The 144,179-nt window shown below is 43.8% G+C and overlaps 1 protein-coding gene and 1 pseudogene across 2 annotated transcripts; one reads left to right on the forward strand and one right to left on the reverse strand.

Moving 5' to 3' along the window:
* The first annotated feature begins 6,093 nt into the window (after positions 1-6,093).
* Positions 6,094-7,137, forward strand: LOC114092341 (GMP reductase 2-like; annotated as a pseudogene).
* A 17,396-nt stretch (positions 7,138-24,533) lies between these two features.
* Prrx1 (paired related homeobox 1) lies at positions 24,534-92,021 on the reverse strand. Of its 2 annotated transcripts, XM_027935050.2 has the most exons (5): positions 91,640-92,021; positions 41,946-42,121; positions 37,095-37,276; positions 33,417-33,488; positions 27,335-27,420 (listed from the first exon to the last, which is right to left on the reverse strand). In XM_027935050.2, exons 1-4 carry the CDS (start codon positions 91,878-91,880, stop codon positions 33,434-33,436), a joined length of 654 nt encoding a protein of 217 aa, XP_027790851.1. In that variant the 5' UTR covers positions 91,881-92,021; the 3' UTR covers positions 27,335-27,420; positions 33,417-33,433. The 2 variants fall into 2 exon arrangements, with proteins under 2 accessions (XP_027790850.1, XP_027790851.1); XM_027935049.2 differs by lacking the exon at positions 33,417-33,488 and having other exon boundaries at positions 24,534-27,420.
* Between the last annotated feature and the right edge of the window lie 52,158 nt (positions 92,022-144,179).

The following is a 144,179-nucleotide window of genomic DNA, read 5'->3' on the forward strand; positions in this document are numbered from 1 at the left end:
GTTTTGGCAGAGGCGTTATTGAGTCAGTGCATATGGAGTCACTGTTGGGCTGATTCTCCTGTGAGCACCACAGGCAGGGGGTGGACACGAACGAGGGAGAGGATGAGAGGTCACGCTCCGCAGTGGGATCCTGGAGGAGGGCAGGCTGCAGAGATAGAGGTGGAAGGACACAAAACGACGTCAGATCTCAGTGGCCAGGGAACATCAGGTATTGTCATGTGAACAGTGAGAACTCTAAGGCAAAGGAACTGAAAGGGGTCATCCTGTGGGTTTGGGGATGGCATAAAAGTTGCCTGGAAAAGCCAGACAAGGGAGAACTAGTAAGTAATCACAGATTCATCTCTACCCAGTGCAAACGAGATAATCCCATTAACTGTGTCTGATCTGCCACTTTCTCTTTTAGGATTCAAAAATAGCTCTTAGTCTTCAGGCCTTCAGCACCCAGATTCAATCCCAAACCACACTCCTAACATTCTTGGCTGATTTCCCACATCTCTGTCGGGGGACACTCCCTCCCTCCATGTGCCGCAGCCAGGACTTCTGGGTCATTCTGGACTCCCCTCCTTCTCACCTCCTACTTCCCGTCTCTCAGGAATCCATCCATCTCACCTTCATGGTTTCTCCGGAACCCAGTCAACGGCTCCTCAGGTCTTTTGCTACCACCCTAGTCTGAGCCACTGTGGTTCCTGGGCTGGACAATTGCCATCAATTCCTAAAATCTCCCCCTGTTCCTATTCTTGCCCCTCGATCGTCTATCCAAGTGGTTCTCAACTCAAAAATTTTAGGCCCCCAACCAGGCATATTTGATAATATCTGGAGGTAGTTTGGGTTGACACAACTAGAGGAGGTGATGGAGTACCCTCTAGAAGGCAGAGGGGCAGGGGTGGCCCAACAACCGGCAATGCACAGCGTCCCCAAAGCAGAATGGCGGCAAGCCATGAGCGCCCGTCATCACAGCTGCTGCAAGGAGTCTGTCTGAAAAACAAAGTTAATTTGGGCATTTCTCCGTTAAAACCCTTTAAAGGTCATCTATTTCCCTCAGAATAAAACCAAAGCTCAGACTGGGGCTGTGGCTCAGTGGCAGAGCACTCGCCTAGCACACATGAGGCACTGGGCTTGATCCTCAGCACCACATACAAATAAAATAAAGATGTTGTATCCACCTAAAACTAAAACCAAGTATTTTTAAAAAATGATAATCTTTAAACAAACAACAAAAAAAAAAACCCAAAGCTCCCACAACAACCCAAGGCCCTGTGAGCCTGACACCTGTCAACTCTGATATCATCTACCACCTCTGCCAGGCTCCTTCTGCCCCAGAGACGGCCCCTCCTGCTGCCAGCCTGGGCCTCTCCTCTCCTCCGTCCCTCTGGCTGGGAGGCTGTCCCCTCAGGAATCCCTGGCCCCCTCTGGACCTGGCCGGTCAGCACTCCACCTGCTCCCTCCCTGATTCTCCTCTCTGGTGTTTGTTTTCTCACCTTCTACTTCACTCTAGAATCCCCACCATTATGTACAGTTTGCTGTTTGTCTCTCAACATGAGCTCGACGGGCATCTCTGTTCGCCAAGGCATCTGAGCACGTAGGGGTGTGCTTGCATACAGGAAGCACTCAGTGAACATTTTTGACTGAATATGGTAGTTTCTCAAAGGCCAGAAGCTCAAAGGAGAAAACTGGATATGTTGGCAAAAGTCAGTAGATCGGGTCACTTTCACAGCAAATGTGAGAGGAAGACATTCTTCATTCTCCAGGTGAACCAGAGGTTTCAACGACCTGCCCAAAGGCCTCAGCTAGCAAATAGCAGGGCCAGGACTCCAACCCAGGTCCACCTGAGCTAAACCACTCCTTCCACACTGTGAAACCACACACTGATAATCAGCATGAGGTTAACATCAGGCTGGACGTGGGGTCCTTATACAACTTTTTCCACTAGATAAAAATAAAGGCATAGAAAAAAAGGAAGATAAATAAACAAAGCTGGCAAGATTCAGATCTCAAAGAATAGAGGTAATAAGGAAAAGAAAGGGGAACAAAGGGAAGAACAAGGAAAAGCTGGCATCTCAGAGAACCAGAGCTGGCAGGAACCCAGAGGTCCCGGGTCCTCACTTGGTAGATGAGGACTTGGAAGTCCAGGGCATAGCTGTTGGGTCTCCTTCACTACTGGCTTTTAGGGCTGGGTGGAGCTCAGTGGTAGAGCACTTGCCTACCCAGATGAAAGATAGAAATAAAGAAAAAGACAGAGGGAGGGAGGGAGGAGAAGGAGAGAGAGTGGGAGGGAGGGAGGGAGGGAGGGAAGGAAAGAGTGAACTTTGATCCAACCCAGTTGGAATGGAAGCCAATCTAACGCCCCTTTTACTGTATCTCCCTCATCTTTCTGTAGAAAATAGAAACAGTTTTCAAATGCAATTGATCACTGTGAGAAAGCAGAATCAAAACTTGAATAATTCCATTTAACTCAAAGAAGTGACCAATAAAAATAGTGAACTATTTTTAACAGATTGTTTTCAAATTGACATCAGAAATTAAGCTTAAAAAGTATGATTAAATACTGCTGCTTCAGCCCATGTGTTAGCACACACCTGTAATCCCAGGGTTTGGGAGGCTGAGACAGGAGGATAGAGAGTTCTTAACCAGACTCAGCAAAAAGTGAGGCACTAAGCAACTCAGTGAGATCCTGTCTAAATAAAATACAAAATAGGGCTGGGGATGCGCTCAGTGGTCGAGTGTCCCTGAGTTCAATCCCTGGTACCCTCCACCCAAAAAGAATATCTCTGCTTCAGGGTGGTCTGTTTAGATGACTACTGTGAATATACTTTGTTAGTGGATATACTTACAAATAACATATTAGGATGGAAATATTCTTTCTAAAGTAACTAAAAACTGTTTTCTGTCCTTAATTCCTCAACGTACCTGCCACAGCTGTGATGACCCACAGCTTCAGTCTAACCGAGGGGCCCGTATTTATGTCCCCACAAGTGTGATGAATGTGAGAGTGGGATCTGTCCCTTGTCTCTGAGCATGGCTGGGATCTGTGTTCATTTCTCAGGTTATGAAGACACTCCACCCGCGCAGGCTCATGGCCACGGCAGGGCTGGGGGGTTCTGAGCCTCAGTGTGAAGCAGCCCCTCTGAGCACCAGTGTCTCCTATCTCCGTGGCCGGCACATCTCTGGCCTCAGATTCCACAAAGTCGGGGAAGTGCGAACAGGATTCCAGAAGAGCTTCTTCTGGGCTTGTCTTTTGGATTAAGTTATAATGAGACCATTAAGAAATATGAGTGTTTTTCCAATTAATTTTCAAAGTAACCAATGAGAAGGTGCTCTACTTTTAAAATTAAATATGCTAATGCGCCACAAGAAGTCACATGATCCTTGTGTCCCAAAGCAAACCTGTAGGTTATCTGCTTTCCCAGCACAGGGCGAGGGTCACTCACATCGCAACACGAATGTCCTCAGGCCTCACTTGCAATTGTAAGATTCAGTCACAGGCAGCTTTCCTGTCTCTTGTGCCTGCGTATGTAGGGGACCTCTGGCTTCCACAGACTCTCCCTCAAAGTCCCCCAGAAGTGATGAATGTGCTCACAAATTGGCCTCCCTCTGCAGCCTGCATCCTATTCCTGATGGTTTTCTCCTCAACTCTTTCCATTCCCCACTCTCCTCTGCCCTCCTCTCACAGAGCCAGGCTGCAGGTCCTCCTCGCTGCTGTCCTGCTGTCCCCAGTGCTGCCCCCATGCTCCTCACTCTGTCCACTCCCAGAGCTCCAGAGCTGCATTGTAGGATGGGCAGAATGTCCTTCCTCTCCATCCAATCCTTGGCCTACTATACAAAGCTTACTAGCCTAACAGCTGGCTTAGGATTTTTTTTTTTTTTTTTTTTTAGGGAAATGTCCTGATAAACCACCTGAGGTTGAAGGTAAGGCCTAACAGGCCAGAGTGCTGGGTGCTGCCTGGACAGACAGGTGCCTAAATAAGGTCCCTCTGTGTAAGATCATTTTACTTGGAGAGGGAAGGAAAGAGAAAGGGGACAGGAACAAGGAGCCTCCTAGGGGTTAGACTGGGGTTTATGTGAACCAAAGGACCTGTGGAAATTCCGTGGGCTCCGAGACATCTTAAGATTGGAAAATAAAAGAAACATTGTACTTTAGTGCTTTTTAGCTGCATTTTTTAAAATATACTGCATTCACCAACTTCAAAATGAAAAATTCAAGCATATATGCTATAGTTGCGCCTTGTATTCATGCAGCAATAAATATAAATACTAAGTACCCAATAAAACCTGGCACTGTTCACCCATGAGCCAATCTTCCTTGGAATGACTCTTTAAGGTAGTCATTTTGATCCCCACTGTTCAGATTTGGAAAATGAGTCTTCCAAGTAAATAATTTTCCTTAGATCACAGAGATAATCCTGGAAGAGTGAGTGTGGAAACTCAGATCTGCGTCTCGAGAAGCACTTGCCTGTTCGCCAAACTAGCCCACCTTTCAGGGATGAGAAACAGCAGTGTCCTCCAGGAATGGACACTTTCTTGGTGGGAAGTACAAGGGGACTGGGCAATGAGCAGACACAGAGCACTGCAGGTCTCCTGCCCTCCCGGGCGCCATCAGAGACAATTTCATAAAATGCAAACACTTCAAATACTTCTTTGTACATACATACATTTGTGATAATCAGCAAAACTTCTACAATGCCTGTTTTGTGAAATTCACACAGTGCCCTGAAGCAAGGAGCTGCAAGGGGAAATCTGCTCTGAGAGGTTTTATTCGCTCTGTGCAGTTCTTCCTGGAGCCACCGAGTGGTATTGTTGTGCAATTAAAACTGCTTCTGTCACCAATCTGGCCTTTCTCTTCACCTGTTCTAACCTAAGGAGTGTCTTTTTGGAATCTTGCTCTGCCAGATCTACAAGGTGCTTATATCCGCCCCCCCCCCCACACCCATGTGGGGCTCTTTAAGTAGCTGTGTTCTCAAATTTCTCCAGAAGCAGAAAGACATGGTTGGTCAATATGTTTGTTCAGAAAAATCCACTAGTCACATTGACCAGTGCCATGGATTGGAGAAGGAACAAAATTCTGTATTTGTTGGCTGGCCATGTTTTATCACAGCATCACATGGGACAGTGGTGCTTGGCCCACAAGCCCCCCCCCCCCGCCCCGGGAAAGAAACATGGCCTATGCATGGGTCGGCGTCACTTGGACACACCAGCCTGCGAGGTCCTTTGATGCTCTCCAGCTCTTCATCATGAGAGTCACATAAAAGCATATGAACAATTAGGTCTCATTCTATAACTCCCCAGGGGAGAGCTCTCACAGGGGAAGGAGGCTCAGGAGAGGTAGTGTGGAGCTTTGGAATTTGCATCTGAAATCCTGAAATCTCCTTGAAAAAGTCCGCAACCTTCAGGTCTGGAATTTCCCATCCGTACTTTAAAAGGCTCTCTGTCTTCTCTCCATCTCGACTGTCATCATTAGTGTTTATTAAGTTTGTGTTGAGTTTTTACTTTTCACTCTTTATCCAGACACCCTAAAGGATCATCCCTTGTACTCCATTTAAGATTGTGCCGGAAGAGAGGCAGCTCCTCTATCAAGTGCCACAATGCTCAGAAGGCAGACAGAGGTACCCTTAAATGTTCTTGTGTTTCTTGGGAGTTTTCAGAGGTCTTTTCACACACTATCTGATTCTTCCTCACAACACTGTAAGGAAAGTACTGATAATTGCAGATCAAGAAACCAAGCTTCTCAGAGGGCAAATGGTCTTCCTCAGATCACCAAGTGACAGCCCCAGGTGGAGCTGTGCTCCTGCTGAACCTCAGCTACCCATGCCAAGAGGACAATGTTACAACCAATGCACACCCGGGACATGGAGGTGGGGATAAGAGACGGGACAGAGGCATGACATCGAGTGGGAAATTGAGGGGAAAGGGAAATTCTAAGCAGTGAGTGGAATTTTAATAATCAAAACGTGGTACTTGCTTTAAACTCTCCTGAGGCAGGATTCTTACAACACAGCTTAGCAAGCAGCCAGAAAGTTGGTTCCATGGCTTAAAAAAATAAAAAAGCGGGTCAGCTGACACCAAGGCAACAGGAACACTCAGATTCCAGACCCTGCCATGCCTCATATCGACAATGACGTGAAACGAGACTTCAAGGATGTTCTTTTGAGGCCAAAACGCAGCACTCTATAGTCTCAAAGTGAGGTGGATCTCACAAGATCCTTTTCATTTCGGAATTCAAAGTGGATGTACACTGGTGTCCCGATCGTTGCTGCTAATATGGATACAGTAGGCACCTTTGAAATGGCCAGGTTCTTTGTGAGTTCTCCCTCTTGACTGCTATCCATAAACATTACAGTCTTCATCAGTGGCAAGAGTTTGCTGGCCAGAATCCTGATTGTCTTGAGTATCTGGCTGCCAGTTCAGGGTCAGGCTCTTTTGACTTTGAGCAACTGGAACAGATCCTGGAAGCTATTCCCCAGGTGAAATATATATGCCTAGATGTGGCAAAGGGCTACTCTGAACACTTTGTTGCATCTGTAAAGGATGTACGGAAGCGCTTCCCTCACACACCAGCATGGCAGGGAATGTGGTGACAGGAGAGATGGTGGAAGAGCTGATCCTCTCTGGGGCTGACATCATCAAAGTGGGGATTGGGCCAGGCTCTGTGTGTACAACCCAGAAGAAAACTGGAGTGGGGTGTCCACAGCTCAGTGCAGTGATGGAGAGTGCAGATGCTGCTCATGGCCTCAAAGGCCACGTCATTTCAGATGGAGGTGGCAGCTGCCCTGGGGATGTGGCCAAAGCTTTTGGGGCAGAGGCTGACTTTGTGATGCTGGGTGGCATGCTGGATGGGCACAGTGAGTCAGGTGGTGAGCTCATGGAGAGGGATGGCAAGAAGTATGAACTCTTCTATGGAATGAGCTCTGAAATGGCCATGAAGAAGGACACTGGTGGCGTGGCAGAGTACAGGGCCTCAGAGGGAAAGACGGTGGAAGTCCCCTTTAAAGGGGATGTGGAGCATATCATTCGTGACATCCTAGGAGGATCCGATCTACATGCACCTAGGTGGGAGCAGCTAAGCTAAAGGAGTTGAGCCAGAGAACTACCTTCATCTCCCAGCAGGTGAATCCGATCTTCAGGGATGCACGCTCGACCTGAGTATTTCTGCCCTCTCAAGGCACCAACGCTTCCCAACAGAGTCTCCCAAATGGGTTCCTCACCCATTCTAACTACTGTGGCAGTGCATTTACCAGTTGCCATTGTCCGCCTCCTGAGAGCTCCTGTAATAATGCTACACTTCTCTGTTTGTACACGCAAGATGCCCAGAGCACTCACTGGGGAAGAAGTGAGGAAGAATACAGTCTGAAAATGAAGTAAGATAATCGAATGGGTTTCTGGGGACCCGGCATCCTGAAGATGAAAAGATACTGATGGGTTCAGAAATGTTCTATATGGCCTTGATCTGGATGGGGCGGGCTTTTGGAATCATGTCTTATTAATCTTATTAATGAATTATGTCTTCAATAAATGAGATCTTTAAGTATAAAAAAAATAGAAATAATAAAAATTAAAAAGCACCTCTCATCAGCTGGCATTGGTCATGGTGTCCCTCACTTAGGAAGGTGCTTTGCCCGTGTGAATGCCTAATACACGCTAGTTGATAATGGCAATAGGAACCCGTGAACTGAAGTCCCTTTGGCACTGAACTTGTCAGCTCACGTGAGGGGCATGTGATGAAGAATGCTGTGTTCTGAGACCAGCTGGTTGAGCATTTGTGTCTCTGACAGTCACCTTCTGGACCCACCGTGCTGGGGGTCCTAGGGCCCATAACACCCGGGCACAGACACCCACCACCCATCCTTCCAGTGAAAACTGAATCTGGGGATTCATCCACATGACACCAACATCTGGAGAGCTGGATACTCCGTTGCCACCAGGATGGGGCCGTGTGGATGCTTCTGTCGACTTTCAGAAACCAGTAACGCTGCGACATAAGTAAGCTTTACAGAGCATGGGACCCAGGAGTGTCTTCCCCTGACTCCTTCTCTCAGAGAGTTTGTAAGGATGGTGTCACAGATCACTCCTTCAGTACAAAAGACCAATCGTGTGCACAGTGCTCACAGCCTGTTGGTGCCGGGTGCACAAGGCTGCTTCCTCGGGAGCCACAAGTCGCCAGTGAACACCAAGGAGAAAGGAGCTCTGTGTCCACGGCGTCTGCAGAGCTTCAGAGACGAGGTGGCACTGAAACCCAGTAGGTGTGGGTGTTCTAAGTGAAGCGGGAAATGAGGGGTGACCTGTGCAGACAGAGTGATACCTGAGAACACCCTTCATGGAAAAGGAGAAACAGGAGGGCACAGGACACTGGCAGTCTGTTGGCAGTATCTGTCCTTGGCCCTGGCTCAGCCCCTGGTCGGCAGCATGCCTTCTAAGAGACAAGAAGACCGGGGGCTAGGGGACTGACTGACCAGAGCCAGCTGCCCACACTTTGTAGACAATGTCCTGGTTCCCTGGGATGCAGAGCTCCCTGCCCACATGCCCCTGGTCAGGGGACTTCTCCCAAAGTCTGGGCAGTTCCCGCAGCTGACGGAGCACTCTTCCATGGGGGTGGGTGTGAGTGAGCTGGCAGTGTCAGCTGGAGCCCACGTGCTGGGCACAAGGGCCTCACACTGCAGGCTGGAGGGACCCAGGAAGAGAGGCCCAGCAGGCTTCAAGGTGGCTCCGAAGGCACCAAGCGTGGGAGCAGAACTACCAGGAGCCCAGAACTCCACATTGGGACTTCCCCTTCCAGAATGTTACAAAGGAAGGACAACCAGCCTAGGAGAGCTCAGTGTGTCCACTTCCCACATTCTTCCCCGGCCATTTAATTCTAAATATCTAAACGCATGGTAGGTGAGCCCTCGTTGATACCTTGACTGGGTTTTGTAAATATTAGGGACAGCTCTTTATTTGGGAGACTTATCAGAAATGAAGCTGGAGAAAAAGGTTGGGACTCAACTCTAAAGGGTTTCACTTGACAGTTTCAGCAGAGATTTTTTTTAAAAACAGACATGTAAGCTGATTAACGGCTTAAAATTTTCTCTTTCACATCCTCTCCGACTGCTCCTACCCTCAGAGATGTCTTTGTTTTCCACACAACCATTGTAATCACGACCCACAATATTCAGTGTGACTCCTCCCGGTGGGATCTAATTGTTTAATGAAAATCAATCAATCTTTTCTCCCCAACCTGACTACAAACTCTAGTATTAGACAATAAATGTCTATTATTCCCTTTAAATCTTGTGTGGATATCTTTCATACTTTTAGGATGGTGGTTGTCCCAAAAACTACTTAATGAACCATTATAAGAAGCTGTGGATGAAAATAACTTTCAGTGTCACAGCTGAACCATGTTCTGCTGCCAACCCTTTTATATTTTTGTATCCCCTCAGGACTGACTCTATATCTGATGAAAAATAAAATTGCAAAAACTCTTGTTCAAAAAGTTTAAGAAGGTGACAGTAGAGTGTTAGACCAAGCCACGGGGCCCTCTGAGTGTGGGACAGATAGGACAGCACAGGTTTGCTTTCCCAGAACATTTAAGGCAAATGCCCTTCCACCCCGTCAGTAAGCTCAGTGAAAAGATCTTTTTGCGTCTTTCAAAAGCATGGCCCAGTGGTAAGTGGGTGACTTTAGATGACACACAGATGGGCGTTTGTTTAGTGTCTTAGATATGTACCAGTGTGTTATGATATATGTAATAGCTATGTAAATGCGCTTTGGGGGGATACAATTTACACATCAATCAATAACTTCATGTTTATTATTGTTTGGGACAAGGCTAAGTTTAAAAATGGGCCAAATTAAAGAAAAATATTGAGTAAATAAGAGTACAGGTGGCACACAGATGTTGTCAAAAGTATAAAATGGTACTTAGAGGACTGAAGTTTGGAAATGGTGGAAAACATGGATGGTTACGGTGTCCTAATGACCTGACACGGTCAGTACCATTCTTGGACCACACCCAACCTTTGGTTTTCTTCTCTAGCTGACCCCTCTCTTGTTTTTTCCCACTAGGCTGGTAAAAGATTTTTTGGTTTTGAACAAAGAAAGGACCCTGAATCTGGAGCCTCATTGGAGGCTGTCACAGATACCCTCCTGGAGCTCAAAGCCCACCCACCATTCACCACCTCCTTCCCGATCCTGTTCTGTACACCAGGAAGCCCATTCACAGCGGGCAGAACACTGGGAACTAACCCCAGAGCTGCTTCCACCAATGCCCAGTCAGCCTCAAAGTGCTTCCAACATTCTTAACACTCCTGCTCATTATTGTAGCGAACTAAAAAGAAGTTTGTTCAATAAATATTTACTGCTTACCCCAGTTGTAGTCCTTCTCAAAATTACACATGGACACACAAAATTCATACAGCTCTCTTGAGATAATTGCCTGTGATTTTGACCCTTATTCATCTAGAGGTCATTAAATGATATGCAGTATAATTCCTAACCTTATTTGAGTTCGTCCACTCCTCTCCATTGTGGACACACACGGGAAGCATTGGTGTGTCCACACTGGAGAGGAGTCTCAGGAGGCCAAGCGGCTAACCCAAGCCCCCTGGAGGTCAGTCCCTGAAGGAAGGATTATTTCTAGCTCTTTCCATTTCCTAGTTCAAAACATCCTCACATGGGGCTGGGGTTGTGGCTCAGTGGTAGAGCGTTCCCCTCGCACGTGCAAGACCCTTAGCACCACATTAAAAAAAATAAACAAGTGAAAAAAAAATCCTCACCATCCATTTCTTTGTGGTGGTACTTAACATCAGGGCCCTAGCATTCCCTTCTAGAATGATATTTCTTCCTAAATTCACCCAAGACTAGTGCTCCAAATTCTGAAAGGTGTTAATCTTAAATGAGTCTTGAAGTACTTCCAACATTCTTTGTATTCTTTACACATTATTAGGGACATCTAAAAGTATTTGCTTAATAAATTATATTTGTTAATAATATTCACTATTAGCAAATAATGCATATTGTTTGGGGTTACTAAAAGGAACCATGCCATACAGTTAATATTCAAACGCTGGAGAGCACCAGGAAACAGCATGGGGTCGTATTTGAAGATAACACTGTAGTGTAGAATTTTAGTACTGTGCATTCATATCATCTGGAGGATGAGCAGCAATACTGAGGACTGCATGTTGACATCACCAATTTAAGGATCTGTTTGGCTTCAACCCCCATTATTTCTTGAAACTCCACTCCGAGAACATGTATAAAGTATCCTGCGTGATCAACTTACTGATTTTCACTTTATTAACAAGAACAACCCACCATTAGCTGCACACAGGGTTGTAAGCACACGTCAATACCAAGGTACCACCTGCTGTGGGCAAGACTGGCTGATCCGGCTGCGATCCTCTCATCCTGTCCTGAGACTTCTTGACTCGGTGACTTCTCTTTATCAATTTTAATTTACTCTGAAAATAATACTTTTTCACATTTCCCCAACTTCTTAGCTGATTTGGCTTGGGATTCCGGATCAGGAAAGCACATGGGTGAAAAGAAACACCAGGAAGACAGACCCACAGGAAGCACTACCTGGGTTAGCAGTGACCTGGGGCAGGAGTGCTGGGGTGGAGCCCTTAGGTCAGATGGTCTGCATTCCCAGAAGGAGAACAGCAACTAAATAAGGTTTTAACAGCCCTTCCTCCCTTTTGAAATAAAGAACCTTTTAAAGCTCACATTAGGTAATTTTACAGGGAATTAAAATCCACCATCATCCCCGGAGGAACTATCATTTAGTAGCTAATTGCCAGCTGCTCGTCTGGACTTTCTGTGGCCACGAGACGGCCCTGAGCGGGGGGCCTCCTGAGCAAGAAGCGCCCTAGCATGCCCTCCCCAGACCAACTGGACATGTGTTTTCCATTTAAACATTTCATTGCCCCAACCGAAAACAAATCAGCTGTGTCTTCGGGATCCTACGAGGAGAAGGGTGGGACTTATTTCTGGACAAGCCTGAGGAAAACATTACCCTAATGGATGAAATATGTTTGTGCTCAAGACTTCGTGAAAGCGTTGACTCGGTCTTTCCCAAGTTGATCTCCTCTTCCTTGAAAGGAAAAGTCCATCGCTATTAGCCCAGCTTTGTCTGTAAGTGAGGAGTATTGGATACACCTTTCCTTGGTTTAGATAAGGATCCAAAGTAGACACGGTCTTTAGGGATTATCCACACACCTTCAACAATGTGATCTACACGCCCCACTCTCCCTTGGCTGTGGACAGCAACAGAAACCCACTTCCTGTTTTCTCAAGCCAAATGCCTCCATCCATTCAATTTTTCCCAAGAAAGCTCTCACTGATTTCTCAATGCTCAGTGTGGTCAGCAAGAAAATTGGTTCTGGAAAAAATATTTGCCTTTCTGCCTCAAAAATAATGGTCTCCTGAAGATTGCAAGCCCACTGTGGAGGAATTTTGGCTTATTTTGTGTTTTGCATCCTGATGGAGCACAGGAAATAGGAAAATAGAATATTTTCCTTGGCAAAATTAGGATGTGCTTGGTTTAGCCACTTGACAATTTCTAAGAGTTCAAGTTGAGAAGCACACACGAAGCCACTCTCAAAACTATAGGTCTGGTTCTCAGGTATAATTAGGGAAATCTGTCATCACTAAAGGTCTTGCTCTGATTTTTTTCTTTTTCTTTCTTTCTTTTTCTTTTTTTTTTGTAATGGGTCTGCCCACCCAGCAGAATCTTTTGTGTTTTTTTTTTTTCTTCCTTACTTTTTTGAGTTTGATTTTTCCACAGAGGGTTTAAAAACTCAAAGAAATTCAAGAGTTGCAAGGCCCACAGTGTACCTAAAGAAGAGCACTGTGTCAATTAACAGGAAGCTCCAACTGGCGGTGCCGGTGCCAGACCACTCAGGCTTTGAAAACACATACGAATAGCATAAAAGGGGTGTGGAAGATTATCCCCATGCAGATATGTGATTTAAATTCAGAAATGAAATGTAGTCACTTTTCCATCCCTCAGATTGGTGTGCCTCCTTCTGCAGAGACTGATATAGAATTCTCCTTTTTAGGCTTGCCCCTGAAACCAACTAGATGTGTGCCTCTTAGCAGAACCAAGGGAGATAAGTCTGTTATTTTATCTGAATTATCTTCTAGATTTCCTATTCCATAGTACAATATTTATCTTTTTGTAAATTTTAACTTTTTATAGACAGTTTTCCTCATCATTATCATTCTGTGATGCACAGTGAGACCCTACTTAGCAAATGTAAGCATATTCTCTCATGTTAGAAAATTCATATTCAGTTTATGTTTGGTATCAACATTACAGTCTTCCCATAAGAGACTGTACTTAAATTTCAAAATGAACATATAAATGTACAATTCACCAAGATACATACATGTGTATATAACCAGATGTAATAAATAGCTTCATAATAATAGTTTTTATTGCTTATTTTCAGGCCCTGCTAATATCCTTTAGGCCTTGAGGGCAATTCTGAACATATCATATTTTCTGGATTCATAGTTAAATTTTATGTTTTGGTGGGATGTCCAATTAACTGAATGAGTTGGCCTCATAGAGAGGTTCATTCGGTGCTTTGAGTCCACACTGTGGTCCAACGACTCCTTTCTCCCTGCACTCAGTCCCCTCATCTCAAGGCAGTCCTGGGGCCTCTGTTTCTATTTTGTGTATATTATTGGTCTATCTTCTCCTTTTCTTAGGGTCCTACAATCATACTGATTTAATCAACTTTAATTGAGGCATGATTTATATTCAGTAGCTCTTCACATCTACAGGTTTAGCTCACATTCGGAGGAGGATAGTTTTAAAAAATTGCAAAAAAAATTTTCTTGTCATCATTCTCTAAACAATACTGTGTGACATCTATTTACAGAATATTTATATCGTATTCTGTATTATAAGTAATCTAGAAACAATGTAAAGTGTGCCGAAGAACATGCACAGCTTATATACAAATGCTGTGGCACTTAATAAGAGACTTGGGCATCCACCGAGTCTCCCAGGGGGTCCTAGAACCAACACCCATGGATACCAAGGGGTGACTCTATAATGACATGGGCACATGTTATGTGTACAGCTTTGACAAGTGTGTAGGGTCACCAGTGAGGGATGAGAACAATTCCAACACCTTTGAAAGATCCCTGTGATCTTTGTAGTGCCCCCCCCCAGCCCCAGCCTCTGGCAACCCTCTGAGCTCTTTCTATCCTGTAGATTAGATTTGCCTTTCCTGGTGACTCACAGAGTGGGATCACACCTGGGCACTCTTTGTCTCTACCTTCTTATGCTCAACCCAGCATTTGGAGACTCCAGCATGTTGAGGTTACCAAGTGGTACCGATTTCAGGCATGCAACACAGATGCTTTAGCTGCTGTGGGCATTGAGGTTGTCTCCGTTCAGGGCTATTAGAAACAAAATTGCTACAACCAGTCACCTACAACATTCATATGTTTTTTTCAATTTCTCTTGAATGAAAACTTAAGGGTGGGATTTCTTAGTCCTATGGAAACCATATTTTCAGCTGGATAAGAAGCTGACCAACGGCTTTCCAAGGGGCTGTATAACTTTTCATTTCCATCAGTGGTATAGAAGATTTCTAGCTGCTCCATGTTCTCACCAGGAGTTGGAATTTTTAATGTTTAATTTTAGCCATTCTAGTGCGTGTGCTGTGCACTTTCATCCTTCAGAGTATTAAAGGATATTTCTTCAGGTAGGTTTCGTTTCTGTGGGATTAGGATACCACTGACCCATTGTCTATATGTATTTTAAATGAGGACCATCCCAAATTGGATCCTATGATTTGAGTGCACCAGCCATTTTTTAAGGCTTGGTCACTTAGAATTTTTATAAGCATGAATTATTTGATACAAGTAATTCAGCAAAATATTGAGGAAAAGTGAACGTCCAGCCAAGTCCTGAAGCACGTTAATGAAGAAGCATCATCTTGGATAAGTATTGACCTCCTGGAATTCCCAGCCAGGAGTACCTCCTCGTCGTCTCACTCACTCGCCTCCATTTCTTTCTATAGGGAAATGAGAGACTTATTCAAAATCCTTTGAACATTTTCAAGTTTCCATCTACAGTCTGAGAATAGAGCCATCAAGTAGAAGGATCCAGAAATCCTGCCATAGTAAATTTTCTGATTTCTAAAAGGCCTCCCGAGCATGCTCAGGAATGTGCCCACCTCTACTTGTGATGAGACTTCCAATATGCCTGAGTTTCCTCACTGGAGGCCCCTCGGGGGACCCTGATTTGAGAGTGTTCCTGAGTGTGGTCCTTCCTTGCCCGAGTAATGAACCTTTCTTCACTCTCCATCTCCTGGTCAGGCTTATTGGCCTTGTTCCTCAGGGGGCGAGCCTCTTGTGTTTGGTTACGGGGTTCTTTTGCCCAGTATTCAGCTGACATACATGTTTCCCCATATTTTGAATCTTCAAAAGTCTACCTTTTCATTTGATGCATCTCCTGACAACAGCACATTTGCAGAATTTTAAAAAATGCCATCGACCCATCGGCATTGTTTTGTGCTGGGAGAGACAGGGAAGGAGCTGCCTTCTTTCTCTGCAAAGGCAGCAGCTGCGCCAGGTGCCCGTGGAGCAGGGGCTTCCGGGAGCCAGCCCAGATATGGACTTCCTAGGTTCAGAGATTCCCAGGTTCTCTGATTTGTCAGAGAACTCACTCCGAGACCTACATGTCGACTGGGTTTTTTCCTCACTGAGAGGAAGAAGGAGACCCTTTCAAGTAGATCCTTTGAAAACTTACCCGCAGCCAAGGGGTTGGGTAGGTGAGGAGAAGTAGGGTCTGCTCCCCCAACAAGAAACACAGCGGACCAGCTTCCGACTCCCCAGGAATGCGCCTGTTTCAGATATCTTTGCCTCACTGTGGCCAAATACCTGACTCGTAGAGCTTGGAGGAGGAAAGATTGTTTTGGCTCATGAGCTCAGAGGTCAGTCCGTGGTCAGCTGACTCCATAGCTCTGGGCCCAAAGTGAGGCGGAAGGGTGGGTACAAGGAAGCAGCTCAGGATGTGGCAATCAGGAAGCACAGAGAATGCTCCCCTCACCAGGGACAAATATAAACTCCAAAGGCACACTCCAAGGTCCCACCTCCTCCAGCCGCACCCTACCTGCCCTGTTAATCCATATCAGTGGATCAGTCAGCGGATTAGGTCGACTGTAACCTCATCATCTCACCTCTGAAGTCTTGCATCGTCACACCTGAGCTTTTGAGGGACACCTCCTATGTCAACCATAACAGTGCCCCCCTCTGCCTCTGACATTGCACAGACCAGGAACAACAGGGCTGGACCTTGACTTCCCTGCACTAACTCTGCCCTCCGCTGCCTTGGGCTAGGCTGTGTCCTTCCTAAAGAAAAAAAGGAAATTCTTAAGAGATCTCCTCAGTCGCTGTTGGGTAGAATTTCCATTTGACTGGGGAAATGGGGCTTTTAAACAGCTAAGCCACAGGGAGAACATCTCGAGGTGCTTCTGAGAAGAGCCAGGCAGCCCCACACCGTCCAGACACCGCCACACTGCCCTGTCTTTGAATGTCTTCCGCTGTGATGCCTCATGGAGCTGGGTCTCCTGACCTCCAGCCCAGACTGGCCACCTCATCTGAGCTGCGCCTTGGCAGTAGGGAAGGAGAGGGGAGCCCAGAGCATAATATGGGCCTGTCTGTGCTCCTGTTTGGTGTGTGTTGCCTCATTTAACCCTCCCACCCATCTATGGCAGAGTCATCATTTTACAAAAGAAGAAAAAAGACTCAAAGGATAAACAACTTGCCCAAGGTTACACTAAAAGGAAGTAGCTGTTCGGGGACTAGAACCAAGGTCCGCGTTTTCCATTACGTCATGCCATCCTCTGCAATTCCCCCCTTGGTTCCCGTTCACGCCTGCCATTCTCAGTAGGTCTCCCAGACCCGCGGCCATCCTTCTCTTCTGCACCCATCCCATGCATCAAATCTATGCCCTACTCTTAAGGCCTTGCAGCCATGGAAACCGCTAAGAGTCACCTCCACCCAGGGGCTGAACCTGACCTCTGCACAGCAGAGTAGCTGGGAGACCTCTGGAACCGCGTAGTGAAGGCAGGGATATGTCTCTGATGATGGAAATCTACCTACCAGAAGTAAACCGAAGGAGATATTTTCAGTAGAAATCTTTTAGAGACACCAACTCTCTGTACTGAAAACCTTGATTGGGTGAGTCAAGTTAGATGCAGGATTTTTTTTTTTTTCTTCTTAAAAACATATGATGACATCTCTCCTCTCTACTTGACTAGAGAAAGCTGGTCATTACACGATCACATCCACCCGACTGCAGCCCTACACCTCCCCCACAGAACCTATAACATCTACATGCCTGATGCTTTTTCACACTTAAATTAGAAATGTATCATCAAGCACAAAAAAGTACAGAAATTAATATAATGAACATGCTGTACTCACCATTCAGCTTTTATTGGGTTTTAATATTTTTTTCATATTTGCTTTTCATATTTTTTAAGAAATAAAATATTTCAGACATATTTGAAGCACACAGATTTCCTGTCTCAGTCCCATCTACTGCCTTCTGGCTCCGAAGTTCATTTACCAAAATTGTTTCTGGAACAACAATTCAGAATTTTCTGACATTATTTCTCATTTCTGTGCATTTATTATATTTTTACCACACATTTATGTGTTCACAAACAATACAAGACTTAACTTTGTATCCAATGTCACATCTCCCTGCAGTGTGCCCTCCACTAAAGTAATGTGTGAGAGGTAACAAAGTGAATATGTGTGGTTGTGGTCATTCGTTATTTTTTTTTTAAGAATAATATTCCATTGTGTGAACATATCACATTCTGTTTATCGTCCCATTGATGGACATTCTGTTTATTTCCAATTTTGTGTTATTGCAAACCATGCTGCAGTGAGCATTTCTGTTCCTGTCTTCCTGTGCACATGTGCGAGTTTTTCTAGCAGCCCAGAATTGCTGGCCTTATTTTACCTCTGCTAAACTGAGTGACACTAAGCAAATAAATATGTGACTCTAAGAAATAGTTTTCAGATGCCCTCAATTTGTGGATGACCTGGCCATTTTCCTCTTTAGAATGCTGCTTTTTTATACCTAGAATAACATTTTGAGATTTTTTTTTCCAGGAACTCCAGAGAGTCAGGCATTAATTTCTTGAAAGTGACATCTAGTGTATTTATTTACTATAACATTCAACTTCATTTTAGGTTCTAATCCAAAGGGCACATGATGCCTCATAATTATATATTTTATATTTAAATGCACAATGTGAGAGAATAAATCTGAGTTACAGCAGGGACCTTAAAATACTGGTAGGAAAGGGGAAAGGGGCATATTAGTATGGGCAGAGCCACAGTGACAAATAAACCTTGCAATGTTCAACAGAATCGAACCGTATTTTTCTTTCATATAACACCCCAGGATGGTTCCCAGCCAGCAAGGGCTACAGCCTCTCTTATTCAGTCACTTTTTGGGGTCCCAAGCTCCCTGCAGCTTTACCATCTTTAATAGGTGTCTCCCAAAGCTGATCAGAGACAGTCATCTCCATCCGCCGGCTGGAGCAGACAGCAAGAAGGAGCACAAATGGGAGTCTGGGCCAGGCCTGGAGCCAGGCATTGGCCTCGAGGCCATGGCTCACTGCAAAGGAGGCTGGGAAGTGAAAACTACCTGTGGGCCCAGAAAGAAGAGCAAGTGGACTTTCTTGAAAAGTTAGTTCTGTCTTGCATAAGAAAGAGAAAAGAAATTGGTCTCCATTCAGTCAAAGTGTTCACAGCAAATGTTTGTTAACATGAGAAAGAAGAGAGTGAACACCAGCTGAGTTGGAATACAGTTTACCATCAAAGCGCTCTCTTTCCTTCCTTCCTCTGGTTACTTCCACTGTTACTTTTGTGGCCTACCCTTGGTTCCCTCCTCCTTCTTCTGAGAACAGTGGGCCCTCACCACTCAACCCATGTAGATTTGGGACGGTGCTCCAAGCAAAAGCCAACAGGATCTTATTTTAGCAGAGTTGGTGGTCGCGGTTAACAAGCAGAAAGCTTATCAGGAGAAGCTTATCAGGAGAATGATCATCAAACAGGGAAAACGCTGCACGACCACCATTGCTAAGGGGACTGAAGGTCCAAAAGTTTACGTCCGCAGAGGAAAGTGGGGACCATTGATTTGAGGTTCTATCTTTTGGGCTGGTGAAAATACCACAGGAGCACTGCAGTAGAGACTGGTCTGCAGATGGACACGGGTGGCGCTGCACTTGTGCTCAGCCATGTCTGATAGAGACAGGACCCCATCTGGTAACTCAGTCCACCCCACCTGCCCGGCACAGTGATTGGACCCCGGGGGTGCATAAACCAAGCGAGGACCATAGAACCAGTTTTTAGCTTGTTGTAATAGTTTCTTGTTTCTCAACTTCTTCCAAAGCTGAGTGAATGTCATTCTGCAAGTTCCGGGAGCCGCTTTCCATGCTGCATGGAGGAAACCTGACCGCAGAGCCAGAGCCAGAATTCTGTGATGTCACATGTCAGACCTGCACCTGAGATTCTCAGTTACCCTGATTCTTACAGCTCTTCCTTTCATTCTGTGGACTGTCCGTCCCACAAATCCTCATGAAACCATCTTAGGCTGATTTGATTTGGGTTTCTGCCACTTACAGCTGAAATACACCTGAACTGAAACGTACAGTGTTACCAATTATACACCTTCCAGCTGAGAACCAGATGGCCTGTGGTCATCTGGGGAACGTGGAGGATGGCAGCTCATAGCCAGCTCTCCAATACTGGGGTCAGAATCTGCCAAATTCTAAGTGCATTTCCCCCCCTCAAGCCAAGGCATGAGGTTTGAAATATGGCGTTGACACTTAGGGAGCAACAAGAGAAAAAAAAATGGAAGGTTCTTTTCTGAGCTGTTTGCCAAACCTCTGTTGCTATCCCAGCTCTCCACTGGGCTGTTATGACAAACCACTCCCAGCACCACTGCCCACTGAAAGTCACAGTTTTCTGGGTGCTCCCAGGACAGAGGCGGGACAGCTGGGCCCCAAACTTCCTTCTGTCCAAAAGCAGAAGGCTAGGGTGAAGTCTTTAAACAGAGGTCCTGGGTGGATGAGCAGATCTCAGAGTACTGTTAAAAAAGAAAAAACAGTGGCGTGTGATGGATTCAGATTCAAGAATTATGGCCTGGCGAGATTTCTGGCCTTGGTTACCAGTTATGGAGTCACTGAATCAACAGAGTTGAGTCAGGTCTTGGAAAGGTGGCATGTGTCACTAAGCCATGAGAGACCAGGGCAGCACAGCTCTCGGCAGAGCTTCCCCGGGGCCTGGCTGTGGTGGGAAAGGTGGAAGGGGGCAGAAGTTGGGGGCAGGTAGACCGGCTGGCAGAGGAACTCCATTGTCAAGGGGCTGGATCCTCCATGTTCCCGGTGTCATATGCCATGAGAAGTGAACACTAAATGTAAGCCCCGCTTTGCTTTGCCCTGAATGGAAACTCACCGTGGCCACTCTTTCTTCTCAGCACTCCTGGGGATAGTTCAAACAGTAATTTGTCTATAGACTGCAGAGTTGTGAGAGACCATTGCAAATACGACTGGAAAATGTGTGCGCCCCTAAGTGCTGGGATAAGTGCTTCAGGGAGTTGTTGGCACCACGCTTGGCTAAGGCACAGTCAGTGGGACCAAGGTGGGCGTCCTGGGAGCTGAGACCCACGGTGCTGGGTGTGCAGTGCGACCACCAGTCATCCCCGCCCCTGGCAATGCACTTCCCCTTCTCCCAGGAGGCTGCTCCTGACGCTCAACCACTGTCACTTGGTGCCAGGGGATCTGCCAGCCAGAAGAGCCCACCTGAAGTGTTCTGGCCAATCAGGGGACCCCACTGCCCTGACCACAGTGCAGTTTCAAAAAAGCCATGAAACCCAAGCATGGCCAACGAGAATCTTTGTGTTGGACTGTTCTGCTCAGAGAACCAGCACAGAAGACCCTTTGTTTCTCAACAGAACGTGAGTCCCAAGTGGCCTTTAGCCTTGTTTCCTGTCTGCTCAAAGACCAATCAGTTGGAAACAATGAAAATAAGAGACAAGAAAATAGGTGACAAAGGAAAGAATCACAGAGTGTTGACACCTTGTTCTAGTCCAGTGCTCAGGGCCAAAGGACAAACTGAAGGCCTGTGTTCTGACTTCCATGCTTATGTTAGAAATCAAGCTAACAAACTGTTAAACAGATCGTGTTCTACTTTAACAAACACACCTTCATTAAAACCTAAAAAGCCAGGTTCCCTGTTCCCAGACTGCTGGGCGTTCCATTCCAGAACATGGCCGTGTGGGGATGGTCAGTAGGTCTGTCCACTCCTCACTGCTGCCCTACCCCCACTAGAAGTGGACATGTGTGTTGAGAGCCACAGCCGAAGGGGCCCCAGCAAACTTCCAGCTGCCGGCTGATGATTGGCTCACAGCGGCCCCAGCAACATCTAGCTGATTGGCTCCTCTGCGGTGATGCTCATTGGGCTGTTTCCCTGCCCTTTCAGACCACGGAGCTGCTCATTGGGGGACTTTTTTGGCTCCACCCACGTGACCCAGCCAATCGGCCTCAAGAGCAGGAGGATTGTGGGAGGTGGAGAGAAGCTTGTGTGGGAGAGAGAGGCTTGTGGAAAGCCGGTGGTGGCAGTTGAGGCTCTGAGGGTTTTTCCTGAGAGGCTGTTTTGTTTGGCGTGTGTGGTTCTAAAAATAAAGTTAGTTTCTTTTGACAAGTGGCTCCTGATTGTGCCCAGCCAGACTGCGGCACATGTGCTTACATGCCTCAGGTTTATCTGCACCCCCTGTCCCCACGAACCTCTTGGCCACTCTTCAATCATATGAACCAGGAGTCCCTGTGTGGGACTTTGGGTCATTTTTAGAAAGTGAAATTTGGTCGGGGAATTCCAAATCTCAAGTGCCTGAGTGTGGTCTATAAATGGGGGCTTCCTGAGGGCACCTGCATGATCCACCCAGGGGAGAGCACAGTCAGAGGGCACAGGAGGAACGCAGGGTAGGGTACAGGCCTTATCTGGCCTAAGGGTGTGACTGCATGTTTGCGACCTCACAAAAGTCGCATGTTGAAACCCTACTCCCAGTGGGGTGGTCAGAGGTGGGGCTTTGGAAAGTCACTGGGTTCAGATGAAGCCCTGACAGTGGAGCCCCCTTGACTGGATTAGTGTCCTTATCAGAAGAAGACAAGACTAGGGCTCACTTTCTCCACCACAGGAGGCTGCAGAAGTGGACAGCCGGCCCAGGAAGAAGAGCTTCACCGTCGGGCCCTCCAGCCTGCAGAGCCGTGAGATGCGAATGTCTGTTGTGTCTATGCTGCATCTTGGTAGAGCAGCTAACCAGACCAGGACAAAGCGTGGGCTTTGTGGCAGTGTCCAGGATCCCTGGTCCTCTCTGACTCCAGCAGACCTTCTGGGCTGTGAGCTGCCCTTCTCATAAACCCTCTCTGTGATCTTTATCTAGTTGGGTGAGTTTCTGCCACCTGCAGCTGAAAGAATCCTTATCCCTTCAGTGTCCTGCAAGTGGTCAGTAGCTGTGGCTCTCATTGTTTCAAAGCACTTATTCTTACCGTAATTTGCTAAATCAACGTTCTCCCTCCAACATTGTATTGAACTGGTCTCATGAGAGTCACTAATCCAATGGCCTTGCTCTCATTCCCAGTTGGCTGGTCTGCTCCGTAGCATTTGGATGCATTAAACATTCCCCCTTTTCGAAACCTTTCTTTTCTTAACTCTGGAATATTAAAGGAAAAGTTTGATCCTCCTCTATTTCTCAAACAGCTCCTTTGACTTCTGTAACCCTCTGCCCAATTATAGACATTCTTCAGAGTTCAACCTGGCTCTTGGGGCTGAAGCTACTTCTAACATCCACTAATTGGGATTGATAATTTGAGTCACATGGCGCTCTCTCATCTTGAAGAACCCATTCACTTTTGTTCCTCCAAATGTCACATCCTTAAAAAATGAGTCTCAAACTTCTACCTCCATCCTTGACCTTGGTATCAAGACCTATTTCCTGCATTGACAGTGTTGACAGAGTACTTATATTTGGAGTGTTCCCTGACACTGGGTCTCCCCTCGTTTTGCTGGGCTCTGCCGGAGTTACCAGTGACTCCTTCTCCTAGTCACCAGCTCTCAGACCAGCGCTGTCTGTGCTCTTACTGCCCCACAAGCCCTCTTCATTCTTTTCTTGCAAGGTGTTTCCTCTTCGTTTGTTTTCGGGCCCCTGCGGCAATCTCTGCCTACCCTGTTCCCAGGTCCTATTCTGCTCCACTTTCATTCTTTTATAAGAATCACCCAACCCTGATAAATTGCTGAATTTTTGCATGGCTTTTTTTTTTCCTACTTAAAAACCTTCCATGGATGTCTGTGGCCTGAGGAAATCCCTTGTCTGGTGGAAGGCTCTGCATCAGTCTTCAGTGTTTTCTCCTGTTCTGCTTTAAAACAGGCTCTCCGTCCTGTCCAGGCCCATCTCGCCCTAAATCCAAACTCTTCCTTCCTGTGTCCCTGCCCTGATTCCCTCTTCTCCACTCCCCAGACCCCCTCTCCTCCCCCCAAGTTCTTAACAATGGGTCTCAAGCCCCAGATCCCCAAGGAAACCTTTCTTCCTCTTCAGTTCACCATGTTTTCTTTCCTCATCTTCTGGAAACTTCTGTTGGCTCTATTTGTTTGACACTTGTCTTATGCAGTTGTATAACCTTGTCTTTGCCAGAGCTGCCTTTAAATTAGATTTCAATTGTTTTGAAAAGCAGAACTTGTGCCACATATGCAACCCTCTGTTCTCCCCTGGACCGCCCAGCCTGGGCTAGGTACAACTTTAAAGCTTTTTCTTGTGCTAATTCTTTGTTCTAAATTAAAAGGCTGTGCTCTATACAAAGTATTTTTGTCACATAGAATCAAGTAGTGTGGGTGCTAAACGTGTTGGTAAAGCTTGCTGGACTCTCACAAAAGGTTTGCTCCATACCTACCCAGTTCCTCCCACCATTGTCTTTGTCTTTGAAGAATAACACATGATTTCCCCCTTTTATAGGAAATAATATCATACTCTGATAAAAGTTCTCTTGTTTATCAGCACTTCTTAGCTTCTTACCTCTTCTGAATGTGATTTTAGATCTTAGCAGATAGGTATTTTTGAAGTTCAGAAAGAAAAGAATCAGCAGCCTCTAATGTACATAACAAAAGACACTGAAATATCCTTCTTTCATTTTATTGAAAAGGAAACATTTCTATTCTAGCGCAAACAATGTATATTTTACATCATAAAGCAAGATATAATTTACATATTACATTTCTTAAGAGATCTTTATACCATTATGTCATTCCTTTTTTTATTAGGTTTCTTCTTCTGATTTAATTTAACCTGCCGACTACCCTACACATCAGCATCCTGTTTGGAAGGGGGGTGGGGCAACAGCTCATGGTGCTCATCTCTGTCTGGGCATGACCAGGCCTTGAGGTCTGGCCCTGAGACCTTCTTCTGAAAACTGGTTTAACAGCCAGAAGCTACTTCTCCAAATCACATAGCAAACTTGTTTTAAAAAAAAAAAATCAATAGTAAATCGAGTGCTGGTACTAGATGGTTTACTTCTTGATCAAGTGCTCAAATAATGGATGCTTGTAGTGTTGGTTTACTACCAATGGGCAGTCCCATGCCTGACCGGCACCAATCACTTCCAATTCCCAGAAATGGCTTGTCTAAGGTGTCAGACAGAACCTCCCAGTTTCCCCCACCGTTTGGGTTTATGGGGCCAGGATTTACTGTAGACCACTGGAAATGTATGTCAGGATGAAGGTTTCAAAAGATTTTGTTTTACGTAACTGTCTTTTCTAAGCGTCTCCCCTTTCCATGCATGACTTCTGTTCTTTACCTATAACCCAAATCCTCCTTTAGCTATTCTCTCCAAACTCCAGACCCCTCAAATTCATCAATTTTTTGGATTGCACTCACTTCACAAATCAAATAATGTTTCCATCTGTAAGGTCATACTATTCCTTTGAAACGCAGTAATCCACAGAAATGCATGGGACAGAAGAATGAGTCAAGAGATTCCTCAGAAGCAAGTAATGTGAATTGTCCAGCCAACCTACGTGAACCATTCTCTAAGAAATGTTTTCATAGTGGGTTAAAGGGAGAGGGGACCAGTTTGTGAAAGCAAAATGCCTAAGATGGGCTTTCTTCTTATTATTGGAAGAAGTACAGAATAGACATTTGAAATACATTTTGAGATGAGTGGCTGTTAGTCTGGGAAAAAATATCACCATTAGCTCAATCTGATATGCCAAGGGAAATACAAATGTTTGCTAAAAGTGCATCTTACACCCAAAGTTCTTGCCTGTCACTTATCATGCACAGTTGGCATATTTGGCCAAAATCAATCTAAAGATTTCTAATCACAGGTAACTAAATGTATTAGAATCAAGCTGGCCAGGATAAGAATATAAGTTAATATATGTCTATTTTGCATGTCTTAAATTATTCTTTGGTCAAATGGTGTGATTTCTCAGACATCTAAAAATATAAACCTGTTTCTTGCTTCCAAATACAAAGCTTTACGTATGTACAGCAAGGGAGCCATCTCCTTGCTAGAGAATAAGGCTTCCTGGTATGGCACCACTCCATGAACACTGTACACTTTTATAGTCCTCTTCCTCCCAAGGCTAGAGTGCTGGACATGCAGAGAACACAGAAATCTTTAAAGGAGCACAGGAATAGAGCCTCACAACACCCCTGTGAGGTAGGGAGGTATTGCTAAACCCATTTTATAAACAGGCAAACTGAGGCACGGCATGGCAATAAGGTTGGGTCAAGTCCACCTGGCAAGTTAAAAAAGCAAGGCTGGAAACAGAGAGAAAGAAATAGGGATCAGTCTTGGCTCCTAACCCTAGATGCTAAACTTTACTTCAAAACACTAAGGGGAAAAAAAAGTCCACAATTGCCTTTAAAGTTTTTGGAATTTAGACAAACCTTTAAATATTCCACTTAAAACATGTGTCCTGTCTTTCATATTTCTGTTGAGTGGAGAAAGCAGATGACTATCTTTTCCTCCTCTAAGTATAATTCCCATGATAGAATATATCAGCATTCAACCAGAGCCCCAGCTCCAAATTCAAGGACATCTTTGTTCTCTCAAATAATTTGTAATTCATTTAAAGCCCTAATGCAAAAACGACACTGTTCTCAAACAACTGCCCTGCCAATTGCTGCGTGGCCTTAATGAGAATTCTGTGTAGAATATAAGAAAAGAAGCAAGATCCCTTACTAATGTCTCATCACTGCAGAGATCAGGACTGTGGTGATGGTGTGAAATTTGCTTCCTGTAGAATTTGAAAAACTACAGACTCAAGCTTGCAATATTTTATATATATATATATATATATATATGTACAGTATATATATATAAGTGCACATCTGACTACCCTTAAGGCACCAAAGAGAAGTAGGCCATGTCTTTCACAATTCCGTCTTTGTTTTCCTAGAGAAATTTCTCTCCCTCTCAGTGAACATATTTCCTCTACCAAACAGCCTGTGACAACAAATAACTTTAACTCAAGATGACTGATTGTCTAAATGGGGCAGGGTGGTGTTGCTGGTGATATTATGGTGCATAGCTTAGAGCTCAGACCTAGAGCGGAGAGCTTAGAGTGAGCCAGCCACAGCCAGCCACAGCCAGCCACAGCCAGCCACGCTGATCAGACAGACCAGAGACCAAACTTGTACACAATTTTTGTTTCCAGCAGCTGGCGGAAGAAAACCTTACCATAACCGACAGACAGAGAGAGAGTGAAAAGGGAATCATGGGAGGCACAGATCTTCAGAAAGACTTTGGCTTTGCGAAAGCTCCTGGAGAGAAGTGGGAGGAGCTCAGAGTAAGGCACTGAGGTTCTCACAGGTTGGTGACAAGGCCTGGGGCATCTCTCTGAGCCTGTGTGTACGTGGCTTTGTGGCTGCCGCAGACCTTTTCAAAACCTCTCAGGATTATGGGAGTGGGTGGGCTGACCCTAACCGAAAAAGCTTGGAGTATATTAATCAAAGCATGAATAGAAAGAAAAATAAAATAAACACACAGAAACAAATGGTGGTGGAATTCCAGAGGGAGGAGGAACATTTGTTAACTAATTTTCATTTTGTTCCTCTCCTGCTTTTCTCTGCCATGGTCCCAATATGTTAGTTCTGTTTGTTTGATTGTTTTTACTTTTTTTTTCCCAGCGGATGAAGAAATGACAGAGCAGGATAGGTGTCTTATGGTTTTTGATTTCTTCTTAGGCCTGTTTAAATTTTTTTTTCCTCAGTTGACTGTTGGCACTTGGTTCCTCTGTAAACTATATTCCTTGGCCTTCAGTCTCAGGTTGGCAATGCTGTTGGCCATGTTGATGCCCTGAGCAGGGCTATTGTTGGCACATGTGGCAGAATAAGTAGCCATGGCGCTGTGGGGACAAAGGAGAAAGCAGGGAGAATAACAGGCATTAGTTTCATGAAGCTGCAAGTCCAGGCCCCGGGTGGGTGCACTCTCAGGACGGGGCCAGGCAGGGCAGGGCCAGGCAGGGCAGGGCAGGGGTTGGACTAGGTGACCGCTAGGTCTCTCCCAGCTGGGGCTTTCCATTAGTCTAAGGCACTTGGGGAGGTGGCTGTGTTTTTCAGGGCAGGAGAAAGCAGAGGAGATTGAGACCCAGGGAGGGAGGGGCACTTGCTGTGTTGGGTACAGTGAGTAATGATTTATTTCTGGGGTGACAGACGAGAGCTGCCCAAATTGAGCAGCAGGTGCTTTATCAGCTGACTAATTAAAACAGCATTTAATCTCCCTGCCTCCATTCCCTAGCCCATGGGACGGGTGACGCAGAAATGCAAGTTTGGGACAAAAAAACTAAAGGAAAATTTGCTGCTTCACTCTAAATAGCTGTAATTCTAACACATTTTAGGTAATTGATAAATACCATGAGAAGTAATGTGCTCAGAGAATCAGTTAGCACCCCAGTGGAACTTCCCAGTCCTTCTTGATTCCCTGGTTGATAATACCGGCATTGTGAATCAAGAGGTGCCTATTGACTGGCCTCAATGTCCTGACCTCTCCCCAAAACTTCCTGCGGAGCACACGCTGCTTTGGGCTCAATTATTTTGGAAATGTCTAAATTTCCAAAATAAAGTATCAAAGGCTCCAGTTTCAGCACCCTTGACCTTAGAGATAACTGTTTCTCACGGTCAATATTGCCGACAAAAACTTGACGTTGTCATTGTCAAAGACTGATCTTAGGACCAAGAACTGGGCATAAAATTGTCATTCGGGGATTTCTTTCTTTTAAAAATTTTACTTTATTTCTTTATATGTGCTGCTGAGAATCTAACCCAGTGCCTCACACACGCCAGGCAAGCACGCTACCGCTGAGCCCAGCCCCAGCCCCTGTCCTGGTGGGTTTCTGATCACTGCATCCATGAATCTCTTTTAAGGAAAAAAGAAATGGTGTTGTAGAATTGTACTCGGATTGTTTCCTTTATACTGAATGGATAAAAGAAGACTAATTTTAACTAAATGAAAATGTTTCTAAGATTGCAAAATCCTTTTCAACTGCGGGGTGGATAGACAGACTTATAAATGGAATGACAGGTGCTTTTCTGGGGCCTGCATTCCAGTGGAATTTGTCAGCCACACAGGAGCCTGTGGCTCTGGGATCAAGTGACAAGATCAGAAAGAGAGAAAACTGAAGCTGCTCTACAAGAAGGACAGATCCCTGACACCTCTCCCGAACAGCCCAGACTTATCGTAGCCTAGTTCAACTTGGTGACTAGCAATTAGCCCAGGAAAATGGAGATAAAGAAATATAGAAGGTTACGGATCACTCCCTCTCTCCAGAAATACAAATCTTCAGCTTGCCGCACGGGTATAAAGCGTGTGAGCAAGTGTGTGTGTGTGTGTGTGTGACAGAGACTGTGTGTGTGTGCACGACAGACAGAAGACTCAGAAGGGTTACAGAGTCTTGCCTCCCTCACTTCCTCCCCCTCCTCTTTTCTTTTCTTTTTGGTACTGGGGATTGAATCCAGGGGCACTAAATCATTGAGCCACATGCCAGCCATTTTATTTTTCATTTTGAGACAGGTTCTTGCTAAGTTGCTGAGGCTGGCTTTGAACATGCGAACCTCCTGCCTCGGCCTCGGGAGCTGCTGGGATCACAGGTGTGTGCCACCAGGCCTGCTGCCTTTTCTCATTTTGCCCGCTCATTCTTACCCAGTGCCCCTGCGTGATGCTCTCCCTGCTACTTCAAGGCAGGTCCTCCTATAGCACCCTACACTCTGCTTTTATCACTTCATTTAATTTTTTAAAAAAATATTATTTTAGTTGTAGATGGACACAATATCTTTATTTATTTATTTTTATGTGGTCCTGAAGATCGAACCCAATGCCTCATGTGGGCAAGGCAAGTGCTCTACCACTGTGGCACTGCCCCAGCCCCACTTAATTTAATTCTCCATCATCTATCACTGTTCTCAGCTGTAAGTTCCACGAACCAGACACCACCTCTGCCGGTTCACAACTGGATCCTTTGGTAGAGCTGACCAGCCCCTCATACACACTAGGCACTCAGTAAACTATTTAGTGAAGAGACGAGTGAGATGTATGCAGATGGGCTACAATTTAACCGATTCCTGATCACTATCACCGGTTTCTGTCATCCTGCTATGAGTGATGATTTCTTAAAAACTAATCTGACCAATGTGCTTTCACTCTTTAGAAGTCATCCTTGCTGTAAATTTCGCTCTCCTAATGGAAAAAACGAAGTCAGAAGGACATGGCAAAAGGGGATGGTCACTGCATATTCTGGGATACACAAAAACATCTTCTCACAGTAAAACTAAACCAATATTCATACAGTTGAGACAGACTATCACTTCCCCACTCTCCACCAAAGGGCACGGGCAGAAGAGTCTCCAGTTAAAGTGGGATTAATTAGGAGTGAAACAAATGACCAGAATAACCCATTAAGATAGGGAAAGGTTTTTTTTTTTTTTTTTAACAATGCACCAAGAAATGCCATTTATTTTCAAAACTCATACACATATCATCATTTAGCTTCTAGACTGATTACATGTTTCCACTCAAGATTCTGCCAGAAATATATGCAAATCCATAAAACCCATTGTCAAGGAATTTCTCGGACACACCAAAGACCGAAGAGATGAGTGGATTTGGGAAATATATCTAAATCATGGATTATTATAAAATCAGCCAAATTAGCCTTTCCCAACCAGGAGTATGAGAGAATAAAGCACTGAAGATTATACATAGAAGGTGCCATTTTAAATACACAGGGAGAAGCTGGACTTACAGGGTATCTGCATCATTTGGAAAGTACTGAGGGTGGAATTGAATGGCCTCTGACCACACATGGTAAAACTTTATGACAGAACATGGAGATGAGCTCTGGTGGCAAAGTGCAGACAGCCATGGAGGACTTGGCCGAATTCTGGAGATGTGTTTTCCGTTCTTTGAGAGTCTAGACAAGCAAAGTCCTACTTAACAGCAATTCACCCTTTCTATTTCTTGGCAGACAAAGCAAACTGCGACCTTGGGAGATTACGGTAGTTTACTGGAGTTGTTTCCACTGTTTTCCAGAAATGTCTGCAGTAGCAGTGACTGAAGTTTTGTCTACTCTGTGCCAGTTTTGCTCATTACTCCACAATCTACTACCTGTGACATTGGGGATTCTAGTCTGGGACTTAAAAGGTAGCACATTTCTTAGAAATACTGAGTTTTTCTCTCTAATGCAGGCCAGACTATAAAATCCAAACTCAGAGGAATGTTGACCCACTTTTTTACTCAAAGATGAATTAGTAGGGAATTAGGATCATGTATTGCACAGGATGCTCCCAAGACTTTGTCTCTTGAATGATGCAGCCTGCGCTTCTGCAGTAGAGAACAGTGGCCTGCCCAGTGGTATGGTGGTGCCATCATAGGAACACCACAGTAGGGGTGAGTCTCTATAGGAATCCTCCCATTAGTGGGGTGTGAGGAGAACAAAGCTGTTTATATTAATGAATGGGTTTTGTGATTCCCTCGAAGCTTCAGAAGGGATAACATTTCACTTGTAATTTTTAGAAAAATTGTAAATGTCGAAGAAACCAATCTGGATAGGATTGGTAGGATAAAAGAAAAGAGGTCACCTTCATCCCAGCCTCTTAACTGATGTTTAGAATGTATCATCCTTCAAATAGAGACCACAGTGTTATTTTGCACACGTATTGAGGAATTGCCTCTCTTCCCTATAGTAGTTCCACTGGGTCTAGGCTTACAATTCCATATGTGCTTTACAGGCAGACAGTGGGTGGTTCTTCAACATACCAGTGATGGACACAACTTGTCACAGGTCAGAAAAGACGAATTGCTGAGTGGGTGTTCAAGGAGCAGCCTAGATGCACGTTAAGCATGGCAGTGGCCAAGGGAGAGGACTTGCTTCCTAAAGGGAGAGCAGATGCAAGAGAGCCTTGCATGGCTGCCAATCTGAGACACTGTTGGTGACCACCTGTCGTATGTCATGGAAACTCCTAAGGCTCTGCTTCAGGAGAAGAAAGAACACTGAAACATCATCTTGCAAGAGAGAGAGAGCTGTCAGGGCAATTAGCTGCTTTCAACCAATTTATGAGGCCATTCAGATTATGTGAAATGACCATTCCTTCCTATCAAAACTCCTGGGGTCAACAGGTAAGACTGAAACTGATGTCCATCGTAGGTTAAGCATAAGACAACAGAGAGCCAGCTTCCTACCAGCGGGGCTTACCTTCTGAGTAAGGCAGAGTGCAATTCGAGCTGATTCCTGGCCCTGATTTTATAGGGTTTAGCTAAAGCCCATTTCTACTTAAGTTCTAGTAAAGGTCTCTGTATTTGTGACCAAGAAAGGACTTCACTGGAATAACGTGCATGGAAACACTGGAGATGGAAAAGAAGGGCTGATTCCCGTCTGTTGACTCAATAGGGGGTGCTGGGACTTCCACAGAGCTGACACGTTGAAGTGGGCTTGGAATGTTTCCATCTCCTTATTTGGAGATTTCTAGCAGATGTGGCCTAGCTACAGGCAGCACAATGCCAACCCCGCCCTCAGGGTTGAAGGATGGTTTTCACTGGGGATGGATCATTCATGATCCATCGAACTGCTCCGAAAGGCTGTAGTGAGGGAAAATGTGTTGAACTAACTGCCAGACACCCAGGAGGCCCCCAGCAGCCCACTCATGGCACGATCTCAAAGCCAGGAGACTCAGGGACATCTTTCCCTCTGCTTTCTCGCCACCCGTAGTGTAAACCCTACAAATCACAAAACAGTTGAGGATGGCTTGGGAAACAATAGCACTTGACTATGTTTTCAACTTTAACGTGGCCTTCTAGCTGAACAAAGAACAAACGATGACAAGCTGTTTAAATTTTTACTCCAAAGACAAATCTGTCAGCCTAAGAAGTCTGTGGGTGTTCCTGGGAATCTAGGTTTCCTCTGCGGGGACTTAGCTTTTCAAAGGCTGCAGAGCCTTCAGTTTCGCAGGCTCTGTGGTCTAGAGGGCAGAGGCTGCCTCTTTGGTGCGTTCTTTGCAGTACAAGAACAGTGGAGGCTCCATCTAAGAAAATTCAATACTGGTTTTCCTCGGGAAACTTACTATTGAAGTGACAGCCCTTACATCCTGTTGGAAACGTTCTTATGAGAACTTAACAATCACTTGCAACTTCTGTTTTTGAAATTCAGAGGTTGCTTTTTGGTGTATACTTAGCTCTTACAAGTTGGACACGCCTGGACCACATTTCATCAGCCAGTCTTCAGGGTGTACTACATGTTTAGTCATATTTCTGCAAGCTTTCCCTTTTCTTTCTAGAAATGTCTGATACACAAATATGCAAATATTGGCATGCGGATGCTTTGCATCTTTCTATTGTAGAGATTTTTTTTTTGATATTTCTTTTTCGTATGCAATAGGGAAACTAGTGGATCAGTTTTGATACAAGCTTACATGAGAAGTCAATGATCTGCCAGGAGCCAGGATGAGAACATAGTTCTTCTGACTGCTGGGGCATACCCTACAGTCAGTCACCTGATGCCTCACTCTGTAAGGCCTGTCCTGTGTGTGGACAGCACTTCCATCATCCTGGAGTGGAACAACTTGCAGATGCAGAATCTCAGGCCCACCCTAGGCTTAGTGGACCCCAGTCTCCAGGTACGGGGTCCCAGGCGAGTCCCAGGCATAGCCACATGTGAGGAGTGGTGCTCTCAACTCACGCCACCCTTAGGTTTGAGGACAGGTTCTCCGGTAGCTCTGATGCTCACCACAGTCCCCGCTGTAGGACCTCACCGCTCACATCTCCAGGAGTTGAACCCCCACTTTCTTAAACACACTTAGCTTCCCCTTCAGCCCTACCCCCAGCAGCCACCCTCTTCCCCCTCTGACAAGTTACCTTTTCAGTGTCTTCCGTTAGAATCCGTTATGAAGCCCCTCGTGTAAACAACATCTTGGGAGGGACGAGGATCTATGTTTGAAAGTGTGAAAGCGAGAAATGAGCCAAGGTGTTCAGCAGATGTCAGGCCGCACCAGGACCACCACCAAGTGACGGGGATGAGGAAGGGGAGGGAGCTCTGCCCTGGTGCTTTTGTCTAGCCCTCCCTCCGCAAGCAGCACTCTGGGCCAGGGCTGCAGAGCTGGGCCAGCTCTCTGCTCTCACAGGAACTGAGGTCTCTGGGGAAGGGTGTCTTAGCTATTTCATCTCAAAAAACATTCGGCAGTCCAAGAGCTGGCTGGTCACTGCTACCCAAGAGGCAAAGCGCTCTACCAGCGAGTCCTCGCAGCCGCAGGGCCTGTGCGTGGGGTCGTTCTCATAACTGTCCTGAGCTAAGCGGTGGGTATGTGTTCCAGAAAGCTTCCTTCAGCTGACCCCAGGGAAATAAAGAAGACACCTGCCAGAAAGAAGCATCCATGTTCGGGAATGCTTTGCTTCCTCTGGTGACTCAAGTCCTGCCTGTCATCTCCTGTAAAACGCTCAAGGAACGAACAAGTCCATGACATGCCTTGGAGTAAACCATGTGTCTCAGTTTGGCACGGACAAGCCCAGTTTATGCCCGCCATCCTACGGAAATTATCAATACCAGTTCCCTTTCACTTTCAAAAGTGTCCCAGTTTGGATGACAAGGTATACAGCCACCAGTCTGACTGCAAATGACAGCCAGGAAAAAGACTCATTGGCTCTTCCCCAGTCCAGAGTTCTGAGCGTTAGAGAGTAACTGTTCTGTGCCTTGGCTTCCTCCTCTCCTCTCAGGGAAGAGCCCTGGAAGTCAGCCAGCTGCTCTCTGGCAAAACTGTCTGCTCATAGTCCCCAGGTTGCAGGAGCAAGCCACAGGGCTTATCCCGTGGAGTGCCCATACACCCATCTGAGACAGACCTTGCCTCAAAACAACGGTTTCAACAGTCCAATTTGCTGCGTCCAATACACTGCAGGTTCAATTTGAATGAGAATAGTCAGGTGTCCTAAGGTGTGGGACAGAAACAGGGACCACAAGCACGGGTTCTCACTGTTTCCTGGAGACTTAAACTTGGGCAAGTGTTCAGCCTCCTCTTCTTTGGAACTGGAGCAAGGACAGAGTTATCACACAGGAGTGTCCCAAAGATTAACCAAGACAAATGCTTTTTAATGAATGTCACTAACTTGACATAAGGACCAAAAGAAATAGCGAGTGAATTTTCCATAACACAAAATGTCTATTGATTCCTCGGCTTTTCATCACTTGTTTTTCTTCTGTATTTCTTTAACAACAGTCATGTTTCCTAGCAAGATTTGAACTGTGAAATCATGACATATTTTATTCTAAACAGCAAGAAGACCTCCAGGTAGCAAAATGGGTTTGGCCACTTTTAAAAATTAAACAAACTATAAACACTTCAGACAACATTAGGGCAAAAAAAACATATTAATTTACTGCATTAAACCATCACTTTTCTACTTAAATTTGGAGATTAATTTATTCTTCATACAGAATATGAACTATCAGGTTCTATAATACTGTTTTAATTTTTACAAACTCTTGTATCTAAGGGAGAAGTGATATAAAAGCACACGATGAAATGAGTAAGAAGTAGTAGGTTATATGATCTTAAGTGAAAAGAGCAGAATACAAAATAATATGTACACTAAGCCTACACTATATAAAATATTGAGCTCTAATTGCAGAAATGAACAAACTAGCTATATCAAGATGATACAAGTATGGTCTTTTGAAAACATCTCTAGATTTTCTTCATCATCTTTTTAGCTAAAATAGAATTTTTCCAAAAAAGGCACACATGACTTGCCACGTTAATAGCTTCAGTTTGATGATCATCTACAAAATGCCGGTGGTGTGGGCACTGAGGCTTGGCTTCTGCTGTGGCCAGTGTCTAACCCGACACTAGTTCCGGAGGACTTCGTCCCCACGAGCAGGGGTCTGCGCTCAGCTTCTCCCTGGCAAGGACCCTAAGGAGGACGCAGGCAGAAAGGAGAAGCAATGCTTCCCAGTTACCACCAGATTCACACCCAAGATCTTGAGGCCTCAGGCTTTGAACTAGACCATCCCACAGGCTATTTAGGGAGTCTGTGAACTACCAGTACTCATAAAAGAAATATTAAAGAATATGTGATGTCACAATGGTCCTCAAATGTATTTTTAGTAAATCCTACAGAAGAAGGGTCTACATTTTAAATAGGACACACAGATATAATTGATCTTTCAAAATCAGCAAGGCTGAGAGTAATGGGGTCCAAGAATAGGACTTCCTATACGCGGGGTCTCCATGTACGAAGACCAGAATTAATTCAGGTTAATTTTACAACAAGGAATATAAAAGACATTCCCAAATGCACTTATGGTGTTTCTCTCAAGAACTGATTTGGTATAGAAAGAACATTTAGGTGAGGCTCTGGGCTTGAATTAGAGCTATAAATTTGGAAAGCATGGGCATTTCATGAATGTGGCTTTTCACTTCAGGGGCTAGGTTTCTGCCAGGACATACTCTGTTAGTCTAAAGCTTGTCCTTAAGCCCATAATGAACTTGACAATAAAAAGATTTTAAAAAAAAAAAGCACAATAAGTGAATTTGCGAATACTTCTTCCATTGAAATCAGCAGAAGAGAACATGCAGCCTTGACCTGGTTTCTTAGAACGCTCAGGTCTAGGTTTAAAGACAGGCACCCTGGACTGGCCATAGGGTGCTGAGCACAGTGTCTCAGTTTGCCTTCTGCCATCAGCAGTGTGTTCTGAACAGCACAATGAACTGAGGTTCAAAGTCTCAATGAGGTGGAAACAGCACTCTGCCACTTGCTTCTTCAAAAAATGTCACCTTTTTAATATAAAAGTTTAGTGTAAATTATACAATCTTTTTTATGCAAAACATACACACATGTGCACATGCACAAGTGCGCGTACCCTCTCTCTCTCTCTCACACACACACACACACACACAACTGACCCCCAAAGAAATCTCCAGATAAGTAGGTCAGAATTGGCGACAGAATAGGAAAGTGTCTGGGATCCTAAGAAATTTCCCCTACTAACTGGTGAGGACTGAGTCTCCAAAGTGATGGGAATGAGCTTAGCTCTCCTTTCCTTGTGTGGGTGTCGCTGTCTCCTCCCTCCCTCCTTCCCATCTCCCTTCTTCCCTTCCTCCCTCCTTTCTTTCTTTTCTTTTAATTCAAGATCAGTTTCACTGTGAAGCCTCACATGTTGACTCCCTACTTGAGCATAATGAAATAACCCTATCTGAAGTTTAGAAATGGGGTAGTTCTGTTCCAGAACGGCTGCAAAAAGGGACAGTGAGCACGGCTTAATATCGGTCTTTTCTTTTAGATTCTTCCCCATCTTTGAAACCTTTGCAAGAGTTCCTGAGTCCAAGAGGAGATTGCTGAGGGCCTGCCCCTCTCTCTCTTCTGCCCCAAACCCTGCTCCTGGGGCAACTAGTAATGTCCTGTGAAACTCTGGGGATGTCAGCAAGTTGAGTGTCTCTGAAGAGGGTAACCCGGTAAGAAATGTCAGCACACGCAGCTTTGAGCATGACGGATGGCTGAGGAGCGTGTGGAGGTGGAGCAAGGGAGGGCGGGTGAGTCATTCACCTGTATGGGGATGCTGTCCCCCAGGAGAGATAGTCGGTGGGTCTCGGAGCAGGACGAGGGACGATGGGCTGCTCCACGGCACTCACGTCTCCTGAGTAGGATTTGAGGAGGGAAGCATTTTTGTTGGCCAGCATGGCTCTCTCGTTCCTGCGGAACTTGGCTCTTCTGTTCTGAAACCACACCTGGAAGAGGGTTGGGAGGAGAGAAGGCCGTGAGGAGGGGGAGGAGACACAAGGAAGAGATCATGTGAATGCACGGTGTGAAGCCTTCCCAAAGAAGATGCAGCATGGGTCTGGATTCCTCTCAGGAAAGAACATGCCCTAGTCCTCCCCTGGCAGGGCCTGCCTACGGCTCTCAAGGGTTAGGACTACGGGCTGGTGGGGCTGGGGTGCAGCTCGTGGTAGAGTGTGGGCTTAGCATGCATGTAGCCCTGGGCTCTATCCCCAGCACGCACGCGCACACGCGCGCGCACGCACACACACACACACACACGAAGTTCTTCCAGTAATCTGGACTCCTGAGACAGGCTCTGTGACTGACTCATCACACAGCAGAATGTGGGCATCATTCCTATCATAATTGTAATCAAGAAAAAGAGGAAAAATCTCATTAGACCTCCGCCACGGATACAATGACTTCACTAAAAACTTTTTCAAAATTCTTCAAAATGTGAAAATGTCATCTCCTTTCACATTACTAGGTGTTTAAAGCAAAGTATCTATTTCTCCAAACACTCTGACGAGGATTGAAGAAGCAAATGGTTTGTTTTCAAGGTGTAAGGAACTCCACTGGGGAGTGAGAGGCAGAGGAGCAAGCACTGCAGAGAGCGTCGCCAAGCCCCTGTGGACTCCGGCCACCGTGGCACACATTCTGTCATCCCCCTGCAGGGGCCAGGGAGCCGGGGGCTTGTACCCTGGCTGCTGTCAATCATTAGTTACTAACATCCCAGCACTTCTGACATACCAAACACAGGCAAGGAGGTCTCTTGAGGTTCTGGAAGGAAATGCGGATGCTACACATCAGAAGCTGGCTGGACTACGTTTATCTGTAGGGTTTGAGGATTATTACAGCATAATAAACTTGTGCATTAAGCACTGCCAGGACTGGGAACATGGAGGGGCACATTACATACATGACAATTCCGAATAATGTTATGTTATTTCTATTTTCAAGTTAAGGAAACAGGTTCAATGAGCTTAAGCTATTGAAGTTCACACAAATAATAAATAGCTAAGGTCCTTTTTTTCCTGTTTTGTTGTGTTTGGGTGGGTGAGGGTGTTTGCTTTTGCTTGTTGTTTCTTGTTTGCAGTGAGGGATGGAACCCAGGGCCTTGCATATGTAAGACAGGTGCTCTTCCCCCAGAGCTGCAGCCCCAGCCCGATGGCTGAGTTAGGTCAAGGATGTCCACCTCATGCTGCCCAGCCCTTCCAGGCAATGAACTGCACTTGCTCCTTCACTCACTAGGGAGCCTTCGTAGAGTGCTGCTCTGGAAAGGGGCGAGCAAGGCGTGCTCTCTGCTCTCGAGCAGCTCACAGTCTACAGAGGAAGAGGAGTATGCATGGAAAACCACAAAATAAATAATCTAGGTGCAATTATAGAAACACTGGCGAGGCGTTGGGGAGGGATTCAGCACGCGGAGAGGCAGCTGCACGGCTCTGGGCAACATGCACCCCAAGCATCATGGGACTGTTGCCCCAGAGTCAGGTAACACAGGGGGCCAGAGTGGGAATCCACAAAGGTTTGAACATCCCTTCTCTGACTTCCAGGACCTGGCTCTTCTGTTTCTTCTCTCCCTGTTGCTATTACAGTTATCAATTTAAAATTCAATATAACTGTATCTTTGCCCTGATTGATAACATCCACTGGCCTCCCGTGACAGAATAAAATGACAACCTTGCCATAGATCCAAAGCCCGTTCGGGAATTAGTTCTTTGTCCACCCAAAGCCACACCATCTAACTCCAGCATGGGTCCAGCAGCTCTCTACCCCCCCGTCATCGCAGCAGACACCCCTCTGCCTGCAACATGCTTCTCCTTCCAGCTGCTAAAGCCCATATATTTTTAAGACTCAACTTTAACATCTGAAGAGTTGTAGTGGAAGGAAGATGACTTTTAAGGTCCAACAGAAATGAATAACAATGCTGGCTACACTATGTTCAAGACTTACCGTGGAGAGTTATTCAATCTCTCTGCTCCTTGGCTGTAATGTTCCTGCTTCCAGGATGATGAGAGTGGCCCAGAGGGGGTGCTTAGTCAGTGAACATTCCCTCCCTTTCCCCATGGCCTCTGGTCCATGGCTGACTCCTGTACACTCCTTTAGTGCAGGAGTCACCTTACAGCATCGAGACTATGATCACACCTCGGGTCTTCTCAGCCCCAGACCAGAGCACCTTCAGGGAAAAGGCCAGGGTCTCCTTCACCCAGCAAACCAAAAGCAGGTCCAATGGTATAATTGGTGCCCCATAAGTGTTTCAGGGAAAAAAATGAAAACCAAAACCCACAAATTTTACAAAGATGACTAAAACGTGACCTCCACTCAAGAGGACTCCACCGTCTAGTGGAAGAAGCTGGCCACAGACAGCTCAGTGTAGCACACATGATGTTATGATAAATGCCCTAAATATGAAGATGCCTGGAGTCAGGGCGGGCTCCGACAGGGAAAGGGCTGAACTCCAGGGAGTTAGAATGATCCTGGAGGGACAGTTCTGTCCTCCCCTTAGGGAATGTTCACAGCCCTGAAAGTTACTAGGAAGTAGCAGGTGGGAAAGGAGGAAGAAAAAATAGCTCCACCATTATCTGTCAGTCTATCCACATTTACCTCATCCTCTGTTTATCATATGAGTCAATATCTATAGATAATATGTAATGTGTATATTGCATGCATTGCCCATTGTGACAGGGATAAGATGATCTCCCAACCCAAACATGACTTCCACATTTTTTTTTTAATTCCTCCCATTGCATTATTCAGGTTTCCTTCCGTAAAATTCAGAGCACCATAGCAAACGTGGGACTTGATGGCAGCTGTGGATTCCTGGCCTGAAGCTCTTCATGACTCCACTGCAGGCTGAGGTTGGGGCATAAGAGGGATGGAGAGGCAGGTGTTCGGGAAAGCAGAAGGGACTGGAGAGCACTGTGTGATGAGCAGCTAGGGAAAGAGGGGGCAGGAAAGGGGACATCATAGTTCATCACAGGACGGTGGGGTGGGCAGAGCTGGACTGAACCATGTCCCTGTGGTCACTCTCACTTGATCCCTGAGAACTGCCACCAGTTACTACACACCTCACTCACACCTCCTCACTATCCTCAGGAGCCACATGGATTCTATAAAACTTTCCCTTGGGGAGAAGCACTTGCCCTTCACTCCCTAGGGAGCCTTCATGGAGTGCTGCTCTGGAAAGAGGTGAGCAAGGGGCACTTAACCACTGAGCCACATCCTTAACCACTTTTTTTTTTTTCTTTTGAGACAGGGTCTTGCTAAGTTTTTAAGGCTTTAAATTTGCGGTCCTCCTGCCTTAGCCTCCTGTGCTCTAGGAGAGTGTCACCATGCCAGGGTGAACTTTCCTCTTTTGTTACTGACATTTTTTTTCCTGTCTCTTAGGGAGCAGATCTTTTGAGGTGAGGTCCCTGATCCCCCTTGGAAAAACTCTCACACTTTCTCTGGAACCTGGAGGGACCTCCAGGACCTCCAATCAACTCAGCAAGCATCTGTTACCGTGTCTTGTGCCTTGTGACAGACACAGCACTGCCCCAGTCAAGACCCTGGAGGTGGCTCAAGTCCTCATCTGTCTAGAGGTTTATCCTTTACAGAAAGAAATCCCTGAAAGTCAGACTGAACACCGATATATAAACATCAGTCCCTTCAGGAAGACGAGAGACCTGACCCCCCTCCTGATCCAAACAGCAGCTTGCCCCTGGCAATGTGGAAGACAAGAAGCTCTGTCAGCAGAGACGGCAAAGCACCCCTTGAAAAGGCATTTAAGCAGGGGACTCATTGATTCACGTCTGCTGTATAAAAAAAAAATAACTCTGGATCTCTGTATCTGCATCCAGATCCTCTTTCAGCCACCTCCTAGATATGCGACTTTGTGCAAAAGACTTGAGCCTCACTCTGCCTCTGTTTCCTCACCTGAAAGGTAAAGAAGACTGCCCACATCATTGAACTAAGGTGGAGGTTAGGGATCAAAGAGCACTAAGCAGCAAGGACCCCGCAGTGTTGTACTGTCATCTCTGCTGAAGAACACAGTCACAGCCATATCGTCTTCTGGATGTCTGGCTGCAGTCAGTGTGTCATGACACGAATGCTGCTCAGAACTGCTCCTCCCTCTTACCCTGTCTACATGTCCTTGTTGGGACACGGGGAAGATGTAAAAGTCACCTACTTGAATGTGTTCTTACTTCCTTGCCCTCCATTTCTCACTTCCAAGGCTGTGCACAACCCTGTGTACTCACAGCGAGTTTCTGGAAGGTTTGCACATTCCCAAAGCCTGGGGAGGAGAGCTGAGCTGAGAAGAATTAACCTCTTTGGCCAAACTGATGCTCAAATTGTAAGCTGGGGTGCAGAGTCAAATGTTCAGATGGACAGGGTATGTAACATGAATCTGGAAGGGTCAATAACACCAGGGAGGAGTGGACCTGGAGCAAATACCAAGCTGCCCCACCTAAACGCATTCCATCTGGTTCTTAAAAATACCAAGCAAACAGGTAAAAGCGTGCATCTGTCTTTGTGCTGCCCACTTGCAACCTCAGTCGTACCAGCTCGGTCTGAAAGCTGCAACATGGGTACTAAGCAGTCTGGACAGTTGTGCAGCTGCGGGGGTGCTCGCTGCCACCCACCCACAGCAGGCGTTACCTGCACTCTGGCCTCGGTGAGGTTCACACGGCGCGCAAGGTCTTCCCGCACGAAGGCATCCGGGTAGTGCGTCCGCTCAAACACACGCTCCAAGGCCTGCAGCTGGCTGCTGTTGAAGGTTGTCCTGTTTCTCCGCTGCTTTCTCTTCTTCTTCTCCTCTGAGTTCAGCTGATCATCTGGAACAGAGAAGTTCATGATAAGGATCCAAATTCACCTTATAGGTCCCAGTTAGCACTTTTTCTTTTTTTATAGTTCTCTAGAGATTGCTTCATTTGCTCACATCCTTATAAAAGTCCTATGTTCCTTGTGCAAATGTTGGCATTGGTGCTCCTAAGGTCATTTGCCCAGAACTCCCAGTGGTTCTGATGCTTGATTTTTGCTTCTAAGCATGGACCAGACCTGAACCAACAGCTGGAGAGACTCTGCTTACATGTTCCTTAAAGCCTGTCCTTTCTAAAGCTAAAGGACAATCTCACTCTTGGCCATGTTCTCTGGCTTCACCAGAGATGGAGGAATTTTTTGGACCATGTCTTAGACAATATTATGTTCATTGTTATAGTTTCATAACCAAGTAGAAAAAGTAGCTCCTGGTTCCTTCTCCAAAACATACAAACATGAACGCAAACACAGAGTTGCAGAGAAGAAACTGTGTTCACACCAACTAAAGAGATTTCTGTTTCACTGTACTCTTCTTGAAACAGCAGATAAGTCCTAGGAGCATTCACCTGCAGCTCGGTGCTTTGCCAGGCCTGCTTCCGGGGCTTGAGCCTCGATCGGGGACAGGGCCCCAGCACCCTCAACCCAAGCCAGCATGAGCCTGGGACTCACCCTGTGAGAACCCAAGAATGAGGAACAAGGTCCCAAGATCTCTGAAACAGTTTCACTCAAACTTGAGAGTCTTAGGGCCCTGGGAATTTAGGGACCTTTGGAGAATCCCAGCCCTAAGTGTTGCCCTGCCAGGATCCCGCCGTGCTGTGCTCTCGCTCTCCCAAAGGCCAGGCACACAGCCTGCGCATGGCCGTCAGAGAGCAGTGTGCCCCTTCCTGCCGCCCCACCAAGCCCTAGATACGAGTGATAGATTGTGAAGCGGAGCAGCATCCCACCGTGCTGACACCACCGTCCAGCCAACAGCCGAGCCCCAAGCAGCCACAGGGCCTGCACAGCCCCCAGAGACCCACAGCACCCACTGCCCAGGCCCAAAGTTCTCCTGAGGAACTGACCCTCTATTTCCATACCTCTCCCCTGAAAGGCTCAGCCCAAAGAAAATTGCAAGGAGTTTGAGTGAAGATGGGAAAAAAGAGAACCTGGCCACTTGTTCCAAATTCAGCAGAAAGCAGCTCTCAGCTATTTATTTTTAACGTGTATAGCCTCTTGACCTGTGATTTTAACCGCAGAACACTCTCAACAAAACTACCAGCACCAACCACAATGTCCAAAGAACAGAACAGCCGCCTCGCTCTAATACTCTTGTTACAAAGTGAGCATGTTCTGGATTCGCATTTGGATCCAAAGTGCAGCTCAAGTCCAAGAGAGCCAGGCCTCCAAGGCCTTCTGTGCAGAGCTGTCTCTCCAGGAAGCCCTGGAGCTCCAAGTAGGGGAGCCTGGCGTTTCCTCAGCTAGTTAGAGCACCCCCATGCATAAATGGTTGTTGAATGTGTTTTCAGGGAAGACATGAAACTTCTCTTGTCCTTAGAAAACTGTCTTTGTACCAGAGTTTGTATGATCTCACCCAGATTCCTGTAGCATTCTCTGTGCTTCCTGGGTGTGCCCAGTTGGTCCCCTCTGGTTTTTCACACTTGAGGGACCTCCCCGAGAAGCCTGCCTCGATGGCACCTCTGCCACTCAGTGAGAATATCAGATCAGCCACATCTTGAGAATGAAGCCAATTTAATCCCAATTTCTGGAGTCTATGCAGAACCTAGAATACTCCAACCAACGTCACTGATTATCCCACTATTTAGCTAGTAGTAAAAGTAGTTTATGGAATTCAGACACTGAGGATCAAAAACCTTTTAGCCGTTGTCTTACATGTGTCTCCTCTTGCTCAGCTCCATGTTTGGAAGCATGTGTCTTTACATTTCCTTCTCATAGACTCTGTCCACAGTGCTATATGGCTTGGACTTCAGATCTCCTTGGCTCTTCCAGGGCTCTGCAAGTACTGACACCTGCTCCCAATAAACAAGACTCTGCAAAATATCCTTGACTTCCATGTTTTTCCCACTGAGACTAACTATACCTAAGCTTTTATTTTTAATCACATAAAGGAATCATTTGTTAAGTCAATACCATGATTTCTTTTCTTCCCTCATATAAAATTCTTTCTCAGGTAGAACCTTAAACCCTAAATCCTTTATGCTGCTTCCTAAGTCTTCCTAAGTTTCTTCTTGTGTTGCCAAACTACAATCAAGAGCAAGAATACTTTATGTTTTGTTCTCAGTGCTACAACCTGCTATGTAATCCCCCAGTAGTTTTTTGAAATCTTCCACTGTTCTTTCAAATTCCACTGACCGTCCACCATAAACCACCAACTCCCCTGACGTGGGAGTAAGGGAAATGGGGAATCACAGTTTATGACAGGGAATAAATAGCTATGATGACTTGAAACCAGGCCAGCAGAAGTTTCCCAGTGAACGTTCTTGTTGTTTTTAACAAATGAAAACATCAGACCAGATCATGTTGAAGGTGAGAAAAGACACGCAAATAACAGGGGTCCCTGGAGTCTGGATCTGGCAAATGTCCTTCTAAGTGGAAGTATAATAGGAAGAGACGACGGGCGGGCAACAGGGAGCGCTGCAGCGGCTGCCCTTCGCTCGCTCCTTGTCTCGCAGACCTGGTCGGATCCTGTCCTGAGCACAGAACAGCATCTGCACCAGCCTGCGGGGAAACAGAAACTGCACAAGTTTACAAATACAGGCACCTGAAGGGCCTGGGTAGACACAGCTCTCGGGTTCCTGGCCCTGGCTGAGGATCAGGGAGTGGACAGTGTACTTTCGTCATGGCAGGAGGATCATCTTATGAAAACAGCTACAGTGAGGGGTGACTCCACACTGTCCAGGGAGAGTGACTCTGACGGGACATTAGATGCATCTCATTCTTTGTTGGTTGGGATGCACCAAGCCTCAGAGTAAATGTGTTTTTATCAAAATCATGATGTTTCAAATCCAAAGTACTTGCAGATTTTATAATTTTATTGGTCTAAATTAATTGCAAATATGCAAGTATTGCCAGTCTTCTCCCTCCCTATCCCCTCATATTGGGGACTGAATCCAGGGACTCTACCACTGAATCATATCATATCCCCAGCCCTTTTTTATTTTGAGACAGGTTCTCGCCAAGTTGCTTAGGGCCTCACCAAATTACCTCTATTCTACTCTTAAGAACAAATTACAATACCCGTGTTGTGTAAGAGAGAAATAATGAAGCATCCAGAGTAAGATAGGAGCTGCCACCCAGGCAGAGCTTTCCATACTAATTATATCTAAGAAAGAAGATCAGCGTGTATCACGTCATTCCCACCACAACAGCCATTACACAGGCAAGGGCTAGGACAGCCATTTCAATCCAGTCCAGTGTTCCTGCATTTTCCCCAAGGGCCTCCATGAGCACGTGCAGGGTCAGCGTAGCACAGGAGTGCACATCCATCTCTACTCTCTCCCCATGAACACATTCTCACTTCTTCATTTTCAGATAAGGTCCAAAATCTGTTTCCTGAGGCACATCTCAAATCTTACCTCCTCTGTAAGACTTTCTGGATAGCTCCAGTCCATATTGACCTCCCCCATGTCTGAATTCATATAATATATATGTGTACACACATTTATATACACACACACACATGATATTCATATATATACTCACATACATTAGTATCTCATCAAAAACTTTTTAAAATCATTTTATGTAAATGTCCTGTCACCTTAATGCATCCAGGTATTCCTATCGAAAAAATATGGGGACCCTTGACAAATCAAATGACAAAGTTGGAAATGTTAGAGTGGTATTCTGGTGTAGAATTAGCTCAAAGTATTAGAACCTGAGTAATTCATCCAAAATCTTAAAGGGTGTGTGATTTCTGAATTCTGGTTATTCTTTTTAATAGTGCAAAGACAATAACTAGGCTGGTATTGTCTTTGTGTCTACATGACTTTAACTGTAGAGGGAAAATAAACTTTCTACAGTGTTCTTTCTTCAGATAGTTTGGGTATCAGATTTAGAGATGGGAAGCTTTGAGATCCTCTTCCTGTATAGACGCAGGAATGAGACTTCACTTTTATCCCTTATGTGAAAAACAACTACAGAATAAATGAATCATTTAAGCAAAATGTTGGAGAGGGCGGTGTTTCCTGGGGATCAGCACACACGTGAGGCTCTTCTCAAGGAAAGAAGCCCAAGGTAGAGTCCCCATGTGCCTTCAGATGGGACATGAAGAAACAGGGGCCCTAGCACCGCTCCAGCACAAGGCTTGCTCTGGACTCCTCCTGGGGCTGCTGAGGTGGCCCAGGAGGAGGGTGGAGAAGGCACTAGTGACACCTGGTCACACTGTGGGGACCAGGCAACGTGTGGGAGCCCTATGCACTAAGGCCTCGCTCTCTGTGCAGGCTTCCTTTAACCCCAGCAGTCCCTGCCTGCTTCTGCTGGGTCCTGTGGGAGGAACTCGGAGATCCCAAATCCGTGATCACCCTAGCATAATTTAAAGGTACGGTAAGAATATATTTCAGAAATAAAATCAAATCAGAAAAAAAAATGTGTTTCCAATGCCTGAGTCACATCAGTTTGGGAAGAAATCTGATGCAAGAAGATAAAACTCCAGCTTCAGTAGCAGAAACCAACCACCACATCAAAGCTCCTCATCCGCCTTTTGGTTGAAAACATGGCAGGCGAGCGGATCCACATTGCAGCCCGCTGATCATTTTATGGGCATCGAAGAATGTTTCCAAAGGCACTTATATTGCACAACAGCTACTTACTTTAATGGGATTTGTGTGGTGCAGGCCCTGTAACCTTTGGAAAATTGAAAGGAAGTATAATTGCAAAAGCCACTTAAAACTGTTTAGCTTTTATTGCAAGGCCTATGAAAAGCAGTGAAACGCGCCTGTGGAACTCATTGACGTTTCTTTGGCTGCTTCATCTGAGATTAGGACAGCTTTTTTTTAACATATGCCCTGATAAATGGCTCACAGGTCACTTATCCAGGAAGACTGTTGCAGAACAGTGGTGCTCGGCACAGCTCAACCAGAGTCGGGGTCAGCAGCACACGGCGCTCTCTCCAGGGCAGAGGGGCCAGTGGTCTTGGACCACAGCATCCCAGCATCCCTGCCCAGAGTGCCAGGCTCTGCCAACATGAACGCCCAACTGGGCAGCTGCTGTCCATCCTGGGGGCATCATCACATCAGAGCTGCCAGGCCTGGGCTCTGCCCGTAGAATAGTGTGTTTCCCTTTACAGCACACCTAGCAGAGATGGGCTCAGCCAGCCAGCACTCTAAGGACTAGAAAGTAACACTAAAACACCTCCAATGCAATTTGGAGGATGCATTATGTTCTTTGGAGAATAAAATGCTTTGAAGAGTATGAAAAAACATTAATCTGAATGGTTTTGACCAAAATGATGAGCCAAAGCTCAGTGAAGTCACCATGGCTCTACGGACAGCACTCAGCTAGCTCCTGGTCATACTGGATTTCCTGTGAAACAGAAAACCCTGGGGAACAAGAGGCGCCAAATGTGACTTTTGCTGCTTTGGACTTCATCTCATATATGTCCGTCCACCTCTGTAGGACAAATACACTTCTATAGGCCAAAAAGGTTAACACAATCCACCTGCTTTATCTGTTTCAGTCCTTCAGGATTTGTCCTTAAGAATTCCTGTCAGGTCCCCAGATTCCCACCCAGAGCAGGCCTCCCCGCAGCAGAACGCCAGCGTCTCCTGGGGCTGTGCTGGGAGTACCAGGCTGCCGTTTCCATGTGATTGTGAGTCGAGGTTGGACTACAACTCCAGAGCACAAGGTTTGTGTCTGTACCTGACTGAAGCTCGTGTCCGCCCCAGTAAGTACAAGCTAATAACCAGGTGTGCTGGAGCCAGATATCAGTGTCCTTGTCGTAGTGTCCCAGTTATTGGACAGGACACCTTCTCTGTGATAAAGGCACACAAGTCTAGTTTCAGACATGTAAGCTACTCCCAATTTCTCCATGGACAAATCACTCATTATTTTCTCAATTTAATGCAGGATACCAAAAAAAAAAAAAAAAAAAAGGTAGGAAATAAGAATCTTCATCAGAGCCGACTGACGATAACCAGAAAGGGAACAGGGTGGGGTGGAGTAGAAAGCACACCAGCTCAGAGATGGGGTAACCTGTGTCCCACAGCCCCTGCCCCTGCCCCTGCCATCTGTGTGGACTTGGATGATGCATGTCACTTCTCTGAGCCTTGGTTTTCATACCAATAAAATGAGAGTAAGTCTACCTACTTCTCGGGGTCCTTGGAGGACTTAAGGAACTCAGATGGCCACAGAGTCCAGCACAGAGCAGGCATTTCTAAGTGAGGGTCTCACTGCTACCACAGCTGCTGCAACTTCTGCAGGGAAATGGGCTGTTCAGAGCCAGGGCTGCTCTGCCCTCGGCTCCTGCTCACTGCTGGCACTCTGCTGTCCTTCCGTGAAATGACTGGCAATGAAGCAAGAAAGTCATTCAGATATAGTGACATGGCATGGTTGGCCTTGACAAGAGCATCACGGAGAACCAGGGAGCTGGAAAATGAACAAAAACTTTAAACATCAGCAGGCGCGGGGCATGGTGGGAGACAGAAAATTGCACGGGAAGTCACACATAGATGTTTGTCCCCAAAGCTCTATGTGGCCCCTCTCCTGCTTAGTCAAGTCCTGGCTTTCTACCAAGCCAATTTTTCTTTCTAAATTCAGAGTTTTGAAAAGAAATATTCAGAAAGCAAGCAGATTGAGCAGTCAGGCAAAGAATCGATGCCTTGAACAAGTAATCATACTAGAAATTAGGTTTGTTACAAAACACAGGGAAAAGGAAGGCGGCGGCCAATGGCTAAAGACGGGCCATGAAAATTCAATTATTTCCCAGCCTATTTGCTTTGGGTTAACTAATTTGGTTGCCACATGTCTAAAAACACAAAAATTGGGTCATGTTACTCAATGTTTACTCAATGACTTTTAAAAAATGTCTGAGCACTTTGGGAAATTCCAAAAGATAAAAAGAAACCAAGGAAGGCAAAGTTTGGGGGGAAAGAGTGATTCCAAGACTTAATAATCTTTCTAAACTTGCATCATGGCAGGTGTGTGGTCCCTCGGAAGAGGCCGGCCTTTGGTCAGGATCACGGGCGCTGGGGAGGTGTATGCTGCTCGCCTGCTTCTGGTGGGTTTCCTGCTTTGTAGTTAGGACTGTTGTCACTTTGTAAAAGACACAACACTGATCACAACACGGCAGCAGAAACTGGCATCTTCTCACTAGAAGCAGCTACACAAGTCATTTTTAAATAATTTCTTTTTTGGTCATTGTTTTCATGCTCTTTGGTAAACCTGGGAAACACTGGTGGGAGCCGCAGCAATGAAGAAGATGGACAATGAAGAAGATGGACACAGTTACTGGGTGAGCTCAGCTCTCAGAGGGACGGGAGTCACCAGCAGGGACGGCTCTTCTGCTTGAACAAAAATAATTACGAGGCATTTGAACTCTTGAGAATAGAGGCATGACTTGCCATTCTTCCTCATTTTTATGTTCAGTTAAAAGGACAAGAATCCCATAGACCAGAAACCTCAGGAAGCAGAATAAGCTTTTCATCACGGAGAGAGAGAGAACCAAGGGTGATTCTGTAACAGTGCGTAAGCAAACAGGTCTGCACAGGAGATTAAATTAGTCCCTCTCGGTTGTTACTCTGGTCTTGGATACCAAAATAACATGAAGACAGAAACATGCTGATGTGGTCAATGTGAGAAGCTTGACATTTTAGAATTCCACTTAGGTAAAAAAATAAAGAATTTTTTTAAACAATCCTCTCTTTTTAAAAATTTTTTTTAGTTGTAGATGGACACAATACTATTTATCTTTATGTGGTACTGAGGATCAAACCCAGGGTCTCACTCATGCTGAGTGCCCTACCACTAAGCCATAATCCTACCCGCTAAAATCCTTTTTAAAGAACAAGAAAATACAAAGGGTAAATAGTTGCTTATAGCTTAAAATTTTTAGAGGAAAGTACCCCTCTGTAACATCTCTGGGTTTCCGTTTTCTTATCTGTAAAATGGGTTGCTGTCTTAGCTCAGGCCGCCATAGCCAAATACCACAGACTAGCTGGCTTAAACAGCAGTTCTGAAGGCCATGAAGGCCTAGGATCTGGGTGCTGGCCTCTCTGACATCTGCTGAGAGCCCTCCTTCTGGCTTGCAAACTGTGGTCTTCTTGCAGTATCCTCACGAGGTATGAGGGGAGGCGGCGTAGGGCGTGCATTCTACTCTCGTAAGGCACTGATTCCGTCAAGGCCTCATTAAACCTATTGTTTCTCAAAGCCTCATCTGCCAAGAGCCTCACATTGAAGACTATGGCTTCAACATATGGATCTTGTGGGGATGTAAAGGTTTGTTTCATGACAATGAATTTAAGATACGAAGAACACATATATTTTTAAATTATGCAAATTGTAACAACTAGTGACACGTACTTCTTTGAACTTGGCTTTACATCTTAGCATGTGCTAGTTCTGATGGAACCATTGCAGAAATGGCCACAGGTTGGGGAACTGGAGGCCTGGACTCCACGACAGGAGAGTTATTGGCCAAGTCTGTATCTCGATGTCCTAACTGGAGGCTCTCACAGGCCGGCCTCATGACTGGACGTCTTCAGGTCCAGGATCGTAGGGTTCTGGGACAGTCTGCACAATGCCAGCACCTCCCAGCAGAAAACTTTCAATAACTGTTTGTTTTAGGTGATGACTGGATTATGTTCTTTTGGTGGTGGGTGGTGATTTTGTTTTGTTTTTTTTAAGGAAAACTTTGACTGGATGAGGCCTGGGTTATGATCACCATGCCTGGGAAAGTTAGGGTGACCTACTTATTCATGCCCAAAGCACTCGGCAGGAATAAGTCTCCAGGCTGAAATTAATGTGAACTTTTATTTAATAAATGAATTAGTTCACCTATAACTATAGAGAAAAAAGAAAGCTAGCAAGCTCCTAAGAGTCAGTCAGTTTATCCTTTAAACTAATAAAAGGAAGTAACAACACCTATGTGCCTCTTGTCTGTCCTTCACCATCCTTGACGATGCAGCCCTGGGCACTGACCTTGCTGAAGAACAGCTTGTATCAACCACTTTAGGCTAATCCCCAAATTGGTGCCACTCACCATGGCCAAAACCAGTCTGGACTTTCATATCCTCTCACTGTCATCCTCACTGAACAGACTGAGGACCTACAGGCAAGGAGACACTCTGAGCAGAGAAGTGTCACTTGCAGGCTGCTCTCATGGAACTTAAGCTGACCTGGGAGAGAGGCCAACAGCACTTGCAAAGTACAGTGGCAGAGAGTATCTCCCCATAGTCGCGGGGCCCTCAGGGCCAGCCGTGGGCCAGGAGGAGGACAGAGGGGCCAAAGCAAAGTGCTGGGTCACAGGGCTCTGTCAGCTGCAGCAGCTCTCTGTCTCTTGAAGTTCAGCGTCCCTCTCTCAACTGCGCGAGCGCTGGTCACTGCATTCAGCCCACTCTGGTGGCCCTGCTAATGGTCACAGACACACACTCCCTGGTCTTTCCTCTGTCTGCTTCTTGGAGCTTGTTTCTTTTTGTCTGACCACACGTGCTGGCCTCGCTCACCCACCGACTCTACAACTGCAGCTGCCCGACTCCAGGCCTCACTTACCTTGCCACTCTCTGCAGGAAGCCTCTCTCCTCAACAGGCTTCTCATTATTCTCCATCAGCGACAATCTGATTATCTAGTTGGTTGCCTTTGCACCAGGTGAAGCAGCTTCATGAGGCAGGCACCTGTGGGACTTGGTGTCGGTGGCGTGCCAGTGTCTAGCATTGCTGCCTAACATGCTCCAGGCACTCACTCTTCTTATGCTTACTAAGTGAATGTTAGACTGTGCTTGGTGACAGTGTCTACCCACACACCCTGCTCAATTCATGCTTAGCCGCCCAAACAGACAGCTCTTTCCAGGGATCAGTTTCCATGCGAAGGTCCTGACACACACCTTTTCCAGGGACAAAGGCTTGGTGGTCTCTGAAAGGCATGGAAAGTCCCCAGGGTAAGCTGTCACCCAGGCCTTCCATGTACTTCCTATGGCCATGACTTTGTATCAAGGGCCAGAGCCCTATACTTCTTAGTAGCCCTCAATAAATGTTCGACTCAGAACAATGAGGAACACGGACCGCTGGCCATCTTGCTCCCAGTAAAGATGAAGGAAGTCTCAAAAGGCGTGATCTGACACAGTTGTTTCAATGTTCCCAAAACACGTTTAGTTTTAGGTGATATTTTCTTCTAGTTAGTCATTACCAGTCCTGGGTTTTCTGTTCCCTTTCACTGGCAAAGAAGCTTGAGCCAAAGCCTGGTTAATTCATTCTCCAACATACAGGAACGCTGCAGCCTGTCAACCGCCTAAACCTTAATTCCACAGTGATTTCTTCTCTAGGGAAATGTGACTGCTTTCACTCGTAAGGAAATTGATGTACTAAGGTCATAGGTCATGAGAGAAAAAAAAAAGTTAGATTTGGGCAAAATATCCAAAAATCCATGTGGAACAATCTTATTCCACTGAATCATGTCCCCTGCTGTCAAACAGCCCTGAAGAAGTCCTTGTTAATAGGTGATTCTGTCTGCCTGGCGTGGAAACCCATGAGTAATCTTTGTGTCACTGTGACTCATGTCTTGACCACCACGTCCCAATCCCCATCCTCCAAGAGTTGGCAAAGGAGTTCATACTGCTCAGCTCATGGCAGGAAGAAGCCAGGATGGAGGCGAGACTAATAAAAAGTACTGCTGGTTAAAGAGAGAAGGGTAATCCGTACAGGAGGACAGCCGAGGACAGGGAGGGGGGCTCTCATCACACCTGCCACCCCTCCTTGGCACCTGTATCCACTGCAGAGTCCTTCCTCCCACGTCCTTGGGCCTTTATTTAGGTTTCCTCTGTTTTTAAAGTCTTCCAATTTTTAAATTGTTTTAAGGACTTTTAATATAGTAAAAGGTAGAACCAAGACTAGGACAGGCTCATGTTTGATTCCACTATGAAGCGTTCCCCAACCACCGTGAGACTTTGATTCCTTCCTTCCTTCCTTCCTTCCTTCCCTCCCTCCCTCCCTCCCTTCTCTTTCTTTCTTTCTTTTTTTCTTTCCCTTCCTTCCTTCCTTCCCTCCCTCCCTCCCTCTCCCTCTCTCTCTCTTTCTTTCTTTCGACTGAAACCAGGGTGCTTAACCACTGAACACATCCCCAGTCTCTTCATTTTTTATTTTGAATTAGGGTCTCTCTAAGTTGCTGAGGCGGGGCTTGAACTTGTGATCTTGTGATCCTCCTGCCTTAGTCCCCAGAACTGCTAGGGTTAGATTTGCCAGCTTTCTTATTTCTTCTCTTTCTGCAATTTTGATTAAAATAACACAGGGCTTAATAATTTGTTTAACTTACTCAGAAGTCAGCGATTTTAAAATAAAATACCTTAGGAATAAACTTGAAGATTTTATGAGCTCAAGGGACTCACTGATACTGATTAGGTGAGTCGATGGGAGAAGGAATTTTAGAAAACCAGATTTCATAAATATAGCATTTGCCATAAGTCATTTAAACAATGTGTGTGTGTGTGTGTGTGTGTGTGTGTGAATGTTTGCGTGTGTTTTAACTGATTCAGGCAAAAATGAAGACATGCCAAGCTACATTTTAAATTTTCTCTCTGGTCAGGAGAAATGTGCAGTATTCTCCTGGTTTCCTGCTATTCCACTGTGCTGTCCAGACCCCAGCTGAGTTTGTTGATGTTTCTGTACCGGGGCTTGTAGTTGCCACTGTCCCTTAATAATGTCATTAAGCTTCTCCCTGTACCATATTCCTGTTAGTTTGGGGGAAAATTTCCTTGGCTAGAAAGATTATCATGGTCTTCCCTGTAGATGTCTACTTTGAGCACCAATACTGGGGCTTCCCAAGGCTGAGTGACACTGAACTTTCCTGCCCATTAATCCTAAGCGGCCATCAAGTGATACCGGTAGTTAACTTCTTGAGTGAAGAGACCTAACTTTTTTTCTTTTTTGTGGTGCTGGAAATCAAACCCAGGGCCTTGTGCATGTCAGGAAAGCACTCTACCAACTGAGCTATATCCCCAGCCCCATGAGAGAAACCTAATTTTTTATGTCAAAGTTTAATTAGACATAGCCCCAGACCATATTTACACAATAGTAATTTTATAACCTTTTCTATATTTTCAAAAATCTGATATTGGTAAAAAAATTCATAGAAATTTATGAGAAAGACCACATCATATGATAGGCAAGGGTGAGGACTGTCCAATGGGTTAAAGTGAGACAACCTGAGTTCTCACCCTGTGTCTGGCCTGAAAAACGTGTAATCCTAAGAATGTCACTTCTATTTCTATTGCTATTCAGAAAGGGCACAGTATTTCTTTTTAAGTACCTGACCAATAAATAAATCCATGCCCTCAATGAGGTATACAGTAAAGAATAATGCATTCATGTACAAATTATATCCAAGTTTGAAATCTATGAATTTAACAATGGATTGATTTAGATAGTGTGTAATTGAATTCGTATAATTTCTGTAGTCAAATTTTTAATGTCTTTGATGTTTAAATAAGATTCACAATGATCTTTGCAGATATCAGAGTTATTTCAACACTGTATGGATACTTATTTCCTTTTAGATACGTTTTTTTAAAAATGGAGAGGATTTTCAGTTATTCAAACATTTGAGAAGAAAGTAAAGATGGAAACTATTTTGTAAGGCTATGAAGTTTTAAAATAATCTAATGTTTAAAGTCGAGGAATATAATTTCTTTAAAAGATGTGGAGTGTGTGTGTGTGTGTGTGTGTGTGTGTGTGTGTGTGTGTGTGACTTAGCTCCGAGATTCCTCAGTTAAACTGGGAACAACAGTGCTATAAACATGAGAACTAAAAGCAGAGCCAACTGCCCAGAGTGGAAAAGTCCAATTTGTTGCACTGAGAAAGATTTACTTGTTTGGGCTCTTGCATAGCCCACTAAACTGCTGAGACCTAGCGTCATTACCTAGTCCAGCACTAACCGTATCTGGTAACTCACTTTGACATATGAGTTTCTGGTGGGAGTTCCCAGACAATGGCTCATACATCACTGCCAGCTGAACTCAGTCATAAACAAAAGAAAACTTAAATAGATATTTCAGATGTTTAAAACTTAAATAAACTAAGCACAGTACTCAAGGTTCCAAGGGAAGTCAATTGCCAACTCGTGCTGATTGGCACCACCCAGCACGACATCGATGGGACCTTAAATCACGCATTGATGCAACATGGAAAGAAAAGGAAATGGGGGAAAGCAATGGTGTTCACTGAGGATGAATCGCTGAGGTGATTCTGCAATATCAACTCTGAGAGTCAATACATTGAGACTATCCCACCTTTGAAACCATTTATGGAGTGTTTCAAAGTCCAGACCAGAGCCACTATGTAAGTTTTAGGGGTCCCTCTAGAAAAGCAGTTTCTTGTCAGGGTTGGAAAAATAATGGCACAAAGCGTCCAGTAACAACAGAAAGTAGGCCTGTTGGTCAGATTCCAAGCTGATGCCTCTTCCAAAAGGAGAGGGTCCAGAAGAACACTGGCTCCCCAGACCAAGTGTGAAAGTCGAATATCTAAGATTAGAAAAAGTTTGGTGCACAGGATAGCACAGCCAGGGCTCAGATCTACTGGGGAATCTGTCTACCATTTCACTTGCTCCAATAAAGACTGTTAGGAAGGTGAGCTTCTCCAAGGTCATCCTGTGTGGGGACTAAGGACAGAAGACAGGAAGATGTATGCCGCTTCCTTGTCAAAGAATGTCTTGCTTCCTAAGGCTCTCAGAAACACAGCAGAGCGAAGAGAGCAAGTCTGTATACAGTCCTCACAGTGACAGCGGTGACCGATGGCCAACAAATCAATCACATCTTGTGTACCCAACTTCACCTATGGATATGATGAATATTTGCAGCGTGTTTTTTGTGGTCTCAAGCCAAAAGTTAACCATAGCCTGGAGAATTCTGAATTTCAGAAAAAACAACTAGAAATCTATGTTCCCACTATACTTCAGTACAGTTGGAAAAGAGAGACGTCCATCAGAGAAAATGGAACTGGGTTCACAACTTCTGAGGGATGAGAGGCTGCATTTATGTAGTGACTTTCTTCCAAAGGTCATAAAACACATCACATATGGTATTTCATTTATATTCCAAATATCTTCATAGGACAACAAAAGAGCACTTGATATGATTTTAACCAAACAACTAATAATTAATATACTTTGGCAAAACTAAGTCACATTTATCTAATGTAATGTGCAAGGGAAACCTGTGTTTAGTAATATTTCTGATTTTAAAAAAAATAGTAAACTCATTATTTCTACCTTTTAATCAAAAGCTTTTTCTCCTTTCCCCACTTAGTCAGGCACATTAATTATTCTCTTTTCTTAATTCTGATCCTGATTCACACAATTTAGCACCTTGCTGCATGTTTTCATATTATCTTCTTTGTTTTCTGTATATTTTAGTCTCAACTAGACACTTGCTGCATAGAGCCAGCCCTGACTGCCACTCTCCGTCTTTCAGCAAATTCCTCCTTTCTGACCTCCGGATTCTTGACAAATGAAAAAGAAAAGAGAAGTCCCAGGTGTCTCAAAGGATTGTGTCATGCGGTTCAAACAAGATGGCTTTCTAAATATCACTAGGCATCAAGACAGACGTCATCCACATGAACTCTGAGGGCAGAGAGTGTAGCTCGTGATTTCCTTTACACTTCCCAGGAGTTAAGGTGATGTTGGGTCAGGACGATTTCCTAGGAAATCCCGAACAGATATTTCTGAATAATAAGTAATTATTGAGTGCCTACTGTTTGCTAAGAACCAGTGCTAAGCACTTTGCACAATCTGTTCCATATTACGGCCCTGGGCAGTTACTGTTGTCTCTGTCCTGAGGAGAAGGAAACCTGAGTGCAGCTGAGCAGCGTGGCCAGGGCTCCCAGCTGGTGAAGCATCTTTCAAGCTCTGAAATGCCTTTGCTCTCCTGGGCATCCAAGCAACCAGTGATCTTGAATAAGTTCAGAGGTTATAAAATGTCATTCCTAACAGCTGTTAAGAAATGGAAGAATATTTAAGAAGTGGATAGGAATTTGAAAAAAGTATTAGGTGTACCCAGAAATTGAAATAGATAAATGGATCAACTTCTTGATATGATTGGGTTGTGATTAGATGACTTTCAAAATCTGTATATTTGGTTTGTTTTTGAGAATTGAGGTTCCAGCCTGTGGGATATTTCTACTCTTCCCCTGATCCACCCACCAGTCACAAACCCCTCTCTGAATCGTGGGAGCATAAATCTGATTATGTGAGGCCGATGGGAAGGAGGTAATCACACAGATCTAGTACCCATCCATTATTTGGCATCATAAATCACCCACCTGCCACAACCTCAGCTTTCTGGAATCCCAAGTTGCTGGAAATACTCTGCTTTTACCATTTGTGGGAGAGCCGTATTATACTATCTTCATCTTAGGTACTATAAAAATAAAATTAAGACTTTGAGCATTTACTCTTCAGAGAATACTCATGTGACAAGACAATGGAAAATACAAAGAAACCAATCAAAATGTGGGCTCTTCTTATGTGAATGTGGACAATTCAACCTAAGAAACTGGTCGTCGCCTCTTAAGAAGCCACATAGGTGGTTCTCTCCTGAGTTGTTCTGTTTTGGAGATTACATCTGAGTGCAGAAGCACAGAGCTGCTCCCAGTCGCCACACCCAGTGCCCAGCACTCCCAACTCTGCAGAGAGGAGGTTGACAGATCCATTTCCTGACAGTTCTCCACTTCCTAGTTCTAGGACGGAAAAGTTATAACTCTAAGGTTATAATTTCTGAATGAAACAAGCAAAGCATTTGTCCTGAATACAGATGAAATGATCAGATGCCCGCAAATTAAATTAATTTAATTAAGTCATGAAATTTAAATTCAGTTGCAATGGTGAATCATGATTTAGATTTTCTGTCTTGTGTTTTCTTTCTGTTTGGGGTGACTCATGCTTGTTGAACAAAGACTGGTCAGTGTGAAAGGTCAACAGGCCACACCCCCACAAAAAGCTCACAATTTAGTAAACGGATACATAATCAAGTAACTTCCAAAACTGAGTTAAGAAAAGTAATAAGGGGCTACTGTAAGCCGTGGCATAAAGAAGGGATCAACTCCTCCTTAGAGATGAGGTGAAACATGAGAAAAGGGGCCCAGAACAGGGCAACTGGTTGCCCTAGATTTTGAAGGAAGGGAGAAGACCATTTGTGCCTGGAAGAGCGGGATGATAGAGGCTGTTGCTCATTTCCAAGAGTGGGCTTCTACTTCATTTCTTCCTCACAACAGCCCTAAGAAGGGTGTGGGTGTCCTAATTTTAGGTTCAGAAAACTAGACTGGTGAAGATGCGTGGTCTTGAGGATCAGCTGCTGGCTGGTCTGCTGAGCACCTGGGTCTTGGAGACAAGAACCACAGGGCTGTAGCAGGGCATGTGGAGCCAGGTGGTGGGGAGTTTGACGGGGTGGTAAGGCCTTGGGACTTCATGCTGCAGTGCAGGAGGTTGGTAAAGGGTTTCAATGGGAAAGGTGGGCATAGGAGCAGCTTGGTCTTTCACAGATCCTGTGATGGCATGGTGCTTGATTTGGGCTGGGCTTGAGACAAACAACCACGTGTTGCAGATTCGAAATGTCAGGACTAATAATATATCCTGTCCTGCTACATTTAACGGTCAGGACACACAGCCCCTCTGGTTGTTAAATGTCTACCATAATATCTCTGCCCATCTCTCATGTTGTCCCCTGTCTAGGTCTGTTGTTAAGGCTCCTGGTTGTCTCTCTCTCAATCCATGAAGTATCCATGTACCCACTAACCAAAGACACAAACTATGAATTCAAGACATGGAGGCGTGTAATTTTTAAGTATAAGGGGGAGATCTGAAGGACTTTCCAGATGGTCCACACATGTATCCTAAGGGTCCATGCACCCTCTAGAAGGCAGCTGTGATAGCAGTGCTCCCCCAGGAGCCTGGACTGGTTGGGCGCACCCCCACTCCAGCACTCCATCTAGAACCAGCTTTCCTGGGCTCCTGGAGAGCCCCACCTCAAGCAACTGATTCATTAAAAATTCTCTAAAAGGCATAAAATCAGGTATGGCAATTCATTTGTTTAAAAAAAATGGCTGTATGATATTTTAAAGTTGCTAACTCTGCTGACATCTAAATGATCATATCTACGATATACAGTTAGGTATGATATGTAGATATGATTTTATGTGGGTGTATATGAAAGCCCTAGAAGCCCATCCGTTTGTACTGTGAAGCTACACACTTCTCAGTGTGTCTTTATGTGCTTTGCTTCATTTCAAAGGAGTAGATCAGCTTAGATCCTGGAACCCTGTCTCTCTGGGGCCCACAGAGGCCTGTGTCCCTCCTCTCTGTTCTCCAGGCACCTTTTACTGCCAATGACCCTTCAGTGCTGAAGTGTGCAGGTCCTGAGGAATCTGCCCAGAGAGTTGGTTATCTGGGAACTGATGGCAGCTCCTTCCCCTGTTCATCTGGAGGACTGTGTGCAAATCAGACTCCTGAGTGGAACAGAGAAAGAAAGGAGAAATATTTAAAACCCAAAGGCCCTTCTCACTTCAAGGAACCAAACATTTACTCCTCTGAAGGGGTTTTGTAAAAGAATAAAAAAGAAGAAGAAGAAGGAAAAAAAAAAAACTTCATTAATGTTTGCTGGAGAAACAAAAATGTCTTTTCCACAAGAAAAGTCCTTTCTGTGCTGAAGTTGGCAGCCAGGGCCTGGGCATTTATCTCCCACATAGAAAGTGCCCTGTCAGGCAAGCTGTGACTAACAATAAGCTGAAAAGCACACCACAGACTTCCACTGTGTTTTATTTGGCAGAGAGAAATTATTTCTCAGCACAAAGTATTTGCAACTGGCATTGGTTAAACAAGAAATTACAACCTTTAAAAGACCTATTTATCATTAGCTGTAAAAGTGCAGACTTCACCGTCAATTACCCTGACATGGGATTACAGACCATCAACACCGCACGCAGGGTAGAGACTGTCCCTGTGGCCTGCCCTGGCTGAGGGAGGGTCAGACCAGGGGCCCTTCTGCCTCGACCCTTCCTCGTCCGCAGCTCTCTCCCTCCACTCAGCGGGGGCATGGGGCCGGAGGCCAAGAGCTTCCAGAAGAAAGACGCGGCAGCTCGGCAGTGGGCACTGAGGGCTCCCGGGCCAAAGTCTGCAGCACCTCGGCCCCAGCTCCGCGCTGAATGTGCTCCGTTGATAAAAAGGAAAACACGAGACCGACTTCTGAAAGCTGAAGATAACGTGGTGCTATTCCCCTCCATGCTTCAAGAGGCTAAACGGTCAGAAAAAAAGAGTGGCTTTTAATCAGCCAAAGGCCTCGACTGTGACTGATTCTGAAGCGGCCTCCCCACCCTGAGTGATGCCTATGTGTGCTCGGAAGGCACCTCTGCGTGGCACGGAGGAGGACTGACCCATCTTTAAATGATTTTGTTCCTTGGGAACAGAAAAACAAAGAGATTCTTTGTTTTCAGTTGTTCAAATGTTTTTTAAGAATCTTTTTTCAAGTGGCTATATAATGGTGAGAGGTTTCCCTCAAGAAACAGATAGGCGTGCATCCTCATTTAGCTCTAACTGCCACCGAGCACGGGGTCATTACTGTGTTATGGTCACCTTCTTGCCATCAAGTTAGTTTAAATGGTCCTCAAGTTTCGTCAGAGGAGTGAGGCGTACAGATGAATATTATTCTCTTCAGTATTCTTGTTTTTGTTGCCATATTTACCCCAGCACGCAGACATCTATGATCCGTGGGAACCAAGTGCACGTGAACTGCTTACATGTGATTGGCACCTCGTCAAAGATGAGGATCTCAAGATGACACCGACACAGAGAAGACCACGACGCACTGCTGGAAGCTGTGTTCGTGAAGGCTTTTTAATGACATGAAAGAACACTGAGATGTGCGTGTATAGTAAGGATCCCAGACACATGTACGGTATGTTCTTAACTGTATAAAAAATATTCAGCAAAGAGACTAGACGGAAATAAACCATGATGTTGAAAATGCATTCACCTCTGAGAGATTACAATAATGGGTTTTTCCTTTTCTTCCTTTCTGTATTATTCCCTAATTTTCTATGAAGTGCTTGTCTTGTATGTATCATCAGAAGAACATTGAAAAGGTCAATACTGGGAAGGAAAACAATCAAAACTAAGATACTATAATTACATGGGGTTTATGCATACAATATTCTAACCCACCAAAGGAAATCATGGTTCCCATTTTATAATAAAGCAACTGAGGTTCAAAGAGGCTAAATGCTTTGTCCAGTGGAACTCAGCTCCGCCTACCAACCAGAGCTAAGGGACAGTGACCACGCATCCTGCCTGTCTCACTCATTCCTGAGCTGCCCAGTTCCTCTTGTGGCCTCTGGACAGGTGCATGTGTACAGGTATGAGTGCCCTGCAGCTACTGACTCACCTTCCATGTCTTCTCCAGTGGATGTTTGTCTAGGAAGTGGGTCTATTCATGCATACCACCCCCATCTGTCCAGATCAGAGAATGCTCTTTCACATGTGGCTTGCTGTGTTCATAAAAACTGTCACAGGGCTATCACTTGTGAGTGACCTTCGTCTCCAAAAATCACAGGAGTTCGGAGACTTTATTTAGCTCTATTAAGTTCAAAGAATGTGCCAGGCAGATTCGCAGTCCAAAAATAATCTCCTTTTATTGGCACTCTAAATTAACTCATGGAGGAGTGAGCCGGGCTAAATTAAAGCTCTCACACAGCAAGGCCCGGGAGTTTTACTGAGTGGTAAACGTTTTCTCTCTCTGTGAGAACTTTACTGTTTCCTTCCTCTAAGAGAGGCTGTGCTTAGAGGCAAAGAAAGTAGCTCAAAGCAGATCTGGGAGAATTCATTTTATTTGACAAAGACTTTTAGTGTTAGTTAGCCCCTGGTGTGGAATATTTAAAATTTTATAGGTTCTCCTAGCTTTTAAAATAATTTGCATTTAAATAAAGGGATACTAATCTCTAGCACAAATGGAGTATGTTCATTGCCTTTTCTTTTTTAAACTGGAAAACTGGATTTGTAGGAGACACTTGATGAGGTTTTTTTACTCATAAATGTCTTCAAATAGTTTGACGAAGCTTAACCACACATCCTTTCTGGCTGGCCTGCTGCACTTTGAGTTATCATTTCATAACTACAAGAATACTGGGTGCATTCCTCTCTGAGCACTGCACATGAGGAGCTCACAATGTCAATCATAAAGTATGAGAGTGGGTTGTGGGTCTGCCTCTTCTCCAACACAGAATGTCCCTGCTGGGCAAGGCTGACAATGCCTTCACAGTTCCTGCTGTGCCACCTCTTCAAGCAGCAGAAGACTGGCGTGGCAGGCTCACCTGTCGTGTGGCCAAGGACTGCTCAGTGCCACTCTCTCTACTGTCCTGCCTAGTCTGCCCCCCACACGAGCGACCAGTGCAGGAGTGGGGCACGTGGACATGTCGCCCACCACCGATGCGGGGGGACTAAAGCATCAGCGCCTCGATGTTGAGATTTAGAGAAAGCCATTCTATTGTTATTTCTCCACACTGGACATCTGGCAACCCCAGGAAAAAAACATCCTACGTTGCTTTTGAGGCATGTGCTATGATTTCAACTGAGAGTCTAACAAAGGGCCCAGAAAATATAGAAGAAAAAAAAACAAACTATGAAGGTAGAGGTCAGGACAGTTAGGAGAAATGTGTGTGAGAAAGTTCGCTCAGAGACCTCTGACAGATTTCCTGTTGCCTGGAAACCTGAGTTTGAACTAAGGGAAAATATAATTCACCAGAAGTTGATATGTCTTCTTGAAAAGAACTCAAAACTGGCAATACAAATGCTTTTGGTCCCGGTTCCTAAGAAGAAAATACTTTCCTCTGTCTAACAGCGGCTGTGGGTCTCACAAAGCCCCAGCATAGGAGAGAGTGACTTCTCCACCCAGAACACTGGCTCCTTCTCCCAAGTGTGCGTGGACAGGTGATGCTTAGCATCACACGTTTCACAAAGATACTGGTAGAAGGAAGGAAAAACCAGCATCCAACAGAAAGTTCAGATGTATAGTACTTATATAGCACCTTATTTTGAGTGGCTGCAACCATATTGCCACTGTGAGGAAGCCATTGGTAGGACATAATGACCATTAAAGAGGGACTCAGGTTTCAGTTACAGTTCTACAGCTAACTAGCTGATCTGTGCAAATCGCTTCAGTTTCCTCATTTTGTAAATGAGGTGTTTGGAAAGCCGCCCTTCTCACTCCAACAGTCCGTGGGGTACAGTTATTGCGTTCAGTCACACTATCGGATATCTTGCATGTCAGGCTTCCAAAGACCTCCATCAAACCCTCCCCATTGCAAGTTCTTGCAATGAGAAGCAGGACACCTGGCTTCGGCAGCTCTCCCAGTCCTTCTACTCTGCCAGTTTGCTAGCTGGCTTCAGGAAGAGCGGAATGACAAGTTAGAAGAACTGCTGCTGTTAGCTGCTTCTTAATTCCTAAGCCCACTGTTATTCTAACAACAGAAAATCCAAGATGTTATCATCGTTTTGATTTTTATCTACAGGAACCCTTCAAGCACAGCTGTTACTCATTAGACTCCAGTGGCTGAAGGCATTTGGTTACTACAGGAAAAGAAGAAAAAAGAAAAGAATCAGTAAAGTTTTATTTACAATCTGCTTTCATTGTAAAATGGTAGAAATCCTGAATCAATAAAACAGTTGTGCTTGGTACCAAAACAGAACTGTGCTTTCTGAAAACCGTGACAAATACTGCAGGCACACCCCCCAGGTCTGAAGGACTGTCCGGTTCTCTTACGTTCCCCACAAGCATGATCACACTTCTCAGCCTTGTGAACTGCTAGTGAATAAGAAAGCACAGCTATGCAGGGAATATGCAGACACACACGCACACATACAGACTTTTCAAACCATTTTTGTAACAATCATTTCCACCCTGTGAAGGAAACAGCTGGTCTGTGAGATAGTGCAATCCCTGTCTGTGAAACCTTTTAGCAAGGATGGGTGCTGTCTGCCAAGAATACCAGAGAAGGAATTTCACCTCCCAGAATAGGTTTGTTTGATTACTACTAGCTTCTCTTTCAACTCTGAATTCAAAGATTTGATGTTACAATTTTTGTTTCCTAAATTCATCTACAAAAAATGGATACAAGCTTTCTCCTGCATTTCATGCACTGGCAGATACCATAATAAGTGCAGGTGAGAGAATAAAACCTTATGGTGCTGGAATCTGAGTATATTTGCACCTGGGATTTGAACACACTTGCACCTAGAAAGCAAAGTATACGGCAATAAGGTCCTCTGTGGCAGCAGGGTCCTTCAAAGTGCGTTAGAAAATTAAAACCCTATTTGTTTCATCTGTGGTGAAAAATAGTCTTCTGAAAGGCAGAAAACAGGAGCATTAGAAATGAAATACATATAAATAAGATGAAAGACTACTCCTGACCATTTCACTTTGAAAGTGCAAAACTCACTGGAGTTTCAACTGTTTAGACTCACTGCCTTCCCAGTACATCTCACCCGCCCCCCTCAGAGTGGATTTCTCTAAGAATACATGGCCTTTGATCCTCCATCTCATCTTGTGAACTTAGTCTGATTCAAGGTCTAAGATTCTTGTCTTTCTGATTCAATTTCCAAAGAAATTCTAAGTAATACATGGCTATATGGACCTCATTTTCCACCATCCATAATACCATTCACATTTATGTTTTTTATTTAAATTTTTTTTTTTTTTTTAACAAGTTGGCCAAGCAAGTTTTACCTAACAACACATTTTTGAATTATTTTCAATGGTGATAGTGGAATTTAGTGGGAGGCAGGGGGGAGGGTTGGCCAGAGGGAAAGAGGGGATCACAGTCCAGCAAGAAAGTCAAATGCTGTTCCATTCTGGACCCCTCATAAGTGAGGCAGTAATGCCCTATAACAGCCTGCTTCCTGAGAGCTGTTTCTGAGACTGGTATGTGCAGGAAATTACATCACGGCAGGCTCTGGTCACAATGACCCTAAGTACACCCATATTCTAGCCTGCACCCTCTGACCTCACCTCCCTAATCACATTGGATGCTGTCTCCACTTTTTCCAGTGTATTTAGAACCTTTCTGCAGCATGTTTTATTTTGCAAGTCATTTATCAATGTTAATTCATCTCTTCTTGCAGTCATTCCTTTGAGGTAGAGCCCTGTGATTAGTAGTAATAACAAAACCCTGGTAGTAGGCTTTTCTGTAGCTCCTGCCTCCTGAGAACTCTACAAATATTAACAGCACACACAGCAGTCTCTCGGAAGGTGCAGGTCACAGAAGGAGTGGTGAAGAATGCTATGACTAGCCTAAATGGAATAAATTGGAGGTTGGGTTGGAACTGAATCAAGATGCAGTGTTAACACGCTGGACTATTTAGGAAAAATTCCAGGATCACTTAAGGATGAAAAGCAATAAGGCTGTCAAAATTTGCCTGGACTCTATATAGGATTAGACCAGCTCCTAAAATTTCCCAAGGTACCTCTGGGTCAAGGACTTTCTACAGAAGGCAAGCATTGTTGATGACATAAAAATTCCTACAGTCTCAGCTGCAGAAAAATGTAAGAGGGGTATGTGTGTTGGGGCCGGGGGAGAGTAAGAGTTTCTTTCACTCATTTTCATGAAGTTTCCTTATTGGACCCATTTCAATTCTCAATATTTGTCATAGATTTATCATTTCCTATCTTGAAAAAAATAGATTCTATAACCAAGACAGATTTAATTCTTAAATAATATGAGAACCCTAGTGGCTTTAAATAAAATACAGCTTCAATTGCTCACCAAATACACTCAGCAATTTAATAAAAACGTAAAGGGAAAGTTAGCTACTTTCTAAAAATATAATTCTATAGTGAATCCAGAAAGAATATCCCGTGCAGCTTACCAGCTCCAGTTATTGGGATTTTTAAGGCTTTTCTTTTGAGTTAAACTCTTCAAACTGAAGATTTAATCAAAAATGTTACAACTTCAGGAAAGTAAGAAATTGGATTCTTAACCCATAAGGATTGTGTCTTTTGTTAGGGAAGGCCTCCTGAACCTAGAAAAGCCTTAACATAAATGCAAATTCTTTCCTAGAAATGGAAACAAGAATATTTTCTATTCCAATTTGTCCCTCCAAGATAGACTTTGCAAGACAGGGACAGACTGTCATTTCCTTTCTTATAGTGTCATTTTCTACTTGGTACTATCTGTGCATATGTGTAGAGTCTGGATTCTAGACCCATCCAAAGCTCCTAAGTTTCTTAAAGGACGAGCAACTGTGCACCCCTCTGAGTGCTTAACACAATGCCAAGCACACAGAATTGTGCGCCCGATACTTCTTGAATAATATAGTTGTGATGAAGCAGCTTGACAGCACCGGCTCCACGGGCAGGAAGCCCCACAGGCCCCAGAGCCCCTGAAACCAGCTGCTGAAACTCACTCCCCATGCACAGGACTAGTATTCCCTACTTTACATTAAATCCTGAGGGCTGTGCTCTTTTGTTTTATTTTAATTTTAATCATATTCTTCCTGTGGTCACATTTCTAGGACCTCTCTGACCTGTAGTTCAGGTTGCCTACACTTAATCTCTCCTGACCCCATCTAAACACTTAAATATTTAAAGCCCAAGTTGTAGTACAATGATTCTTGTCACACAAATTCTCATGTATGCAGGGATGTAGGGAAGTTGAGTTTTATGAAATATGTATTTTCTCAAATTTTTAAATTTGGAAACTAGACTACTGATGGTAGCTCCTGATGGTGCTTATGAATAAATGCTAAGTCCCAACCCACTTTTCTCCTGTACACCACACACGCTCGAACTGTTCTTGGGGGGAGGAGAACACTATCTCCCATAATAATTTCCCTTCCCCAATCTAAGTGATGAACTGCTCATCCTCCATTCTTCAGCCCCAAAGTTCCCATCTCCCAGGAAGTCTGTCTTTCCCTGGTGGACTGACAACTCCATCCTTCACGACCCTTCTGCACCCTGCCTGGTCCTTGCTCCGTCCCACAGACCATGGCGTGTGGCTGGTGTGGAGTCTGCTTCTGCCCACCATGAGCCCCTGGGCAGCACCACTGCACCTATCTGACACCGAAGTCCCAGGGCTTGCTCAGTGCATGGGACATGGAAGGCTTTCGGTGGATGCTGAGTTAAAGGAGGAAGAAGAGGAGCAAGGACCTGGTACATGACAAAGGTGGATCAGAACAGCCAGCGGGGGCTAGAGAACTGTAGCCCCTGGACTTTTCAAGTGACTACTGTACAGAATCCACTGAGAACAGCTTAGTATTCAGATGAGGGAGGCTCCTACACCTTAGTCAAAATGTAACAGGGGCTGGGGTTGTGGATCAGTGGTAGAGCGCTCACCTAGCACGTGGGAGGCACTGGGATCCTCAGCACCACATAAAATAAATAAATAAAATAAAGGTATTCAGTCCATCTACAACTAAAAAAAAAAAAAATTTAAATGTAACCAAATCTTCACAAGGTTTTTCCCTTTTTTTCTTTTGAGGAAGGTTTGTGTCTTTAATCAAACACACACACACACACACACACACACACACACACACACACACACACATGTTAAATCTGATCCATTTGCTCTCCACATTCTTCCTCCATAGCTGTGACTCCAACTCTGTGCCCCATGCACCCTCCGCCCCGCCCCGCCCCATGTCGCCACCTGGTGCCCAAATGCAAGAAAAATACCTGGGAGACGAAAATGATTTTTGTTTTCAGGGTAATAAATATCATAATCTTGAGGATACACTGAAAGCTTAAAAAATCATGTATCTTGACCTAAATATATATTCACAAGCAAAATTAAAGATACAAACCCTCCTCTCAAAACACAGACTTGTTTCCACTGACATCTTTATAAAAACAAAAATGAATGTTCTCCATCTTGTCAGCTCCACGGTCTTCTCCCATGGGTTCCACATTTAAAACCTTTCCAACTAATAAAATATGTTTTACTAAATAAAAAAATCTACTAAATAAAATATTTTGTCATTTGCATTATGTAAAGTCAAAATTTCCCACTTGAGCCTGTGACAGCCAGAAATGCCATTCATGCAGCTCCTCCGTGTGCCCCACCATGACCAAAGGACTCTCTGTGACTTCTCTCCACAGAGTCACAGAATCAGTATCAATCCAACCAAAAGAGCTTGAAGCTTCTCTTGTCTGTGGAGAGAACAGTAAGCACACATTTTTATTAGGCTATTTTTAATAGAAAAAATAAATCAAGGTCCCTATCACTGCCCTCAGGAAGTCGGGGTTTCTGAGCCTGGGAGCCATCGGATGAGGAAAAGGTATGAGCCGTGGGTGAAGTAAGACTTGAGTCAATGGTTCCTGACAAAAGGTCTCACATATCTGCACTGAGCCCAGATCACCCTGCACCTGGTTTTAAATGTTCCATCAGTTGCCAACATATACTGACGACAATTTTATTGTCATAGAACCAAGATCCAAAAGATGCACAACTGAAGAATAATACGATCTTTGTACTTGACTTGAGTCATTATAAAATCATCAACTGACTTTCAATAATAGGAAGCAAAAAAATCACACCTCAATCAAATATTCCCATTAAACACAACAACAAAGTTTTCAAGTTCCACCAGAAAAATGGGGAAAATTAAGTACAACGTCATAGTGAGCTCTTCACTTGTTTTCTTCTGAGCATATAGTCATATTATTTTTTCTTTATGAAATGAACAGTCAGCAGAGGGTAGGAGGTTCATTTAAATGCCCTCACTTAGCTATGTAAATAAGAGCTCTCATTTTTAAAAATAAAATTTTACTGGTAAATAAATCTCTATAGTCTGGATGAACAAAAGCATGAATATTAAATAATTTTCAAGAAAAAAAATTATGAGCCATTGAAAATACCTGACTTTGTGTTATCTTTCAGAGTAAATCTAAAGCAGCATATTGATTTTCAAATGGATTAGCTGAATAAAAGCAATTTTTAAAAAAACTGAAAAAATCATACTCAAGTTTTCTGCCCTAATATTGTCCCGTTACAGAAATAAGTATCAGCACTCTGTGACATCGCCCTTTTCTGACCCACGTTGTACTCTGAGTGCTAATGTTTCTTTAAGTCCCTATTTTATGTTGCTTTCTGGCTCCAAAGTCAACAGAGAGCTCTAGGATTTATTTTATCTCTCAAGATCTCTAGGTTAATAGAAAAATAATCATATCAGTGACTTTTGGAGAAGTCTAACAATGAACTTGGAGGTCACACAGCAAGTAAATGGTTGTGTAGCCTTGATGCTTGGGCTTCTGAATCAGAGAATAAGAAACACATTTTTCTCAATCTAAATATCTTGACGCTTAGCTTGAAGCAAAATCCATTTCTCTTTCCCAGTCTTTCATCCTCTGTTCTTTTCCCCTTTTCTCTCGCCACAGCTTTTTGGATTGAGCAGAAGTATTTGGTCACTTGCTCTTTGACCTCAGAGCCTTCTGAGACTATATATTCATTTGGAGAATGACTCCCTTTAGTTACCTAAAGTGTCCTCAGACTAAATTGTTTCCAGATGTTTACAAATATTTCAAGGAAATATTCACATAGCTTTTATGGCTGAGTGATAAAAGACTCCATAGTGTCTGTTCAATTATAAAATAAGATCCAAGTACTTATTACAACATAACTTTCATTTGACAAAGATTAGCTACATGCCAGGCACAATACTGACCACAGTCAAGGTATTATCTCATTTAATGCCCACAAGAACACACTCCAAGGGAGCCAACGGGGCTCATTTTAGAGAAAAGGGAAGGGAGGCTCAGAGAAGAGCTCTGCAGAACAAAAAAGCCCAGGGAAAGAATGCTTCCCAAACCCACATCTGCACCACGAGTCCTGCTTCTCCCACAGAGCCAGCTCGTCCACTGTTGGCTTAGGACAGGGAAGAAAGGAGAGGATCTGCAAAAGTCATGGGGCACCCTGAGTCCCGCAGAGACGGCCTCTAGGAGGCTGGGGAAGGAGATTTGCGAACAAGAGACCTGTGGGTTTCTCCGGAGCCTAAGGGTCTTTCTCATATGGGTTTAAAGTGTTTATATCCTCACTCACTGTACTCTGACTTGATAAAGAAGAAAAAAGAAAGAAAGAAGGAGGGAGGGGGGAAGAAAGGAAGGCAGGCTTGGTGACCTTCAAAAAAAAAAAAAGCTGTGATTTTAATAGAAATTGTGCTTCTTGTTTAACTTTGGGGTTACTCTGAAAAAGGCAACTCTGAGTAAGAAGACCTAGAAGACCTGCATTTGGGGATGGAAAAGTGCACAGTGAATTCTCCTTTATTCCGAATAATGAAGAGAAGCAAAGCGTGACCATGAATAAACACTCCACGAAGGCTGGTTCCACCCCCCAAGACAACACAGGGTCAAAAAGCTTCGTGTATTGATCCTTAGAAAACACTATGTAGTTTCTCCATTTCTCACCAGTTTTGCCTGGGTATAGTTTGCAAGTGGTATTGGACTCTCATGGTGTAGACTGATCATGAAGAAGCTACAGAGTGTGTAAGTTAGACATGTCAACTGTGGATTGTTCAAAGAATCCATGAAGTGGGGAATCCAGATGCAGGCAATTAAGAGGTGACTCTGTTTGTTCTGGAAAGGTCTCTCCTGGAATCACTGCACAAGTGCGGGGCTGCCTGTCTCCTACCCATGTGAAATGTCATCTATTCATGCCACCTCTTCCTCTGTTCTCATGAAATACTACCCCCCTAAGGCTAGAATTTGAATCTGTGTCAGGAATCCTGACCTTGGCAAGTCACATTTTCTTAGTCCCAGTCCCCAAGGCACTACAGACCTCTCAGACTTTTGACCTTGCTGAAAACCACGGGATTTCTTGAACGGGAATTCTCTTCCCCATTTGTCCTCCTTCCCTCCTTCTCCCTCATCTCCAGGGCTGCCATAGCTCCTTTTAAAGGAAAACAGGGTCATAATGCAGAGCTGCCCGCCTTTGCCCCTTTAGGAGTTTGGTCTTCTGGGCCCACATTTTTCCCAAGATGCCATTCTCCACTTACCAAACTATATTTTGAAAAAATATCTGGGACACAAACATCAACTTGTTTTGTTTTGTTTTTTGCCCTTAACTAAAAATCTTCCAGGCCTTTTCTTTTTTCTTAAATGTAGTGCTGTTCAAATCATTTTTAAAGGGGGTTGAAAGCTGGTGAAAGGTACCTGATGGGCAGCCTTGGAGGTGGAGGGTCTAGACTCTTAGCTGTGACAGAGGGAAGCTAGGACAGCTCTGACAAGGCCCCAGCTTCAGCCCCAGGAGGGCTCTGGCGGGACTGAACAGGTACATGTCATGTTGAATTTGCTTCGCTGGTGTCTGCATTGTTCTTTACTCACACTATTCTCACTTGTTAGAAAGAAAGTAAAAGGGAAAAGGGAAGTCCCGGAATTGAGATGAAGAAAGCTACCTTGTATGCATTTAAGAGTTTGCCCAAGTGAACCCCACCAATAGGTATAACTATAATGCACTAATGAATAAATTTCTAAAAACTTACTACCCTCAAGTCCCATTCAAACACTGCCTCCTCCAGAAGCCTTTCCTTCTGCATCCCTGCAAGATGTGAAAACATGCCTCTGAGTCCACAGCAGTTTGTTACCCTCACATTACACTAGAACTTTATAGAAATGCTCATCAGACCTCAAACTATACACAACCTTTCCTTAATAGTCTTTTCCCTTGAGACCCCAAGATTATTAGTTAAAAAAAAAAAAGAAAGAAATCAAGCAGAGATTATCATTTAGACAGTCATGGAGCAAAGGGTGGCATCCATAGGCAGAACCAGGCAGCACTGAAATATAGATTTTCCAACTCCATATACTCTAAATTCTTTTAGTCTCCTTCTATCAAAATGAATACTTTTCAGATTTCCAAGATTGGGTGAGAGCACTTCAATTCCCACATGCATGGTCTTACAGATCGCCCACACAGCCCCTGGATTCCAATGTCTTCCTGAGAAGCTGAGATTGACCACTCGGCTGCTACTCCAAACTTGAATGGCCCTCTGAAAGGACTTCCAAGTCAGATCCCACACTAACTGGCTTCTCAGCCTGACCAGCCTCCTGTGTCCTGCATTAGGAGATGAGTAGGCCTGGTGGGTCCAGCCACAGTGGAAACTGGGGCTCATCCTGACCCAATTTCCTCTGTTCCTGTTTTCATTGATGAAGACATCTGTGAGAGCTCAGAGGAAGAGAGGAAGGAGCCTCAAATAGCCTCAGATAAGCCCTAACCTAAGCCAATATTTCAGCCTTAGGAAAAATATTGATTAAATTTCCTGTGCTGAGGAGTCAATAAACTGATAGGCTCTAAATTGTCATTCTGAAGTCGGATGACTATTATCTCATTCCAAGGTTCAATTTAGATGAAGTCCAGCTTTTCCTTCCAACTACTGAGCTTCTCTTAATCCATTGCGTAATTTAAGGTTTATGCTGACTACAACTTGTCATTTGCCAAATTATTTTTTAAATCTTGGAAAGTGCTGGAAGGTTCAGAACACTGAGAAACACAAGACAGTAAGGCACTTCTTAACTCCTTCACGGCGCTCCAAGCTGCAGAATGCTTAAGATAGCTGAGTCTCAAAGGCTTCTTGAAAAGCTGAACAAATAGTTTCTTCTGATAGTTTCCAACTAGTGACTTCTTACAGGTTGGAGTTTCCCAGTCTGGAACTACTTCAGGGACATAGAAAGTTCCATCTGTAAGCAACTCCAAGGAGGGATGTGACCGAGCAGAGGGAGACGGACCTAGATACAGGCACAGAGTGAAGAGCCGGGATAGCTGCTGTGCCAACTGTGAGCTGGGTCCAGGCGGGGGCTTGAGGCGAGTGATGGCGAAGGAGGAGGAGCAGGTTCAAGGACCTGGGGGGCGGGCGGGGACACGTGAGCTGGGCATTAGGTTCATCTCCCCAACCACATGACTGGCTGCTTTGGCAACAGGGTGTGTCACACACTTCTTCAAGATCCTCCAAAGTGCTGCACCCCTGAACACAGTATCTGTTAGCAGAATAGCCAGTGGTAGGCAAAATTTTCTGATTTTGACCCATCAAAATCAGATTGACTTTGACTATGATTTCAATTTCACTGTTTGGAGAAAAGACTTAATTTCTGACCTTTGGCTCCATTAACGCACACACCTGAAAGTGGAGGGGCTCAGGCCTAGGAAACGCGGGTAAATTCCTAAGACATTTCCCTTATACTACTTCACACATCTGAACTGCCATCTTTAGCAAGGTATGTTCCCATGTTTTCATAAATTACAAAGAGGCTGCTTCTGCGGAATTTAAAACAGAATGCTTCCTCTGAGAAAAACCCAGGCAGTACGTAAATTGTGTACAACCGCTCTGCCTCCTCTGGCCAATACTCCCATGGAGAGGCTTGAAGTTTGAGAGAAAAATCTGGTTTCTATGTTTTGAGAGAAACAGAAAAGATGGGGCTGAGAGAATGAGTAGCCTGAGCGAGTCCCCTGGGCCAGGCTGCACGCCCTGGTGACAATGGCCCCTCTTCTCTCCTTCATCTCCAAGCTCAGCCAGCTCCCTTTAGCCTCCTGAGCCCCTGAGTAGTGCCTCCTTGGGGCGCCCCCCCACTCTGATCAGGACATGGTCCTTACAGCTGGTTCAGGAGACCACCCTCTCTCCTGGCTTTTGTAAAAACCTCTCAGCTGCTTCTCCTGCTCCTCTACCATCCACACTCCAACAGCAGGCAGGTGGTTCTTTGAAAAACCAAAGCACACTCCACACTCCACAATTCAGATGTCCCCAGTGGTGCCCCATGCTGACCTTAGAACTAGTCCTAGGTCCTCCACCTTCAAGCGCCTGCCACCGCCCTCTTGCACACTCTCCCTCGTCTTCTCTCCAACTCCCATCACTTGCTCCGCTCCGGCCACCTTCACCTCCTGTCTGCTCCCTGGACAGACAGGGCTGTTCCTGCCCTGTGGCTTCTGCACCTGTGCAACATTCCCAGGCACAGACTTCAACCCAGGCCTCCCATTTGTTATAGCAGCAAGTCCCAGAAAACAGGGCACGCACGGGGGTAGGTGGGCTGTCCATGTACATCATTCACCCAAATGATGATAGTTCACGACAGGTCTTCCCACTTAGCTACTGTTCTGTGTCTATCTTCCTCACAGGGAACCCTAAGAAGAGGGAGAGCCTCACACACATGTCCCCTCCTGAGGTTCTTGATCCAACCTGCTGCTCCTCTTTTCCCCATCACTCACCTCAAGGGCTGAGGGTGTGACTCAGTGTTCTAACTTTGCCTAGTGTGCATGAGGCCCTGGCTTCAATCCCCAGCACAGGGAGACATGGTCAAACTCAAAATCAGCAAGGCCCCAAAGCCTCACTGGCATTCTTAAAGGAACCATGGGACCATGCCACATGACAATGCACACACTTAACTCAGATACTGGTGGCCAAGGCAAGGGAGTATTATGAAGTCTGCCCAGAGATTAAATGCATCCGCTTTTAAATTTTGCCCCACGTGGGTCCTATACCAATAGAGGGAAGAACCATCCCTCTCTTCCTCATCGCTGAGCCACAAAGCCACTTCTTCCAGGATGCAGACACCCCAGCTGCTTCTATCTACACTACAGGTGAAAATCATACCCTCATTAGTCACCTAGAGGCTGCCTGGGAACCTCATCACCACTTAGAACACTGCGTCTGGATGAATAGATTTCTAGTTCTTAAAAGCCAAATTAGAAGTGATGATCTGAATCTTTCAAACAAAATTCAATTCATAACTTTAAAAGACTCATTCCTACAGCAAAAAACAACAACCAAAAAAAAAAAAAAAAAACCTGTCACTTTTTCTCCACTGTCTTAAAATCCAGCATTAGAGCTGACCTAAACAGGACCTTGGTAGACCAACACACAGCTGGTGCAATCAGTATTCTAGGGACATGTCCAGAAGATATGCTGGTATTCCTATCCACAGGGTTACGGGCTCACAGGGGCTTGGTAGCATGTTCCAATCATACTGTTTGGAAAAGCCACTGTCAAGAGTTGGGGGTGTGACTCAGTGTTAGGGCATTTGCCTAGTGTGTATGAGGCCCTGCCTTGAATCCCAGCATGGGGGAAAATGGTCAAAATCAACTTCTCACTTTCAGGAAAGCCCTCAGACTGGGGCTCACCCCTGTTTATCATCCAGTGTTGTCTTCCAACGAACTCCTTCATTTAAGTTCACTCAGCCCTGTAATTAACTTCAATTTTGCTATTTAACTGACATCAAAACATCTAGGGCCATCGGGAAGCTTCCCTCCCGCCCAAAGATATCATTTTCTGAGGATTATTTGCATTTTTAAATTTGTAGATCCAATACACAGCCTTGTGCCCCGGATATAGTAGCCCTGTACTTCAATGAATAATGCCACAGAAAAGCAACTCAATGGAACTACTGCCTTCTGATTTCTAGCCACTGGAAGATAAATAAGAGGAAAATGGAATACAGTGTGCCAGAGAGGCCAAGACAAGTTCTGACCTTGTTGGTAGCTGCTTTTGAAGCTTTTGGCAAACTAAGCCTCCTCTGAGCCTCAGGGTCCTCTTTATAAACTGAGGCTGATAAAATCCACCACCCAGTATGATTGTGCAAAGTTAAATAGCATGATTGGTATAAATCACCCACCACTCTACCTGGAATACTAGTAAATCTTAATTTCTTTCCTCTAGTCCCCTTCTCCCCTTGGGAGGCCCCAAGGTTCTGTTAGTGAAATCAATTCTGAGCTATTGGAGCCAAACACAAAGAAATCTGGAGGAAAACCCAGAGTCTCCTTGTTTACTCAGGAACCCTTGTCTCATTGATACCTCTGCGTACCCAGGGGTCCACTGGAGCCATGTTTCACGGTTCCGTTGTGGAAGTCAGTCTCACATGGGGAATTACTTCCTATGGAAGCATTAGGCTTGCTACTCAGAAAAGTGGACTTAAGCCAGTACCTATCTTTGGCAACTGCTCCCCAAAAAGAAGACTCATTGAGGAGGTGAGTCGGCTGGGCTGACTTTCAACACAGCCAACCAAACGCAGCACCTGCCAGGCTTGTACAGGGTGCTATGACACTGGGTGACTCTGACGCACTCAGCTGTGCCACAGGGAGGCCTGCAGGAGTGTGAGCACACAGCTCCTGGGGGTGCAGCCAGTGTGCTCTACAAATGATTCAACCTAAAATAAACAAGAGCCCACTGTGAATTATGAAGCTGTAATTCCACCAAGGGGGCTCCAGTGACGTCATAAACCACTAGAGCAAAGTTCATGTCACCAAAGGATCCCAGAGGGAGGAGAGGCCTGTAACTCAGTAGTGGTTCAGACTGGCTCCAGGAGAGCCTTTCGCCTCTGGTTCGGGCCCCTTTTCATCTCTGCAAGGGCTGTCCTTTCTTGTTCTCTTCCTCTGAGCTTACTAAATCACCCTCCTCCTGCTTTTCTAAACAGAATACCTTTAAATCAGTCCAGTGGTCTATCGGTTAAGACAGGCCAACAAGCAGACCCTTTGGACAGCAGTCTGCAACTATACAGACCTCATTAGATGCTACCTGATATTGAATAGAAAATAATAAGTTTAGGACAAGAGCCCTGGAGCATACCTTAAAAGGTGATAACTAAAATATAACCTTAGTATGTGCCAACTTAAGAGAATAAATTCAATTGTCATTAAACAAGGTACATTTCCAAAAGCTATGGCTAAATTTCATTTACATCCATTTTATAAGTCCACATCTAGAAAAGAGGTAAATTAAAAATTGGCTGTATCAGACCACATAGAAAATAGGTAACCAAATTTCAAAATATTACAAAAATTGTGCTTTATCAACCATCTGAAAGCATGGAAGTAGTTTATAAAATCGAAAGTACTGTCCTTTAACACATTCATGTGGTGTACTTTGATCTGAGAACTTACACTTAAAACTAAATTGCAAATACTAGGATCCTTGTGAGCGATTGCCACTTTTTCAATATATGATTTTTCTTCTAAGTGCTGAGACAGCCATTGCCTAACATTAGCCTTGGGATTTTTACATTTTTTCTTTGCAATGTGCTTAGGACACTGCCAGGCACTTGTAAAGGCTGGGCTGATGCTCTTTATTTCTCACTTATTGGCTCATATATTCATTTATTCAATAATTGTTAGCCACATTTAGTAGGAAAAACCCCATGACAAGTGCTCTGAGTTAGAAATTGTCTACCTCTCTGCCATTGTTTTCAAAACTACATGCACTAAAGGCACAAGACCAACTCTTAGGGAGAGTAAAACAACAACAGAAGAACACACAAGACTTAGTTGACGTCATAGGAAATACTCATTCGATACCAATCGTTATGGAAGAGAGGTCTAGGTCAGTGTTTTCAAACTTTGAGGTACATAGAGATCACCTGGGATATTTGAAATGCACACATTTTGGAGATTCTGGTTTACTGGGTATGGATCGGGCCCTGGAATCTTCATTTTAAGATGCCTCCATTCATTCCAAAGAAGTGATTTGGGCCCCACTCTGAAGACATAGAGGATTAGGACACAAGCACATTAGGGAAGGTGCTCTGTTACTTCTCTGTATCTGAGTCATGAGAAATTAATTGCTTGTGGGAGCAATATAGACAGAAGAAAGTACTGAAGAAAACCAAGGCTGAAGACAGATTTCCCCAGATGAGGAAGGGCCCCTGCTCTCCCAAGGAGAGCAGTAACCCAGAGCTACCCACATCACCAAGCAGACCGTAAGAGCTAGAGCCAAGAAAATCAGCATTTTTAGGCAGCACACGCACTTTTCCACGTCAGAACTGCTGTTCCCAACAGAGTTGTGTCTAACACCACTTAGCATGTTCAGGGCTGGCTGCCTGGATCCTAAATGGCCTCGTGGTCAGTCGCTTCCTTAGACACTAGAACACCAGCTTTGCAATAAACTGTCTCCAGTGCCTCACCCACAGGGACTGGTTTGCTCCACATGGACCACAGCTGTTAGCTAAGCCAATGTATTACCCAAGAATGCCAGGGAGACTTGATTGCTAATTGCTTGGTAAAAATAGGGTTCTGGATGCTTCATGGTATAGAAATGCAGTCTATATGACCTCGCATATCAGATTTCAAAATGATATGCTCAAAAACAAGTTACACATCAAACTGAGGACAGAATGTTTGTCTTATTCAACTGGTTAGGAAGTCTGAATTGGAAGAAGAATGGCAGCTGTATACGTAATTGTATCATTGAGGTACAAAATTAAGTAAACCCCACAGGAACCTCAGTGGAGTGGTGAGTTAGAGCTACGCTGGAGGTCTTAAACTACAGCGAGAAGGTAACGTGACCTATCAGGAAACTTTCTGCTATGTCGGGCTGATGCTTGTGTCCTCAGCATGTATCATGTAGTTCCTACAAAATCCGGAAGCTAAATAGAAGGAAGGGATCAGTCTTCCTCAGGAGAGACTGCAGTGTTGGAACAGAAAAGGATCACGTCATCTGAAGCGCAAAAGCTGCAGGACTGTTTCACCCTGGACAGACAGAGGGTGGGGACCCTTCTCAGAAAGCTCCAGCCTTTGCTTGGCTCTCACTGTGGGGCCTTGAGGGCTTTGCTAAGAGTCACAAGGCACCAGCTTCTAACTGCAGATTAAAAACCGATGTCTAGCCGCTCTTCAGTGACACGCTGTGTGAGTGGGACCTAGCGCATGGGAATATTACAATTCCAGGAGCAGTGTCAGCCTCCAGCAGTGTCTGAGAAACCACACTGACTGTCCATCCGAGCCTGGAAGGAGTGGTACTTGTCAGAGACGCCGGCTCAGTGGAGAATTAGAGAAAGGCAAGCGTCTACCTGACACTTTCAGTGGGAAGAGGAGAGGGTGGAGGGCTCAGCGTCCCTTGTCTCATTCCTCCCGTGAAACTGTGCAACAGATATTAATATGCCAGTTTATCCATGAGCACATTGATATGCAGAAAATTGTCTTGAATCAACTGGCAAATAAATGGTGGGGCCAGGGTGTCATACAGAATTCTCTGAACTCAGAGTGAAACACATGGAAACTCCCGATGTCCATAAATCAACAGTAAAGACTTTCCTCCTTTTAATTTTTAATATTTTTTTGCATTGGGAATTGAATTCAGGGCCTCATTCATGCTAAGCACATGCTCTACCGCTTAACTACACCCCCAACCCCAAAGGTTTCTTGCTTTTTGAGAGTTTGGTATAACTCTAATGAAATGCATTCTTATATTTTTGATCTTTACTGATAATTTAATTTAGAAAATGCTCCATGGATCCCTGTGGTATATATATTTAGCTATTTAATATATATTTATCCCTTTATTCTTAGTCACATATATTTATCCCTTTATTTTTCAAATATTCAAATTTATTTTTCAAATATTCAAATTTTCCTGAACGCAACCTTTTCTTGGCCTACTGCATTCCCCTGGGGAAGACAGCCACAGCAATCATACGCCTTCTTTATAATGAGGAATGTGAGTCCGTTCAGTCTAAAAATACTTGCACAGCACAGCAAGGTGGCATGCTGGACTCCTCATCCTAACTCACACTGGTCACTAGACAATAATGCATCGAAAAGAATCTGGTTGACCTCAAAAGTGGGGTGTGGTGCAGACAACTGAAATGGTACATGTCAATTCACAATAGCCCACTCAAAATCTCCAAGCTACAGTTTTCCTGACCGTAAGATGAAAATAACTATACTGACTTTTCCTACTTCTCAGAACTGGCTTTTTGAAACATAATGGTATTTGTTTACATTCTTAAAGTTTGTGAAGTAGTTTTATACACCTCACTCTATCTCTCATAATATTAATTAACACTTTATGACAAAGGAAGTTATCAGTTCACACAAGTAATTTCGGAAAGGAACTAACAAGCCAGCAGCTTTAGTATATTAATTGAGATAAAAAGATTGTACTTCAAGGCCTACCCCAACACAGGCTAAATTTCCTTGAAATTTCATGCTCAAGGTAGCTCTGAAACTTCAAACCAAAAACAAACAAACAAACAAAAAAAACCCCAACTGTACAGAAAACAGATATTCTTGCCACCCTAAGAAAGAAAAATGTTCCAGAAAAGGGAGAGAAAGAGAGAAGATAAAAATTTAAATAGCGGCCCATATATTCTGAGTAAAAAACGATCATACTCAGAAAAATCTCTTCCTCCCTGAGGGCAGTTAAGAACAGACTGCTAGAGTCAAGTGTGCAGTGATATTATTTTCTGTTTCTCTTGTCAGAAGGGATTCGGTGTTTGAAATATGTCTAGCAAAACTGCAGATTTCAGTTCCATGATTAATGAAGTAAATTACATTTTATTTCTTAAATGTGTTGTGGATTCACCCTGTGGTCTCCCCATGCGGAGGCCTGGAGCTGCTGAGCAGCGCATCTGGTTGCGGGCCAGCAGCTCTCCGGGTGGCTCTTTCTTTCCTTCCTTAGGAAGACGCAACGTGCAGAACTGCAGGAACGTTTATTGGGCAAGTGTGGTTTTAAACTCTCAGAAATGGTGGTTACTCTCTGTCTCCCTTCTCGTGAGGAGATACATTAATTACTAACATAGAGAAGATGCATCTCATTCATTATTTTGTTCAAACTCAAATTTTGTTCAACATGATTTTATATCACCTGTTGATACTTTCCCTCAATAAAACATTGGTGTTCGTCTGGCAAATATTCTAATGTCGACTTGCCTGAAAATGATTTTTCGATAAACTTCATCATAATAATTTATATCTTAGTCAGGCACACTTCTCCAGAGGCTGACACAGGAAGACTGCAAGTTCAAAGCCAGACTGAGTACCTTAGTGAGACCCTGTCTCAAAATAAAAAAATAAAAAGGGATAGGAATGTAGCTCAGTGGTAGAGCACTCCTGGGTTCAAATCCCCAGGACCCGACCAAATTATATCTTCCTTATAATCATCACTTTAATAAAGATTCATGTCTGGATAAAACACACAACCCTTATTTTTGTAAGTGCTTCTTTCTCTGTGAAAACACACGACCATGTCCTGGAACATGCCACTATCCCAACTGATCATCATAATCACCATTCTATAAAGCATAGAGAAATGAATGCTGTTTCCTCCTTTAAAAAAAAATGTGTTTTAAGATATTTAACAAAGGAAAATTCAAGATCCGGGATCAATAATAATGAAAAAATGTTCAGTCCCTTATGATATGTTCTCCCCCACTTTGTGGTCATTTTGAGAGCTCTTCCTTACCAAGCCATTTAAACACTCAGTTTTGTGAATTGAGGCCCTGTACGTGGGGTCCAGCACGCCCTTTAGGTATCACGCAGGCTTTTCCGATTTCAAAAGGAGACATGTGCTCATGTCTAGGAAAGCTCCCAGCTAGAACAAGCGGAAAAGAAAAAGAAACTGCTTCTCTGAAGGACGTCAGGGCTGGAAGAGCGTTCCCCCAGAACCTGGGAGGGCTGGAGCCGGCCATGATGCCACAGCCCCGTCACCCTGGGAAACCTGTTTACCGTTGCTCGCTTGTTTGTTTAATTTTCCTGATGAGAACAAGTGAGTTATGTTTATCTCTTTTCTTAATTTGGGGAAAAAAAACAATCTGAAAAATGACATTAATTTCTGATTAAAAAAAATCAGTCATCATGAATGCTAATACAATAAAATTCAAAATTGCGTACAAAATTAAACATGAAAATGGCAACTGTATCTACTTCCAGGTAGGAACTACAGATGGCCTTTCTTTCTCATTGGAATTTTTGATGTAAAATAGTACCTTTTTCTAAAAATAAGCATATGTCACACTTTGGTATTACTCTGTAATTAAAAAGTGACTCTCGGCTAGACAGCAAAGATGGCAGAGCCACAGCACACAAGGCCATCACCTGTGAACTTATTTGCTGTGATGCACAGTGTGGAAGAGACCCTCCCCCACACGTTTCTAGTCTGAAGAAAATTCTTACGGCAAGTTAACCATCATAAAATATTTAGACAATAATCACGCAAATCCTGTGGAGGCACTGATAATTTCCAGAGTACACACTGAGGAAAGGGATTCGCAGAGTCTGGAACCAGGGAGTGAGAGGAGGCCTCCAAGAATGGGGCAGGTTTGCAGAAAGAGGCAGGAGCAAGGACATTTCAGGTAAGAAGTCAGAGAAGCAGAACCGAGGCAGGGCACAGGGGACACACACAGGGCTGGCACACGAGGGGGCAATAGGAAGAGATGCCCATCTGCCCTGTGTCTGTGAATGGGCAAGACGCTGGAACGGGAAAGAAGGGTAGACTGTGAACAATTCAGCCTTGATGTGGAAAAGAATGAAAAGATACTGTGTACTCTAAAGGGCAGGACTATGATTTTTTATCAACGTGTTTGTAGAAGAAACTAAGTTGTTATTCAATCATCCAATAAATAAGCTTGGAGGATCCATTTACCCTCTGTTCATCCTCTCCACCCAGAAGACAAGCAGGCAGGATGCACATTTAGGAAGGCAGTACATCGAGCAGGGGAGAGGCACTAGAGATATTAAAAGTAGATGATTCGAGTAATTTTAGGAGGCAAACTTGCTGAGAACTGGCGATGGCTTGGACAGAAGCATCAAGGAAGGAGAGTCAAGGATGGGTCTGAGTCTGAAATGTTCGAGTTTTGCACTGACGTGGTGCCACATAGGAAAAGAGTGAAGTCTGGAAGAAGGTCAGATTGGGGAAAAGAAGTCCATGTTTTGTTGTTCCTGAGGCTGAAGCGCTTTTATGACATTCAAATGAGGATGTCAAATAGGGGGTTGCATATATGGATCTGCACCCTCCAACGCGGAGGTGTTAAAGCTATGAACTGGAGTCTCGTGGTTACTGAAATGATGGGCCTAGAGTACCAGGCAAAGAGCACGAGATGGGAAGGAGAGGGTGAGGGGCCTAGGACTTTGGCTAAATAGAAAGGCATGTAACAGAACACGAGGAGCTCATTCTATTATTTAGTAAGCATTAACTGACACAGGCAACATTTTGACAGCTGTCTCAGAGTTATACAGTTCCTGTAGTCTAGACCAGTATCTAGGGAAGCAGCACTGGAGAAAATTGAAAGGAAAATCGAAATGTACATAATTATTTAACATCACCTCCCAGTCTGGACTGATATTAACATATGCAGATGCCTGTCACTTTGAAATGTTAAATCCCCTATATTTATGGGTTACCTGGAAAAGGAACAACCATAAGAAGTCGCAAGATGGGCTATTATAAAATGAATTAGCAGGGAGGAAAATTGCATGTAGGTATCCGATACATTACATATAAATGAGCTTGATAGCCCTCTCTTTTTCTGAGGACTCCAGAAAACAGTATTTAGGGGGGGGCCTTTATGTCCCAATTTTCTCTGCAGCACGCAGATCTTCCACATGATGGTTGGGGTTGAGGAACTACAAAGAAGAAAAAGGCCAGTAGTCAAGGACAGGGGGCTGAAATGTCGACTGCCTCCCCAACCCACGAGGCCCAAGCCAACTCTACCAGGCCCTGCCTGGACCAACACTGAATTTGTGTGAAGAAGACATGGAACTTGAGGAAATGTGGCTCTCTGCATGTGCTTCAAGTGCTGGCTAGGGCTCACACTTTGCCCATGGTCAGACTGACTGAGTACAGCACATCCAGCTCAGATTTTGATTGAGTTGGGCCTCTTTGCTTTAAAGTTATGGATCCGAGTCCTCTTTGAATGATGTGGCCTCCTTCTAAGTGTTTGGGAGAGCACTCATCTGTTTTCATGCTTATTCATAACTACACCACCTTCCAGCACTGTGAGGTCCTTTAAACTATAATGACATGACTGATGATGAGAAATTAAGTGAATGGGGTGAATGTTCTTACTCTCAGACAAACGTTTGTGGGAAAGCAATTTCCCTCACAGTTCTGGCCCATGCTCCTGCTTCTAGGGTACAGCCCAGCTCAGATTATCCTGGAAGGTATGTATTAACCACCATTTATGCTAAGAAGACAATATCTTCATTCAGTGGATTTGTTTCCTCCAGGGTTGCCTCATCTTGTTGACCCCCAATGTCAGTAAGAAAAAAAATTCACAAAGGAGGTTAAGAATTTTTCTTCATTTGTCCTGTAAGTCCCTTGAAACTCTTGCCCAGAAAGGGGAGATCACTGGAGGGCAGGAATCAGATTTGAAAATGGCTTGGGTGCTTAAGTTTCAGGTTCACACAAGAATCGGGGGCAATTACTATTCTTGGGGGGAAGGAGGGTTACCCTAACACCATGGCCTAAAACCAGGCTCCGGATGGCTCAGGGTCTCTGCAGCAGTTTGGCAGCCGGGTCTCCATCTGTCAGTCTGTCCCTTTTCCTTAAACATTTGCCCCTCTTTCCTTAAACAAGTTCAAATACACAAACCCCTCTATGGGGTCAAACCCTCTCTTTCCCCATGAAACCTGGGCACCCATTCTAGTAGCTACTGACTCCAGAGGGTCGGTAGTCTGTTCTACCTCCTGCTGCCCGTCTGCTCAGGATGGAATCTTGATCACCCTCATTTCAAAGGAGGTGAGGACGGCAGCGGCCTACCAGCTCCCTCCATGTTTCTGTCAACATGTGTGTAACATAGATTCAGATAGTCCCCGAAGAGTTTCCCCACTATTTCTATTTCTCGTGTTTTGCTGCTTAATGTAAAGGAGTCTTTCAGCCTGTCTCTCCTGCCTGGGTCCAGGGGTTTTTAAGAGTGGGCAACATCCCAACCTCAATCTGGGGGGTTGCGCCCCCTATCGACGGGAGATGGCAAGAAGAAGCACATCTGGCTAGGCTGGTGGTTCCCCACACAAAGTCCCCTCAATTTGCAGGAAAAGGGCAGAGGTTGGGTGGGAGGGTTTGCATCTTTTCCTGGACAGGGACCGGGACAATTAAAACCAAAAAATATACTTTGGGTTGTGTTTTAAAAGTTAAAATTCTACGTTGGATTAATTCCTCGTGTACTTATTTCACATACACTCACTCCCCCCCCAACAAGGGAGCCCCCCCAAAAAAACTGCTCTTCAGTCCCCATGGCAAGCTTCATTCCTGCGTCTGAGTTTGGGTGTTATTTCTCTCTTTGCCTGCTAAGAAAATTTCCAGTCACTTGCAAATAACTCCAGAAAGCAACCTAGATCTTTTTAACAATTTGGATAGTGGGGATTCAAATGAACATACATATTCCAAATTTATTCCTCATTTGATGCTGAGCTTGGTGGAACTGGTAACATAAAAATAAGTAAGCCCCAAAGTTCTCAGGAATTAGAGCTTCCTCATTCCGCAGTGCTGCAAAAGGGCTGGAGCATCCAGTACCGGAAGAACGTTCTACTTCTGTCTATGAGGACCACAGGACTGCAGACTCCTTAAGACTCTGACTGTCCTGACTCTTCTGAGAAGTCACTTGTGCATGGAATTGATTTGTTTTGACATATTCTTTCTTTCATAAAACTTTCTTAACCATTTATACCTCTATTTCTCATCCCCCGTCCCCTGTGCTGGAGTGGCTATCAGCCCCGAAACTGGCTTCTCAGATATTTTTTCATTAGGAAATATCATTAAGTTCCAGAGCCAGTGAACTATAGTAATCTTTAAAGTCTTAAACCCATAATCAATAAGCCATAATTGTTTGTGTGACTACATACTCCAGTTTGATGCATTAAATACAATTACTGCTAAGAAACTGCTAATAATCAGACCACAGTGGAAATGTCTTTCCAAGAGCTTCCACAGCTACAAAACAAACCTGCCGGCTGATAAACACCAAAGACCCATCCTTAGTCTTGTAGGCAGTGAGTGCATCTCCATTTTTCCTGGTTTAATAAGAAACGGTGTTTAGGGGGGGAAAGGCTGTGGCAGTTTGTTGATGTTTTATATTGTTGGAGAGTGTTGGTTTTTAATGGAGCATTGTTAGCCTGAATACCAAGATATTTGATTTTTCAAGAGTTCAAGTTCTCCTGGATACATAACAATGCTATTGATATATACGTCCTCATTATCTTGTTTAAAAGGGAGCTAAAGAGCACCAAACTGTGGAAATCACTGTTGGGCTTCATCAAAGTAAAATACAGAATTGAACAAAGAGCGTGAGCCCATTCCAATTGTCATGCTGTGCACCTATAGGTAGCTTTGCAAATGTTTAGACACAAAATGGCCATAGGGAGTTTGCCCCTTAACCAAACCTTTTTTTTTTTTTTTTAAATGTCTGTCTCAAGCTTTCTGGAATACTCTTAAGAGTCCTGAAATTAAACTAACAAAGACTTGGATAGAGGATGCTGAGCCCTGGCAGTGGTGTTACTTTGAAGGAGAATGCTCTATCTGCCACCACCACCCGCTGCAAACAACAAAAACAACAACAAAAAAACTCTTCTACCCTTGCAAAAAATTAATAAGCACAAGAGCACAAGCAAGCCTTATGTCCTTCTTTGTAAATACTCCCCTATTTTCAAAAAGTCGGTCCTTATAATGCTTCTGATGACTCCATCTCTTCTAAGGGGTTAAAAGAAAATGCATATTCCAAACGCGGTAGAAAGTGGGCACCTCCAGGGGCTGGAGACATATGGGGGTGGGGGGCGAGGGTGGAACCCGCACCGCATCCTGCAGTAAGACTTTTGCAACAACCGGGTTCGCTCTCCCCGGGCTAGGGATCTGGTTTGGTGAGGCCCAGCTAATAGAGCTAGCAGGTAAACAGGGTAAAGAAGGTTGTAAAATAAACATACTTTTTAAAATGAAAAATCAAAATGATCTAGAGATACTCGCAGTTGAAAATCTACAGCTGTCATTTAGTGCCAAAGGTGACTGCTGTCCCGGAGCAGGGGTCAAAACTAGCGGGTCTGGGTCGGTGAAATAGAAATGCACTGCTGCTTCTGATAAAAAGATCCATTTTGCAGAGGGCATGAGGGGGGTGACATCTTGTTGGTTTAGAGATGATTTACGCACTCGTGTTGTAAAATCTAAAATGACGCCCCTGGGAAGAGGAAGGAAGGAGAGCGGACTGGTTGGTGTGACACATCGCTACCTGCCTGAGGCCCCACACTCGGATGGAGTGCACCAGTATAAGGTCGGGAAACAAAACGCAAGATCGCAGGGCATCCAAGGCACGGAGAAAGGCTCCGAGCCGCGGAAAGGGTTTCACCGGCGAAATACACCGCGGGGACGGTGACCCATGGTCTGCAGAGCTGGAGATCTGCAGCCCCGGGGGCATTGGCAGCCTGGCGCCTTGGACTTTACTGGCCCATTTCCCTGACACCTCAAACTCCAAGTCTTCTGCCTGTGGCCCGAAAGCGGGCGAGAGTCACTGAACTATCCATTCATCCAACAGTTTAAGAGGAGGACACTCAGCCCCCTGCCCCTGCATGCAAAATTAACATTCACCACCGGCCTTCGCATTCGGCTTAGAGGGCTCAGTGTCCGCCGTTGATTCTGGGTTTCACCTTCCTCCCCTCTAAAAAGAAAAATTTCCTGGCTACCCTAAAGACGATCTATTTAACTGGCTCCCCTCTTGAATTAATTGAGAGCAAAATTCAAATTCAGAGTGTCAGCACCGGAGGTCCCAGGGTGGTGCCGCTTAAGTCATTTCGGGCGCCATAACTATCGCGAATGCTGAGACACAGGGGGAACTGATATTATTTTGATACGAATTCAACCGGGGAGCGCCCCAGAAAATGTTCCCTCTCTCCTGGGCGTTCCTCGGGCGAGGAGGAGTTGGGGAAGCTGGGCCCGCTGGAGTGCGGCTGGTGGATTGCGAGGGTAGGCCTTCGCGCCGCGTTTGCACCTCTCCCTTTGTGACAAATCGATTTCCCGCGCCGCTGTGGTACATTTGCATCCCGCCAGGCCCGGGGCCCAGCTGCGCCCGGTACACACTTAGCGGCGGCTTGTGAGTGTGTGCGTGTGCGCGCGCGCGTGTCTAATTGACTCTCCGTCTACCTTTTTATGACTACATGTGTTTCCAACAAAAGGTCCTATTAGGACAATCTGGTTTCACTAATTTAGGGGTTGGGAACGTGGAAGGCAGGAGCTTTTTTTTTTTTTTTAACAGTTTGCAGAAGTTGAGATTAAGAAATAAAAGCGAGATGAACTGTCCTTCTAGGGGTAGGTCTGCGTCTTTTTATGACCGGTTCCTCTTTCCTCTCCCTGGTATCCCTGTTCTGCCATCACCCCCATTCACACACGGAACTTCCACCTTCACCACTGGATTCCTAGGGTGTTAAAGAGCCCAGAAGTTATGAGAAGTATACTGGGTCAGGAGAATCAGCTAAAAGGGAAAATAAATCCTTCTATTGAAAGAAAAATAGAATGAATCTCAACATCAGGGGTGGAGCTGGGATGCTGATGGGGAGTGGGGTAGTTCAGGAGGAAGCACTCACTTTGGGCCCAGCTCAGTTCCTCTTCGCTACACTGGGACCACATTGTAATTTAAATTTTTGCAAAATTTAAGAAGCTAATATTGAAAGAGTAAGTTGAGGGCTGTTTGCTAATTTCCTCCAAACAGAAAATTTAGAAAGGACAGGGATAAGAACTGTTTCTGTAAGCTGGGAAAGTCAAAGTTATCTTTTCATTGTTCTCCATCTCTCCAATGGAAATTATCTTTTTCCACTCTGGAGGAGTCTCTCAGCTGGCTGTAAGAAACACCGGGCTCCTGATGCAATTTTTCAATCCCTCTGACTCCCAGTGTGCCTTGAAGCCAGGACTTCTGCTCTAGCACTCTTCTGCCCAGAGACTCCCCTCTCCTCTGTTTCACAGACCCATCCTCCGGTCCACTGCAGGCTGGAGGACCAGTTCAACCCCACAGGTCTTGATTTCCAAGCAGCTTACAACTTCCTCTGCAACTCCTGGTGGGAGCCTGAGAACTAAGGGACAGTAACTCCACCATCATCCTTAGACTCTCCCATTATCATTTCCAAGGAGAGGAAGGAGGTGAGGAAAAGCAGCAAACTATTTGTTAGCATAGCCCCAAGGAGAGGAAGGAGGTAAGGAAAAGCAACAAACTATTTGTTAGCATAGCCCCAAACCCAGGTCTCTGGAAATAAGCCTTCCACATAGATATATTTTCTCAGCCACTTTCTCATCTCCTTGCTCTGCATTCTGTGACTTCCTTCCCAAATTATTGACCATCCTCTGAATAAATCCTCTCCCTGGCTGGCCTCTGGAGTCTATTCTTTTCTGGGTCCTCTCCCCCAAGACCTCTTCACTCTTCATATGTAGGGGATAGGCTGTAGTATCTCCAGGGTAGATTCCCATAGTTTTGTACCCTTCTCCCAGAATAAATGGTCCCAACTGTGCCCACAACCCTAAAATGTCCCAGCAGATGCCACATGTGTGGTGTGGCCTTGGTGGCTCCAGGAGCCATTCACCAATCCCAGGCAGTCTCCCAGCCATCTCCTTTGACTTACAAATCATTCCTGGGTATTGTAGCCAGCTTTTACACCTAGCTTCCCTAGGTACCTACTAGAGTACCATAACAAACCCAGAGCTCCCTTCTCTTGGCATCCACTCAAAGAAGCCAAAACACAGGTACCTTCTGCATCCCTGCAGAATCTGATGTTCACCCGTGGCCTTGGCCCTGGGCTTGCAGAGGCCAGGGCCTTGGTCCTGCATTTCCCATCCTCCTGCCTTCTCTTGGGGCAAAGCAACAGTGACTTTTCTCTCCTGCTCCACCCTGGTCTACGCAGCAGTTTCTTTGCAGTCCTGTTTACTGTTGGGGGTCCAGCCTTCAGACCTCTGACAGTGTAATAATTAGCCATTGCAGAGAGTAAGAATATTAGAATAAGAGCTGTAAGATTCCAACTACTATTCTTCTAGTGTTTACATGTTTTTTACATTTTCCCTGGTAAATGTTTTAAAATAATCATAGTATTTCACAGTGCATTTTGTTACTGCTAAAAGAGCCTAGCAAACACATTGGTCCTGCTGCTGGCACTGCAAGCAGGGGCAGAAAATCCAAAGCTGCAAACCCCCCATCTCCCACCCCATTCCCCCTCAAAAAAAAAAATTAAATTAAAATAACCTGTGGCAGCTCCTAGCCCTTACTCTGGATATTGACTCTTCATTCCTCAAAGTTGGCTGCCTTTCTTTAATTAAGGGCCGGGCAAATCTCCTTTGCCAGTCAGTCCCTGAGGCCCTCTGCATAAAGTAAGTGGGCATTGGGTAGATTGGTCCCAGGTCACTCCTGGCTAAAATCACCAAGGGGCTTCCAGGCCTAAGCTAAAAAAGCAGGGTAAGAGTGGTACCCTGACCCCAGAGAAGGCCTCTCCCTTGGTACCTACATCCACTGAGTCCAACTGTTTCTCAGAACAGTTTGCTTTACATGTCTATTTTCTGAAAGTCAGAGATGGATAATGTTTGTGAGAATCTTAGAATAGTAGCAGGCACCCACAGGTTCCAAACTTCAAAAAACAGCTATTAGCAAATAATGGTGTGGAAATGAATCATTTCAGAACTTCCAGCCCCTTCTGACTGGCAAGATGGAGGAGAGAGGTAGTATCTGAGCATATCTCGGCCTATGTCACCTGGAATGAGCCAAGTGACAGGTCTGTTACAGACTCAAGGAGGATGGAATACACTTGGAGTTACGTTTTAGAGACAAAGCTAATGCCAGGCGAGCTTTTCATGGTGGTGGGGAGGGGGGCCATATCAGTCGGTGAGGATGGGGACGGGCACTTAAGCGTAGGCTTTTCTGGAGGGTTAGAGGCCAACAGATAGAGCTACTCAAACGTGACACCAGCTTCAGCAATGAAGCCCGCGATTCCTGGTGTCTCCCTCTTGTGCGGAATCATTCCGGACGGGGATCTCAGATTTACTTCTAAAGCACATTCCCTTTGCTTCGTTTGACTTTACCCAAATCAACCGGATTTCTAAGTCTCAAACCCATCAGCAGGTGGAGGCGAAAGAAGGGGACAGAGAGCAGCCGGAGGGACTGAGGGCGGGCGTACCCGCGCTGCTCGCGGCTTGCCAGGCCTTGGGTGCCCGCTCAGGGTGGGCAGCCTGCGCAGCGGCAGTGGGGCTCCTGCGCACCGGGCACTCCAACCTACCCGGGAGAAGCCTTCCCGACCCCACTCAGCAGCTTAACCCGCTGCTGTGCTCAGACAGAGCTGGCTTTCCAGGCTGCGCCCCAGCAGGACCCTTCCCGAGCCCAGTCCGTTCGCCCCGCCTGCCGGATGTCGTGGCAGCGGCGCTCGCCCGGGACTGAGGGCTTAAGGAAGTCCCTGGCGGTCAGAGTCCCTGCCCCAGACCGCAAGGCCTCCGAGCGTTCCCGGCCACGGAGCCTTTCCCCGACTGCCTCGCCTACGCCCTCCGCGGAGCCTCTTTTCCTCGCCCCTTGCGCCCTATATGCTGACCGGCCATTTCTCGGGCGGCTGCCACCACCTCTCCTAGAAAACCCGGACCTCCTTCCCCTGGTCATGGGCGCGCTCCCGCCTCCCTACCTGGGCCTCCGCCCTCGATCCCCGGCACACACTTCCCTGGGCTCGCGCCCCTCACTCACTGTCCTGCTGCGGGGTGTCGCTGCCACTGGTGAGTCCCGGCGACTCCAGCAGGCTCCTGCCCGCCTCGCCCACGCTTTCGTCCGCCTGGGCTGCGACCATGTCCCCGGCTTCCTCCAGGTCTAGCAGGTGACTGACGGAGAAGTTCTTTTTCGCCTGCAGGGTGTCGAGGTTGCCCGGGCTGTCCAAGCGGCCGCCCAGCGCCGGTTGCCGCTCCAGAACGTGCCCGTAGCTGGAGGTCATGGTCTCCCCCTCCAATCCCACCCACCCCCCTCTTCCCGCTCGAATCAACACCAAACGCTGTGGGCGAGAGGGGGGAGAGGAGCCGAGTGGGGAAGAAAGAGGGGGGAGTGGAGAGAGAGAGAGAGAGAGAGAGAGAGAGAGAGAGAGAGAGAGAGAGAGAGAGAGAGAGGAGGAAGGATAGGAAGGCCAAAAGAAAAAAAAAAAAAAAAAGGAAAAGAGGGCGGGGGACCCCTTTCAGCAGAGCAGAGCGTTCTGCACCCGCAGCCTCCTGCAGCCTTAGTTGCTTTCCTGAAGCCAAGTCCGGCGCGATCCAAAGAGATAATCCACACCAAAAAATAAAATTTAAAAAGTTACCCTATGTTTAAGTCAGGAGTAAAAAAAAAAAAAAAATCCCTTCCAACTCTCAAAAAGCATCCACACGCACACACTAAAAATAATAATAAGGGGGAGAGAGGAAAGGGGAGGCCAGCAGGGCGGGGGAGTTAGGCAAACAGAAGAAGAGAGAAGAAGGGGTGGGAGAGAAGTATCAAAGTGGGTTTAAAAAAAAAAAAAAGGTTAAAGGAGTTATTCCCCGGCAAGAGTTCAAGCACCAACAGAAGAAGGCTTGTTCCAGCTTTAAAACATCTTCAAGCAAACGTGTTCCCCCCTCTCTGCACTCCTGTGGATTCTCAGGAGTGACTAAAGTTTCAGGAGGAGAGGGTGATGTCTTGCAGATGTATTAGCGAGCAGGATTCTCACTTTTCGTAAGGAGTAAAAAAAAAAAAAAATACAATAAAAAATAGGGCTTCAAGAGTAGGAAGGAGGGTGGCGTGGGTCCCCCCTTTCTTCTCTCTCTCTCTCTCTCTCTCTCTCTCTCTCTCTCTCTCTCCCTCTCCCTCTTCTTGCTGAGCGCCTTTTTCCTTCTCAGTTGGATCAAGAAGCTCTCTGGCACTTCAAAAGGCACAAACTGGCATGCAGAGGAGGCTTTGTAGGGAATACAAGAAAATTGGAGACCCCTGGGAGGGCAGATCTCGACTTAATAGGAGCCTGTAATTACGTGGCAAAGCCTTTGTGCGCGCCTGACGTTTTACAGACCCCCTTTCTCCATCACAATCTCCTTCTTCCTCCTTTCCCTCTGACCAAAAAAACAGTCTGATTAAGAAAACCCCCTTTGCCAACATCAGAGCCAGAGAGAAAGAAGAGGGAAGGAGCAAGAGAGAGAGAGGGAGGGAGGAGGGAGAGAAGAGGGAGGGAAGGGAATGAGAGAGCCCCTTTGGATTTATAAAGTAAGGTCTAATTATCATTCCCCTGCAATAGTATCACGGGGAGAGAAGACAAACTGAAACCCACAGTCACTTCAAACGGGCTGATTATTTTGCTTCGGTATTAACTCCTCCAGATTTGTTTAAGATCCTGTTGGAAAATCTCATTTGCATGTTTTGATAACAACTACAGGGAAACTTGTTGGGAAAAAAAATCCACGACTATCACAAATTTTCTTTTCCTTCTGTTCTTCCCCCTTTTAACGTTTTCTGTTGTTCTAATAGTTGGCGGGAGGGGGGGAAGTTCAGAGAGAGTCAGAACGAGCGAGCGAGAGAGCAAGCATATTAGTCTGCTCAGTAGAGACAGCCTATTAAAAATGTAATAAAATAACAAGAGCGATAATAATGGGAGGCTCTCCCATGCTTTTCCTGCGCACCGAATACAGATCCGGGACTAGAAGGCACCAAATCGATTCGTGGTTATCCCTGCGGTTAGGAATCTCGGGGCCAAAGGCAATAGAAAATTTAAAGATTTATTTAGTTGAAGGAAAGGACTCTAGAAGTATGTCAACCGTCCCCTCAATCCTGCCATTTTTGAAAACTTTTTGGTATGCCGAGATCGCTTCCTCTTGCGACGACACTAAGCCCAGAGGGTCCCACTGCCCAAATTCGGAGCTGACAGGAGCACGTCCGGGGCGAGCTGTACCGTTAGGCTACAGCGCTGCTCTGCGTCCGGCCAGGGTGCGGTCCGGGTTAGAGAGCAGGACGAAGGCACCCCCACCACGAAGGCACCTCCGCGGCCACGCACAAAGCTCTGTCGTCGTCTGCTGAGCCCTGAGAGAGGACAGAGAGGTGCTGAGCAGTTTTTTTTTTTTTTTTTCATGACCTGAATTTGGTAACAGCTTTAATAGTCTCATTAGAAATGAGTTACTATATGACTAGTAAGTGAAATATTGCATGCTTATTTATAGCGTTTCATGTTCTTTAACTACACACACACACACACACACACACACTCCTTACTCCCTTGATTGCTAGATTTTTTTCCCCTCCTATAGCCGAGAGGGTCGATTTAAGAGAAAGAAGAGTCCGAGTGTGTGTAAATGGTTTCTGGGCTCCAAACGGCATAGTTAGCCCAGAACTTCCAGCCCTGATCTGGGAAAAGAACATTTGATGCCATCAAAGGGCTGCAGATTGAAACCAGATGTGCTTGCCTCGGTTCTTTCCATGCATTTAATTAAGGAGCCAGGATGGAGGAGACTTTTTCATCATTAGTCCACCCTCTCCCCCTCCTCCTTCCACTCCCTCCCTCTCCCTGGGGGCCGCCTGTACCCCCGACCGGGAGCCCAGAGCCCCGCCAGCGCCGCGCAGTGCGCCGCGCAGGTCGCTCAGTCTCGGCAGAACCCGCTCTAGGCGATAAACATCTGTTGGCGTCCGGGCACCGCCAGTAGGACGCGCGTGGGGATGGGCCGGCGCAGAGCCGGGGCGCGCGTGCGTGTCCGGGTTGCCTTCTGCCGAGACTGCCAGCTCCGCCGCCTCCGAGAGAAGCCCTTTGCAGCGCGAGCTTCTGCCATCCACTGGGGTGGCAGCTACTGAACCTAGCGAAGGCACCCCGCGCCCTGCCCTGTGTCCTTCGGGGAAAGACAGAGGGGCCCTTCTCTCTCCCCCACCACGCCGCGGCGGTTTGTCCCCACGTCCCACGGCTAATCGGCCTTTCCGAGACCGGTGAAGCAGATTCTCGCTTCTCCCTCCTCTCATATTCTCCACACCCTTTACACAGTTGCATTTCTCTGCGACCCGGCACCGGCCGAACTGCCCTTTCAGACAAAGGTCTGGGTAAGGGGTCAGGACTTCTGGCATCCCGAAACAGGCTGTTTCCACCTAAGACCCAGCGACTTCCGTCAGTTGGGGGCACCTCGCCCTTTGAAGGGAGTTAACTTTGTCCCAGTGTGCAAGCGCATGGCTAGAGACCAAGGAAAAACGGGTCCTAGATGAGCACTTAGAAGCCATGGTCAGACGTCTCCACTTATTTTAGCCACTTTCTTCCAAAGGGATCAGGCGCGTTTTGAAAATCGCCTACTGTTAATACCAACCAATCGTACCAATACCAGCTAGGATGCTAACGGTTTCAACAAAAACATCTGGACATACTTGCTAAACATTTGTCGACTAAATATGTTTATATATGATTTTCTATGCGCAACATTTACCCAAAATGTCTCTCGGGCTGAAAATTCAAATGCAAACCAACTGCGCAAGGCTTCTCCAGCCCTGGCAGAGTAGCTCCAGCCTCAGCTCAAGAAGCCAGAGGCCGGGAACCCTCGCTCTAGCAAAGGGTGTGGCTTTTGAAGACTATGGGGGCACAGAATGTACTCCCAACGCTCTGAGTTGGAATTCAAGGGCAGAGTCTTAGCGTGCTCAGGGAAAGGGACAGGTTTGCAGCCACCCAGGAAGGAAAGGCAGGCGACAGGGTCCCCTCCCAACACTGGGTGTTTTCTGGGCATGCCAGGAAGGTTGCCGGAACTCAAAAGTTTCAAGGGACCCTTCACCACTCAAGAGAGGCTTCTCCTTGCGGACTACCCCCATATGTCTCAGCTATAGGGTCTAAGCTGCAGTGTCCTCCTGCCCCCACATCACCCAGCACTGGGAGTCCGGCAGCCCGGTGGGCTGCATTCGACACATCCGCTAGGAAGCAAATTCTCAAGGCAAGCAACACCCTCAAAATTGTCCCCCCCATCACCTGTTTTTATTTGGGGGGTGAGGTATTTGTGTGCTTTCTTTTGTTTTTCCTATGAACAATTAAAAATGTATTGGATCTGCACTGATTATGTTTATACACAACATTTGAAATTTGTTGAGATTCTGGATTGTAATTTAAAACTATCAGGACAATTCTACAGGGAAATTCAAAACAGTACATTTACCCAGTAAGGAACCAAAGGTGCATCAAATGCATTTACAGAATGGCGCCAGGCTGTCACTCTTCCCAGCACTCCCAGCTGCAGGCTGGGGAGATTCCTTCCAAAGCCCAAAGGTCACTGCGCCTATCCTTTCTACTTCCAGGCTTCAGTCAGTGCTCCTTAGAGGGGTGGACCAAAGTTCTCCAGGCTCAGGTTGCAGTTACCCAAGAGAGCCAAGTGCCTCCAGAATTCGAGAAGGAACATATGGCAGAAAGATGTCCGGAGAGGAGAAACTGTCTGACAGCACAGGCTCATCTCCCAAGCAGGCAGCAGGCCTGGTCTGGGAACTTGGAAGGCCCTAGAGAAAAGTGGCCTGCCGCTGCCCCTGTAGTTCCTTAATCACTCCTTTGCTTTCCCTATGTAACTTCCTCTTAGGAATAGTTGGAAGGAAAACATTTCTAGCTTAAAATCTTTGAACATGTGTAGGCCTTCCTTCAGATTTAGCTTTGACTTCCACCCATCAATCAATATTTATTAAAGTTTGAAGCCCTGGATGATGTAACTAACCAGAACCCTCTTCCTCAGGACCCTTCCAGCTTCTGAGAGTGGCTTTCCAACCATTCCTTCTGGTCCCGCCCCCCCCTTTAGAATGATTCCCATTTGGGAATTCCTCTCCAGGTAAGTGGGAGTGAAGCTGGGACTAAGAAGAAGTTGCCAAGAAACCAGACAAAGGTAGGAAGGAGGTTCGATTCACAGCCTTGTGCCTTGGGTGGTCCTACCCAGAGGTTTGGTACTGATTACTGTCCAGGGCTTCCCTGGCACTAGAAGCTGGCAGAAGTCTGCCTCATCTGGCTAACAGAATGCCCCCACCCTCTGCTTCTCTTCTAACTAGAAGCCAGGAGCTGCACTCCCTGACATGTTAATAAGCAGACAGGTAATCACATATGACAGGCCACAGGTTACATGACACACAAAGAAGACGGTTTCCCCCCAATACAAACATGCTGTGGGGTGGAAACCCTCTCTTGCTCATGGTTAAGAATCTAGTAAATATTCATTAACAATGAAACAGGAAAGAGTGAAACGCAAGATGGATTCTGCAGGTGCCCAATTTTTAAATGTTTTTGAAGAGGAGACTTTAGGCCCGACTGCTCCTTTGCCCTTCCAATTCTGGTTCTTGTAATCATAAGTGACATTTTAGAAACATTCTTCCTGTTGGAAGAATGGCCAAATGTTTTCCACCCATGCCCATGGCCAAATGTTTTCCACCCATGCCCAACTCCATCCAATAGCCATATCACATTATTTTGAATTTTTTTTTTTCAATACTGAAAGCAAACAGGAATAATCACATTTCCAAGGAGTGAGTGGTAGTTCTATCACAGTATGGTAAGCCCAGCTAATTCAATTGGAACCTAATGCAGTTTCACTGCACCCATCTGCTCCTCTAACCACTGGACACTGGCTTTGTAAACACCATTGGGACAGCGTTAGCTAAAGGCCCCAGTGGCTGCATATTGGCAATGTAGTAAGTATTCCTTAGGCATTATTCCACTAAACACCTCTGCTGTAATAGACAGTGTCAAGCACTCTCTTTTCAAAATTCTCCTCCTGTACCTTATGCCCTTATTTCTTGAACCACTGCCTTTTGGCCTGCCTAGAGTAGATTTTCCCCTTTTAACTACTGATCTTCTCCAGAGTTCTGTCATCCTTACTGTCCATCACAATAAATAAGTTGTCTTTTTAGAAGATCTCATACATTTTCATGGGTTAACTAATGCTTGTTGTCAACATGTCTAAATTTTAAGTCCAAGGGTTGATTACCTATTTACTCTGTTGCCTTGGACAAAATGGAAAAGTTACCACTCTCAATTTACTCATTCAAATAAGACTAATCATGAAACCAACAACATATATTTATGCAAATTAAGTGAAAGTGCATGCAGTCCATTTAACCCAGTGTTTAGCATATAGCAATCCTTTAAAATTAAGACAGCTACCTTCTTGCTGGATATGCACATTTATTAAACCAACTTAAACTTAACCCCCCAAACTGACTAACCATCTTCTCCCCACTCTCCTCCTCATTCTTAGTAGAAAACCAAGGAATTATCCCAAATTCCTCCCTCTTAACACCACCTCCAGCTTATCCAGCTAATCACTGGAGTCTATCTATTTTTTTGTCTAGCTATCACACTGTCCCTGCAACAAAATGATCGACAAGTGCTTATGAAATTGGAACTGAAGATTAAGTAATACTGGAGCAGGTGAATCAACCATACTACACGTGAGTATAGAGGTATGACATTAGGTATGCTTATGTTATATAAGCACACATCAATTAGTGGTAAAAGGATGTTGCCAGATGCCCTCAGAAGAAGACTGAGTGTAGGTACCATACCTTCTCTGCCCAGAGGAAACCAAGCCTTACTCACCAGGTTAATTCAAATGTACCACAAATAGCTGTTGGGAGGATTAAGAAGGAAAATAAAGGGAAGTGCTTCATCATAGTCAGTACTCAACAGCTGTTAGTTCCCTTCCTCTGTTCTTTCCCTCATACTCAGGTGGTCCAGGTTATAGGTTCTTTTGGACTAGAAGAATATGTGGCTCAATTCTTAATAGTTCTGGAAAGGATTTTAGGAAAATCCTTTAAGGATGGGCATATGCAGGTAACTAAGAGGCTTAAAACTGGGAATGGTTCTAGGCAAGCAGCAGCACATAAAGCCACCAGGGAAACAATTTCTGATCCCTCAATCCCCTGCAGGAAGAGAGTTTATTCCTGGTGGGATTGTTGTGTCTTACTCTGGGAATTAAAGAATCTGCATGCTCTCTAGATTCTTGGCCCTATAGAAGACATCTGGGTAGAGATCCCAGGCTGGCATGTTAGAGATGAAGAAGGATATTTAGTAAGGACAGTAAAATCAATGTTACAGGGAGATATATTTTAACTTTGTATGTATCTATTAATGAGGCTTCCAAAAATAAACCTCGAGATCCCTAAGTTTTGGACCCTGGATCTCTGTTTATAGGCTCGGCAGAAGTAAGGTAGAATCTTACAAGACAATTATAAAATGCTTTAGGCCTGAGTAGGTTTGGCTGGTTGAACCCTGTGCGGTCTTGGGCTGACTTTACTGCTTATTTATGGCGTATCCAGTGGGTGAGCCACTCTGGATAACCTTCCTTGGCTTATTGCTCCCATAAATCTGGAGCCCAGCACAGGCTACTTCTCTACCTGCTTTCCTCCCCCAAATCCTGCCACAAATCTCTAATTTTCTAAGCAGACCCCTCCCCTCCTCTCTCGGTTCTCCACTTGTCCTAAAATGCTAGCTCATGAGTAAATAGCCAGGCTGGTTGAAGTTGCTTTTCTAATCACACCTGTTAGGTTAAGTACATATTTTTACCCTCCTTTTTTCCTGTTTTTCTTCTGTTAAATATACTTTCATCTGTCTTTTATCAAGTGTTGCCACACAATAAATAATGGTAACAAAATTTTGGAGACTTTTTTTCTTGTCTGCCTCAAAGGGAGGCACTGAGATAGTGCGAATGTCACCAAGTGTAAAAGGCAAGGTTGCCTTCAAGACCCTTTGTACTCTCATTACCTCCATTATCTTTTCCTACTATTTTTATCTTGCTATTTATCACCTCAAACAAGGATTTAAATAGTAGAGTTGAGAAACTTGATTTTTTTAAAAAATGAAATAATATATTATTTTAAATATTCTGTAGATCACAAACCTACTACTTCTATGCTCTAAGTCACTATATACCTCTCTTGTGTGGTATGTGCCTTTGTATTTTAGGAATCCACTGCCCACTCTGCAGGAAAGCATAGGAACTGCCTCCCCCAGCACACACAAACTCACTGTAAACGAACTCACTGCAAATGAACTCACTGCCCACTTTATAAAAGTACAATGTGATTATGTACAGTACATATACTTACTAATTGTTACTACCATACTGGTTTTCATATCTAACATGTCGCACGCTTTTCATTCTTTCTTGGAGTATACACCTACTTATAAACAATAAAAAAGCTTACTTAAGATGGTATGCTGTGCTAAACACACGGCCTCACATAGCTCATCTTGATCACATCACGAACCCACATCAAGTGATCTACCCCTGCCATCTAGATTTGTGTAAGTACGTGCATGGATGTTTGCACAATGATGAATCACCTAATGTTGCACATCTCAAAAGACATCCCTGTGCTTAAGCCACACAGGACTATATAGTAATAATTTTATTAAAAACAAATAGTCTGACTATACCAATACAAAGGCCTTAAGTGCTGTGCCACTATAGGCTGCTAGGAGAGTCAAAGAGAAGTGGAGAGCAAATAAATGAAAAGAACACTTCATGCAAGCAGTAGCAAAATGACATTAGCATCCCATAACATAGGCTTAAAAATAAGAAGCATGTTAGAGATGAAGAAGGATATTTACTAAGGACAGTCAAATCAATGTTATAGGGAGATATATTTTAACTTTGTATCTATCAATGAGGCTTCCAAAAATAAACCTCAGAAATTGGCTAAACCAAGAGGAAAAATATACAATCATAAAGGATATTTAATATGCCTATCTCCATATCAGGCAAGAAAAGAAAAACAGAAATCTGTTAAAAAGATGAATATCTCGGGGCTGAGGTTGTGGTAGAGCACTTGCCTAGCATGAGGCATTGGGTTCGATTCTCAGCACCACATACAAATAAATAAAATAAAGGTCCATTGACAACTAAAAAAAAATATTAAAAAAAAAGATGGATACCTGGAAAACACTTGACCCACCTGACAAACGCAGAACACTGAAGTCAATAGTGGCAGATTGTACGTTCTTCCAAACTCATAGGTGAACTTACCCACAATGTTAATGACCATAGGCTGAGTCATAAACAAGTTTCTAAAGTATTGACACTAGTCAATTAAGTCATTAAGCTAGAATTCAAATGGAATTAAGCTAAACATCAATTAAAAAAATGAATGCTTGGAAATTAAGCTGTTCAGTTCCATTAACCATTGGTCAACGGAAGAAATTAAGATGTAAATTAGAAACATTGTGAACTACATGACAGTGAAAATCCCATATATCCAACTTACAGAATGCAGTTAAGTGAGTACTTAATGAGGATTTTATAGTCTTGAGATATAGTAGGAGAAAAGGACTAAAAGACTGTGATCCAAATATCCATTTCAAAAAATCTCAAAATTCTGCAGATTGAACACTAAGAAAATGGAAGAAAGAAAACAATAAAGGGAAGAGTTGAAAATTAATATTGTAGGGGAAAAAGGTATAATGGAGAACATTTGTGAAGCTAAAAGTAGGTACTTCAAATAGACCAAGAGAAGCAATAAATTCTTAGAGAGTCTGAGAAAGAATAAGAGAAGAATAAATTACTGATATTGGGCAACAAGGGAACATTGATATCAACCTGTAGATTATCCATATCTCTTTTCTCCTTGCTTGCTCCCTCCCTCCCTCCCTCCTTCCCCTTCTGGCAGGAGGGGAGAACCCAGGGCCTTGCTCCTCAAAGGGAAGTGCTCTCTCATTGCCCCAGTCCTCAAATAAATCCTTAGAGAGGATCATCAATGATTTTATTCTAATAAATTTGAAAATTCAGAAGAAATGTGCACATAAAAATTATCAAAATTAACACAAATAATTAAAACATATAAGTAATTTTTATATCTTTTCAAGAAATTGAATGTGTAATTTTCCCTACAAAAGACCCTCAAGCTCAGATGGCAGTAAGGGTCAATAATTCCAATGATTTTAAAAATAATAGTAACATTATAAAAACTCTGAGGAAGAATAAAGAAAGAGGAAATGCTTCTCAACTTATTTTATGAGACCAATATAATCTTTACAACAGTATCAAAAGGAGACATTACAAAAAAATGAAATCACACAAAAATTGCAGACTAATTTTTACAAATAGACATGAAACTTCTAAACAAAATACTAGCAAATCTAATAAAATTATACAAAGCCTAATACTTAACACTCTAGTTGAGTGTATTTTAGGAATGCAAGGTTGATTAAATATTCAAAAATCAGCCAATGTGATTCACCACTTTGGAATGAAAGGGAAAAATTACATGTTAATCTCAAATGATGAAATAAAAGCATGATACAATTCTGCATTTATAAATGTATTGGAATTGGTGAGTGCATCATCCTTCATATCTTCTAACATCTCTTTGTTGTATTTTGAATGACTTCCTCAGATCTGTTTTCCAATTTATTTGCTATTTCTTTAGCAAGATCTGGTCTGCTGTTCCACCCATCTATGTAATCATTTTATTTTAATGACTATCAACATTAATTGACTTGTTCATACTCTCCTGTTTTTCCCTAATGTCTTCTATTATTTCTTTAATTTTTTAATACTTTGAATATATTTACTCTCTTTAAGATTGATTTATTATCATTCTTGAACATAAAAAAAATTTCCATTTGTGTATTCAATGACTTTTCTTCAAGGTAGCTTATTCATTTGTGATGTTTGTAATTTTTTATAAGGAATTATAAAAACAATTGCTAAAATGGCTTTTTTAAAAATCAAATTTGACCAAAATCTTGACAAAATAACATGGAAAATAAAAGCATGGAGTGAAATAATTCTAAGGCCTTTGTGAGGAAGATAAAGAAAATGGTTAATTTTAGACTTTCTTAAATTTAGTTAAATTAAGTTGTATGTTACAAATTTGAGGTTAACCACCAAAAGAATATAAATAGAACATATAATTTCAAATCCACAAGGGGAAAATAAAAAGTTAAGAAAATACAATACAATCAATAGGAAGAAGAAAATAAGAAAATGTGAGGGTACATAGTTAATATAAAACATTAAGCTAAGCATATCAGCACCCATAGTAGTACACACAGATCAAGCTCATTATCCATAGTTAGTCAGAAAAGATTTAAAGGGAAAAATCCAGCATTGTAATACCAATGAATGACATATTTAAACCAAAATCATAACTAAAGACAGAAAAACAGGGCAGCAGAACTATTAATAAGTACACAATTTAAATAACTGTTTTAGTCATAAGATAGAATACTATACAGCAGCTAAAAGTAAATGATTGTTCTACGTCAATATTTGTACATCTCTACACTGATTGATCTGTAGGACTATTAGCATAGTTTTTAAAAATAGCATTGAATAAAATGTGCACAAGTATATATCAGTATGGTAACATTTGTATGGTGATTTAAAAACACAAGGCAATACTGAATATTGTTCCTGGGTTTGTGTACTTGTAAAAGTTTAAAAATACAGAATTGCCAGGTTAACACCAAATTCATGATAGTGCTTGCCTTTATAGAAGGAAAGGGGAAAATAACAGGACAGGACAGAAAACAGAACAGAAAACAAAAATACTTCAACTTCATAATGTTTTATGTTTGCCAAAAAAGATAAGAGTGAAGAATATAATGATAAATACTTCACAAAGTAGTAATAATAAACAGTACCAAATACACCTATATTGTGCAAACAAACACGCACACTATCCCACCTTCATATGTAACCAAAGCTGTACCCAGACAAATCTAATGCCTTCAATATGGTTTTAAATGCCTTACCAATGAACCAGGAAAAATGACAATCGACTCCCTAGGAGTAGCTGGAAATCAAAGCTGTCTTAGTCAGCTGTTTTCACTGCTGTGACTGAAAGACCTGCCCAGAACAACTGTCGAGAAGGAAGAGTTTATTTAGGGGCTCATGATTTCAGAGATCTGAGTCCATAGACAGCTGGCTCCATTCCTCGGGGCTCCAGGTGGGGCTGAACATCATGGTGAAGAGTATGGTACAGGGCAGCAGCTCCCATAAGGATCAGGAAGCAGAGACTCCTCTAACCAGATACAAAATACACACTCCAAAGGCACGCCCCCCCATGCCCACTCCCCAATCACACCTACAGGCCTCCAGTTACCACCCAGTTAATCCCGTTGGGATTAGTTCACAGTTTGGGTCAAGCTGTCATAACCCAATTGTTTTTCCTCTGAACCTTCTTGCATTGTCTCACACAAGAGCTGTGGGGACACCTCACATCCAAACCATCACAAAAGCTAAGGAACACAAAGGAGCAGATGTATTAAAAACAGAATTTACAGAATTTAATACTACTACTACTAATAATTTAATAATTTGCAAAGGAGAGAATAAATAACTCTAAGAGTTAGCAACGGTTAAAATTCATTGACTTCTCTTACCTCAGCCAAATGCCATACTGTACTGCAGTTGTATGACCCTTTGGAGGGATTTAAATTTTGCATGATTTGTAATCCCCAAATCTTTGGTTTGTTTCATTTTTTTTTAAAGCCACTGACCTAATCTCTGCTCTCCACCTCTCAGCTGGAGACACTCTTGGTCTTGATGGGACCAAGCCTTGGAAAACTGGCCTGTCGCGGTGGAATTGGGGAACCTTTCTCTGGGATTTGGGATAGCGTCCTGCTTTCTTTCTCCACGGCATCACACTCACACAGTCATGCAAGGACAACCTCTGACACACAGAAGAGCCATCACTGCAGGTGCAAGATGCTTTCTTTCTTTTACAGAATAATATATTGTAGTTGGGCACAATACCTTTATTTATTTATTTTTAGGTGGTGCTGAGGATCGAACCCAGGGCCTCACAGGTGCTAGGCGAGCGCTCTACCACTGAGCCACAGCCCCAGCCCGCAAGATGCTTTCTTAATGAATATTGCCTCCTTGCTGGGAACCCAGAGACCTGCTGTGTTTGCCACTTTTTAGTTATTAGTCAATATCTGAGGGCACCCAAGGATTCTATTCCATACTTAACCTTCTCTGGAGCAGAAAGCAAGTGCTTTAACAGCTGTGTGTGTGTGTGTGTGTGTGTGTGTGTTTTCTTTGGGGGCAGATAGAGGCCAAAGAAACCACAAAAAAGTCTAAGTCACAGCTCTTCCTTCACTTATGTAAGGATTACAGAAGCAGGTGCACCGTGTTTGTTTCTTCTGGGTGTGAAATAGGGGCCTCCAAATTTTCATATTAACAATTCATTTATATTTCATTCAGAAAACTGCATTGACCTAATCTCTGCTCACCACCCTGATTGGAAATGTCCTTCCTTGGCCTTGATGTCAGCCCAGTGAAACTGGAGAAATTAGAACACTTATATAGATTGGGGGCAGTGCGCATATTAGGGAAAATAGTATAGAGGCTCCTGAAAAAGTTAAAAGTATAACTATCATGTAACTCCCTCCCAGGATATATTCCAAGTATGTGAGATCAGTATGTCAAAGAGTTATCTGCATTCTCCTGCTATTTATAGCATTATTCACAATAGTTATGACATGGAATCAAACTAAGTGTCTATCGTTGATGAGTGGATAAAAACACACGGTATATACCTAGTGGAAGGTTACTACTGGAGACTAGGGCAGTGGAAAGATCTGGAATTTGTTGGTTGAAGGACACAAGATTTCAATGAATTAAGTTCATGGTAGCTATCACCATGGTGACTATAAGAAAAATATAATGTAGATTTGAAAATTGCTGAGAATAGATTTTAAGTTCACACCACTAAAAAAAAAAAGTATGCGAAGTAATTCACATAATTTAACTTAGCTTGATTTAGTCATTCCACTGTGTGTGTGTGTACGTGTATGTGTGTGTACATATACATATACTCACATATATATATAACATGTTTCACACCATAAATATATATTCTTTCTTGTCAGTTAAAAATAAATAAAATGAAACTGAAAAAATTCACAAGCAATCTCTATCGTCCTGTGGACAGAATGAAAGCTGTTGTCTTGGCTATGCTATAAAATTACTCTCAAAGGCACCCATGATGGACGCTCTGCCTTGCTATCTGATTCATATTAGCATGTGGACCTACTAAGTGAAGGGTCACAGCTGCATGGTGTAGTTGAAGTCTATGGCAAACTGAAATCCTCGTTGGAAACATTCTGAATTCCTAGGAGCCAAAAAAGGTCCAACAGAAGGACTTCAGTGTCTTAGGGGTCATGGTATTCCTCTGAGCTCCTTATTTGTCATTATTTTCCTTGTTCCCTTGGGTTTCTGCAGTTTTATACTCAGCTCATTAGATGGGGGTCTAATCTACAGTAGGTTTTGCAGCAAAAAAGTATAAGATGCTGAAGATTTCCATGTTCTGTGTATATTAATTTCCTGAAGATGACCATTTCTGTTAAAAGAGACTTAGATAAACATTCTCTCAAACAATTTGAATGATAGGTTTGTTTTATCTTTGGTTTTAAAGAAGAGCATAAGGATCCAATAAAAGTGAAAATATATACAAATTTCCTATAAAAGAAATGTTGTAAACCCCACAGCCACCACCAAATCAATTTAATTTTAAGACCTCTGGCTCACAAGATGAAAACCATAGGCTTCAGTTGTTCTGAACTTCTCCATCCTGGGTCACACCACAGTTCTCAGCTCTTCCATAGGGTGAGGGTGGGGGGATGGGCATCTTGACTTGGCTCTTTCTGCCACATTCCTGACCTTTGGGATGTCTGCTGTGCACAAGGCCTATTCAGTACCAACAGGTTCCTTCTGCTCCTGTCATGTGCGTAGCATAGAATCCTTTCTTGCTGAGGCTGCCTGCTGAGGACTGCTCAGCCATTTCCTCTTGCAGGTTCCAGAACATTCTTGTAGCCCCTGAGAAGCAGGATGTAGGTCTCTTCCGTTCTAAGACTTCACAGATCTCTGACTTCTCTTTCCATTCCCCTAGCTCAAGGGGACAGCAATATAATGGAAATCATTTCCATTGTGTCCATATTGTCAAATGTTCTTTCTACCTCCTCAGCAAACTCCATAACCAATGAATTCTCCTAAATTTGGGCTTTTAGGAAACACTAGGCAGAACTTTGGTCTATTTTTGCTCATTTCCCTATCCTGTATTGTATTTCTGAGGTAATGAGAGAAGGACTAGAAGTCTTGGATGTGGAGAAGGTAAAAAATACAGAAAAAGATAAGTTAATATAAAAATAGAATTCCAGGCACACGATTGAGGTTCAAGTGGTCTCAAACCAGTTACACCTTCATGCATTGACTGACAGTCAACACCAGAGTTCATACCATCCACGAAGACACATCCAATCGAAACTTCTTCCTTATCTTGCTGGGTAGAAAAACTCAGTACAATCTGAGTTCATTAAAATGATCGACAGCTATTGTTGTTTTCTGATAACAGTATGAGCAAAATCACACTTCATTCAGACTCTGGCACCTCGGGGATTTCCCAGTGCTTCACTGCGACCCTGCTTTCTAGAATTTGTATGGAGTTTGTATATTGGTGATGTCCTTGTTGGAGCATTAGCAAAGACTAACCCAACAGAAAGCACTCTATTCTATTCAAACATCAGGATTTGTGGTAAAAAAGAAAAAACATATATTGAAAAATTGTAGTTGCTATCCAGAAAACTGTATGCCTTGGTCTGTGTTGTAGTTGCCTCATGAAAGATGTATTTATCAAAAATATTTTTTTTTAAGGAAGGACTCCAGCTTTCTTGGGATCACTTTCTTCCACACTTTTCCTCTCTCACAAAAGGCAGCCATTCCTGAGCTGCCCCATCATTTACCAGGAAAAAAAGTCATCCTGTGGAATTTAGCTTACCAGAATAAGAATTCTTTTAGACTTTTAAGCAGCTACTGATTTCAGAATTTCTGTTCTCACATCACGATGAATATAAGTAATGCTGCTAAAAGACAATACTTATCTGACACAGTGGGTACCAACACTCAACACAGATTATAGAAGACACTGGGATATTATTTACCCATCTCTCCGCAACCATGTCATTTAGGCACAGTTGGACAAATAAATGGTCACTATTATCTTAGAGAACAAACTATCAGCAACTTCATGAGCATGGTTTATAATTTTTGATATCACAAACTAGATTTCTGGTTTCTAGCTCAGCATGTAGGGAACTTGGAAAATGTCAATCTTATCCTGAAAACAAGGAAAAAAAGATGAACAAAGTGAAAATCAGCAATTCTTCTTGTATCCATCAGAAAATTGGGGTCATGTGGAAAACCACTGCCCAAAATTGGAGAGGCAGGGATGACAGAGAATCACAAGTTAGCAGAGCCAAAGCGCAGGAATCAACTTCTACAAGAACCGGTACGAACACAGGAAGTTTTACACTATGACTGACAGATTGCTGAGGATCCTGTGGACAAGTTTGGGAGTTAAAAACCCCAGAGAGGCCTAGTCTTAGGGGAGCACCTATGCTTAGTAAGTTTACCTCCAAGAGCCCTAGCAGGGTAGGGGAAAAATCTGGTAAAACTCTTCTGTTTCCAGCAGGAAAGGATAAAAGTTGCATTTAAATTCACCCAGAGCATCAACAGGGCCTGCTCTCAGAGAAATAATTTACCTGAGTCTAAACAGCTGTGGTTTTTACCAAAACCTAACTGACCAGGAGAAGGGAAATATCCGACTCCAGTCCCCTCTAGCATTTCTCACTCACCCAAGGAGGAAAAGCTTGGAAAGTACTTGGGAAACTTACAGCTCAAGAACATGCTCATTAAAACCCCAGACCTAACAACAGGACCATAGGAAAGTTCCTCTCTCCCCACACCTTACCATGGCATCAGTACAATCCGCGGAGGACAACTAGGGAATGCAACCCACAGAACTACAGGTCTCAGACTCCATCTAAGAAGATACCTCTAGGGAAACAAAAAGACAACAGAGAGAACAGATACGAGGATACCAAAGGAAATTTTGACCCCTAATACCTACAGATACATCAAACATGAAGCACAGCCTAACTCCAAGTCTGAGGAACATAAAAATTTCACAAGATACCTATTTACCTATGTTTCATTATTCAGTATATTATGTTTTGATCTCAACAAAAAGTTGTAAAGTATACTAAAGGTCAGAAAACACAGTTTGAAGAGACAGAGCAAGCATCAAAACCAGACTCTCATCAGGGATGTTGAACTTATTAGACTGAAAATTTAAAACAACTATGACTAATATGCAGGAATCTGTAACGGAGAAAGATCTTTAATGCCTTTTCAGTGGATAACATGCAAGGACAGATAGGTGATTTAGGTGTAGGTGTGGATATTAAGAATCAAAAGGAGATTCTAGAAATCAAAAACACTAGCAAGAGTGGAGGATTCCTATTATTGGCTCTTCAAAAAAAAAATGAGCACAACTGAATAAATAATCTGTGAATTTGAAGAAATGTCAGTAGAACTTGTAAAATACATAGAGAAAAAGGAATGAAAAAGACAACAGAATATCCAAAAACCATGGATCTACTACAACATGTACAGCAAGGACATAATGGGATGGAAGAAAGAGAGTGGAAGAAGGGACAGAAGAAATATTTGAGGCAATCGTGACTGAGGATTTCTCACTCACCTATGGGGGAAAAGCTTGAAAAGTACTTGGGAAACTCACAGCTCAAGAATATGCTCATTAATTAATGACAGATACCAAACCAAAGATCCAGAAAGTGCAGAGAATATCAAGAAAGATGAAAACCAAAATGTAGACCAGCGCATATAATATTCAAGCTGGAGAAAATCAAAGATACAGAAGAAATCTTGAAAGAAACCAGAGGGGAAAAATTCTACCTAAAGAAGAACAAAAGTAAGAATTACACTGGACTTCCCAGAAACCATAACTAAGAGAAGAGTGAAGTGTATTTAATGGTTGGGGGAAAAAAACCATTTTAGAATTCTTTTTTTAGTTTATGTTTTATTGGTACATTGCAGTTTTACATAGTTATGGGGTTCATTTTTTCATACTCATAAATGGCTCCATTTCAATCCCCAGTATGTCCCCTTATCTCCCTCCTCCCTCCCAGATTGCCTTCCTCTACTTTCTTGACATTCCTCCTATTAATCTAGTTTTTAAAAATGGTATGAGATTATCCTTCAAAAGTAAAAGGAAATAAAAATTTTCTCAGACAAAAATTGGGGAAATTTGCAGTCAGCAGATCTGCTTTGCAAAAAAATATTAGAAGAAATTCTTCAGAAATAAGGAAAGTGATCTGTCAGAAATTTGAATCCTACCTGTATTCCTATTATAGATACAATATATGAAGGTAAACTATATAACAAAACAAAAGAAAAGTTTTATGTCCATACTTAAATCACTAGACAGACTGTCAGCAGAGTCATGAATAGTGATGGCAAGGTTTTCCTTTGTTCAAAATATTATTCACCTATCAATAATATAGGTCATTCCTAACGATTTAATGACAGCATGACTTATTTATTCAACAAATAATTATTAAACATAACATACTATATGCCAGACAAGAATAACTACTACTTCTAAAATGAGTATACAATTTCATTAATATAGAGAAATGCTACCTTAACAATTAATAATACAGGAAAATTACAGCACTTGAAGCAGTTGCTGTAAGTGGCATAGGCACAAAGTTAAGGGACACTTTCAAGGAAGCACCTGGCCTCATCTAGAGGTGTCAGGAAAGCTTCGGCAGAGAACACAGTGTTACAGCTGAGATCTAAACGGTAAGAGGAGTTTGCAAAGAGATGACAACAGTGTATGCGACTGTACGAAGAAGCATGGCAGGTACAGAGAATGCAAAGCGATTCAGCATCACTAGAATTCAGAAGGAGAAGAGTGGGAAATGACGCAGGACCAGTGAGCCATCAGATGGGAAAGGCCTTGCATGCCTGGCAACTGGACTGTTGTTCTGTGTGGACTTGCTTTTGTTTACCTATGGGCAACGTGGATTCACTGAAGAATAGTGGGCTCTGAAAACAGAAGCACTGAGTGATATCAACGGTCACTGTCACCAAGCCTCTGTTCTAAACCATTTACCTAGGACAATGCATTGAAGTGCCACACTCACAGCAAGGCCAGTGTGATTAAGCTATTCGTCTTAGGTCCTGCAGCTCGCTGGCAGTGCTGGGTAGGATGTGATGTAGACAGCTCGTGTTGACCCCTCTGATAGCTATGTGCAAGACAAAGGAGGTGGTGATAAACTAGGGCAATGGTCATGGCAATGGAGAAAAGGGATAGACAGTCCAAAAGACAGACCAATGAACGATTGAGTGTGTTGGGGCTCATAGAAGAAGGTCTAAGAGGTCACTGAGGGTCCTGACTTGGGGAAATGGAGATGACGACTTCATTCCTAAAACACGGAGTGCTGCTGGGAAGGAGATGGTTTTGAAATTACTTTATCCACTCATCTATTCATTCACTCATCTCTTCAGTCAATAGTGACTGCCTTCCTGCATTAGGCAATCTATTAAGTGTGGATAGACAATGTTGAATAAATCAGACAAAGTTCTCATATAGCTTACTGTCTAAAATTAAATTCAATTTTCAGAAATGCTAGGGCATCCATAGGCCATCAAGGTACACATGTCTACCCACAGACCAGAATATGAAGCTAGATAGTTGGCAGGAATCACAGATTCCCAAGGAGAAGAGAGTTTCAAAGAGAACAACAAATAGGATAAAATGCCTCTAAGAGGTATTTATAGCATGGGCCGATAGTGTCCCACTGGTGTTAGAGGAGGACTTAGGGACAAGCATGAATATGTCCTGGATATTGGTTCATTTGTGCTGACTCTTCATCATTTCTATATTAAGAGTCTTCACAGATATTCTGATATTGATCAACAATAGGTCCTTGGGTCTTCATTATATAAGCTCCCAGATACTATTGGGCCAAAGGGTCTTGTTATGTTGGGCAACTTGATGAAGTGTACTTCCACAGTAATTTGTTCAAATAGGAAATCTTCAAAACATATCTGCTAGAGTCTTCTATTTAAAAATGTTTCTCCCTATTTCTCCTAACATGTGATAATAGCCAAAAAATATTGAAAGCAATATTTCTTCTTTGGATAGTTGACATATTGGGTTGAATTTTCATTTGTAGTAAATCCCAATAATCATCAACTTGGATATAATTCTTAATTAAAGATATGGTTGATTCAGTTTGTCCACTCTAAATAGCAGAATTTTGGCCTTCAGCATCAGTGTGGCATGCCTCTTGTCCAAGTATATTTTGACTTTCAGCAAAGCACAGAAAATATGGCTCTGCTGCATATGTGGCCTCAGCTGAAGACACTTAAATGTCTCGGTATGACTTGACAGCTGAGGGTCATAATCATTTGAGACTCCTTACATGTCTGGCAATTGGTCTAAGATAAATCAAAGGCAGGACTCAGCTGGGGCTGTCACCTAGAGCTCCTACATGTGACCATGTGACCTTCGCATATGGCTTGGGTTTCCTCACAGCATGGTGGCCTCAGGATAGCTGAACTTCTTACATGATGGTTCAGACACATGAACAAGTATTCCAACAAACAAGGTGGAAACTGCATAGCCTAACCTCAGGGCCAGGGAGCATCACAAACTCACCTGAATGAAAAGGGGATGTAGAATCAACCTATTCATGGAAGCTCAACAAAGAATGTGTTTAGTAAACTTATCAGGGTTTTATGAGAATGAAATAAGAACAAAAATGATTAACTAAGGTTGACTCACTGTGTATTATGGTACAAGGATGGGATTGAACTTCAACTGGAAAGACTTGTGCTAGAGTTAGATTTCCAAAGATCAGATGTTATGCAAAAAGCATATTATCTGGATTTGTTCATTCATTCAAAAAATATCAAGAATACCATGGTGAAAAAAAAGAGTTCTTGTTCTTATGAAGCTTAAACTCTTGTAGGCTGATGGAGAGTAAGGAAATAGATGCTAAAGAAGCAATAGAACACATGAGCATGATGGTTCAAGACACAGATGTACAACCAAAGGAAAATCAGGGAGGAACCCTGAGCATTTGATAGGAAGCTCCATGCTAGACCGCGGGACCTGGTTTACCACAATCATAGAACCTGGGAAGCGAGCTACTTAAGATCTCAAAAATCTGTACACAGAGGGAAACAGCAGAGATGACACAGACTGAGTGCTTGACAACATTTTTAAGAAGCACAGAATGTAAAAATATATATATATAGCATTTAAGTTCAAATGTCAAACAAAAGATCATATGTGAAGCTAAAGAAAGGAAATGGAGCCATGGGTCAGAAGCAATGTGTGTCAGCACAAATGGGAATAGGGTTGATAGGAAAGGTCAAGTGAAGGTGCTGTACTGTATTTTTGCTCTTCACCTGTGTATGGAGAATAGGGCTGATTCAAGAAATAGAGCTGGGGCTTGCCTTTACATACAGCAGTCCAGAAATTAAGACACAGATGAGCTAAAAAGAAGTTATTTGCAAGGCAAATAATTGTCAAAGAATTGGTATCTAGAATATGTCAAAAAAAAAAAAACTCCTTCAAGTTAATTTCAGGAAGTCAAACAACCCAGAGGAAAAATGGGCAAAGAACATGATCAGGAAAATCACAGAAAAGAAAATGAATCTCACTATAATCAAGGAAATTAAAAATAAAACAGTAAAATAAAATGTACAACAAAGACTAAAAATAATAGTAGTGCACCAATTTTAAAGGTATTATCTGCCTCCAAACACACATACAAGATAATTTCAGTGTTTACAGTGATTAAACTAGATACATATAACCCAACGTGGCTAACTGTTGGAAACTGTGCAAGGCTAAAAACAAATAAAAAAGAATGTAAAAATGAACCATTTAGGCAGAGTTTTAAAATGAACAAACAATTACTACATAATGATTTGGATACTTTCACATATAATAAAACATGAAAATAATGTGGTGGTGCCCGCCTATAATCCCAGTGATTTGGGGTTAGAGGCCAGCCTCAGCAACTTAATGAGACCTGTCTCAAAATAAAACATAAAAAGGGCTGGAGAATGTGGCTTAGTGGTAAAGCACCCCTGGGTTCAGTCCCCAGTACCAAAAACAAACAATCAAACAAACCCACATCATTTCAGGTTACACTGTGCAGAAAGGGGAGGAAATTCAGTTGTGGGGGAGGAGAATCTCCTTTGCAGGCTTCCATGTTCCTGCTCTGTCTTCTTTCTGACAAAAAATTAGGTCTAACACAAAACAAAATCCTAAGGTGCTGAAATACAACCGGTGATCCTATACTACTTTCTATATGCTTGGAATATTTTGCAATAAATTCTTTTAAATATTAGAAACAAACATAAAAAACACACAGAACATTAACATTTAATCCTTCTTCATGGGGAACTGGGGAAGACACTTGTTCAGATCTGGCCAGGGGAGATGTGTCTATCCTATGTACTTTGGGTTGTGTTTTTCCTTTGGTAGATTTTTCCTGACCCTAGTGAAGTTCTTGTCCTGTATCTTATGTTTAAATGTGTACTTCCATGCCTCAGAATTGTAATACTACAGAAAGTACTTGGTTTCTCTCTTTTAAATATTTCAAAGTTCATACAGTAAATGCAGGATTTTTTTTTCTGATTTGCTTTTGTTTTTATCCAACTACACTCATAAGGAGATTCTGGAAGATACTGATTCTACAGCTTTTTTGTTTCATCTGAGTTTTCAGTCTTAACTCTCTTCTGTATTGTGGGTGGAGATGGGTTTGTTATTCTTTAATTCTGGTGGGAAAAAATACCTCTAAATTTGGGTAAGATCTGAAAATGTCTCATTCATTGTGCAGAAATTATGGATTTCATATTTCATTTCCAAAATTATTTGAACATCTAACTCCTGCTGCTAAGCAGTATGCTAGGTTCTAAGTATGGGTCTACCACACAGCCATGTGGACCACAAGAGAACCCTGAGAAGTAAGTCCCTGGAGGATATCCTGAAAGAACACCCACCCTTACCTGACTCAACACCTTTGCAAAGGATAGGTTGTTGGCTAGGGGTCGGTTTTGCATCCGTGCAATGCTAAACCAGGACTAAAGGGCAGTTCATCCTTCCCTGTCCCATTCCTATGTTCATATTAGTAACAGTAATTTGGAAATGTCTTCCATTAAGTTTGCTCATGTTGTTACCACTCACGTTCAACTTCCTCTTGGTGACGCCATGATCATGCCCCGCACCCGTGCCTAGAGGAAGCGCAGGCAGTGACAGGGCAGTCTGAGCCCGGCTTCCTGCCAGGCACACTGGAGTGCACAGCTCACAACCACGTCCAGATCGTCAGTTCCCTGGCTGTCTAGGACACCACGTTGCCACACGACCTTTGCCAAGTCATTTCTTTCTGTTCTGCATAACATAAGGTTGTAATTATGATGATCTCCCTCTTCAACATGTGATAAGAAGCTATTCACAACAAAGCCTGTAAAAACCACACACATGATGAGAGAAGCAGATATTAAATGTCTTTTTAAAAATGTTCTAAATTGAATATTCACTTCCTCCCTGGCTCCACATGTCCTTAAAATTTATCTGTAAAGACCACAGTAGCAGGACAGCCTGATGAGGCCCTTCCGCTAAGGCTACCCACTAAACATCTTTTTCTGACCCCAAATATGGCCCAATTTTCAGCTGAATGATCTTTGTGTGGAGAGGGGTTATCTTTTCATTATTCTCTCATTAAACACATGGCCTTTCTTTTTATTTCCCCCAAGAAAACTGAGGTCACCTGGTTGATTTTTCAGTTGGCAATGCATTCTTGTTCAGTGCCAGACACATGGCGTGGTCTAGTAGCCGTCTCCACTTGGGTCTGGGATCGTATTCCCTCCAGTCACCAGTATATGTCCAAACACTTGTGAGTGCGCCGGAGGGCAGAAGGCTCAAAGAGGTGAGATCAGGCCAGGCTGGCACCCACTCTGTGGGACTCAGGGACAGAGTCATACTTCAAAGGGTGCGAGAGAATGATTGACAATGCACCAGGACAGCTCGTGGTAGGTGGAAGGACAAGGGGAGAAAAATAAGCTGCCTTGGTACGCTTTTTCAAGTTTCTGTTTTTCTTCCATCTGCAGACTCTTTCGGCGGCCTTCATATTTGGATGTGGACATTGAAGGATTGCTGACCAATGCCAGAGTCACAGGAATTGCCTGCTGTGCTTTTGATCTTCCCATATGACTGAATTTCCTGAATCATCGTGTTGCTGTGTGTGCACACATGTGCACACGTGAATCTTCTGGCACATCTCCCAGAAGTTGGAGCGCTGGGACAAAGGATCCATTGGTGCTTGCAGAATGTCATATTGATCGCTTTGGCCTCCTTGGCGCAGAGCCAGACCCTCCATCTCTCACTGCACAACGTGGCTGCCAAGTCCACGGGCTTGTCTCCTTGTGACAGCCCTTGGTGCTGCCTCCTGAAGAGCAGAGTGATTTTTCAGAAGCCTTAAAAACGGAACTTCACGTTCTACCAACTATGGGCAGGAATTTGGTTCTTGTCCTTTAACCCTTACCGTCTGCGCTGCCTTCTAGATCTAGTTACATGATGCTCCCGGCATTCAGTAGAGTGGGAAAGCCAGTGACACAGAATAATTCACTGTCTCCCTCTACGTTTTTGCACAGCTTTCTGTCTAGTATCAAACTTAGTCAAATCCATGATTTATGCTTCAAACTTAGTGATGCTCAAAGGGCAAATTTCATGAGAGGAAGAAATCTCTTAAGTTCTCAAACTGTACTTTGCATGCACGATGTTATCAAAATTGTTAAAATAAATGATTCACAGAAGACCTATTGCCAGTGCTTCGCTTTAAAGTGACTCAGATCATCAGCTTACTCTAGAACACAGTATAAGCAGCATGATTATCTTCAGGCAGACATCTTTCAAATCAAGGACACGGCCACAAACTGCAGCCCTTGTGTCTGCTGTACCCAAAGGAGGGAACATCAGAATCTTTTCCCTTTTTTCAATACTGCGTCTAGGGCTTGACCCAAGCAGAAGGTGAGACAGGCTTCCTTCAACTCCTCCCTGGTCTCACTCCATTCTCACCTCACGGCCTTCTGCACACCTAAAACGGGTGGGCTGCTCTTCCTCAGAAGGCGGCCATCTGACTGGCCACCAAACACCTGAGCGGGAAATGAGTTCATGTACAACGTCCTCTTATCCTCCAGAGAAATTGCAGTTGCTCGCTTTTTATTTGAGGGAACACAGGAAAGAACACTAGTGACTGAGGCTCATCAACCCCAGCATCTGTGAGCAGAACGCATGGGCACAGAGCTCCTGGTGCTGCTGCGGCTTTGAGTCCAACAGTGGGGTCTGCTCCTTGTTACGAAGGTGTGCTGTGCTTCGTTAGGAGTCGAATCAGCTGTTTTCATTATCCTCTGTTTTATTTGGCTTCTGAGAGATGCCCAGAGCAAGTCTCTAATTCAGGCCCAGATGAAATTTAATCTGAATTCCAAACATTCCAGTTGTAATGGGAAGAGCACATGCTTTGGAGTCAGTGGGACCTGGTGAGCCTCCTTGAGCTGTCACTTAACAGCTGTGCTGGGAAGCAACTTAACCTCTTCAGATCCTCGGTTGCTCATCTGTGGGGGAAGGACAATACTGCTCAGCTCAGGGGCTGTCATGAGGCCAAGTGAGGCGGTGGGTATTACAGCCCCACACAGTGTGTGCAGCTGAGGCCTCAACAAAGCAGACTCCCTCCATCACGTGTCCTTGAATGTCAGCAGTCCCAGCCGGCCCCATGGAGCTCACTTCTTATTGACAAGTTATGCAATCTGAAAACTCAGCTGTGATATTTTTCAGAGACTATATTCCATGGCTATGATATCACCAGTGTCAAATTTAAACTTGTGATGATGGCACAGCTGTGCCCTCCTTGGGTGTCACACTCTTTGGAAGCAGGGCACTGTGACAGTGCTGGAGAAACTGCCATCTGTAGTATTCTTGGGGCACACAAGAGCCCTGGAATTTCCAGGCAGAGATGATCTTGTCTCATTTGTGTATTCTGAACAGCACCTCACTCTGTGAGTGACAAGCCATGTGGGCTGTGGTATTGCACACACTGTGATCTTATCCTGCACAAGTGCTCCCCATACTCTTTAGTATTGTGTTAATAGTATGTTTTGAAGTTCATGTTTTTGAACTCTGAGAAACTTAATGAACAAAAACTTTTGAGATGAGGGGTAAAATATGAGAGTGGGGATGTAGCTCAGTAGTAGAGCACTGCCTAGCATGCAAAAGGCCCTGGGTTCCATCCCTAGCACCACACACACACACACAAAAAAAAAAAAAAAGAGAGAGAGAGAAAGAGAGAGAGAGGGAGGGAGGAGGGAGAATGACATGGGTTGAATGATACACACAAGACAGTTGCTGACTCAATAGAATGACACTTTATTGTTGTTTTCAGAATAATAATATAAAATAGAAGCCTTGGAGTCCAGACGTTAATATTTGGACCCAGAAAATCGTTCTCTCTGTATACTCTTGAGGGGATACGGTGTTCATAGTTGTTACATGGTGTGTCTACCGCTGTCTACTTAATCCCATGTATACCATCTAGGAAAACTAAAAGCAGGGCATACTTAGGAATAGGGCTCGGGTTAACAGACGATAGCAGGGTGAACAGACTGTCAGAGACCAATCGAGGATTAAGTAGATTTGTAATTCAAAACTTATTTCCCCCCTTTCTGCCTTATTTTGAAATCATATGAATCATCTCAATTATTTCTTCAGTATTATAATATAGTGCAAGCTTTATAAAATACAGAACAATTATTTCATTGTTTTCTTAAAGAAGCACAGATATAGAGAAAAAAATAAAATCTACTGTTTTGAGCTCATTCTCAGACTCTGCCTTAGTAGACAAGGCTTTGCATTTAGATGGCTGTCACACTATGAAAACTTCAGATGAACAGGTTGGGGCAAAACTTCCTTTCTTCCTCATTAATCGGGATCCATGGTCCAGCTAATTATTTTTGGTGGAAAATTTGGACAGTTGAAATTTTGAAAATATTCTGGTCTTACAGAGAGCACCTAAGTGTACATTTAATTTACCTCCATTAAAATCAACTTCAGGGAATTTTATTTTAGTGCCCTCATGCTTCATCCTTCCTAATTTTCAATTGCCACATTGCAGAGCCCTTTACTAAAGCACTGTTTATATTCACAGAGACCAGTGATCCATTAGTCTCTGCTAGTGACAAAGGGTTGTCTGTCTTCATTTCCTAAATGTGCCTTAAATGTCCCATATAAATCCTATGCTCTCCTTGGTAGCCTGGATGACCCAGAAGTAAGTAGAGGTCATGCCTGTGCCTCCAAGGAGCTTGCCCAAGGAGAAAGCATGACAGTGGCCTTCCAAGACACAAAACATAGAAGTGTCCATCTGTAATACAAGAACCATCTACAGCATAAATCCTAACCTCTGACCCTACAGGATGAATTCCCCTTTCAGTCCTGTTTGGTTTGGCTCACACAGTATTCAAATCAACAATTTAGCAAATCACTAACATTCTGAAATGGAAAGATACCACATGAGATTCAGGATTTGTGTTTTGTCTCAAAAAAAAAAAAATAAAAGTGGAGAAAGGTGGCAGCACAAGCTTCCTTCTCCAGGGGCCATCCATAGCTGGTGGAGTGCCCTGGTTTTCCACAGTGTCTGTTGCTCTTCTGCTGTATGCTGTCAGTGGGAGTAATTTCTACAGAACGTACTCAGGAGTTTCTTGGAAAGGGAAACCTGCATGTAGCTTGCTTTCTGTCTTCTTTCAATGTCACTCTACTGTTTGTTGAGCTACAGAGTTGCTAAGGCTGATAGATACACACTCACATGCCGGGAAACTGAGCTCCCCGGGACACCCAGCAGAGAAGCCCTACAGAGGGCTTTCCTCTGAGTGGTCAGGAGAGCCTGGAAATTAGACCAAGATCCCCAGGGTGGAGATTGGAAACCTGTGGATCCTCAAAAGAAGGTTCCCGGTCCTCATATAGCGTGGATCTCTAAGAGAAGTGTCACTGGTTCCACGGAGGCAACCTGGTCTTCTGAGCTTCAGGAACTGAGGAGGAGCAGAGCATGTCGAGCTATCATTGTTCCTGGGACTGAGGGAGGACAGCAGGGGCACGGGATGTTGGCATGGGCCCACGTCGAGTGTCACCTGTTGCCTGTCCCTTTGTAAAGTCTCCTTCACCTCCCGCCTTCTCAGGGAAGTTCCATTACATGGTACTCCTGCTCTGTATTTCAAGTTGTGTGTGTATGGGGGGTAGAGTCACTTGAGATATGCTCATACTTAGACACTGATCTCTTGATGAAAATGATCTACTGAGGAAAGCCTGTGGCTCACATGAAGACAATTGCAATGCGCAGAACACATCACCTAGCTGAGAAAGAGGTCAAATGACAATTTAAAGAGATTTAAATACAGCCCAAAGGCACTGCCTGTGTCTAAAACCATAATTTCTGAACTCAACAATGCATTGATTTGATGGGCTGGATGGTTACTACTGAGACTTAGGGCAATAGCCCAGAATATCAAGTAAGAATAATATCAGAAAGCACAGCATAATATTTCAAAAATGTGGAAATCTATCCTCCCCCCACGTCACATACACACACACACACACATACACAAACACAAAAAAAAACCTTGAAATATAGATTCCCATGTATCAATAATGGAATTTTTTAGAAGAAGAAGAACTACAAAAAATAAAAACAAAATAATAGATTTTACTCAAGTTTAAATAAAGATCTAACCTGAAATTAAAAGGACTAATGAGAAAAAAAACTTAAAAGATTATGTTTTTGAAAAAGAAAAACAAAACAGTATTATTAAATCCTCTCAACAAACAATTCAAAAAGCCAGGTATACACACAATTCTAGTCCTCAAAGTAGGAAAGAAACAGTAAAAACACTGAAAAAGTAATGCAAAAATAATGGCCAAAACAATTTCAAATGTGATGAAAAGTATAAACTTACATATCTAAGGAGCTCAAAGAACCCAAAGAAACAAAAAATATGAAAAGAACTACACCAAGAACCATCAAACTTAAATTTCTTAAAAATATGAATAAAGAAAATTTATTTAAAATGGCCAAATAAGCTTGGTCTGATGGTGCATGCCTGTAGGTTCAGTGACTCGAGAAGCTATGGCAGGAGGACTGACTGCAAGTTAGAGACTGGCCTGGGCCACCCAGAAAACCCCTCTATCAAAATACGACATAGAAAGGGCTGGAGATGTGGCTCAGTGGTAGAGTGCTAGCCCTAGCGAAGCAGAGGCCTGGATTCAATCCACAGCAACACACACACACACAAACACACACACATGCACGCCAAACAAGACTCATTACATACAAAGGAAAAAGAGATGTTTTAATTTTTCTTTTCTTCTTTCTTTCTTTTTAACCTTTGAGACAGGGTCTTGCTAAGTCCCTGGGGCTGGCCTCAAGCTTCAGTCTCCTGCCTCGGCCTCCCCAGCACTGGCATTGCAGTGCATCAGAAGTAATGAAAGTGAGAAAACACTAGAGCAAATCTTTGAAGTGTTTTTTAAAAAGGAAAAACAAACTGCCAACCATAGAATCCTTTATTCAGTAAAAATATTTTTTCAAAACCAAAAGTTCAATGAAGACATTTTCAGATATAAAAAAAAAACTAAAAGAATTTGTCACACCAGGCCTGCACTTTAAGGAATTATTCCAGATGGACATTTGGATTCATATAAAAGAAGAAGAGCACCAGAAATGGCAATTATGTGGGTAAATATAAAGACATTTTGTGTAAAGGTAATTAACTTCTAGCTTTGGCCAAGTGTGGGATTTGGCAAACCCGCTCTCAAAAAGCAACCTAAAACTGGGGAAATTAACAGAAATGGTCATTTTTGGCTTCTGGAAACCAACCAAAGGCATGTAGCAATCAGAGAATGATTATTCTTGAAAAAGCTGAAGTTCAGTTGAGACTTTCAGAAGTTCAGTTGCTTCTGGCCTGGGGCTTGGCCCTTCCTGCTCCCCCACGTCTGCCAGCATGAGGCTCTGTGAGAGCCGGCACACAGTGAGTGGGAAGTAGCACTCTTTCCACCAGTGTGGAGGTGTGTGTGGTGCCCACTGCAGTGGTATTGTCATTATTAGTGACTTGTGGGAGGCCAGAGGGCAGAGGGGGGCCAACAGCTTGTCTCTTTTAGCCTGGGGCTCCACTTGTGGTTGGCACAAACTTATTCCTTGCTGAAACTGCACACACTCTAGTCAGACCGAAGAGAGGCCAATGATCCCTGCACCCCTGGCCGACGGGGAGGCTGTGCATGAGCTTAAGGAAGCTAGGAAAGGGCTGGTGAGAAGCAGAGCCCGAGAAAGACTTGGAAGGGGATGAATGTGCTCTCTTACCCGCAGGTTCCTTATGGAGGTCAGGAGACCATGTCTTGAGATGCTTGAGCATTTCTTCTGGCTAACTGTTGGCTGGGGCTACACAGTGCAGGGGAGGTCACTAGGAGTTGTGGTTAGACATAAGGTGTCCCCCAAAAGCTCGTGTGTGAGACAATGTGAGAATCTTCAGAGGAAAAATGATTAGATTATAAGAGGTATAACCTAATCAGAGGATTAATCCCGCAGATATGGATTAACTGGGAGTAATTGTGGGCAGGTAGAGTGTGGCTGAAGAAGAGGTAACTGGGGTGTGCCTTTGGGATTTATATTTGTCCTTGGTACATGGAGCATTCTCTCTGCTCTCCAACTGTCATGTCCTGAGCTGCCTTCCTTTGCCATACCCTTTGACGAGGAGTCCAGCCTCACCTTGAGCCCAGAGCTATGGAGCAGGCCAACCATGGACTGAATCTCTGAAACTCTGAACAAAATAAACTTTTCCTTCTCTTTATTGTTCTTGTCAGGCCTTTTGGTTACAGCAATGAAAAGGCTGACTAAAACAAGATGCAAATAGGAACTAAAACCAACAAACAAAAACTGAACTGGCCAGAGACATCTACAACTACATTCCAAAGGGGAGTCAGATTTCACCATGTAGCTCAAGTGATTGACAAAAGAAAGACAACAATTTTTAGAATGGAAAATAACAGAATGCACAGTTGCTTCAATTACAAGATGTGCAAAGAGCTAACAGTGTTTCCTCTAAGGGTAGGAACAGGACAAGGAAGGATGTCCACTTTCATCACTCTTAGCAATCTTAGCAAGAGCAATGAGATAAGAAAAAGAAAGAAATTGAAAAGGAAAATTAAAATTATCCATGTTTGCAGGTGACATGATTTCCTCCATAGAAAAACCTAAATACTCCATTGAAAAGCCATTAGAACTGACAAATGAATTCAGTACAGTTTCAGAATACGAAATCAACATACAAAAAGAGTTCACTATATACTATTAATTAACTTGTTAAAAGTAAATTGAGCAAGCAATTCCATTCACAATTGCTAAAAAATAGAATATTTAGAAATAAATTTATCCAAGGAAGTAAAAGAGCTCTACAATGAAAATTATAAATCACTGATTAAAGAGATTGTAGAGGACACACACACACACACACACACACACACACACACGAAAGACATATCCCATGTTCACGAATCAGAAGAATCAATATTGTTTAAATGACCATAGTACCCAAATTGATCTACAGATAAAATGTAATTCGTATCAAAATACCAATGACTTTTTCACAGAAATAGAAAAAACAATCCTAAAATTTATATGGAACCATAAAAGACTGAGAATAGCCAGAAAGCCTCAGGAAAGGAAAGCTAGGAAACATTAAAGAAAGAAGAGAGAAAACCTGGAAGACACCCTGTATTCATGAATATGCATAAACATTATTGTGACCTGTAGATTCAATGCCATGCCCCTTAAAATACCAATGACATTCTTCCGGAAGTAGGAAAGAATTCATGTGTGACCACAAATGCCCTAAATAGCCAAAGAAATCTTGAGTAAAAAGAACAAAAACAGGAGACATCTCATTACACTATTTTTGAACGTGTTAAAAAACAATAGTAATTAAAACAGCATGGTATGGGCATAAACAAGTAGACACAGGACAAAGAGAACAGAATGGAGATTCTAGAAGTAAGCACAAGCCTCTGTAGCCAGCTGATCTCCAACAAGGTTGCCACACACTCACACTGCAGAAAGGGCAGTCTCTTCAGAGAGCAGAGGCGTGAAACTAGACCCATAGCTCTCATTAGTTACAAAATTCAACCCAGCATAAATCCAAGACCCAACGTGAGACCTAAAACTGTGAAAGTACTCGAAGAGAACAGGTGGGACACTTTGAGACACTGAAACAGGCAAGGATATTTTGGTCAAGACCCCAAATGACAGGCAACACAAGTAAAAAGAGAAGAATGAGATTCCTTCAAACTAAAAAGCTCCTGGACAGTGAAAGAAGCAAATGACAAAGTTAAGAAACAACTTACAGAATGGCAGGAAATATTGACAAAGGTGGATATCCAGAATCTGTAAGAAATCAAACAGCAAAATAACAGCAATAATACGATTTTTAAAACTGGTGATAGACCTAAAGAGATGTTTCTATAAAACAAGCTATAAATAGACAACCAGTGTGTGAAAAAAATCGCTCTCCATCCTAATCATCAGGACGATGCAGATCAAAACCAGGCTGAGTGGACTCCCCTGGGCCAGCGTTCACTGTGTCCAGCTCTGGCTCAGGAATCAAAACTGGCCCTGCTGATTTGTTTTCATACTTCGTGAGTGGGAATGGAATTTAAAACATTCTTACTTTCAAATGTTAAACTGGACTTCACACACACACACACACACACACACACACACACACACACACACACAGTCTTACAGTCTTAGTGCCAGGGAGCCCAGGGCTTGGTACTCTTGGGTTACGAATAGCACCATGCTCCTTTTCAAGGCTGACTTCTCTGGCCCTTCCGACAAGCATTACCACTCCTTCCCTGCCCCTGCAATCTGTCCACGGAGGGTGGTGAATGTGACAGATTTGTCTCCCTTCAGCACCCAGCAGCTCATGAAAACAAACAGCTAAGTTGAAGCTAACTGTAAATTGTTTTCTGAATCATGTAAATAAAATAATATGTGTTTTTATCCAAATGTAGTAAATACAGAAATTTGGTAAGGCTTCCAGCAACCTCTCTGTTTCCAAGATCCAAGTAAATGTCTTCCTGGGGATCATCTTACACTAACCTGAGTTAGTGATGCCCCACCTTCTCCCTGTGTTTTCCATCACTATAACAAAATACCTGAGATGATCAACTTACAAATAGAAAAGTTTTGTTTTGACTTGCAATTTTTGACATTCCAGACCATAGCTGCTTGGGACCTGGTGTGAGGCAGGACCTCTTACGACAGGAGCATGAAGCAGAGCAAAGCTGCTCACCTCAGGACCAGGAAGCAAGAGAGAGGGTGAGGAGGGGGCCCAGGTCCTGTAATCCCCTTCCAAGGGTATGGACCTAAAGACCTGCTCTAGGCCCTAATTCCCAATAGTGCCACTCTGGTGACCAAGCCTTTAACACCTTTGGGAGAATCAAGAGTCACACTATACTATCTTATAGTATCTTGCAAGCTATTTCAGTGTTGCAACATATGACTTTAGAGTTTTGTTTCTTGTTTTACCTGTGTTTCTACCTCTCGGTGTCCCCCCTACACAGTATTAAATCAGCTTCCTCTGGACACTTGCAGGTGTCTGCTGTCTTTCCAAGCTGTTCTGTCTCACCCGCCGGAGGCTCTCTGGACTGCCTTCCAGTCTTCTCTGTCTTTCCCTGGTTTGCTCGGTGTGGCTTCTCTGTCTGAGGGGGACTGACTGTGGGGCTATCCACAGAAGAGTCAGGAGTTTGGATAAGCCAGCCGTTTAAGCAGATTTTATGACCAGCCGTGCAATAAAATGCATTCAGGGGTCACCCGAGAAACTTTAATCAGCACCAGGGGTCACTGGATAGCACTTCTAGACAGGAGAGAAAGAAATGAGGAACAGAGATTCAAAGGGGAGGAAGAAGAGTTGGGGGCAGGGGAAAGGATCGAAGGTTCTCAAGTTATCAGGAATAACTTTTAAAAAAATCAATGTGTTTTGCAATCAGAAATGGTAAAAAGAGCCATAATTGCCCAGCGGAAACTAGCGATCTGTGGCAAATTTAGACAAGAATGTTACCCAAAGACTTAATTTTTCCCTCCTTGTGCAGTTTTGCATGCAAGTTTGGCCTGATGACTGGTCTCAGGATGGATATCGGATATCTCACCCTGAAGGGAGAAACATTCGCACTAAATCCTTCTCCTCTGAAAGAAAGACAGAAAAAAATCTGCATCCAAAAATCAGAGCCTGGGCAGACAAATTGGCACCACCATCTTCACTCTCCAGCCTCTCTTTTTATTTTCTGTGAGAAATAAGACTGCAGACTCAGTCACATTCGCAAATACTTGGTAGTATTATGTTGCAAGCAACTGGGGGTGGAGGGAACCAGGAGAAGGTAATTCTTAAAAGCTTTCCCTCCACTCATGCAAACAAACTTTATGCTTCTCAATAAATCTCCTGTTTTGTAAGTGGCCATTAAAATAACAGATCATTTGATTAAAATTCTGTTTTCTTTTCACAACAGTCATTTGGAGTTTTGGGGACCTCCAAATGTGGTCTCGGCCATGATGTCATTAGCATTTTATTAATGCATTCAAAAGGTTAAAAGCTCTTACATTTTATAGGGCTTTTAAAAGCAAACATTTGATTGTCTCTTGCATAAACTGAGTCTGAACCCATTAAAATGTGACAACAACTTCAGAACTGACCCTGTTTAAGGGTAAAAAATTGATCAAGGATTTGCCACATTTTTAATTGCTTTTGAAACTGAACTGAGTCCAATATTTGGGAATGGAAAGAATTAAATCCAGTCCAACACCTTTCAATATAATTATGATATTTTTTAAATTAGGTATTTTTTTTACCCCTTTTTGCAGTTGAAGGATTATTTATGGCACAAAAAGAGTTTATAGTTTGGAAGGTTTATTTCTCCCCTTCTGTTCCAGTCACAGTGCAGTCAGTTTGTCATTAAAAATAAAATGGAAAAAAATTCTTAAAAATTCAGGTGTCCTGCCCTAAAAAATAAAATAAAAATTAAAAAAAAAAAAAAAACTGCTCAGAGCAGGCAACTGCAACCCCTAGTTTGCCTTTGTTGTTTATTTGGAAGGAGAAGCATCAGGGTCTGTCTGTGCAGCCTTGGGGTGTTGTTTTCAAATTTTTAGAACCAAAAAAGTTTTAACTGAGGCATTTTTGAATTGCATAACAAATCCACATTAAATAACAGACCCCATGCATGGGGTGTACACAGTCGCGTGTTGTTTTGTTCTGTATGCTTCCCTCAGGTTGAGGTCGGACACACCATTCCACTGAATGATCATTTCACACCCAAGAGAAAAACCCTGCCACCCACCACCCCAAATTGACTCTCAGTGAAGCTGTGATGCTCTACTCTAATTGTTCCTATTTTTACATCACAGATCAAGAAGGGCTCCTACTCACCTTTACTGTTTGATTCATTCATTTCTCATTCTAATACATTCTGTTTCTTCAGGCTATTTTAGCTCTTTTATTTTTTTTATCCCTCACGAATGAACTACTGAGAAGCCATCTCCCTGAGCCGTTTGTTCTTAATTGCTTCTGTGTCCTGTGGCATTGGGGGAGCAGGGACATAACTAGCAGAAGCCGATCCGCAGATAAGCTTGCATAACACACACTTAATTATACAAACAAGCCTTTCTGGAGAAAGTCTTCTGACAATTACCTCCTGAAATAAATATACCTCAGTGACTGTCAATAGTAATAAAACCCACACAATCATTTCTTAAAGCTTTTACTGTTTGCCTGTAATTAGCATGCTGATGTGATTAAAGCTACATTTGACTTTTGATAAACCCCAGACTCCTATAGATAACATTTCCAGCAGTTCAAAGCTGCTTTCATTAGAAGCGATATTTATCTGATTTGTAACCAATCAATTGGAAATAAAACTTCCCTGTGGCATGCCTTAAAACAGCCAGCAGCAGCCCGGCTTCCTCAGGCCCCTCTTCCAAGCTGCGTCCTTGAATGGGATGGATTCCATATGGGGAGGAGGAGACGCAGGGGCTGGAGAGGTGGAGAGGACAGCTCTGGGAGCCTTTCAGACCTGCGCCTCATTTCTGCTCACTGCTGCTGGGAGGCGCGGAACTGCTGTAACCAATTTTCTTGAAAAATACACTTTCGTGTGGCAGCAGAAAAGCCTGAAAACTGGGGTTTGTTAAGGCCGTACTTGGAATGTTCACTCTGCTTCTATATTTTTAAAGTTTATGTTCCATTCTTTTATCAGACTCTTTTGATCTGCTTTTAACTTTGTCCCCCCCCCCCTTTTTTTTTGCCCTTCCTATAAGTAATTTCTCCGTTCTCATACCATTCCCAGGTTATAACGTCTTTCTCTTTCTTTCTTCTCTTTTCTGGATATTTTTAAAAGTTTATTTTCTACAATAACATTTTGCTTGCAATCACTTTAATTTGCCTTCTTCAAAATCATGAAACTCTGTTCATATTCTGACAAACAGATCTCCCAAGGTTTATCTGACCCAGCAGATACACGGTGATGCCGGGCGGACGACTGAGCTGCTAACATTGTCACCATAATATCCCTCCGTCGTCACTGTAGGAACCCTGCATCTCACTTCTTATTTTCTATGTCATTCCACCACTGCACAAATACGTTTATTTCTGTTCCAAGTGGGAAAAAAAAAGAAGGGAAGCCGACCCACCTTCAGAATCACAGCACTCTTTCTTCCTGCTCGCCCTGCTCTTCAAACATTTCATATTTTCAGAAATGAAATAGAGGAAGGAAAATCTTTTCTACAACAGAACAGTGTTGACATGCCAACTTTAATGGATTTCTATCTATGCCTCATTAAAATATGTCTTTAAATATGTGGTAAACATGTTCATAAATGCTCTATATGCCATACTTTCTAAATTGAGTAAAGTGAATAAACATTCACAAAATATTTTATTTCTATTAAAATTAAAACATGAAATCTATGTCTGCGAAGCCATTTACAGTAATCTGGACATGTTCAAAGCTTTCCTCTTTTATTTAATTATATGGTTTCTCAGTGCCCATTCCAACTGTTTTCTCAAGCACTGTAATTTACAATTTTATAGATGACCCCACACAATCCCAACCTTATTTAAAGACACACAATATGTCTTTGCACAGATCATCAAGTGCATTGCCTTGAAAATGCTGATTCTTATCTAAAAATGACCTCAATTATTTAATATCTTGAAAATGAATGCCACCTCATGTACATATGACCTTCAGGCAACAGCACTTAAAAATGAGAAAACAGGAGGAGGAATTATTCCTGAAAAATTAATGGCTGAAACACAAGGTTGGGTGTGATGAGGACGTCCCCATAGGCCCAGGCTATGAACAGGATTCAGCAGGAGAACTCCGGGAATGCCAGGGAAAGGTCTGTAGGTGGAACACCACGTGGCTCTGGAAAGCAACTTTTATCAAACAGTTTAAACATTTTCTTTCCATTTATTTTACAAATCATTAAAACTCCATTTAAAAAAATCAACCATAATGTGTTTCTTCACTTTAAATGTAGCACATCATTTATACATTTTCTAATTAGTATAAGTTAAGGGAACTCCTTTGGCAAATACATTATGCTACAAAAACACAAAATATTTATTCTCATCATCTTGATTTCAAATGCATTAATTTAAGATTATTAATCACATACTCTTTGGATAAAAATTTCTGCTAAAAACATTAAGCACGGGCTGGGGTTGTGGCTCAGTGGTAGAGCGCTCGCCTAGCACATGCAAGGCCCTAGGTTCGATCCTCAGCACCTCATAAAAATAAAATAAAGATATTGTGTCCATCTACACTAAAAAATAAAATATTTAAAAAAATTAAGCATATTTTTAGGAATTAAAGCTAAATTTTTTTTTCTGCATATCGATTTTTACATTTCAGTATCTATATGATCACTAAAATAACATAGCAATTCAGAGAATTCTGGTTTGAACCATGCCTTTAAACTATACTCCACACATAACCAAAACCACAGAAACAATATTTCAAGTACTAGAAGGAAAAATGGTTCACAGATTTACAAAGAGAAATCAGGTACTTTCCCAGGATTCTGCTTAAAGGCTTTATCTGGCTTATGGATGAGCATGGCTAAAATAATATATCAAATAGGTAGAGGGGGAATTCTGGCCTGCTTGGGTATTTTTGTTGATCTTCAGTGTGTGTTTCTGCATATAATGAAGATACAGAAGTGACTACGGCATCATGGGTGAGCTGCTTATTTTGTCTTTTCTGTCATTTACTTCTCTTGGACCAGCTATTGCATATAGAACTTTTTTCTTTTTTGGTTGGGGAGAACATATACTTACCAAGCCACTGCATATAGCCACTCAACAACAAATATCAGAATGAAAACTGAGAAGTGTGGCCAGCTATCTGGATTGTTTCCCTTTACAAAGCCAAAGCCCTGCGAGTCTGAAGCCAAGGTATTGGCCTAGTGTTTTCAGTTTTTATCCAGGTGTTAGGCATCATGCAGACACAGTCACAAGCTCTGCTCCCTCTCTGCTGAGGGGGCCTGGCATCCATAGAGGCAGGGCATTTCAAAAGTCCTTGGTGGAGCAGTTGCAAAGTGATTGAAGTGACATTCTCCAGGCTGCACGAATAAAGGGGGGAGGTTTGGACAATGTTTCTTGCAGGTAGCCAAGCCTCATCATCCCAGTTTACATTTCTCTCTTCTAACCCTGACAAGACTTTCTCCTCCATCCATCTTTGCATTTGTGTGTATCAATTCCTTTATTTTGGGTTCCTGAAAAAACATAAATCTATATACAATGGGGGGGGGGGTTCGATCTTGCTTATAAGTCCTATGCACATAAGCTAAAAATTCCTCCATCTCTTAAAAAAAATTTGTCAGTTGAGCTAGAGGGAAAGACTCCTCACTTCAAGGGTTACGGGAACACAGCGGGGATCCCTACTTTACCATCATTCTTCCCCACAAAGCAGAATGTCCGTGAACTTGGGGCCATGTAGCCAGACACAGTCTGGTTTCTACTGCACCCTATGACTACAGATCAATTTCAAGTTTAAGTAACTCTTGATTTGTTAGAGGAATTAACTTTGCTTTTTTTCCCTCACTTGCTAATCTGAAGCATACATGAGTGTACTCTGAAATTAAGTGGACTTTCTGAAGTCTGACCACCAGCTAAAATCTACACTAGCTCCCCAAACCTCAAAGGTGTGTCCTGGCAGCATGTTGCACTCCACATTACAGAATAGTATTCAAGATGCTCTTTAAAACTTACTCCATATATGTTCAAAACTTGTTTGCTTAAATTTAAATATATATCTTCTTGGCAGGTCTATATGTGGTTATATGACTAGTAGGATGATATTTTCCACCCTTCTACAACTTGAAACATTGTGACATACCCAGTTAAAAAAAAAGGCGTTTCAATAAAAGATAAAGGAGTCCTATAAATAAGGATCGTAGTAACCTCTGCTCTCTGGGTTTCCCCCAAAAGAAATTCTTCAGAGAGTCAAAGGCTCCTCTGAAGGCAATCCTCCACACAAAATGGCAGCAGGCCTGCTCAAGGCTGTGGGAGCGCAGACTTGCAGAGCAGTGGGTCCAGGTAGCTGGCATTGGCATTCTCCAACACGTCTGGGAGCTGCTCCTTGGGTTCCGGGAGAAGGCCTGATGCAGGTGGACAGTGTGACATCCAGACACTGTCTGCTCTGGTCTTGGCAACTTTTGCAAAGCCACTGTGGAGCTCTTAAGAAAAAACACCAAAAGAGATGTTTGAAAATGAAAGAGAGAAAAAGGAGGAGGAGAAAAAAAAAAGAAAGAACAGGCACGTCCAGCTCCAACAGAAGCCATGCCAAGAAGCGACTAACTCAAAACAGACTGAACAGAGACAGAAATGAGGAGAGAATACAATGGTTTTGGAGTCAGTCTGACAAAAGCACGAGAGAAAGATTCACATGGCTTCAGAGCGGGACTTGGCCTCTATCTCAGAGGTATTTTATTTTTAAAAATAAAAATTTTTACTTCTGGAAGAATGTTTAGCAATTTCTTAATAAAAAAGATGACTTGTTTTTCTTCTTTAAAATAGTGGATAGACCACCCCCATCTTCTCCACATTCCCCCAATTCTACCTCCTCTAATTTACTACAGTTTTAATGTGTGTGTGTGTGTGTGTGTGTGTGTGTAGTTCATTTCCTGGGGTGTCCAACCAAATAGAGTACTAAAACCCAAATGTCTGGGCTTACTGTCTTCCAACTAGTCTCCTAACAAATCCTTTTGAGGAGGTTGGGGACCACTGGATTTTTCTTTTTTTCCAGGCCATTGTAACAAAGGAAGAATAGCTGTTTCAAAACAAGGCGGATGCAAGAGGGCCAGTTTTGATTCTGCATTGCTTTGAGTAGGCTGGGCAGCCTAGGGCTGAGGGTTGAAAGTATTTGGCTTATTAGATCTAATCCACTGATGGTTTGTGTGGTAATGAATGTCTGAAATGCTTGTCTGTGATTAGGAATCTCTAACACTGTCCTCATGGGTTCTGCTGGACTCTCCTGTTTGTCAAGGGAGGCTTAGCACTCTCCAGTCACCCTGAACTATGCAATCTGGGACACCCAAAGAGAAAGTTCTCCATTGTGATGCTAATTCCACTCTCACCTTTGACCAGGATCAGTGATTATGTATAATTTGTGCAAAGAGTTCTTCTGGAGTGAGAAAACATAAAGGAAACACATTTTCCCCCCTGAGTGCTGGGGTTGAACCCAGGGCTTCATGCATGCTAGGCAAGTGTTCTGCCACTGAGCAGCCCCCAGCTCCAGGAATTTGTTTAAACTAAATTGAAAACCTTCCAGATAAGAAATACAAATGCAGTTTGAACTGGATCATTCCCCTCTTCCTTGTTATCAAAGCACCGGGAAGTTCGGCTTCTCTGAAAGCTAGGGCAACACTGAGGCCATTCTTGTTGGCCCTTCCCCTGCAGGCCACAGAGACCAGACTTGATGAAGCGCAGATCCTCAGCTGCCGGAGACTTCTGTTTTCTTCTGAGACAGACATGTTCCAAAGGCACCAGTGGTGACTACTCACAGGCCGACAGTGACGACTGTCCAGGGTGGCATTCAAGCATCTATTTCATATGGGTCTCCCTTGACACTCCACTCCCCTGCCGGCCCCATCACCAGCCTTACTCAGGTTGTGCTGGGACAGACACAAGAGGAAGGTTGCCTCTAAGGCAGCCACCCTGCCCAAGAGTTCCCTGTGCCTCTGAGAGAAGTCTTATGAAATACCTGTTCTGCTTAATGTGTCCGCATTTCCAGGATGCTTCACATCAGCCCCTCCACAGGCTGAAACTTTCAGAGGTACTGCACCAAGTCCAAGAGACCAAGTCCCAGCGGATCATGATGTGGACAGCAGTGGTGATCTATAAGTGCAGCACAAATCCCTTTTAGGGGTAGAAAGTGGTGACTAGGAGACAAGGATTTTCACCACAGTCAAAAAATCAACCATTATGCTTGCTTTTCAGTGTTGATTGAAATACTCTATCAGTTTCTGCTACTGACTGGAGGCTCCAGATCAGTGAGGCCAAAGCCTGCCACTCCCACAGCTTTGCATCCACACACTAACCATGACATGCACTGAACGTGTGAGCCTTGGCTTCTTGAACCTCATTTCTTTACACCTCAAATGAACATCATATCCAGAGATTCTTCAGATAAAATCCAGAAAGTGCTTGGTCCATGGAAATAAAACATAACACTCAATGAAAGTTTGTTCTTTCCTCCACCCTATGAAGAAAATAAGACTAATTATTTTGCAGTGAAGCATTTTGGTTCAAATTGTCTTGAAGTCTAGTTACCAACTTTCCTTCACAAAGGATGATCGTGCTCTACCATTAACTAGGTCTATAGGATCATGATGGTCATGTTGAGAAAACGCTATAGGAGGCATAATGAATAATATCTTAAATGGCCAACATACTCTGAATTTACCTTTAGTGTCAAATATCCATAGGTAGTTTTCTGATGCTTGCATTATAATCATATCTTTTGCAACATAGGTTGAGAGCTATAGATAAATCATTTCACTTATTTCTTCTAACAATTTTATGAAATATTTATTTCCATTTTGCAAATAGGAAATGGAGACCCCAAAATGGTAAAAAAAATTTGCCACTACACAGATGGAAACCAGGGGCACAGATGCGGATGGCTAAGTCTGAGATTCGAATCCAGGTCTATTTGGTGAAACCGCAAGCTCTTAAACACTGTGTCCTGGATCTGATGCAGCTTGAACACAGCACAAAGCCACCGCAGCATCACTGCAGATCGCCACTGAAACCGTGCTCAGATGCTATCCTGACCATTGCTGTGAAGGCGAAAGAAACAATTAACTACATGGAACAATAATGTTTATGATACAGGGTGAAAAAGAAAAGCTGCTAAATTACTCTCTAGGTTTCCTGGCCACTAGCTTGTTGCTAGTGATATTATCCAGGGTCATTAAATGTTATCATCTGTTGAAAATTTTTCATGGCAGACAAACTAGAACTACACTTGCTACATGTGACTTGAAATATCAAGAACCTGAAATGTGACTATTCTTCATTGAGATGTGCAAAACATACACTGGATTCCAGATAGCACAAAAAAAAGAAAAAAAAATATATATATATATATATAAATACTTCAAAATTAATTTATTGCATATCAAAATGATAATATCTGAGATATGAGTTAAACACATTATCCAAAATCTTTTCACTTATTTCGTATTTTTCCTATTTATTTATTTATTTTTGCAGCACTGGGGATGGAACCCAGGGGCACTGTATCACTAAGCTATATCCTCAGTCCTTTTTATTTTTTGAGACAGGGTCTCACAGAAGTTGTCCTTGAATTTGCAATCCTCCTGCTTCAGCATCCTGAGTAGCTACTTGTTCGTTCTTACTCTTTTAAATGTGGCTGCTAGAAAATTTTAAATTACATACATGGCTCACATTTGCTTTTTTTTTTTTTTTTTTGGTACTGGGAATTGAACTCAGGGGCTCTCAACCACTGAGCCACATCCCAGCCCTATTTTTTACTTTATTTAGAGACAGGGTCTCACTGAGTTGCTTAGTGCCTTGATTTTGCTGAAGCTGGCTTTGAACTCACGATCCTCCTGCCTCAGCCTCCTGAGCCGCTGGGATTACACCACCACGCCTGGCTTACATTTACATTTTTGCATTGTATTTCTGCTGGACCAGACTGATCTAGAATCTCAGAAGTTCAATGTGTTAAGTCCACCCCTTGCTCCAGGTTGTCTCAGAAGCAATAGAAGCAAATGCTTACTTAGCTTCTGTCCTATAGTGCTCTTGTCTGTTGACTTACAGGTTCTTTGTATGCATGGAGAGATTATATTTTGACATGTGGTGGGCGCTAAAGTGAATATCTCATAATCATTTAAGGTCTATGAGAACTAATTATTTACACCAGAAAATACTGCAGTTTATATTGTGGGTGAATGCAGGGCCTTACTTCTTAAAAAAAAAATCAGGCATTTGCCTTCAGTTTTACTGGGTGTGGGTGAGTGGGTAGGGAGAGGAGCAGAAGAGTGGGTGACCCACAGAGAGCTGCAGTGAACAGACGCTAGGGCCAGGGTTGCTCAAGCACCACCCTGAGCATCCACAGGAACATAACGTCTTTCCAAACCCCTCACTAGCCATCAGAACACCACTGAACTATCCAGAGTCACCTACCATGTTGAAGACCTGAGTTGGCCCCCTGAGGCCTGTTTCTTAAGAAATCAAATGGTGTTGCATTCACCCCCAAACACACACACACACACACACACACACGTATGCAGGCACGCACGCACGCACACACACACTGGTGCACATACAGACACTCACACCTAGAAACGGCCTGTTCGGTCGCAGAGGAGGCTACAGCTGATTTCCATCTTGGAGGAAGAAACTGTTTCCGTCAGCCTGCCGGCCTGAGACTGCAGCTGAGCCATATTTAGCCTCTAAAGTTAGATGTTTTAGTGCCTGGCTCTTTTTAACTGGCATATGTTAAGAGCTTTGAATTAACAGGTGCATAAAAACTGTCAAAAAACACTTAAATCTCAAGACAGACTGTCAGTTGTATTAAAAAATATGGTGTTACATAACCACGCACTCTCAACACGTCCAGCATGTTACAGCTTGGAAAGTCCTTTCTCCCTTCAAGCAACGCAGCAGTGCTAATCCACACTGTGAAACAAAAGGCCACGTCCTCTCATGATGGAGGGATGGAGGACGGGGTCCTGTGCTTAAGGAGGAGGTGGCAGTCACCGGGCAGAATCCTGGAGGGAAGGTTTTCTCTCAGAACCAAATCTTTCTGTTTTGAGATCCCTGCTTATAAACCAAGGGAAAGGAACACTAGGGCCCTGGGAGGCACACTGGACACACTCCCTCTGAGGAGGACAACAAGTAATCGTTGATGTGGTGAAATCTATTAAAATTAGCACAGGAAATGCGTTACCTAAAGCTGTGTGAAGTAGCTCAGCACAGTGAACAGGGCAGGTCTGCGCCAAGTCCTGGATGGTCACGTCTACTCCCCCACACGGAGGGGGCCATCATCTGTGGTTTTGATAACAGCTCTGTGTCAGTAGTTCTATAACTGGGATGGGACATCTAGCATTAAAGCCTTTTCAATGAAATTGAGTTAAAATGTTGTATGACCTTGGCTGTTGTGCGGTGAGGTCTCAGACACAGCTCTGGGTCCTAACCTACCAAGGGCCCTGTGACCACAGCAGGAGCAATGACTTCCCAAGCCTCATTTATTTTTTTGAATGATGATGTGGAGGCAGATGAGGGTAGGATAGGAGAAAAGAACCCAATATTCTTCATTTTTCTAGAAAGCGTAAAACCTATGATTTATGAAATTCTACCTGAAATAGGTGTCGTTTCTGGATATTCCTATGTACAGTACTGAAGCACTATACTGACATTATGGAAAAGGTGATTTTTATTTTTCTTGTTTTCATGTCCTGACATTTAGATTTTTATTGTTATCTGGACTTTTTATTTGTTGTTTGTTTTGATGTGTGCTCTGGACCCAGAAGGCTGTGAGAAATCAGGGTTTTCAAAGAAACACACTCTGAAATGGAGATGTGTGTCCTGAAGTTTCCTGGGGAGTATGTTTGAGCACAGCTACAGGAGTGCCAAGAAAGCAGCCCTGGGCAGAGTGGCAGATTGAGCTGAAATACCCCAAAGGCCTCAGCAGACCCCGGGGGCCTTCTACCCACACACCCTTTCCTCTCATCAAGGCGAGGGGACTTATCCTCACAACCACTGGCCTTTGGTTGCAGGTGCCCTTCAGGACGGCCACTCTCTTGCTAGGGGAGGGGTGATCAGTCCCGAGGGGGAACTGGGCAGCAGCAGTACCACACCTTCCACCAGGAAGCAAATGTAACATGGTTCTGAGGTTATTATTGTACCTTCCCTCTTTCCAGATGTATGACCTTAGACAAGATAATTATTGCCCTCTGAACCTATACTTTGCTCATTTCTAATTTAGAAATAAGAGAACCAGGTAAAGTTGTGAAGACTGAAGAAATAAGATTCATAGAACATTTAGCCGTGTCTGGTGCAGAATGGGCTCTCTTTAAACCTTAGTTCTACCTTCCTCTCCTTTCAAATAATCACCCTTCTTTATGTCAAAGGGTGGTTTCAAAAGAAGAAAGAAGATGTAAGGGTATTAGATTGTCCCTGAGGTTGGTCCACAGATGAAATGTTCTCCTGTTGTGAATGTCTGCCCTGAAGGACGTTATCCTTATCTGAAAAGTACACACCAAACAGTGCGATCCCTCTCCACCACAAACCGCCTCAGTGGGTCTCCAACACTGCCCAGCTCTGCCATTACTAAGTATTTAATGTTAGTTATTGGGGAACCAACATCAGAGGTGTTCTCCAAAAGGCCACGTCCGCCTTCTTCATGTGTAAATGTGACAGACTATTATTAAGTATCCTGCCAAATTTCTCTGATCTCGGTTTATTAAAATGAAGAGGACTTGGATGGGATAGAGGGGAGGCAGGCAGAAGCATCTAGTTATTTTGCCAAATCCATTTTTAAATATGAAACCAAGCCAAAAACAGTACGGACAGCACCAGTAAGCTGCAATCCCCCTGGGAGGTGCTGCTATGTGACCAGCTCCTATTGCTGTTATATACTACATTTACTGCTTATTATGTCGTACTTATTACCAATTGCTATTCTGGTAGTATCAGGAGATGTTAAAATATTGTTGTTTGTTCTTCATGAACGGCAACAAGCAGTCAGTTTCTATCAAGGGCATTAAAGAGAAAGGGCTTTGCCAAAAGGAACTGCATTCTAAGGGCAGGGTCTCAATGGAGGGAACTCCTCTCTGTGGGCTGGGCCTGGCAGCGCATCTGAGGTCCCTCTGCACATCAGATGGCCCAGGCTGCTCCTCCTGGTGCTCTTCTGCCTCTTCCTTTGCCCTCAGAGGTTTTCTTCTGGCACTTTGCCTTCTTAGCGTCAGCCAGTTTGACACAACTGTCACAACAGGCTGAAGAAGGCAAGCAGTGTCAGAAAACAAACCCCTATTGGTAAATATTTTGATTTTTTTAAAAGCTGAAAAACAATCATTATCTCAGAAGCTGAAGGGCCAAGTTCAGGAAGGAAATTCCTGAGAAGGCACCTGGCCCCGGCCCCCACAGTTTTCAGCTGGGAGATATTTTTATCTCTGGATGTGGAATAGGAAGATCTTTTTCTCCAAACATTAGAATGAAATAAAATCTTTACCATCTTCTTTAAAGTAGGAAAGGAGAAAATTACTAGAGCTCTAACCTCAGAGAACTTAAAACCACAACAATAAAACAAACTGAAAGACCCAAACAAAAACCACTTTTCATTCCTCCGTGTGAGCTAAACCATCCTATCCTTCAGGGTACATTGGTTTTTATTTTAGTTTGTTTACATTTTGGCATCCATTCTGCCTCTCTTTGAAAAAGTCTGAGGCGTTTTAAAGGTGGACATGAATTTTTCTAGGTTATTTATGTTAGAAGCTTTCATGGTGTCATCTTGATTGTTATGTGAGACATCGGATATTTTCTTCCTCCCTCCCTCCCTCCCTCCCTCCCTCCCTTCCTTCCTTCCTTCCTTCCTTCCTTCCTTCCTGGGATTAGGTCCAAGAGTGATTAACCACTGAGGCACATCCCCAGCCTTTTATTTTTTGAGATAGGGTCTCACTGGGTTGCTTACAACCTCACTAAGTTGCTCAGGCTGACTTCCAACCTGCAATCCTCCTGCCTTAGCCTCCCTAGCTACTGGGATTACAGGTGTGTGCCCCTGTGCCTGGCTAGATACTTCTGTTTTCATCTTTAAAGTATGTAACAAACCCCTCAAAACATTATTCAATTAAAGCTGTTCATTTCTGTACTTTAGTTTAGAAAAAAAAAAAAAAAAAAAAAGACATGATCCAGAGCTTTGTAACTGATTCATACCTGAAACTTTCTTAAAAGTTCATGGATTGTATGTATGTAGCACAAATCTCTAGTAAACCAACTCTGCCAAATCGTGGAGTTCTTGGTGGATTTCAAATGACCAGAAACTGGGGGAAGAGTGGGTGGAGATGTGAGGGTGCATCCCACTGCCATAAGCGCCTCTGGAGAGCACCCTGGGGCCCTCACTGTTTTGCCACAGCCCACCAAGTGGCCTTTGCTAGGTGGGCAGACTCTGCTTTGTGGACACCAAGTCCTCTCCCCCAGCCAACCGGCAGACACCTGCGTGTCTGTGCCATCCATTACTTACCGACTCGGAGAACATGCACAAGTGTGCAACAGAGTCCAGAATCTGACCTCCCTGCAGCCCTCAAGATGACAGGATCCCCCAGCCAGGAAGCAAACATCCACAGAGGGCGAGGGAAGCAGGTGTGCGTGACCCTGGTGGACGTCCTCTTCTTCCTCACCCCTGGGCCACTCTGAGGCTCATGCATGCGCACATGTGTGTGTATGTGTGTGTGTGTGTGTGTGTGTGTATGCATGCACTGCTGGGGATGGAACCCAGGGCCTTGTACAGCCAGGCAAGTGCTCTGCCACGGAGCCATATGCCCAGCCCAAACATCATTTATCTTTTTTCCTTTTAAAATTTATTTTTTATTATTTAGAGGATACTTTACTTGTTTCTGTAAATCAAACCCACATCGATAAGGCCTTACATATTTAATATGGCGCGTTAGCCCTGTACAAATGGGAAAAACTCAGTCGAGCGTTTCTAGGCCTGCGTGGTGGTTGACTTCGGCACTATGCACTGGGACGTTTTTCCAAACCAGGCCTTCTTCACACCAGAGCCTGTCCACAGCTGCTCCTACTGGATGCACCCCTACACGCCCAGCAAGCACCCTGTGGTCATGCGAAGCAGTAGCCAGTGGGACACTGCTGCCACTCCTGTCACCGCCCCCCACTCCCTTCTTCCTCTCTGAGCTGCCTTCCTGAGGAGCACCAGCAGCTCTTTCCTCAGGACCCATTTTCCTAGACAGCCTGAATCAGACAGAGGGAAGCATGAGTCCTCAGAGAAACTGGCCTTTTTAACCATCTGCATGAAGTAGTTTGAATCTTCAAAAAAAGGACGTGCCAATAAGCACTCCCCTGAGTAACGAGAAGTGCAAGAGGCCCCCTTTAAGATGCTGGTCATGGCACAAATATGCACCCTCAGGACAGAAGGCCAGAGGTCCCCCTAGTTCCTCAGAGCACTCCTCTGCAGGCCACGGTGGCAACTCCAGCAGCAGGAAGTAACCCGGCATTGGCGGCTGCAGTGGAGACTCTCCACATCTTCAGAGGAAAACCTCCAAAGAGAGATGCATGAGGGTGGTGCCAGTGGCAGAGAGAACATGTTCAGAGGAACCTGAGAGGCAGTTTTTTATGGTTTGGATCTTAAATGTCCCCCAAAGGCCATGTGTGAAGGCTCAGTCACCAGCCGTGCACTATTGTGGGGGGGGGGGACATTTGGGGAGTGGGGCCTCCTGTAAGGAAGTTAGGTCACTTGAAGGGCACATTGGGACCCTGGCTCCTCCTCTCCCATTTTCACTTCCCAGTCATCATGAGGTGAACAGGTGTCCTCTGTCATGTACCTCTGCCATGATGTGCCTGCAGAGGCCCCAGAACAACAGGACCCAGCAACCATGGATTGAAATCTCTGAATCCTTGAGCCAAAATAAGTGTCTCCTTCTTAACTTTATGTTGATTATCTCATGTATTTTGTCATATCAATGAAAGCTGACTAAAATACGACTCTTAAAAGTTCTAAAAACTAGTTGGAAATTTGGAAGAGGAAAGGATTGAGGGGAGGGTTACCAACTCTGAAAAACAAATTGAACCAAAGCCAACTTTTATCACTCAGCTGTTGTTGAGTTAGAATGACTGACTTTCAGTACATAGTCAGGAAATGAAATCAATACGTCAAAGAGATAGCTGCACTCCTGTCTTCACTACATTAGCCATGATACAGAATTAACTTAAGTGTCTACCAATCAATTGGTGAAGAAAATGTGGCACATATACACAATGGAAAACTAGTGAGCCTTAGAAAAGAAGGAAATTCTATTATTTGCAATAACATGGATGAACCTGGGGTCACTATGTCAAGAACAAGCTAGACACGGACAGACAAATGACACATGAGCTAAGTTATGGGTGGAACCTATAAAAAGCTAAACTCATAGAGGCAGAGAGTAGATGGTTCTTACCAGAGGCTGGAATGATGTTAGCCAGTTAGATGGGAAAAATAAGTTAGAAAATTTATTATATAACATGGTGACTACAGTTAACAACAATGTATTGAATCCTTAAAAATTGATAACAGATTGTCAGTGTTCTTACCACAAAATATGATAAGGATGCACAAATTGCTTAGCTAGATTCAGTCATTCCACGCTGTACACTTAATCAAAACATTATGTTTAACATGATAAAGGTCTACAATTTTTATCAATTAAAAATTAAATAAACAGATCAGGCATGGTAGTGCATACCTGCAATTCCAACAACTGGGGAGGCTGAGGCAGGAGGGTGCAAGTTTAAGTTCCACTTCAGCTACAGAGCAAGACACTGACTTAAAGCAAAACCAAAAAGGGCTGGGGATGTAACTCAGTGGTGTAACGTGTGTTTAGCACATGCAAGGCCCTGGGTTCAATGCCCAGCACCAAAATAACAACAACAACAATAATAAAAGTTAGTTTCAATAAAAATTATGCATAGCTTTGCTGTATCACAGGGCTTTCCTTCCTCCTCCTCCCTGATATGATTATCCCATCTTTATCACTACACAATCATGAAGAAGAACAATAAGATCAAAATTCAAGGCTTAATAGCAAACAACTGAAGATCTACCACAGACTGGTAGGAGCCCCTGAAAAGATGAAACCAGAATCTGTTGAACCAAGAAGATTGGCACAGTTTAAAGAGTAAGAGGAGGAGGAAGATGAGCCATGCCCCTGTGGGACAGAAAAGTGGACAGGCAGGGGCCAGGTGACAGCTGATGGGAACTTCTGGACATCAAATGAAACCTGGGACTTCCTTTCCTTCTCCAAGAAAGGCTCGTTCAGGGCCACCACCACCCTTGCCTTCTTGCTAACCCCTGTACTGTCCTGTGCCCTGCGCTCTGCCCCTCTGCCCTCTAGATCCCTTCATTCTCTTTTAGGCTGAGAACAAGTGTGTGTGCATTTTTTAAATTATTTATATTTTAAAAAATCTTCATTGCTTTCTCCTTTTCTGATTGGAAAAAAATGCAAATAGGAAAAAAAAAAATGAGAATGAGGAATAGAGAGGCCATTAGACCTGCCCGTAATCACAGGGGCCTCGTTAGAATTGATTTATGTTTGGCCAATTTAGAAATGTTTTTACTAAAACAATCCAGTCCTAATTTTAAGAGCTGTGTAATCTTTCACCCTCAATCTGACTGAAATTACTAACGTGATTTAAACTCTGTAAGGCACACATTGCCCAAGGCCAGGATTTAGAGGGAGAGTCAAGTTTGCAGTCTTTTACAAAATAGACTTTCGCACCCCTGTTCTCCAGTTACCAAACCTTTTCCAACTTGTCTGGACCTTCCGGGGCTGGTGCATAAATCAGGAGAAATGTGGGTGGAAATGGCTTCCTTCTCTTCAAAGCCACATGTACCCACCTCCGTGGAGCCCTGGAAATCCATAATGGTGCATGTGGTCTCCATTAGGCCAAGGGAGGCCTGTCCTGACTGTGCCCGGCTGCCGGGCTGCTGTGTGACGTCACAGCCTCTCCTACATGCTGGAGAAGCCCCTGGGTCCAAATCAAGAGGGGGTCATCCAGGCAGATCCCTTTTCTATTCCAAGAGACAGCAGGAAGACACTGCTCATTTGGCAGACTGGCCTGGTCTCTGAAGGACAGAGTCTTAGACTTCTGACTTTAAATACCACTATCCTTCAGGGATTTCACTGCAGCCTGAGCCAGAGAGGCCTGGGAACAGGACACGCAGCCTTGAGGCCGCCACACTCTCTTGTCTTTGGAGTTCTATGATGCTCAGCATGCTGGCGTGGGTGGACAAGGTTTGCGGAGTTCCAGCTCCTTGTTTTTCCTGAAATTATTCTTATTTTTCCTCTAATGCTGCTTTCATCAGTGTGAGTAGCACTGAGTTTCACAGGCAAATGGATTAACGGCCAAGATAAGTGGACTTTTATATGCCACAGGGTGTTTTCTAATAAATAGGAAGATCATCACAACTACTCACAATGAATGTACCAAGAGATGTCTGCATAAGCCCTGTCCTCCAAAGAATTACAGGTTATTGGAATAAAAATAATTAATGATAATAATAAGGTAAAAGAGAGCCAATATTTACTGAGCATTAATTATTAATTAATTCAGCCAATAAGTGTTCAGTGAACCGCTGCTCTGTACTAGGCTGTTCTCTAAGAGCCAAAGATAAAGCAGCAATCATAAAGCTGAGGCTGGTTTACTCTGCAGTGTAAAGGACTAGGCATCTTGTGTATGTTACCTTATTTGATGCTCCCAAGAACTCTCCAAACTGGATAACATTATTCCCAGTTTACACCTGAGAAAACTAAACCCCGGAGAGGTTAAATCACCTTAGTTTATTAGAGAAAGAGCCTGGATTACAAACAGTAAGTCTGTCTGACTTCAATGCCTACATTTTCCACCACATGGCAAGGCCTTTAAAGACTAAGGGACACACCACAGGGAAGGCCTGGAACAAACGCCAGTGAGAAGACTGCGAAGGGGGAAGGATGGCAAAAGGCAGGGAGGTGGGGGGGGCAGGGAGGCTGCAGGTGGAGGCTCAGATCAGAGTCGGAAGGTTAGAGTTGGGATGATATGGGAGGGAATCAGCACAGGAGGTGTGGAGACAG

The sequence above is a fragment of the Marmota flaviventris genome, chromosome 12 (assembly GCF_047511675.1).
Source record: "Marmota flaviventris isolate mMarFla1 chromosome 12, mMarFla1.hap1, whole genome shotgun sequence".
NCBI classification, from domain to species: domain Eukaryota; kingdom Metazoa; phylum Chordata; class Mammalia; order Rodentia; family Sciuridae; genus Marmota; species Marmota flaviventris.

What these genes read in the sequence shown, in the direction of transcription:
- Prrx1 (XM_027935049.2), bottom strand. Translation starts at nt 91,880, where the DNA reads ATGACCTCCAGCTACGGGCACGTTCTGGAGCGGCAACCGGCGCTGGGC. An exon ending in TCACCGAGGCCAGAGTGCAG is followed by an intron (nt 37,277 to 41,945) that starts GTAACGCCTGCT and finishes ACCCTCTTCCAG; the next exon opens with GTGTGGTTTCAGAACAGAAG. An exon ending in GGGACAGCATCCCCATACAG is followed by an intron (nt 27,421 to 37,094) that starts GTGAATGACTCA and finishes TTGTCCCCACAG; the next exon opens with CGCCATGGCTACTTATTCTG.